This window comes from Copidosoma floridanum, unplaced genomic scaffold, assembly GCF_036245765.1.
Source record: "Copidosoma floridanum isolate Cflo_tuat_1 unplaced genomic scaffold, Cflo_Japanese_pri ptg000001l, whole genome shotgun sequence".
NCBI classification, from domain to species: domain Eukaryota; kingdom Metazoa; phylum Arthropoda; class Insecta; order Hymenoptera; family Encyrtidae; genus Copidosoma; species Copidosoma floridanum.
The window spans coordinates 19,841,607-19,985,785 of record NW_028321878.1 but is presented as its reverse complement, the minus strand read 5'-3'; the positions used below and the strand labels follow the sequence as shown (position 1 = coordinate 19,985,785).

General features: G+C 30.2%; 3 protein-coding genes across 4 annotated transcripts; all 3 read left to right on the top strand.

The window, feature by feature from the left end:
* Window positions 1–24,092: 24,092 nt before the first annotated feature.
* LOC106642761 (vesicle-associated membrane protein 4) lies at window positions 24,093–35,188 on the top strand. Of its 2 annotated transcripts, XM_089591765.1 has the most exons (6): window positions 24,093–24,263; window positions 24,375–24,424; window positions 24,651–24,701; window positions 27,825–28,057; window positions 34,358–34,422; window positions 34,797–34,840. In XM_089591765.1, the coding sequence occupies exons 1-5, from the start codon at window positions 24,204–24,206 to the stop codon at window positions 34,393–34,395; spliced, it is 432 nt and encodes a 143-aa protein (XP_089447891.1). In that variant the 5' UTR covers window positions 24,093–24,203; the 3' UTR covers window positions 34,396–34,422; window positions 34,797–34,840. The 2 variants fall into 2 exon arrangements, with proteins under 2 accessions (XP_089447891.1, XP_014213108.2); XM_014357622.2 differs by lacking the exon at window positions 34,358–34,422 and having other exon boundaries at window positions 34,797–35,188.
* Window positions 35,189–39,422: 4,234 nt separating this feature from the next.
* On the top strand, window positions 39,423–65,102 carry Fatp3 (Fatty acid transport protein 3). Its single transcript, XM_014357614.2, has 12 exons — window positions 39,423–39,909; window positions 51,305–51,455; window positions 51,805–52,042; window positions 52,126–52,357; window positions 56,553–56,754; window positions 57,203–57,395; window positions 62,018–62,299; window positions 62,674–62,740; window positions 62,854–62,944; window positions 63,543–63,696; window positions 64,596–64,651; window positions 64,740–65,102. Exons 1-12 carry the CDS (start codon window positions 39,788–39,790, stop codon window positions 64,836–64,838), a joined length of 1,887 nt encoding a protein of 628 aa, XP_014213100.2. The 5' UTR covers window positions 39,423–39,787; the 3' UTR covers window positions 64,839–65,102.
* Window positions 65,103–71,246: 6,144 nt separating this feature from the next.
* On the top strand, window positions 71,247–118,919 carry LOC106642757 (5-oxoprolinase). Its single transcript, XM_014357615.2, has 22 exons — window positions 71,247–71,432; window positions 74,137–74,312; window positions 74,568–74,753; window positions 74,992–75,230; window positions 75,371–75,533; window positions 75,615–75,700; window positions 79,337–79,538; window positions 81,101–81,361; window positions 88,880–89,005; window positions 90,732–90,933; window positions 94,227–94,449; window positions 94,600–94,738; window positions 95,207–95,484; window positions 95,793–96,053; window positions 98,192–98,297; window positions 98,382–98,549; window positions 98,629–98,873; window positions 99,181–99,292; window positions 102,432–102,656; window positions 105,692–105,873; window positions 118,283–118,442; window positions 118,732–118,919. The coding sequence occupies exons 1-22, from the start codon at window positions 71,384–71,386 to the stop codon at window positions 118,870–118,872; spliced, it is 3,930 nt and encodes a 1,309-aa protein (XP_014213101.2). The 5' UTR covers window positions 71,247–71,383; the 3' UTR covers window positions 118,873–118,919.
* The last annotated feature ends 25,260 nt before the right edge of the window (window positions 118,920–144,179 follow it).

Below are 144,179 nucleotides of genomic sequence, written 5' to 3'. Positions count from 1 at the left end.
AAGCATATTTTCTTAGCATGCTATAAACCATCACGTCACCCAACTAATGAGGCGATTTTTCTATTTTTGTAGTCAAGCGATAACTATTAGTGTCCTAAACCGTCTTATCACCTCATCACAGTAAACAATTTCCACAACTGATAGCGAACAAACGAAAGTAATTTTCAAAAATCAACTGCTATGTCTATTATGGCGACTAACAGTAACAGTACGTTCAAAGACTTATTCTAGGAAGACAGTCGTATCAATATAATAAAACAAAATTTTAGCATCATGTACTTACAGTGTCAAAAATCGTTGTGCTGCCCTGTAACAGCGCTTTCTTTGCTGGCATGACTATTGGATGAATTTAATGGATGTACAATTCGATAGTTTTCTATACTCATGCAAATGATACTTATTTGTACGTACTATAAATAAATATGAAATCCTGTCACGCAAAAACTCTTGAACACACAATCAAGGTAATTGGCTGAAATTCGAATGAAATGCATTTTTCAATCTTCAGAAATTTTTTATTTTATATGTTTATAGCTTACGTAAATACGTCCTACCATCAAGAAAAAAAAAACTTTTTACAAAAAATAAAATACATTTCCCAATTTGTGTAATAAAATTGTTTAAAGAAACTGAAAAAAGGTTTTTTTCAATAAATTAAGAATTATATTTTTTTGGAGATTGTGTGCAAGAAAGCTAATGATTAATATTTACACCACGCGCCTTTTTTGTGCTATAATTTTAATTTTTTAGAACTAGAGAAACATTTTTTTATGAACAATGTAATTTTTTACAAACTGACAAAAAATGACAAAGAAACATTTCTATCTATAATCATTTATAGAAACTTAATCAAAAATTTTTTAGTAGATTACCCATGGCAACATGATAGTTTTCATTTAATGGATTTAAAGAACATGATTTAACAAATCAAAAACTGACTGGAGAGCAATCTAAGACGATCCAGTATGAAGTTGTTACCTTCGGTGCCAGTGGTGACTTGCTCAAAGTCTGACTAATCGTTTTGATATACAAGATTGGCTTCAACCTGTTAACAAAAAAAAATCTATGTCATAGGTAAAAATTATTTGTACAAAACGTAAAGGCAAGGGGCTTAATTTGCTAATGGATAGCAATAAATGCGTTATTGTGGATTTTTGTATTACGTTCTCAGAAAGATAACGGCTAGTAAGTTTGTTTTTTTATCCATGAAACAAAATGTTACTTTTGGGCATGTGAAGGCAAAACACTACGTGTGCCAAAAGCGGCATACACAAAGGATCATGCACGAGAAATCCACGTTTGAAAAATGTATCTATGTTGGCTAACAACTTTTTTATGGACATTTTTGGAGAGGACCTTTTTGTGGTTTTTGCTGCGGTTCGTGAAAAGCTTAAGACCGATTAAGCTGAAATTTTGCGTGTATGATAAGGGCTATGATATCTGTCTTGTATTAAAATTTTAGTTTATTTAATTTCGAAAAAATGGCTTCAAACGGCAGTTTTTTGCGATTTACGAAAAAACGGCTGAACCGATCTGAATCCACCATGGCTTATTTTGTTCGTCTTAAAATTGCATAATTTTTTTACGGAACACTTTTTGATTCGACGATTCTTTGGTTTTTTTCTAGAATATCCAAAAAACATGTTTTGGCCATTTTTGCCATTTTTTTGGGCTCTTGCTGACATTTCTACTTGTTAAATTTCATTTCGATTTGTTATAATACATTGAAACTACTATCCAGTTTTTTTCGAGCTAGTCAGAATTTTCTGGGTGGAAAAAGTAATTCAACCATACTAAATGGCGTAAGTGCCAAAACAGCTGTCAGCCTTACTTAGAGTAAGAAATAAATTGCTAATTAACGAAAAAGTTTTCAATGATTAACAATAAATCCAATTATAAATAACATTTTAATTTAAAAAGTTTCATCAATGTCCAAGCAGGAACTCAGTTGATCTCATTTTTTCTTTGTTATTAAGTTGGTTTTTAGACTAGTGGGGAAAAAGTTCGGAGAGGAGAGAGGAGTGCAAGAATATGATCCATTCTTTCTTGTATTATTGAGAAAAAGCAACTTGTAGATCTATTAGAAAATTTAATAGGGTCATTTAAAAGTATTTTTTCATACAAAAAGATATTGGGAGATTGCTACAGATTATACAAATACAATTTTCAGTGATTTTTCTATAAGGTTTTAAATTGCATGTTAAATTGCAATTTTTCAAAATTAAACATATAAAAAAGAGTACAGTCAAACGATCTTCAATTTTTTAGGAGTACTTTTAATGCTATTTTAAATATACGTTTAATGTTTGAATAATAACTGTAAAAAATCTATGTGTAATGAGGTCCTGAAGGGACATTCGCTGGCATGTTGTAACTATGCTATTGAAGAAAGTGGTACTGCTGGATGGTTTTTCTTAGTTTTTTAAGATACAATTATATTTCGGGTATCCAATATAAAGTAGAAATAAGTATAGTGAACGTATGTGACGATGTGAGCCTGACGTTACAGATGTAATCAGGGTAGATGGTAGCAAGTTCTTTTTAAATGATCGGAAAATTCGGTGAAAGTGCATAATATTGTACTGACCAGGCTAGAAATTGTTTATACTGTATTGTGCTAAAATATATTGTTTACAATTGTTCAGTTATTAAATATTGAAATATTTATTGAAACTACACCCAACTGATGTTGATATACTTTTTTCAACGGTAATTATACCACCTTCTAATACAATATCGTTTCATAAAAGGTATATTTATATTTATAATTACATTTTCTGCCATAAAATTTTATAGAAGTATAACTTTATAGTTGGGTACCTAAGCACCCACTGTCTACTGGATTTTTAATTTTTCTATCATAATAAGCTCCTTCTACAGGTTCGATAATTTGTATAATCAGTCTCTCCAAAATAAAAACTAAGAGCCCAGAACGCTTTTGAATCCAGTATAACTTTGTGCGGTGCTGAATTATCGACTTAGAACGTAATGAGTTAATGTGGCTTCCCAGACGAGTTATTTAACTCTATTTTTTTTTTCGTTGAGTTAGGACCAGAAAGCATATCCTTTTTAGTGTATTTTCGTCCAAACAAACTTTTGAAACGATTCAAGTTACTTATTTCCCGCACAAGACCAAAGTGATTAAATGCCATTTTCTCAACTCAACCGATGAAGTGACTTTCGTCCCGGCCCAATCAAAATTAATGATTTTAGGAGCAAAAATCATGAAAGAATATTATTTCTAGAAATTTTTAGCTTTTTAGAAAAAAATTGAGTGTGAATATGTGGCTTTCACGAATAACTAATCAAAGTTCTTGTACATTATGCATACGGTGTAGTATATGTAACTCGCGTCACACTTGGGCTGCTATTAGAGAGAGAAACTGTTAGCAGGGCGTCATGTTTTCACTGCAATTTATTATAATTATATGGGTAATGCGTTATTGGAATCTAATAGCGTCATAGTCACAGATTTATAAAATTTTAATGCAGGGGTACAAAATATGGATGTTAATGTTCGAACCATGCCGTAGAAAAGCCTACTCGTCTCGTAGGGTGGCGAAATTCATTACCTAACAAGAATTTACTTTGGTTATTGGCGCTTCATCTTAGTGTAATCCTTACAATTGCAGTCAAAGTCTTTTTCCTAAAGAAAAGGAACTAGATCAAAATTTTTCAATGTTATTTTAATCAAGAAAAAATGAATCGTCTTACTTTTCATCGGAATCATCGTTTTGGCGGCAGGACTGTACGAACTACTACAGTGCTATGTTTGAGTATTAAAAATGTATTACTCGATAACAACTAATTAGTAAGCAGGCATGGCATAGGCACTCGTGGTTAAGAACGTCCTTTCCATGGAAGAATGGCCAAACAACGGTAGGATATTGGCAACCGTTAATGCCAGTACTGTTTACCATTACTAATATAAATACATAAATTTCCGTACCATTTTAACATTTATATGCAGTTCTCGAGTAATACTTATTATTAATTTTTGACTAAGTATGGAATCAATCATAATTTTCATGATTCTTTTTTTTAGTAGATTAGATTTTTTCAGTTGTTCCATAACTTTTACAAAGTGGCTTTGCTAGTTATGTTGATAAAATCAAACAATATTTTAAAATTCAATCCTCAAATTTGTTTTGATGTAAATTTAACTTTTATACTTTCCCTATTTACGATATTAAGTAAATAACAATATTTATGAATATATATAAACAGCATTAAAAAAAATCAAAAAACATTAAAAAGTACTTAATGTCACTATCATAAAAATTGTAAGCTATCAGTTAGAAACGAAAAAAATAAGAGAATTTTTATTGAAACATTATCATTTATCACGTTTAGCATAATATTTTAATAATTTTGACGCAAATAATGTTGTATACAGCTGTCAAGTGATCTAAAATCTTCTTTCATTTTTTTTTTAAGATCTTGAACATCCTCTTTTGTTGCAAACTTGACTTTAGGATATTCATCTACGGTTGAGATTGTAGTAACATCTGCACTAGTATTGACATCAGCGTCATCATGCAAATTTTATAGATCGGCTCTTTGTTGTTGTGGATGTGATACTGATGTGACCAGTTTGTACATTGAGGCAGAAAATTAGCCTTGAAATTGAAAATTACAAAAATGTGAAACAAAATAATGTTGAAAAAAAAATTAAATTTAGGCATTTAAAAATCATAATAAACTAATATAAGCATAGCTACAGTGATGAAATAATTTTTGAGCCATTATTTAGGCAATAACTGGCAATTCAATGTTATCTCAGATAAACGAATATTTTTTCAATATTTCACTAAGCTCAGGCCTTGCAGAGTCACAGGAAGTTAAAAAAATGATTGTTGATCATCATAAAGACCAAAGGTATGCTTTATTTATTATTAATTAATCGTACATGATGTTTAACAATGCAGATACATAAACACTAGCAAGAGTATAACTATATATACGAAACTCACTTTTGCTGCTCAAAAGTTGGCAGCATCTCATGAGCCAGCAGACAGCTGACATAAGGCAGTGGAAAACGGGCTTTATGTTTATTTACATTTCGGTAGGTGCGGTAAAGTGCCGAATGTTTCGATTTGTGCGATTTATAGAAATAATAAACTAAGAATAATTGATAATTAACATCGCCCGTCGAAAATAGGACACCAGCGTATGTGATGCTTGATAACATTTATTATTTTTTGACGACAATAGAAACATAATTTTTAATCCCAGTAACAGTACTAAACGCTTAAAATTTTTTTATTATACTTAATAATATTATAAACTTACGTATATAAATTACAAATAATAAAAACCCATGTAAATTTGAAGAAGGATCTACATCTGACTCGAGATGAAGACGTAACTGGAATGAAATATATTATATCGTATGTAGTATCGTGCTTAAACGTTACAAGTTAGTGATTTATAAAATTTAAAACTTATCTTTTATAATAGTGGCTCGTTACCGACAGAACAAACAGATGTGTGACTTTAAGTGGGCAGATATCTGAAATATAATGTTACGTAATATTATCTCTTTTGAATAAGTAATATATTATTGGCTTATACGTTTGTAACTTATCTTTTATTGAAGTAGCTCATTACTTAAGAAGATAAATTAGGGACCCGAACTCACGACCTCTTGCAAAAATGCTGAGCACGGTATCCACTCAACTATGAGTTACTACTCGTAATAAAATTTACCATGACACAGTGGGTAACGTATTAGCTATAGTTCTATGTTTTAAATATTCTTGCGAGGCTTTCAACTGAAATACCATACATTACTTAATATAGTTTCTTTTTTGTAGGTAATACTTTAATAAGTAACATTATTTAAACTCATCTTTTATTGTAGTAGCTTATTACTGACCCAAGAAGAAGCGATATCTGCAGTCAGCTGACTTCGTGACTGAAACATATATGACATTATATTCAACATCGTGTTCATAACTGAAATGGTAAATATTTATATGGGTGCAACAAAAAACATAACTTTCTTTATATAGTGGCTGTTAGTAAAAGGCAGTTCTGTCATATAAAGTAGGATGTAATGCAGCTTGCGAAACAGTATTTCTCTGACAGTATATTACACGGTAAATTATATACATATATATAAAAGTTACTAGTTACCAATTAATAAATACGTTGGTCCAAAATTTACAAAATTTTAATTAAATTGCAATTGAACAGGGGTGCACAATATTAATTGAACGTTCTGTTTACATACGTTACGGAATATATTTCACGCGTTTTGATTTCTTATCAATCCTTGGAATAATTTTGTTTTTCATTCTATTACGATTCTACAACTATTGAAGTTTTTTAGATTGAAGTCTTCTACTTCCACGTTAACGTTATTTTTTAAGAAATTATTTTTTATCTTGATAATTTTTCTTAATCACAAAATTACATATGCTACACAGTTATACATGAAATGCAGATTTTTTCGTTACCAACATACAACAATCAAAGACAATTATAGTAAATATCGAATAATACTTGTGATAACACACGTTCTGTCATATATGAATTACCGAAAATTATTTAAGTTTTATCTTTTTACGATCCATTGCAAACAAATGTATCAAACGCTACTGTAGTGGTCCCAAAAGAAAATTTGATTTCTAAAAAATTTAAGTTTAATATTGCAATGAACTATATGCCTTTATTTAAGTCGTTATATACAGCTATCAGTTAAAAGTGGATAAAAATAAAACCAAACGAACACTACAGATATCTTTAATTATACAACCATGCAAAATTATTAATTAGACCTTGGCTTTCCCGACGGCTTTCTTTACTAAATTTTCTGGTGGTTTATACACTCCATTTTTTGATTTAATTTAATAAACTCTTGCGTTCTTAAGGAATCGTCCACGGTTTCTTGAATCATTTTGTTACGTTTACTAGTTTTACAATTGTTCATCGCACTAAATGTTCTTTCGCAATCTGCATTCGCATGTGGTACTGTTAAAATGGTTAGAACAAATTACCCAATAATTTCAAAAGGTCTGGTACCTGTCCCGTAATCAACTATATCCCTTACATACGTCCAAAATGCAACAACCTTCGAATAATCTATTAAATCGTCAGGAACGTTGGTTAGGTGTACTTTATTCCACTCGTCAAGCAAGATCTCATTGTCATCTTTAGACCATTTTTTAAAACACTTCATCAAATTATTAAAAATATAAGGACTTTCATTTCGAAACTCTTCAATTTCGACAGAGCATTTACTGGTTGAAGATATTTCGCAGCTATTAAAACAGGATTTTTAAAATTTTCGAATCGTTTTTTCATTTCCAAACATAAAATGATTATGAAATTAAATGAATCCCTACAAAATTGATACGAATCTGATCCAAATTTCAGTAATGATTCTCTGATTTTATCTCCTAAGTTGAAATCAACAAAACGTAAGTAATGATCCGAATTAAATACATCAATATCTTCCGCAGCTGTACTTCGAACATAATTTCGATCTAGAATACACGATGCAATATTTTAAAACCGTTTTACAATTTCATCTTGTACTACGTGAATAATAACGTCCTTTAGCAAAAATAATAGATTGAGCGCGTTTAGTTCAAAGCAAGTATGTTGTAATAGACAAAAATACAGTTTCGTATGTTTCTCGTTCATCAATGTTACTATTTCAGTCGCGTCATCATCACCGGTCAATGATAAATCTGTAAAAAATTCTAATACAGCCGGCCACTGCTCTGCAATACAATCAATGCAACTTTCTAAAGATAACTAACGTATCACGCAGTTTTTCAACAACTTACACTTGGGAATTCCATCAGTTTGTAAAAGAGCAAAATCGTGTAATTTATTAGAATTTTTTTTTACTTTTAAAATCAGTTTAATTAGAGACGTTATTTCTTTTGATAATTCTTTGAAGGTATATTGCATGCACAGATGTGTACTGTGTGCTGGACATTAAACCTAAATTATTCCAGAATATGTTTGAGCTACTTTCGTCTTTTAACCGCTTTTTCCACCCACTATAGTTGAACATCCGTCAGAGCATATTGCGACAATATTACGAAATGTTTCATTATCATCAGCAAACGATCGAGTAATGCATTCAAACAGACGATCAGCATCACACGATGCTTTTTGATCTTTTACAAAAACAGGGAGTATCTCCTATGTGCTGCATTTTACCTCGTTATCAGCAACATACCGGATAATAATTGCCAAACATTTATCCACCGCGATGTCAGTAGACTCGTCTACGCAAATAGAAAAAGGATTTTCACGTATCGTGTTCGTCAAGAGCTGTTTCGCATACTCTGCAGTGACATCCACAGTTGAACGACGAGCCTTCGTTTTGTTCATGCGGCAGTCTTTCCATGGATTAAAAGATTAAAAACAAGTTTTTTTAAATTTTAATCCTTATAATTGACCTATAATATTAAAATTGTGACATTTATTGTAGCTGATGTAACTATTGTTTTTTTTTTTTTACAAAATAAATAATTTAAATATTCCAGCTTTTACAATTGAGCAATTTATAAAATTTTTCAGGAAATAAATGGGATTTCTTACTTTTTGTTTTACTCGTTAGAAACACTATATTGCCAGCCCGGCAAGTTATACAGCTTTAATAATTTAGCAAAACATTGACATATTTCTCTCTGTAATAAAATATTCACCTTATTCAAGTATTGCAATAATTGTAATGTAGATTTAGGATAATGGTTGACAACTAGACTATTTTTTATTAACCTCATTACTTGGTATATTTAATTTAGTTTTGTAAAATTTTTCACTTACTCAAATATTTTGATGAAGACATTTCTTTCAATATTAAATCAGTTTTAGTGCAAAAGAAATGCATGATTTCTACGGTGCGCTCACATGGGGTCTTCAACTTCTAGAGCCAGCCCGTCACTTTTAAAATCTTTCATTTCGTTGAGTTCTTTTAAATAAGTATAACATAAGAAATATCATACATCTTTAAAAAGACACTTGATATTATCATGGTTTTTGCTATTAAAATAAATACTGTATCACATACCACTGTGACCTATTATAAAAGGGAGTATCAAATTAAAGGTTTGATTATAGCAAATTGAACCTGAGATTTTATAAAATGTGATAAAGTTAGTTGTAAGATTAGATGCCAGAGTAACCTTTGGCACGCATCGCACGCCTTTCGAGGCTAAGGGTTATAATTTTTGTAGTCTTCGCGTTTTCTTTTCGATAAACTAGAATTTGAGCCGCGCGCTCCACACGCTAATAATTTTATACTATTAAAAGATTGAATTTTATATGCTAAGAAAAGGTATTTCGTGAAATTGACTAAATAACAGTTAAAAAAAAAAAAAAAAAATTTTAACGGTCAAGGGTGTGTTTGGATAGAGTCTGGAAGTCTACCAGACTAGCTTGAAGATTGGCAGACTCCCACTCCCAGACTCCATCGAAACTCACCCTTAACCTACGTTACACACAATTAGTTTTAATGTTATCTTTTGAATTTTTTATAAAGATAAAAATTACCTACACTATCTTAAACAAGAAATGAATAAAAAAATAAATAAAACAAGAAATAAAGAAAAAGAAAAAAAAAAACCAACAAACCAGGGGGGATGAATGGGTCATGGGACCCACGGTAAGAACGAAGTTCTTTAAACATGACATGAGTGTAAAGCACAATTTCTCAGGTAACAAGGGGGTTGCCAGACCCGTAGGAAGAACGAAGCTCTATAAACGTTAGTACTGCATTCATGTAGTTCACTAAACAAAAACTTGAAAAACGAATTAAAAAAAAAAATAAAAAAAATAGTTCAGTACTCACGATGGTTGAACTTCGTGAGTACTGTATTTATGCACGACGTTCTCACGAAGTTCAACCATCGTGAGTACTGAACTATTTTTTTTATTTTTTTTTTTAATTCGTTTTTCAAGTTTTTGTTTAGTGAACTACATGAATGCAGTACTAACGTTTATAGAGCTTCGTTCTTTCTACGGGTCTGGCAACCCCCTTGTTACCTGAGAAATTGTGCTTTACACTCATGTCATGTTTAAAGAACTTCGTTCTTACCGTGGGTCCCATGACCCATTCATCCCCCCTGGTTTGTTGGTTTTTTTTTTTTTTTTCTTTATTTCTTGTTTTATTTATTTTTTTATTCATTTCTTGTTTTATTTTTTTTCATATTTCATTTTATTACATTTTTTTCATTTTTTTGTATTTTCTTTATTTAATTTCTTTCTTATTTTCATATTTAATCTTTTTTTTTTCATTCCCTTTTTTTTCATATATCATTCTTTTTTTTCATATTTGATTTCATTACTTTTTTTTTCATTCTTTTGTATTTCCTTTATTTCATTTCTTTTTTCATATTTCATTTCATTAATTTTTAATATATTATTTTATTTGCTTTAATTTCATTTAATTTCATTATTTTTTTTTTTTCATATTTCGTTTCTTTTTTTTTCATATTTAATTTCATTACTTTTTTTCATTTATAACAGTAATTATTATCATTACTGTAATGCCAAAAAAACCTTAGGTTTAATGAAAATCGGTCGGTATTTTATGCATCAAATGCATAAAATACAAATATTTATTGCGCCTTATTATATTTAATCTACATAACCATATTTATGCTAATTAAATTTATTTTTTATTTTTTTTATTTATTTATTTATTTATTTATTTATTTTTTTTTTTTTTTCAGATGTATCATTTAGAAAACAAATACATAATTTATCATGAATTAAATGTAGTATCAGTAAATGCATATAAAAATGGAATATTATAGTTACGAACCACACGATAAGTACAAGAAACCGAGTTTCTACAGTCGGCAGCGCTCGTAGCAGAGTGGGTAAGGTGTACAGGACTCACATGCAGAAGGTCGAAGGTTCAAATCTCTTTATTGGAAAATGTTTTTGTTTTTTTTTTTTTTTTTTTTTTTTTTTTTTTTTTTTTTTTCTAAGAATTGTAAGAGAAAAAAAATTCAAAGTCAAAGAAAAATTACTGTGGGAAAATAAAATAAAAATTTGTTAAAAAATTAATTGCTTGGGAGTGTGAGGGGAATGGTGGGTAAAGGTGTGTAGAAAAGTAACACGGCACGGTTGACAGATATACATATATAGTGAGGAGAGGGGAAGTGTGTAGAGAACAGTTGGTGAGGGGGACGGGGTAAGGGGGGAAACTGGAGAGGAAGAGATTTCTGATTCAAAAAAAAAAAATCTGTCGGTTTTAAAATTCCAGCCCCCCGAGTAACGCGACATAAAGAACTTCGTTCTAAAAATATTATTAAATAAGTTTTGTCTATGCAGGCTTGAAGACAAGACTGTATTTATAATTACTTTATAGCTAGTTATATTGCGATAATTTACGTCAGATTTACGAGAGTGCAAGAAAAATGCCAATATTAGACTGCGCGCTGTGTGCAGTAATCTTGAACAGCGCCACCTGCACGGCAAGAAAATTGCTGCCAACTGCAACCTTCAGAGCGCTTCTTAATCAGTACCCCCACCAGCCCAGCTGTAAACCATCGATGATGTACACGTTTGTTTATATCTATATACAGTTCACAGCGATGGTTCACAGCTTGTCTAGCGGTGGCGCTGATACAGAAGCGCTTTGAAGGTTGCGTTGTCAGCAAACTTTTGACCATCGTGGCCAACGCTAGAGGCGATGCTGCAGGATAACACGATTACATGGCTTGTTATAGGATGTAAACTTTGTTGCTGGTTTTCATAGTTTCAAAGCATTATGCTGCTTGGAGTGTAAATTTTCAGTATTAAGAATTGGTATGAAAAAATGAATAATGTTTTGTTACATTTCTTATTTATTTATTTTTTTAAATTGTAAAATAATGGTTGTTATCTGCTTAAAACACATTCTTGACACTGAGAGTTGATACTTTAAGTATCAAAAACGTATAAAAACTACAAAATAGCTATTTACGTACCTAGTGAGCGAGGTTAAGAATGTCGCCGATTTCACTTGAATAAACAATTGATGTGAAATGTAGGGCATTTCTTAACCTCCGAAAAAGGTGCGTATACGATTTTACGTCTCCTTGTGCTCGGTAAGTAAAAAATCCTGGCGGTAATTTTCACTTACGGAGCACCAGTGACGTAAAATAATTTTAAAAGATTGCAGCCCATAACAGGCTATGTAATCGTGTTATACAGTATCGCATCATTCTTGCCGTGCAGGTGGCGCTCTTTTAAATTACCGCCACATAGCGAATGAGCCCGGAGCAGTCTTAAGCCTATGTGAGTGCGAGTGAGAAGCAAGAACACTCTCTTTGTCACACTTGCAGGGGCAAACGGAATAAAGACCCCATGTGAGCGCACCGTAGGAATCATGCATTTCTTTTGCACTAATGTTAATTACTACATGACTTAATAGTTTACTTAATTTTGCTTATAAATGCGAATACTTTTACAATTTAAAAATTGATTGCAATATTATATTGACGTACCAAATATATTAACTAATAACAAACTTTTGTTCTTTTAATTCCTACACACTCGTTAACACTTTAAAGGTATCTTTAAATAGTAGTGGTTGGGTAAAAAGACATATAACAATTTTTCTTGAATTAAATAAAATAAACAGAACATAAAAAAACCAATGAACAATATTTAAATAAATGTATGAGTAATTTAACAAATAAAAATACATGAAAAATGTATTAATTGTATTTTTTTGCAACAATACTTTTTTAATTGAATTCGAACAAATAATTCTATACTTAAAAATTATTGTTAAAAATAGCAGTATAAATAAATTTTTTAAATATTATTTTAAATATTTTTTGAACACTCAAGGAAACGAAAAAATTTACGTTTTCTTTATTAATTTATTTAATGCTTCCACTTTCACGTCACGTGATCACTTACCATGAGTGCAAGAAAGACGGCATCAGTTTTTTCCCTCGCACTTATAGTAAATAATCACGTGACCTTAACTGACTAACTAATTAAAACCATGCCGTTCGTAAACACAACCATTATAATTATCTGTATATCCAGTGTACATACATTGTACATACATGTATGTACACTTACCTACAGTTAAATCTGTCTTTCCGGTTACAGTCCGCTTAATGGTCCGCTTAGTCCGCTACTGTGTGAACCAATAAACCACTATCCATGGACAAAAAATTCAACAGAGTCACGCATCTATTAGTAAAGCATCGTGTTAGTTAATGGCCAAAGCCAAAATCCGCAGCGATACAGTTTAATAATGATAATTAAATGAGAATTAGTTATTATCACTAAAATTATTGAATGACTATGATAAGTTTGGCAATAAAGACAGCTAAAGCTGGTTTCAATTCAAGTTTAATTCGTTTCAATTTTTTAATACTTATAGGTTAACACACTTAAACGTTTATATATAAACAATAGTGATGAGCCGTCTGTTGACAAGAATATGAATTAAAAAGCAGCGTCTTGGCTATGAAGTATGACGATCTAGGCGTTTAAAAGAGGCACTGGCTCTTTTATCCATGGGATATTTTGACCTGCTAACAAGTTCCCTGCTTCTGCTTCTATCCCACAAGTGTCTCTTTGCCTTTACACTTGGCGATGAGTTCTGAAAATATAACATGACCCTAGAAAAATGCAATCGCATTTCATAGAAGATATAATTGATTGGAATAGCTTAGTTGCAGTTAAAGAGTACTGTGAGACAAAACAAATATTCAATCTAACCGATCAGAGTTATAACGTCCAGGTAAACAAGTTTGATTTTTGTAAACATTTTGCTTCTTATGAATTCGGGTAATTAATTTTTTTGTTTTTAAACAAATCGTAGGTGAGTTTTTAATTGTATAGACACAGCTGGGGCTGATTCCGTTACTCGGGAAGTTTTTCGGAATATTTCAATGATGCTATCAACATGGTCCTGAAAAGATAGTCAAATTTTATCAGTCCTTCGAAGCTGAGATTCATGGTGAAAGTTTAAGGGATGACTCAAAATGAAGACTTCCTTCGATCTTTGTTCCCCTTACGGTAATTAATTGACTTCTTATGATAACTAAGACATGTATAATCAAAGTAAGCTTACTCTTTCTTTTTAGCATCTGCTGCAATACGCATCTGGACCAAGCTAAGAATATCAAGACAACTTTGCATGAATCTAGTACTCGTATACATTGTAATATTCAGTTTTAATTTTGTGCCCGCTTTGCTCATTTCATCTTATTAATATGTGTATTCATCGTATTATATGTTAAACATATTCAAGTTTAATGCAAGCTACACAAGTCAATAAATATTGTAAATCCTAATGTTTAACATCTTAAAGGCAAGCTTTAGACATGATTAACGCAAAGAGAATAAATTTCTTACTATATTCTTCTCCGTATACTAATATTGTTAGAATTTTATCATCGTTATCATTGACAGTTGCATAAATACGTGGTGATTGTGAGGACCAGCTAATCATTATTAGATGAAAACTCTTTTTACAATGGATAAAATACATGTATTTTAATTTGCTTAATAAAAGATGATGAAATTAATACAATTTTTATAATAGAAACAAATTTTGTATAAAAACATACAACATCTAGCATGTATTTAACTAGTGATCGATTAAAATTTTTAAATACTCTTAAAATAAAGGCTTCTGGTTGCCATATTTTGTCATCAAAAAATTAATTTTTCAATAATAAGTAAAAAAATCACTGTATCTCTCTTAATAAAATAAAATATTTTGTAAAAACAACATACAATGTTCATTACCAATTCAGTTTATTCCTTTATTACAAACAAATGATGTGTATTAAACATTAATGATAGCAGAATTATAGTTACACATTTTCTACTCAATACTTTGTGTAAGTTCCATTAGTTTGAATGACACGCTGTATTCTTCGAGGCATGGATTCGCTTAATTTTAAAAAATATTCAGGTCTTTGTAAAAAGACTGTCCAACGTTCTTTGATCTTGTCAATCATAAGCTCTACGTTGTTATTGTTCAGACAGTCCCATTCTCTAACCATCTCTGCCCAAACGTTCTCAATTATGTTCAGGTCAGGAGAACGTGGTGGAAATTTGAGACGTTTGAACTTTGAGTTTTCTCTGTACCAATTCTGTACTAGATGAGAGGTATGGATAGGACTATTATCCTCTATGATGTAAATGACCTTCTCTTTTGGATATAGTGCCATTGCACTTGGAAGCAAATGATGACTTAAAATTTCTACGTATAGTGCATCATTTAGTTTTCTATTGATTTATACAAGCTCGCCAGGCCCATCGCCGGAGACCCATCCCCAAAAAGCTCTGGTGCGTCTATCGCTCTGCTTGTGTACGTTGACATAGGGCTCATCGAACCTAGAACAAAATATCATTTTCAAAAATAACTGAAAAAATTAATTTATTGGCTTTTAAAAACTAAACATATTTTTTATTCTTAGCTTATGAAGTAATTTTCTCTTGAATAATTTTTTACAATGTGTGGAAAATTAGTTTGAAAATTTATGAAAAAATTTATAAAAAAATTTATTCATGATATATTATTTTCAGTGTTATGTAATAAAAAACATATTTTTTTTCTGATACTTATTAGTTCTCTTATAATGTATTTTTTTAAAACGTTTAATTTATTTTTATTACTGATTTAAAAAACATTTTTTGACCAATTATTATTCAATTAAATCTTTGAAAATATTTACAACACAAACATATATTTTCTATTCATATTAGTAATATTCTATTGTACAGGGAAAGAAATATATACGCAGAAAAAAAGTTTGCCAAATATTTTCGTTATAAAATTACAATGTATTCATAACGTTGTAAATAGTTTTTTCATGAAAGTTAAAAACTTTTTACCTCTGATTGAAGTTCACCGCGGTCATACGTAACTTTTTTATGACGTAAGTACAACTTAAAAACAACTTGACTTGCAAATTTCGTGTTTTACTTTTATTATATTAATAATTAATTATCACCTAGAATTCGAAGGTCGCCACAATCCTGATCGGCTGTCTTTGTGAGTCGAGAATACTTTTTCATCTATGAAAATAACTTTCCGCCAATCGGTAGCACTCCATTGACTATAATCCTGGGCAAATTTAAGCCTTGCAGCTCTGTCATTTGGACAAAACGATGTTTTCTTAGCAGCTTTCCGATAATACCTATGCATACTTTGTTTAATCGTTTTTCGAACTGTTTGAATGGTAGCTGGCAAATTAAGTTCTTGTTTTAGCTTGGTAGCAGGCTTGAAGGGCTCCTGTTGAAGAGCTTCTTCCATATTGGCAATCTCATTATTAAGTTTAAGAACTTGCTGAGGACGATTTTTTCTCCCATCTCTAACGTTCTCGCCGTTAAATAGAAATTTATTTTGCCATCGTTGAACAGTCTTCGTACTGCAGTTCAATTGAGCACTTATTTCTCGTCTTGATTTTCCAGCATCTAGTAAACCATTAATTTTCCCCAAATTAAAATTTGACGGATCAAAAGGCATAGTCAACTATACTGTTATTTACAGTGAAACGTATATTAACACCTAATAGATATATGAAGGTGAATGCGTGAATTTTTTCCACGACCTATGTATAACACTTCAGAGCCTACGTTAATAGGTGAATTCGAGATAGAGTCTTAGTAAAAAAATTTTTGTTACTCCGATAGCGCTAAAGTAACTATCACGTTGGAATGAGAGAGAGCAGTAAGAAACAAAGAAAAGTAAATATATGTCATAGCGAAAAACAAGGTAACGGAGGTGCTCGAACAGAGCTTAGATACTCAGACTGAGTAACTCATTATAGAGCTCTATACTCGAGACAAAGCAACCGTCAATCAGCTGTGAGTTTTTGCGTCGTTATTGTTATACAGTTATTCGAATTAACTTTTTGTAAGTGTTTATACCGTGGAATTCAGTGTATTTTTGCATAATGATCGAAATACATTGTGCGTCGCATTTTCTATTATTTGCAGTTGCGATGGAAAAATAAGTTGTATTTGCTGTTTATTATATCATTTCCTTTAGAAATTTTATTCATGTATTTAAAAAACCTTTGTGCAGAAAATGCACTGCGCACTCAGTTAATTTGCACTTATTTTCCAAATACAAATAAACTCAAGTAAAATAATCATTATTTTCACAGGCAAAATGGTCGAGTTTACGAAAGATCAAAAGCTGGCCATCATCAAGATGATTCTTGATGCTACTTATAATATAATGAATGGCATGATAATTAGTTGTGGCCATGATCGATCAAAACTTCGCATGAAGTGTCTAAAATTAGTGACCAAATGCATTAATTCGCGTCACCAGACCGAATACATTTTTTATCAAAAAGTTAAAGGTTAGTATACATTTTTATTTATTCAGATTTAAACTTTATCTTACACTGTGTAGTATATTACAATTTATTTTTGGTTGTCACTCTGTGCCAAAAGTTTCCTCGAATTTAAAGCATCCTCCGAGAAAATTTGAGCGTAGATGTCTTCCACGATTTCCAAGCGGATACATTTTCCTCGATGATTTTAACGGGGTATCATATTTTTCTACGAAGTCAAAATATCCGTGAGAAAATCTTTAAGGGAAGTTCATACGCACAGATTTCCTTAAGAATGATTTGTTAAAAATTTTGATGTTCTCGAGATATTTTTTTGCGGGACTACTCTGACCGGAACTGCGGCCGGTGGAAGCTTCTTTGGAGCTTACTGCCGACTTCAGCCATAAGTGCAGCACTCTTTATGACCGAGCACATTGACTTTGAGGACTTATAATGGCAGCAGCTCAACAGCTGGCTTTTCAGAGATTAATTGCATACCGACATAGAAAATCCTGCACTAATTATTAATATTTAAATTAAAATATTTGACGGTGGTTATTATACAAATAACTTATTTAATTACACTGTAATCTAACAATAAATTTTTTTTCTTTATTTTGCAGTATCTTACGTTTCTGCTACTTGGGAAGAAATGAAACGCATCCACCGGATCATAAAACGTAGATTGGAAGGTGGAGAGGTGCCCTCATCATTTTCTGTTGTAAAATGGAACATTTTTAAACAATTGGAAGAGCTCCCACTTATATTTTAATTATTCTTGTATGTTTTTTTTTAAATTTCTATATTTGATTTTATCCGTAGTTTTTAAATCAAGTAATATGCTACGTTAATAAAATATAACAGGTTGCAGCATTAGAACGGGTGTAAGGGCAAAACAATTGAGTACAATAAAATATTTATATTTATATGTTCTTGTCGGACAAGAAATACATGATAACGATAGATAAATGTCGTAAATGCACTTAGATAATATTGCTCAAAATATTATTATAGTATTACTCATTAAAAAATTTCAATCACCTTAACACATTTGTTTCTATACAACATTATTTACATGAACATAAATTATCAACGAATCTACTGTCAGATGAAAAAAAATCTTTTTATTTGTGCATGATAAAAATTAAAAAAAACATTATAATACACAATGAGTGCGCATATTTAACATTTTTTTTTAATTTTTACATTTACTTACTGCTCTCACCACATTATTAAAGCATGAGAAGATACACGGCGTGTGATTCAAACTAATGGAACTTACACAAAGTATTGAGTAGAAAATGTGTAACTATAATTCTGCTACCATTAATGTTTAATACACATCATTTGCTTGTAATAAAGGAATAAATTGAATTGGTAATGAACATTGTATGTTGTTTTTACAAAATATTTTATTTTATTAAGAGAGATACAGTGATTTTTTTACTTATTATTGAAAAATTAATTTTTTATCACAAAATATGGCAACCGGAAGCCTTTATTTTAAGAGTATTTAAAAATTTTAATCGATCAATAGTTAAATACATGATAGATGTTGTATGTTTTTATACAAAATTTGTTTCTATTATAAAAATTGTATTAATTTCATCATCTTTTATTAAGCAAATTAAAATACATGTATTTTATCCATTGTAAAAAGAGTTTTCATCTAATAATGATTAGCTGGTCCTCACAATCACCACGTATTTATGCAACTGTCAATGATAACGATGATAAAATTCTAACAATATTAGTATACGGAGAAGAATATAGTAAGAAATTTATTCTCTTTGCGTTAATCATGTCTAAAGCTTGCCTTTAAGATGTTAAACATTAGGATTTACAATATTTATTGACTTGTGTAGCTTGCATTAAACTTGAATATGTTTAACATATAATACGATGAATACACATATTAATAAGATAAAATGAGCAAAGCGGGCACAAAATTAAAACTGAATATTACAATGTATACGAGTACTAGATTCATGCAAAGTTGTGTTGATATTCTTAGCTTGGTCCAGATGCGTATTGCAGCAGATGCTAAAAAGAAAGAGTAAGCTTACTTTGATTATACATGTCTTAGTTATCATAAGAAGTCAATTAATTACCGTAAGGGGAACAAAGATCGAAGGAAGTCTTCATTTTGAGTCATCCCTTAAACTTTCACCATGAATCTCAGCTTCGAAGGACTGATAAAATTTGACTATCTTTTCAGGACCATGTTGATAGCATCATTGAAATATTCCGAAAAACTTCCCGAGTAACGGAATCAGCCCCAGCTGTGTCTATACAATTAAAAACTCACCTACGATTTGTTTAAAAACAAAAAAATTAATTACCCGAATTCATAAGAAGCAAAATGTTTACAAAAATCAAACTTGTTTACCTGGACGTTATAACTCTGATCGGTTAGATTGAATATTTGTTTTGTCTCACAGTACTCTTTAACTGCAACTAAGCTATTCCAATCAATTATATCTTCTATGAAATGCGATTGCATTTTTCTAGGGTCATGTTATATTTTCAGAACTCATCGCCAAGTGTAAAGGCAAAGAGACACTTGTGGGATAGAAGCAGAAGCAGGGAACTTGTTAGCAGGTCAAAATATCCCATGGATAAAAGAGCCAGTGCCTCTTTTAAACGCCTAGATCGTCATACTTTATAGCCAAGACGCTGCTTTTTAATTCATATTCTTGTCAACAGACGGCTCATCACTATTGTTTATATATAAACGTTTAAGTGTGTTAACCTATAAGTATTAAAAAATTGAAACGAATTAAACTTGAATTGAAACCAGCTTTAGCTGTCTTTATTGCCAAACTTATCATAGTCATTCAATAATTTTAGTGATAATAACTAATTCTCATTTAATTATCATTATTAAACTGTATCGCTGCGGATTTTGGCTTTGGCCATTAACTAACACGATGCTTTACTAATAGATGCGTGACTCTGTTGAACTTTTTGTCTATGGATAGTGGTTTATTGGTTCACACAGTCGCGGACTAAGCGGACCATTAAGCGGACTGTAACCGGAAGGACAGATATAACTGTAGGTAAGTGTACATATATTTTTTTTAAGCTAACCTAAGATTATTTAATTTTTTTGGACAACTTCACTCGACTTTATGAATTTTTTTAACCACAAAAAAAATGTGTTAGATACATCGATAATTCGAGATTTCGATTCGATAGAGGTAACATCGACTCTATACACAAAGCGATGCACCTTTATGCATGGGATATAGCATTAAACTCGCCTAACCTTACCCTTTAACACAAAGTTAGTTTTTCTCATGGAGTTTAAATTTGCTTTTTAATTTTTTATACGTTACGTTACTTGGACTTTTATATTTTTATCAGCAATCAAATCTTGATCAACATGAAATAAGTCAGATCAAGACTGGAGAGAAATTAAAAAAAAAAATCTCTTACGAAAAAGTATCTATTTTTGTAACTATACAATCGCTGAAGACACTGCGCCCCCAACATCGAATAAGAAACCAGTCGGAAGTGTCATGGGTGACTCTTGGAAGATGTGAAAATATCCTCGAGGCACGACTAATATGTTTTGCATAAGTGTCGACACGTTCCACTGCATTTCACAAATTTTTGGCATTAATTTTTTTTATTGCAGGGGGAGGACATATTTTGTGGGGGGGGAGGGGCATTGTCAAGTAGTAGAAAAGTTCCAATCCTGCCACAAATCGCACTTCTGTGCGACAACTTTTGACCTTTTATCTATTAAACTAGGTTGCGGCAGTAATGTCGTTTGGACCAAATTGCTCTTTTAATATTACAATATAACGCGTGATCAATAGTAAAGATCACAAAAATATTGTGGATACATGCGAATCATGACGTTTCTTAATGTTTGTGAAAGTTGTGGCAGATATTTTCTTACACACTTCAAGGATCATACCCTAGCTGTTATACGATCATGCTAACATGCTAGCTTGCTAACATGCGAGTGTTACTTTCTCTCAAAATTTGAGCGCGCACAGCATGTCTTGGCCAGCAGATGTGCACAGCATGTGTGTGTATGTGCATGCGCATAATATGCTTAGCTGCTTGTAAACGAACATAATATAAATGTACCTTACTTATCTATTTATTTTGGCTGGCAGCAGCGTAAAATCAGTGCTCCTCAGTAGAGAGAGAGAGAGAGAGAGAGAGAGAGAGAGAGAGAGAACGGTATTAGTATATCTATATAGGCGTGACAGAAAAAGCGTAAGGGTGCCTGTACATGGGAAACTTGCAGTTTGGTGATTGCCAGCCAAAGCTTCGGGGAGCGATTCAATTCAAATTGATAGAGATCAATATTTATTTATTATTTTTTTTTTTTTTGCATTTGGTACAACAGACACCTTGTTTGCAATGAAACTAGACTCTGATATCGTATTTCAATGTCAGAAACTGATTTTGGTAAAAAGTTTAAAAAAATTTTGAGTCAGTATAAAAAATGACTAGTTTTTGCTGGCAGTCTGTTAACACAATTTCCAAGTTTACTGACTAGCCGTTTGTTACACTGAGTCAAAATTTTTTCAAACTTCTTACCAAAATTAGTTTCTGAAGTCAAAATACGACTTCAGAGCCTAGTTTCATTGCAAACAAGGTGTCTGTTGTACTGAATACAAAAAATAATTAAATACTTATCCCTATCAACTTGAATTGAATCGCTCCATGAAGCTTTGGCTGGCATTCTCCAGACTGACCAGACTGCAGGTTTTCCATGTACAGTGGAGGCCGTTTTATTCGTTGAGCGGGAAATTCAAACATTTAATTCCTATTGGCTGATTCCATCATATAACCTCATTCATTGGTCAGTTTTATACTTCGCGCTCAACGAATTAAACGGCCTCGACTGTACAGGCACCCTTGGCTGCGGGCACATGGAACTGATGGAACCGCGCAAAGCGTAAAGCGTATCGCGTATCGCATAAAATTAAGGAAGGTTAGGTATACGCTAGTTTGTGGTCACGAAAAAGCGTAAAACCCGAAGTTCTCAACACTGTACCGACATGTTAAATAAAAAGTTTTCAAGTATTTGTAACTGCCTACATACTCCTTTTTTTTTTATTTGAGAGCTGTAAATGCATTTTATACAGCTTAACAACATTTCTCACTTTTTCTTTGCGATATTGCGATATTGGGTCATTGCATGAGTCGTATAGACTTTCTACAATTTTCCCAAAGTTCTTGCGATTTACCTTATTATCCAAGTTAAAAATCCAACTCATTATACAACTGACACTTCAATTGCTATTGTTGATATTCGCTGCTGACTCTATTCACAGGCTGCGTACTTTATTTACGCTTTGTGCGAAAGAATTCGTCATCGTGCACATGCATAAAAAAATACTTGCGTAACTTTGTTTTTTCCACGAGTGCGAGCGAGACAGCATGTGTTACGCTAATGTAATAATAACTTTGATTGGTTTAAAAACACGAGCGTATTTTTTACTCCCATGTGCACGGTGACGAATTTTTTCGCGTAAAGCGTACCTTACCTAACTTTCCTTGATCCTATGGTTTTACGCGATACGCGATACGCTTTACGTTTTACGCGGTTCCATGTGCCCGCAGCCTAAGGGTGAGCCCATGAGAGTGAGAGAGAGGTGTGCGTATCTTACCTCTCTCTCACTCTTATAGACTCAAATGGTTACGTGGTACACGTTACGCTCTCCATGTGACCGCGGCCTTACGCTTTCAAAATTTTAACCGCCCATGCCTAAGCGGAAGGTCCAAACCTCGTATAAAATGTTTTTACATCAAAAAAATAAAGAATCTCAAACGAATATCCAAAGTCGTGAAGTTCCCAAATAAATTTGTACATTAAAGCCAACCATCTTTAATTATGTGATGACTTTTATCAGTGCACTACTCATTCTGAATTATGATTGAAATATAATTAGTGAATAAAATTTAATGTACATTTTAAAGTCTGTTTTTTTTTCTCATACCTGAGTTTTAAATGCCTACATGCAAACAAATTACAGAAATCTGCTTAGAACTGCAATAAAAATTTGAATACTTATTTATTTGTATAAGCAGTGAAATCGATTAAATACGATATTTTTCCACAATTTTTGTACCGTAAAATTGCTAACTTTTGCTGCAGTAATGATTTTTTTTATATCATTTTATTCGGCTAAGTCAGGGCAAGAATCAGTTATTTGTTAGGCTGGGACAAGAGTCAGTTAATTACTTAGTGTTTGTGCCTATTACAGGAAATGAGTCGTTCGAATCATTACAAAAGTTTATTTATACAAAAATGCACCAAACAACGATAAGATTTTAAGTCTTAACTCAATTTTTTTTAAATGGACGGTTCGTTTGGGCATCCCCTTCTCCGCTGCTGGAGTTATCGTCTGCAAAGTGAACTTTCCCGTAAATGATCACTGCATCTACGAATAGACATCCTACAGTCGATAATAGAGAAATCTATGTATGTTTAATCGGTAAATAATTTGATGGTAATAAAGATAAGAGTAGAAAAATCAACTCCAATGCACCTTATATGAAAAATGAGATAATTAACTACGATTTATCACTAATAAATATATAAGCAGTGTCATACACTTTGAAATGAGAATTAAATGAAAACTTTTCAAGTACAAAATAACTGTGTAATCTCATAACTGCGTGAATACTCTTATCTAAGATATAGTTGTTTACTTGCACGGATTGTACCCACTTGTGGTAAGAACACTGTATCCATATTCAACAGGTTTCGTCAATAACTGTAGTGCATGCCAAACGAAAAATCAGTGTAATGACCGTGACGTGGATTTCTCCAGTCTGTACTTCACGGTTGCTTTACAAAGTTTTTGTTGTATTTTTAGGCTGGATATTTACAATTGTTACTTAGTTGTTGGAAATCCGTGAGTAGTAGTTTGAAGGGAAGCGAAAACAGTGGCGATGCGTGGTGGACGTCATTTATCCAAGGGTGACATAAATGGGGCTCAAGATGCTGAGAGAGTTAGTTTGTGTGTTAATGTTCTTGCTTGAATCCCTACCTTCATTTACTAAAAGAATTAAAGTTTTCTCAGTACCAGATGCATACATTTTTAATGGTCATAATTATTTTAGGAAGCATTATTAGATCAAGATAGCGATCCTGATCAAGATATCGTATCAAAGTAAGATTTAATTTTTTTATGCTTTTTCTGTAGAAATGTGCTTAAGGTTATAAATCTGTCTCGGTCCATCTATATCATTAGGTATTTTGTGTATAGTTCTTTAAATAGAAGACAAAGAGAGGTTTTTGGCAGTTTCTGTACAATTTTTTTCTTACTAAATGTTTATGTTATAACCTCTACTAAAATATAAAATGATTTTTAAACTGCATTAATTTTTTTATTTTAGTCGTCCAAGTTCTGCTGATGGACAACTACACATCGATGGAAAAATATCAAGGTAAGAAATTTCAAGAATGTTTGCTGTTATAAGAGCTAATTTTATTTTAATACAGATAATTCTCACATTGGTCTAATAGAGTTTATTTTTATAACCCTTGTGCATTTGCTGTCAAAGAATATGAGTTTAATTCATCGAAAACTTTTATTTTGTTATTTTCAATTACAACTTTCCATTATTACAATTTTATATCAATTTTAAGAAGACTTTAAACAATTAATAATAATAATTTCGATAACTTGTTCTATCGAGAACAAATACGGACAAATAAGATTATTTTTTTATTGTTTTGAGTTTTTACTAATCTGTAGTCTCCATATTGTTTAAAGATATCTTTCTTTTTATTAGCTCTATTATTTCCTTTCTTTTTTTTAAACAATCTTTCTCTTAGTAAAATTGATATCCTGTAACAAAACGTGTAAAGTTCATTTGTTAACTAACAAATAAAACGAGTCTTACCTGTTTACTAGAGGACTTATTCTTAGATAGCAAAGAAATTTTTCAATAATTCTTTGTTAATAAATAAGTACTTGAGGTAAAAAACGTAAAATATATACTTTCGTGCATCTTTTTTTCCTATTTATTCTATACAAAATTTTTAACGTCCTTTTATACGTTAATTAAATGTTTAATAATCATAAGTAAACCAAAAAAACTCATTTTTTATTTTAAGTAAAATTGTGTTTTAGATTGTTTTTGTGAATTAAACAAGGGAAATTCTTTGGTTAAAACCGGTCGTGCTTATACTATGGGCACGAAGTGCAACTAATGCCCCTGAAGGAAGTGGTTTCTGTATAAACATTTGTGCCTAAATAGCAAACAATATTTTTCTAGTTAAAGACACAAAGTCTGCGTTGCACCGCCGGGCAAACTTTGAGCCTGCTAAATACTTTGAACCCTCGGGCAGAATATTACTTTTTCTACTTTAGGTGTTTTATTTTTTATTTTTGCGAGTTTCCGCACCCAAAAGAGAAAAAATCGACGCCTCGGACGAAAAGTCTCCCATTTAAAATAACATTGAAAAATCTGAACTGGGCTGGTTTTCGTACAAGGCGTTGAAATAGAGTTGACACCTGAAGGCGTCCAGCCAGAGCAAGAACAGAGTGCTTGCCCTGGTGACATGTGCCACTAGGTACGAAAACTAGCATTTTCTACCTACATTGTTTTTCAAGATACAGGTTTAAATTTTTTATGAGTTTATAAATTGTTGACCTTTGCCATAAATAATAAATAATTAAAAATAATGATTTTTTAAGAACTTTTTAAAAAGTTTTGTATTGATAAATATTCAATTGCATATAATTTAAGTGTACCTTGATACTTTTTTCATAGCGAATCACTTAAGTACGGCCAGTACTATTTTAATAAAAAAGGTCGTATGTACTTCTGCCGTATTTATAGAGAAAAAAGTCGTTAAGTGCAGTTTATCCCGAACTGAGATGATCAACTAAGACAAACTATTTTTAAAATTTAATCAAAATGGAATATTTTAGGAGCAGAAACATTGATTTAAGGTTAATATGACAAAATCTCTCCATGAATCGCAAAAAAAATTGCTTAACCACGCAAGAAAATTACGAAATACAATTACACTCCTAATTTTCATCTGCTCTGTACCTACGCTTTTTTTTCTTCGTAACTGAAGCCATGGTTTATGCCTTTTCCATAAAAAAAACTTCTTTATTGCATTTTTTATTTTTTAATCTATGCGCCTTCTCATCGATTTCATTAAGTATAAAAATTAAGTGCACTTACGCCGTCATGCTGACACAAATTTCAAATTTTACATCACTTACGTCCTTTTTTTGGCGCTAAATCAAAATATTTTCTGTAGTGAAAAAAAAAAAAAAACTTACTGAACTTACAACAAAAACTACTGTTCTAAACATTTAAAGTTATTGTTCAAATAGTACAAAGTCTCTAGACGACCGAACACTATAAGATTACCATTTTAGCAGATTTATTTTTTATTATTTTTTGCTCCCAGAGTGACATTAATAATATTCCATAAATTATTACAAACCACGCAGAAAGAAGCACAGGAATTTTTACGGTAAAAATATCCGTAAAGTTGAGACTGAAAATTTTAACTATAAGTTTTACTGTAATGTTTAGTAAATTTTACCGTAGCTTTATAGTAATATTTTCTTTTAGAGCAAATCTACTCTTACCAACCAGCGTATACACGCTGCGGAAATTTACGCGACGGAAGTTTGGTTGGCCAATCAGAGTAAAGCTCTCCGTGTATATAGTTATAGAAAGACTGTCTTGCCAAAGTTTTGCGGCATAAATTTCCGCAGCGTGTATACGCAGCCTAACACTATGGTAACTTTTCCCCTGATTAAAAACAAAAAATATATCAGTGATCAACAATACAGATACTTACATTATTACACATTATGTAAGTATTATCTGTTTTATCGACCACTGATGTAACATTTTTTTTTAAATCAGGGAAAAAATTACTGTAGTTTTAGGGTGAAAAGTATTGTAAACAAGGATAAATTTCACTGTAAAGAAAATATTATTGTAACGCTACGGTAAAATTTACGAAACATTACAATAAAAATTATAATTAAAATTTTCAGTCTCAACTTTACCGTTGCTTTTACAGTAAAAATTCCTGTAGCTCTTTTCTGCGTGTTGAAAAACTGTCCTTAATTTCCACAAGAACATTGAAATTTGAAATCAATTTATGAATCGATTGTTATAAGAAAGTAATTTGCAATCGAAATGTCACTTAACGACTTTTTTTGGGGACGGCAGACTTGCTCATGGTATTTTGAAAAGTTTCTGCTAATTTTATGAAAATCCTTATATTATCTGCTTTAAAAATTTAAAGCAGAGGAACATTTAGTCTGACGTAAAATGATTCTATTGATTTTATATGCAATAATTTTTCAAGCATTTGTGTCTAATGAAAAAAAAATAAATAAAATACAATAACAAGAAATTGTAAAGAAATTAAAAAAAATTATCGTGCAACTTCCCTTGTGATTTTATCACAGTCTAAGAATGTATCATAGCAATAGACTACATAACAACATACAGCTGGACAATAATTTTTTTCCTCGTTTTACACATTTTATGAGATAAATAATACATTTGTTTACAATATTTTAGCGTTAAAATTCAGATTAAAGAAGTCACGAATACGATGCGAGACAATGTACAGAAGATGTTGGAAAGGGGTGAGCGCCTCGAGGATTTGCAAGTAGCAAGTGACCGGTTGAACTTAGCTGGAAGTGACTTCCGTGAAGCTGCAAAGAAAGCTCAAAGACGTGCTTGGATGCAAAATATGCGCCTAAGAATAATCATTACAATGATGACATTTGCTGTTATTCTTTGCATCTTAGGTAAGAGTTTCAGTTTTTAATTAAATTTTTTCATAGAGATGGTGCGAGTTCAAAGAACTGTATTATATAAATTTAAATTTATCTTTAACGCACTAATAGCATCAGTACAGTAACTTGTTGTAGTAAGACATGCTTTTTCAAGTTTGTAAAAGAATAAGTTAATCAGATGTTTAAATAGTACTAATGCAAAAAGGCCACACATTACACTACTTTATACAAAAATAATTTTTTATTCGTGCATGCAACGCAGTGATTATAAACTTTTACTTTTTTTGATCGTATTTGTGCAAGGAATTTAAAGCAGATTTTAAGTTAAAATTTTCGCCAGCTTTTATTAATAACTATACTTAATTTCATTATTTATTTAAAAACGAAAAAAAAAACTATAAAAATCCAAGGTCGCATGCATTAGACAATAACATTCTTTTTAATGTACAAAGTTTAGAGCTCATACGTAAAATAATGACAGTTTAAATAGTTCTTGTTGTAACAATTTTTTTTTGTTTTGGCGTAAAGACTTTTCAAGTGATCATCTGCATATTAACTTTTAATTTTTTATAGTAATGACTAATGATGTATTCTAGTGCATGCGATCTTGAATTCTTATGCTTTTGCATTTGTTTTTGAATAAGCAATAAAAATGTGTATAGTTGACGACGGTGGTTGATGGCGCAAAATTAAAATTTGAAATCGGCTTTTTCATCCTGTAAAGATAAAATATTACTCATTGTTTCATCAAGGCATTTAATGCTTCTAAGGCTAACTTTTTTAAATCATTATAGTAAAGAGATTTTTCAGTACTAAAAATAATACTTAATAAATAAAAATTTTAGAAGAAATTTTAATTACAAATTTCGTAGTTCTTTCTACATTATTGGTTGAAACAATTCTTCTTTAATCGATGTTTTATTACATATCACAATATTCCAGTAGATGGTTTTATTATTTGTATGAACACTTAAATGATTAAGGATTCATGATGGTGAATCTGTGGCTTTTTGTTTATTGCTGTGATTGAATGTAGATTTTTTTCAACCTGAAAATACAGAAAAAGCTCTCAATAGTTCATAGAAGACAATGAACGTATACAAGCTTAAACCAATAAATTTAAAGATTATTGTGACTAAAAGGCACAAGAAAATGAAGGCACATTTTTTTTTTTTAATAATTCTGGTCAATACTATACCTTGTTCATATGGCCTCTTCAGAGCAATTATATTGTGATGTTAACTGCCTCAAACACCATGGTAGAAGAAAGATGCAGAACGGTCTAATTGCGCATGATTCAAACGTCTTATAATGATAATATTGAGTCCCTAAATATATGTGTAGTCCATTTTTGTTTTTGAATTACAATACTAAAATATACATTGGAGTGAGGATAAAGTCAAGAAGAAAATTCTCTTGGAGGATAATAAATTAAAAAGTTTAAGTCCTCAATGTCACTTTTTACGACACGTGAAATACAAAGTTACAGCGAATGAAACATTTAATTAGGACAAATATACAGATTTGTGAATTTAGTTTTTCTTTGATTGAATTTGCATCTGGGTTGCAGAGGTTGCCTAGGATGGCTAATATGTTTAATCCTTGAGCTGAGGTACGGATTTTCTTAGTTTTAGGTTATTTGCTAAATAAGTAATTGAGATAAAATAAATGGACAAAGTATTTGTTGAAACAGCAGAAAAGCTTTAAGTACTCTTCTTGTAAGTATAAAAGAAAAAGAAGTGGAGGTACATGCAGAGTAAGTCGTTTGTTTTAAGAGGTTCAGATTTTATTACTTTGAAAAATGTTTTCACCAGAAGTTGTAATACTTTGACCATGAAATATAGAGGTAACTTCTTAAATCCCAGTCTTTTTTCATAGTCTCGTATTTTGGTTAATTTTTTTCCTCCAAAAGGGACTTTTTTTATTTTATAAGTATTAGACACGGTTGACAGTTTAAGCTCCATCTTTAACTTTTTATTACAAAAGCGTGTAAAAATGATGAAAACGTAGCGTTACTAAGGTAATAACATGGGTTGATAATATTTTTCAATGGACAGAAATTATTAGAACAAAAAAAAGAAAAAAAAGTAAGTATCATTATTACGCCAAGTAAGTATGTTACTAATTTCTTGAGAAGCATCATGTATTATGATTTAAAAATAAATTGTCGCAGAAATGTAATATTATTATGAATAATTCAAATCTTATAAAAAAAAACGTATACATTTTAACATTTCCAACACGTAGTAAAAACTTGGATGATTTATTATCATTTAAATAAATCTTAGAATTCAGTTTCTTAACAAAAAACGACTCGGAGAGTAACAGTTATATAGTTTCTATATTGATAATACTTATTCTACTTTTTTTAAAACGAAAGAAATTGTCAAAAATATTATTCCAAAACAAAAAATTTGTTTCCAAAGTATTGTTCATGTAACATTCTGCCTATTGTTAAAATTTTTAAATCGTAAAATCCTTTTCTCAAATAATTAGATCTACCTCTATGAACTTTTTTTTAAATTTTATTCTAAAGATAAACTTATTTATACTATTAAAATCTAAAGATGAAGAAAAAAAGGTTTGGTGATTGGTAATTTTTTTTTTTTTTTTTGAAACAACAACGACGCTACGCCAGTTCAACCAATTTATAAAATTGTTTTTCTTGAGTAATATACTGATAAATTGATGATCTGCATGAAACGTTTTTCTTTAATTGTCTAGGGTCACTGATAAAATACATATTCATTTTATTTTTGACACCATATTTCCAGGATTCTTCTTGAATAATCATTTAGGTGAACAATTATACTCAAAAATACACTTAAAATTTCAATTATTTCAGAATTATTATTTCGCTGTGAGTTTTTAATTTTTGGCATTATAAGGTCGAGATATACCCTACACTTGTCTGGTTATTCAAATTTTTTTTTAGATAAAATGAATCATCTTATTTTCTTACCATGGGCCCAAAACGCAACTGCTGCTTTGCGCCCTCGAGTCACACTTTGCGCCCTTGTAATCACTTTGGGCTCATGGGCAGAAAAGTTTTTTGCACCCTCTGGGCCCAAAGTGATTTACTAGGCACAAAGTGTGCCCAAGGGCGCAAAGTGCAATTTTGCGCCCTTGGTAAGAAAAACATTATACGTGACTCGGGCACCAACCTTAAACAAGCGCGCCCTTCGGGTGATCGTGTTTGTACTTTGTGCCCTAGTGACGTAATGTACCATTATTTCTACTAGATCTATAATAAAAGAGATTCAATACTTTTCCAGGGCTTATTATCCTAGATGGAGTTTATTAATGGTAAAAAGTATACAAGAACATTGATTAACACATTGGTTGAATAAAATAAACAGATAACAGAAATAGCTTCCATAGTACTATTAGTAATTTAAAAATTATTTTGTAACAATTTTAAACTTATCGCAGTGATAGATTTATCAAACTTTTTATAAATAGTGTTATCGTACGTTTCAAAATGATGTTTCTTGTTTCAGTTTGTTCAACTTGTAATGTACAATAAGTTATGCGTATTTTATTTATTGAATCAATTGAAAATCCAAATGAGTTTATTAACTAAGAACTCACAACCCAGCGTAAATGTTTATTTTTTGTATTTTTATGTAATAAAAATGTCAGTTGATCATTGCAAATTGTCACACGAAACAGACAGAGGGCAAAGCCGTACACTTACATATATACATATGCGTTATAGTATCTTTTATTAAACAATTTTGAGTTATTGATCATATACTTTACAAAGTGTCTTCATTATATCTTAAAATAAAAATGCATGTCCGAAAATTCAAAAAATTGTCTAGACATTAAAATTATAATTGTAGGTATACATGTACGTAAGCTAAGACATAAATGTCCAGTACAAAAAATAAAGGAATTAAAATATAGAACTACATTCAAAACATAACTGTTAATAATTAAGTATATAGTTAATTAAAAACTTATCAATGTGAAAAAAAAATAATAAAAATATAAAAATTAAGGGAAGGGCATAACACAAAAGCATAGAAAGGAAGTTTTTTCAAAATACTAGGAGTGCTAAGTGTTAACTACATAAAAGTGAGATCAATTAAGCCATTAATGCAAAAACAGATGCATTGAGTTGTTTTGACTTAAAATAGTCTGCTTTGGAATAATTCCTGGTAATGATAAGAAATTGCAAATACTTAAAGATATGTCATAATGACAGAAATTTTAGACATAAAATAAAGATAGAAAGAAATAAAAAGAAAAATCAGATTTAATAGCATAAAGATTTAAAAATGGGAAGCAAGATACAATACAACTGAGAAATGATGACAAAAAAAACTGAAAATTTATTTTAGGAATCAACAAAATAAAGACAATAGTGAAAAAGAAGTTACAAAAGCAAAAACGTTTTAATAAATGAATAAATTATGCGTTATTATACTTTGTATTAGAATAATCCGTTCAAGCTAAAATTTTTTAGTACAAATAAAATGAAAAATAAAAGTAAATATCATAGCTAAGAAGATAAATTCACAAAAAGCACATGGAGTGTTAATTAGACACCATTATGGAGAGAGACATAAAAAGTTTAGCTACGATATGAATACTACATCAATAGTGTGTAAGACAAAAGTTAAATAGTTAGGTAACTATTTAAACAGTTAAAAACCATAGCACAGCAAATCTTGAAGAAATAATACTGATATGAAAACATTAAAAAAAATTAATATATTCATACATAATAAAACTAAATGATTAATCTTACTAGAAATTAATAATAAAGATATACATTCAGATGTAGAAAATAAGTTTAAAAATATGAAAAACAAACTTTTAAATTTATGGCATCAAAGTAGAAATGGAGATATATAATAGAAACAGAAAAAAGTCTGTTAGGTGTAAGTGAAAGAGAAAGAAAGAGAAAAAGTATAAAAACATACAAGTTGAAAAATAATATGTATAAAAACAGAAGAACAGATTTCTTAGCACAGATTCCAGAAAAAAATAGCTGCGTAATGACTTAATAATAATTGCATAATATAATAACAATAGTAATATTGAAATTGAATAATATATTATATACCATCGATATCGGTATAAAGATGTGTTCATTGCTATTAATACATCTCATTAACTACTATTGAGTCAAGTCGAGTTATAGCGTTACCATTCAGTTAAGTTATTCTATATACACCTAGGAGTTTCCTTATACAGCTTTTTGTAACTTTCTGTAATTAAGGTCTCATGACTGATCATTTTGCAGAGCAAGGCACACATTTCTAATCACCACTTAAATCTACTTTTACGTTAACAAAAAATTTTTATCATACATTTTTAATTAAATTACTTCCTATTGTTAATAAGTAAATAGTAAGGAGATTTCTTAAAGAAAATAATAAATTCTGCTGTGAATCACTTTTCGCTTCCCTTCCAACAAATCACTAATTTTCAATTTCTAAGTTATTATTCTATTCTAAGTTTATAAGAAAAATTATTCATGAGTTGTATTAAAGACATTAATACTAAATATTTATCAATACTGTTATACAAAGTAGTAATTGTAACACTTTGGAAAAGCTCTTTTTTTGATATGTTGAATTTTTGCTCCAAAATCTTTGCTTCTAGAAAATCAGATTTATACTTTGAATTTATTGCATTCGTAGCCATCATAGAACTTTCATTCTGACTTACTATCATTCTTTTCTGTTCCTTGGTGAGAGTATCAATCAGTTGGTACCCCTCATTCTATTATACCTAACAAGTTTTTTAACTTGCGTGATCGATTTCAAAACTTTTTGGCATTTTACTTACTTGTTAGTAGAATATTTTCCTAGTTTAAATGCTGTGATAAACTTGTTGGTATTATTTTATTATACATTCTATTCTTGGAGACTTGACTAAAAATATTTAATTTTTTTTTAATGAACAGAAAAAAACTTTAAACTTATTTGTTCTTAGATTCCTAAGTATGTTTTTAGTTTAGATAGGAATTGTAGTGTACTCTCTTCATGTTTTTTAAATTATGTTTAAATCGTTGGTTTCAGTTTTCGTATACTTTTATTGAAATTTCAATAAACAAAACGTCATATAGTATGCGTTTACATAAACATCATGGATAGTTGTAACTCTATGCAAATTATCTTCTATTTTACTCAGAGGTATTGTTAATAAGAGAGATATCCATTCAAGAAAGTCATACAATTATTAAACTATTTGTCAATATCCTAGAATTAAACTGGTGTTTAACTTTAGACTCGCACCATCTCCAAAGAACTACACGTTTTTTAGAGTTCATGACTAGCATCTATACATGATTTACAGTTCTGGATGTGTTGGCGCTTTACCTAGTAATCAGGTAGCAATTTGTACAAATGGACGTTACTTAGGTAATTACTTAGAAAAATCATGACAAGTTATTGTACTTAGCTATAAATTCTTTCATACTTTTTGTAACCTTAATTTCGTATGAAATGTATTCATAATTTAAATTCTTTGTAAGATTACTAAAAGATGATTAATTTAAGAAATTGTATTATTTTAGATCTGTCACCATTTGTTTCAATAATTTTGATAGTAAATACTTTAACTTCTTTAATTGCTTTCGTAATGAGCGTATTAAATAATATTTATTTCTAACTGATTGGTTGTTTTATAAACGTATAAGAGTTCTGATTCAATACTATAAAATACAATTTTATATCAACAAAAAAATATTTGAAAATTTCTTGGATATTTGTTTTAATTTGACGTTATTTTTCAGTGCCAATTATCATCGCGTACTCTTAACGCAAGACAGTGAAGACCTAACCAACAACAAGGTTATATCATAGTGGTGTTGCATTCGTCTAACCACTGTGCTCCCTCATTATTTCAGTTAGTCAAATAGAGAATTTCTTTACGTATGGTAAAACTGTTTCAGAAGATCTTATTATTATAGCCATTTAAAGGTTAACTAATTTTTTTTATGCATTTTATCGTCCTAAAAATGCTTCATATAAAAAATTTTTTCTTATAAAACATACAATTTTATAATACATACTTTTTTAGGGATTGTTTTGTGTTAACATTGTGCTTTAAAGACTGATAATTATAATAAAAAATATTATATGTACGAGGGAATAACTAATGTTTGAACAGCGTGGTTATAACCCATTGTTTACAAGCTACTGTTTGTTAAATATGCAATTTATCATAATTTGTTATAAAGTAGAATTGTAACAAAATTTAACGTTGTAAGAAATTGTAACATTTAAGAAAAGTTGATCGTTGATTATTGATAATCAATACTGTGGTATATTTTATAATTTTACTACATAAAGATATATTTTTTTATCAAAGAAATAAAACACTTAATTATTATTCAATAATGTTTTGAATTTTCTTTTTTTCATCCACTGTACACATACTCATTTCTAAACCAAACACCTCAGTACCTATAATGAGAATCATGTTATCACCTAGTCTTTTTCAAGACAATACTTATTTATCATCTATGAATTTTTCAGTGTTTTATTGTTAAGTTCATTTAATAGATAAGTTTTTTTATGTATAATTGTATAGATACAATTGCGTAAATAGTTTTACATGACTTATTGTTAAGATAACAAAAGCAAATCAACTTTTAGTTAACTTTGACAAGCAAGATGTAGAGTTTGCAAAAATAATTATAACAAATTACAATTTGGAGTTTTTAAAAACTTATTTCACAAAAATTACTGTATTGTTAAAAATAAGTTTTTATATTTTAATTTTATGAAAATTTATTTTATTGTAGAAAATTGTAAATTCAATTAGTTAAAGTAGAATCGCATAAAGATAATACAATAATAAGAATTTTCTCCTACAAATATTAAAAAAAGACTTTTACTTCTCATGAAAAACTGTTTTTACTTATTTGAAACATTTATTAACGATTTTTTTGTCAAAATTGATATTTGCACTTTGTACAATACTCAATTTTGGTGGTATTTATTCGTAAGTAGAAGATTTTACTAATTTTTTCAATTAAAAAAAAGATATAGAAAATTTCAACATATGTAGGTTTTATTATAATATACTATTAATTATTTAATGGTACTGCTAATACATTGTTTCTACTCTCCATTTCTTTGTATGGCGAAAGGTAAAAAAAAAAAATTGTTCAGTTATGATTAACATCAATTTTAAAGTATCATTTATCACCCAAAACCAAAATTTCAACAGACCGTGAGCAGACAGCACAAAAATTTTGCCACTATTAATTATCGTTGAATAATTCTCATGAGATGTTATCCATAATTTTACTGATGAAAATAGCTTTTCTTTGTAAAAAGGTTTTCTTAAGATTTTAAGTTACTATTTAACTTAACCTGTAAAATATCGGGGTGATTCTTGTTTATGCTCATTTTACAAGTAGCTAAAATGTAAAAAATTGAATTTTTGCATCCAAGGTCCGACTGCTACATTTTTTAGTAGAGCAAAAAATCACAATAGTTAAACAAGTTTTGTTAATGCTTCTTACCTTTTATATTATCAATATTGCAATTCAAATGAAAGTGCATAGTACAAAAAGTTTTATTTCGATGAAATCTACATTTTGTTCACCATACACACACCTTTAATAAATACTATAGATGATATGGCAAAAAGACTGATTTTTTAATGAAACTGATGCTTATGACAGCAAGGTGATTAAATATTAAATAACAATTTCAATAGCTCTGCTGTCAGTTTATTTTTATTAATATTAAAATGCAACGTTTTGGCTGTGTATGTACGGCCCTCTTCAGGTACAGTATTTAAGCCGCGTCAAAAAAGAAATTAACTATTTCAAAATACTATGCCCAAATTCAACTATACGTAATGTTTTACAATCAATGCAGATTTGTTGCTAATACCTATAAATTATGAAAAAATTATTTTTTGTAAGGAAAAAAGTTGCTTGGCAAGGACACACTAATATTTCTACTACTTTTCCTATATCCCCATAAAAATACTGACTTACATGTCCTTATTTTAAAGGTGAAAGTACCAAATTTTCTGCTATACTCTGGAGTTTGGGTATGATACTGTGTGGAACAGGATGTTTACTCACAAAATAAGGTGCTCCCCCAGGTACTATTAAGCGTAAAACCCGTAATCACTGACCAGTTTTGGGAAAAAATGTTTTTTGTTAGTATACCGGGCGAGTTGTTATCTTGTCAATTAATTTTTCCTAAGAAGAAAAGGTTTTTTGTAATTTTTTAGAAAAAGAAGTTTGAAAAAGTTATTAATTTAAACGCTTTGTTTTTCACTTTTTTGACATACTTTACCAGTTTTTGTCTATTAATTATTTTTAATGTTTTCGAAAACGTACTTGTTTAATGAGTGGTAACCATGGTTTAAGTTGGTATGAGCTATTGTTAGTGCAAAATTGATTTGGCCTTTTTATGAAGTGCATAACTTGTGCTGTATTGAAGCAAATTACAAACGCATTAGGTACCTGTGAGCGAAACATGGTTGTTCTTGTATATTTTTAGTGTACAATATTAATTTAACTTGTGTTCTCTAAGTGAAAGTGACAAAATTGGTTTAAAGATTAAGTCCACAAACAACTTACAAAATAGTAGTTTTCGTCACAAATGTGCATTTCCCTAGGCTGGTCCCTGGGCTCGAGGGGCTTTTGCACAGCAACGCACGAGGGACCGTTGAGACGGCCCTGGTTGGATGCACGTGAGTGACGAATATTATTTTTTCTACTGAGATCATAGTAGCCACTCAAAAATATCTAAAGTAGGAAAAATAGTAGTTTTCGTTTTTGGTGGTGCATATCGCCAAGGCAAGCGCCAGGTGCGGGAGACTCCTTATGCTTGCCATGGTTAGATGCGCAACAGGTGCGAACTCTATTTTTCCTATTGAGGTGCAGTAAACGTCTAAAGTTTCGAAAAAAAGTTGGAAATAGTATTTTTGGTACGAGACAAGTTGTTCCTGTTAATTTCGTTTATTTTAAAAGCAAATAGTATCGTAGATTTAAAAAATGAAAATACGTTAAAAACAATTATTTATTTTTAAGATATTTAAGGTGTCATTCAAAAATTGTTTATTCATAGGTTATTCTCTATAAAAAAATTCAAATACACAGCAAAGAAAAAAGGATCAAACACATTCGGGATAGTTGAAAGTGTCGTACTGATTACATTGTGTAATAAACTATGTACTAATATTGAATAACTTATAGGTTTTTAAATTGACGATTATCGAAAAATATTTAATAAAGTAATGTGCTACTTATGAATAAATTTTGTAAGAATTTTTTGTTTTTTACGAAATATTGTACTGTGTACTGTTGAACCTTGTAAATTTCTATGTACTATAATTGTGATATAAGTTAATTAAAAAAGCGGATACCACAAGTTTTTGAATCGTTTAATCCTGATGGTCAATTTCAACAAGTATTTGATAAAACCTTCATACATTTTTTAACCAATTTATCGTCAACGAATTTCGAAAAGCTTCGTGCTTGGATAAAGAACTTTCGTGGATTAGATTGTCAAATTTTACTGGATCTAAATTTACTTCTTCTAGTAGAGATATGTGTAACATTTCACTCATATTGTATAAATCGTGTTTAACTCACTATTGCATTAAAATTACTAAAACACAATTAAAAAATTTCAAAATGCTTCCTGAACCATATTGTTTCTCCTATGTTTGATAAAACGACTTACACGTTGCTTTTTATTGAGAGGAAAATTTAACAGTTACATAATTCAATTTCTTTCCCCCTTCGTCATTATTTGTTAATAACCTGTAAATGCGTACGAAAAATTGCATAAGGAAATTGAGAACTATTTAAAATATAGTAGTATACGGGCTATGCGTGTTTCAACAGTAGACGATGCTGTTTTTTTATACGTATTTAGCATAAGCTGATTAATGATGCGTTGAAATTTTGGTTAATATATTTGGATGATGATCGATGGCTAATATATTTAGAGATAAATTCTAATTTGTTCCAAACTGCATGAGCTTTCTTGTACTAGTTTTTCGTTATCGTAGTACTTTTTTGTACATTTTTTTTTCTTTAAAACGAGAACAGGAAAATACAACTTCACATTGGAGCTTACATTACAATTACCGACGTTACTTTACTTCGTAGATGGAAAGTTACGCGACGAAAAATTCTGAAAAGTGTAGCTGATTCCTAATATTCGAACATGTCTCCTCTATAAATTTTTTCTCATTGATACCCAATTTACAATAAGAACGAATGCCCAACAGCACAACTGATTTGAGCCGCTACACCTTTACGTACATTATAGTGTGCCGTCACTGGCACTGGAAGAAGGAAGGGGTTTGGAACGAATGTGCACGACAAGCAGTTCGGGCCGTAAGTATAGGCCTTCAGTTTGATCGCGTATTTGGTATACCGGGGGTCCCACACACGCTTGTCGTCCGCTACACGCTGTGGTAATTTATGCACTTACACACGTGCAGCGAGAACTCAAATAAAACGCTATTCGTATAAGTTTGAGACTCTGAGCGCGAATGGCATAAGTACGTGATCCAGTTGCACTAGTAGCTGGACTACATATGAGTGATATCCAAAAATCAACGAACAGATCTATCGGAAGATCGACAGGAGTGAAGCTTATTGAGTTCGGTACATCGACGAGGGACGGGCTGTACGTGTGTTGCTCGTCTCTCTCTATCTTCTCTGCTTCTGATCTGCTGCTCGACTACGCAGTCGTTCAGTTTTGTTCGCGCTTGTCGCGACACTGTTGACTCAGTGCGATGACGCTCGTCCACCAGATTCTGGGCTCGATCCTGGCCCTCGGGCTCGCTGGCATTTGGCTGTCTTGGAGACGCCGTAGATTTCTGCACATACTCTACATGACTCTGCCCAGGGACATCCTGTAAGTTTAATTATGTTCTTCCCTCGAGTCGTCATCTCGACTCGCTGATTGATCGCTTGATTTGCTCTGTTGCAGAAGCTTGACCCACGTTTTTTATCTACGAATGTTACATTTTTTCCTTCTTTTCTTTCATTGGTCTTTTGTTGCGTGGACTAAATTTGCCGTCGTTACTTATTCTTATCTGTGTGCCGACTGTCTCGTGCACTTTGACATCGTTTATAGACAGTTTTACGAGCGGAAGCTTTTGTTGTCCACTTTAGTTTAATGATAATCATTCTTTAATCATCTCTGCGCTGCTATTTTGCGCTTCTCATTTAATTCGCTTATTTCAAACAACTTTTTTATAATAAAGCAGAGAAATTTTAAAAATATCAGGCTTACATTAGACGGACTAAAACACGTTTCGTTGAACAGTTACTTGGTACTTCGGTTTAATTAATGTAAAAAAACTTTTTTGATAGCTATGTTTTATTGAACAAACTGTCAGATAAGTTGATGGATTGCTAGCTGGTGATTTTTTTGATATTGCTTGTTGTCACTTGCAATTACAAGTTTAGAGAATGTGAAAATATTCAAAAGTCAGGTATACCAAGCCAGCACTCGTTTGTAGACATTATTATTTAAACTTTCAATGAAACTGGAGTGAATAATATTTTCAAACCGTAAGCAATATAGGATAAAAGAGTCTTTACGAGTCTTTATTATGTACTATGTTATAAAAAATAGAAAAGCATTTTACATACTTCAAAGTTTTGAAAATAACAAAAGAAATATAATTCTACAACACGTTTCTAGCACTTCAGTAGCACTATATTCTAGGTATTACTGATATCAGTTGAACGTGAGCAAAGAAACGAGAGACAGAAATTGATTAGAGCTGGATAAATTGTTCAATGTTGAATCACATACTGAATACGCGTAAATGCTACCTCAAAAAACATTTTTTACATGGATCATTTTTAAGACCATATTTAGTTTTATTACGCGATATGGAACTAAAAATGAAATCGTTTAAAGGTATTGCAAGTGTATTTATCCAACTGAATTTTAGCTTACCAAACATTTTATTATACTATTCGCAAGATTTCTTTGAACAAGATTTCAAAAGATGGTTATTTTCTTGCAGAGTTTTACCCAAGCACGCATTAAATTATAACATCGTTTGGTACTACTTAAATGAAACATTACAATTTTTTATTTGTAACATTAGTTAAAATACGTCACTAAGCAAAAAAAAGCATAACTGTTCAATTATTACATTCACCTCACAATTATGTAACAATGCAACAAGTATTCCATGTAGTGACCGCTTAATCTCTTTCGTATGAAAATTATTATGTGGAGTATAACTTTATTTGTGGAACTGTTTTCTCCCTCCTATAATCTCCAATGATTATAATCATCAAACGACATATGCGTCAGTAACTTGTGATGAAGAATTTACGCTTCGTCCGGTGCGAAGAAGTCGGGGATGTACCACACACACTCGCACGTTATGTGCGCGTAACTGCGCAAGATAGAAGATGATTGTCGACTGGTTGGTTGCTGCTCCTAACAATCAACAATTTTTATTTTAGATTTTTTTGAGACATATTCGACGATTTTTTCTTATTCTTTTTTATTTTTTTCAAGCAATGTACAGAATTCAAGAACTGACTTTTTAATGCAATTTTATTGTTCAACGATCAATTATTTATTTTTAGGGCTTCTTTCCAATGTGTTTCCAATACCAAAATAGTTGTCAAATTTGATTGTGCGTTCTTAGAAAATCTGATAAAATTAGTTTCAGGGAGTTCTGGACACAAATTATTACAGGCCCTTTAATCTCCATGATGAGATAAACAATACTCGAAAGCGTGCATTTCTCATTATTATTGAGTTGTATTTAAATGGGCGTGAGTGTGCTGGTTTTGTTTACATTTATGTTACGCTTATATCATGTTTTTACGTACGATATAGCTATCAATTTCCGTGTGGATACTGTTGCAAGTTAAAATTTTGTTGTCTCCGTTCTGCAAAGGTGTAAGCAGTTAGTCGCAACACAGTAGTGGATTGAAAACAAATTTTTCTAAATGATAGAAATTCATTTCAACATAGGTAGCTAAATTTATAGGTTTTAAAAAAATTTGAAAAATTATGTTCAACGTTGAGTCTGCACATTGCGATCATGCAAGCGCTACAATAAACCGACCATTACACTAACGCATCTATAGTGATATTACTAAAAAATGGTGTAACAAACCAAAGTACAAGCACAAAAAAGTTGACAAGACTGTTTAAAATCAGCGTAAATTTTTAATCGAAGCCATGACACTTTGAGCTGTATTGTTTTCGAGGCTATCGAACGACGAGCTCTAACTTGCATACTTATACTTGTAACACTTGTCAAACAGAACTAATCTTTTTGTACATTTATTCATTTATTCCTTACTATTTTTAGTAATTATGTGTTACAGTCAGACAACTGTTTAGTTAATCTTAACAATATAAATGAGTGAGTAAACTGAGAGTTATAATCCCATTTTTTTTTTATTAAAAAACGCATGTCCGATATTAGTGACATTATTTCAAAACTGCAATATAAAATTTCGTTCATATTAACTACCTACAATCAAATAGAATTTTTCATTCAAATGTTATGTGGCAGAGCAAACAAATTAAATGGTATAACTCAAGATCATTTGTTTTTTGTAGACTTAAATTTATTTCAATGATTGCTACAACCGCGTGTTATAAGATATTTAAAATAGCTGCGAAACCGATTACGTGGAGTCAATCAGAGTTCAGTCACGTGGCAATCAATGCTTGAACATAGCAGTTAATGTGAATTAAATTTGTTGAAAAATGGGCACAACTCAATGTTGTAAGTATTACTAATTAGCTCTTACTCTCTTTTTGAACAACTTTTTCGTACACGTGACTTGAGCTGCTCAAAGTTCTTTAATGTGTAGATTCCCCTTACTTTGGACGGAATCACATGATTGAATTAATTCCTTGCAACATTAAATTTTAATTTATTTAGGTTATCCTGCAGAAGACTAACGTCAGTCTGAATTATTTGTTAACAAATATTCTTTTACTTTTCAACAGTCGTCAATTTTTTTACATGCTTGTGTTCATGCAACTGATGGTTTTAATCCTGTATAAATCATGAGGCCAGAGTTACTGTATGACAACATGTATATGTATACTACACGTTTAAACTCAATTGCCTTTGTACACGTATATTTCATCCTCTGATAGATGTTTAATGACAAAGAACCAATTTGACTCACTATTTTAATGACTCGGACATCAATTTGACCATGGGTATGGCAGTAAGATCTGGACACTAATTTGACACCTACGAGTATTATTACGATATGAATATGTTTGGCCTAGTTTGTAGAAAGAGGTTTGAAGAGTGAACGAAGTAATGAAGTACATACGATGCAAAACAATGCCCCAAAAAAGTTGTTTCAACGTCATTGAGGATCCATTGTTGTTATCTCTAAAATCGTTCATACTATGATATTTTAAAATTAAGTTGCTATTAATTGTAGTTATATGCAAATTTTATTTTATGTATTGTAGGCTTATAAGGTACCAAAAAGGCTTTTAATATTGTTTCTCCGTGTCTCCAACTTTTGAGGTTAGAGAAATACGAGGTATACTGAGAAATTTTAAGGAAATGCCAATAGCAAGTCCTCATTATTGGTCTTGATATTCTGTTTACTCATTTCAGCCCTTACAAGCTTACTACTTTCGAGATGTGCGTTAAATTTAGAATAGTCGTCATTTATGATCGAAAAACAATTTTTCTGTTGGAAATAGTATGCTAAATAGCGTTTGTATCAGGTCATGGTTTGGATAGTAATAAACCTTAATATACAGTTATGCGTTTTAGTTTAAAAAGATTTTGTTGATCAAGAGTAAATGAGATATAAAAAAAATCTTTACCTGATTGTGTGTTCATCCATGCTGATTGTACGAAATCTCTAGTCCATTAGACTGGTATACAAATTTTATAAAATACATTGCTTTAACGAGATAGAATGTATAACATACTGTTTATATTTTTTTCTATCTACTTATCATGTATACTTCGTTTATTTATTTATACTTATTTACATATATCTATACACACAGTAAATATTCTAGATCGTTAAAGATACTGTTAGCATACACGTCCCTATTGTTGCGGTCCAATAAAAACCAATAAAAAATTCTTTGATTTTACCATAGGATTTTTCTATTGGTTTGTTATCGGTATTTGCACCCGTAAATCCAAATAAAATCCGAAATGGTCAAAAATAGATTTTCTATATCATTTATTATAACTAGGACATGATTGAACACAAATAAATTGACAAATTTATGTCATACCATCCGGATGGTGACACCAAAACGGGGGGACTAAAGTATTTTTTACAAAATTCTAATAAAAATTAATAACTAACTTTTCTTTCAATTTACGTATAAAATACTCTAATCCCCCCGTTTTGATGTTACCATCCGGATGGTATGACATAAATTTGTCAATTTATTTTTGTTCAATCATGTCCTAGTTATAACAAATGATATAGAAAATCTATTTTTAACCATTTCGGATTTTATTTGGATTTACGGGTGCAAATACCGATAAGAAACTAATAGAAAAATCCCATTGTGAAATTTTATTGGTTTTTATTGGACCGCAACAACAGGGGTATTAAGAGAGAGATTTTAATATCTGAAAAAATCATTAGCTTACTAAAAATACTTATTGTTAGCAATGCAGTAAGCAGATTAATCGTTCTGTTGAAATTTTTTGTCTATAATATTGTATGTCATAATCTTTCGCACTTATCTATGGATTACGGCAGCCACGGTAGCACAGTGGTAAAGGCTGTAGTTCTTGTAGCTCGGGGGCTTGGTAACACATGCTCACGAGTTCGAGACTCGGCCTTCACTCACTTGGCTCGCACCTCTGAGAAACTTATTTCTCAAGTGCGTATTATCAACTGTGGCCAAATGGTTCGGAAGCCATGTAAAATAAGGTCCCCTTTGCTGTGTAAGTGATTGATGTCACAATTAAATCTGAGGCGGTTTTTTACAATGCCAATGACGATAGCATGTAAATGCATAGTAACACAGCATTGCACAGCCTATAGGGCATAGTTCTCAAAAAATGGCTGTAAAAAATTTAAAAAAATCCATGGATACATATTTTCTTTTTACGTCAGAATGACTGATTTTTTTCCCGTCATCTTTTTCATTAGTCCTTTTTTGATAGATATAGTGGCATTATTATTATAAGATCAACTACCATCTAATGCTATAGCACCAACCCAAACGTGGAAAATTGTTTACCTGCCCCAAGAAATATCGGTCCATAAAAATCCAACGTAATGCGCTACTATGTGCGCAATTCTCAAGATAAAACTGATCATCACCATTTCTTACAGATGTACACTAATATAAGACTTTTTTTGATTACTCATGAAGGATGCTGTGTGTGTGTGTGTGTGTGTAACCAGTCACATCTCAGGAGTCCAACGATCGATTTTAATGTTGTAAGACTTAAACTTTTCTTTTCTACTACTTATGGTGGATCGAAAAAAAGTTCAAGGTTTATACCTTATTAAGGTGGCTCCTCACCCTTATACAGCACGTATTTGGAATATTTTATTAAAATTTTTATTGAAAGTTATAACAAGTGTCAGTTAGTCTGACAATATTATAGCTAGTGCTAAACATCATGCGATTTTTTTCATAAAATTTTGTTGATAAATTTCTTAGATACCGAAACTTGGAAAAAATTCAACAAATTACTGTAATCTTTTTCAATTTACATCTAATATTTAATTTTTTGCGCTCATTCTCTTCCTTGAACAAATTTATCGCGAGTCACCACGGACGAAATTGCAATAACTTGGATAGGTTTCCCACAAGGTTCAGTTGTTTATATGAGAATACGAAGAATAAGTAAAAAAATTAAATTTATGGGAAACCCATCTAAGTTATTGCAATTTTGTCAGTGGTAACTCCCAATGATTTTGTTCAAGGAAGAGAATGAGCCCAAAAAAATTAAATATTAGATGTAAATTGAAAAAAGATTACAGTAATTTGTTGAATTTTTTCCAAGTTTCGGTATCTCAGAAATTTATCAACAAAATTTTATGAAAAAAATCGCATGATGTTTAGCACTAGCTATAATGTTGTCAGGCTAAATGACACTTGTTATAACTTTCAATAAACATTTTAATAAAATATTATAAATACGTGCTGTATAGGGGTGAGGAGCCACCTTAAGCGGTTATAACGATTTTTGGTGGTCAAAAACTGGTTTTTTGTCTTAATAAGAGTCAAAAATTAATGACGCGGAGTTTACAATAATTTAATTTGATAGTGAATAAAAAAACCTCAATTTCCCATTTTTGACGCTCTGACGAAGTTATTTTTATCAGTTTTCATTCAAAACATAATAAAATTTTCAGGAAAAGAAATTATATCTCTTAAACGAATTAACATATGATAGAAATGTAGGGCAAAAAATTTTTTCTACATTTTTTTCGTGTTAAAAAAAAATTGGAGTTTTGTACCTTACTAAGGTAGTTTTAAAGTGGTTGAAGCTTTGTATCAGTAAAAAATAAGGTTTTCGTAACAATATGTAAGAAATATTTTGTATATAGTGTCTCAGGTGAAAAAACAGAGTTTTTTCAAAACGTGTAGGTGAATGTGTGTAATTAGTTATGTTCCGGATTTAAATGATTAATTTTCATGTTCTAGTGCTTAAATTTTTTTTTTTTTTTAGTTTTTTATTGCTGCTCGAACAATCCAGTGGACAGTGGGTGCTTGGGTACCCAAGTATCAAGTTATACTTTTATAAAATTATGTAGCAAACGATGTAACTTTAAGTATAAAAATATCTTCTATGAAACAATATTGTATACGAAGGAGGTGCAATTATCGTGGGAATGAGTGTACCTTCGTTGATTGGTATGATTTTAATTAATATTTAATGAGTTAACGATTATTAACAATATATTACGGCACAATACAATAAAAATAATATATAGGCTAGCCAGTACAAGAGTGTGCGCTTTCATCGAATCTTCCGGTGTTTTCAGAACAACTTCCTACTGCCTACGCTGATTACATCTGTAACGTCACGCTCACATCTATCACAGACGATCCCACACTTATTCCTCGTTCATATTTAATCCCCAAAATATAGTTATACCTCAAAAATTAAGAAAAACCATCTTGTAGTACCGCTTTCTTCGATAGGGTAGTGTTACATGCTAGCGAATGTCCCTTTGGGACGTTCATTACACATAGGTTTTTTTGACAGATATTATTCAAACGGCAAACGTATATTGAAATAGCATAAAAAGTACCCACAAAAACTGCAGCTCGTTTGGCTGTGCTATTATTTTCTATATATTACATTTTAAAAAACCGATATTTAACATGTAACCTTAAGAAAAAATCACGTTAAATGTCATTTATATGATTTATAGGAATCTCTCAATTTTTTGGTTCCAAAAAATTACTTTTAGATAAATCTATCAAATTTTGTAATGGACCCACAAGTTTGTTTTCAAATGAATTTAGAAAGAGGGGCTCTGAACCCAGTAATTATGTGAAGAACATCCTTAAGTCAAAAAATCACTTTACTTACGAATGGAAAAATTGTAAAAGAATAAAACACAATAAAAATTAATAATTGTATTAGAATAATACAAAAAATTTTTTTTTTAATTTTTAAAAACTTTGGAAAAACATGAAAAAATTTATAAAAAATTATTTATTCACTGTAAAAGTAACAAATTTAATATGTTGGAATAAATATTTATTAATACTTTGGAAAGGTGCTGTGATAAAATATACTCATTTCCAAGTTTTCTGAAAAAACATTTTAAAAAAAATTATTTTATTAAATAAATTATTTAATAATTCAACTAATAATTAAACCAAATGAATTAATATACATTATATAAAAATTTACATAAATAAGTTAAAAATTACACTATAACATGCAGGAATCGAATTCTCTTCATCGGAGTGTTCGTAGCATAGTGGATAAGGGTTTCGACATAGTGTGCAGAAGGTTCGGGGTGCAAATCTCTTTAAAAACTTTTTTTATTTTATTTTTTAAGAATTTGTTAAAAGAAAAAGAAATGAAACTCATGAAATTCAAAATGTGTGGCGTGGTGATATGATGCGGCGTCATGTGGTGTAGAAGAAACCGGTAGTACGTCACGGGGGACGAGGCGAAGGGGGAAGAATCAAGCAAAATCCACTTTTATCACACTTTTTCTCAAGGTCAGAATCTGAAATCGTTGATGTACCCTCCCACGTAATGCGCCTAAAGAAGTATAACTTTAAAAATTGAAGATTTATACTTCATTAAGGTAGTTATAATAATTTTTATGGTCAAAAACTGGTTTTTTCATTAATGAGGGTCAAAAATTCATAATGAGATAGGTACAATAATCTTATTCGATGGTTAATAAAAATAAGTATATTTCCCATTTGAAATATTAGAAATGAAAAATGCAAATTTTTTTTTTTCAACGGTTCTAAATAACTGTTAAACAAATTAATGAAAAATGACAAATGAAATAGTATGAAATAGTGAGCGTTGTGGATCCTTCAAAATTTATGATAACAAACGAAATAAAAATTCAAGTATTTAATAGTAAACTTCTCATGTAAATAAACATATTATGTTAAGAGAACGTAAAAAAAGTAAGAATCTCATATATTTATTAAAAAACTAAAAGCATAGTAATATAGCTTGAAAAAGCTCTTTGCTAATTTATTGACAGCAGCTTTTGAAATAACAAAAGAATATCGTCCTGAATAAGTTGTTTAATGACTTTTTAATTAAAGAAGACCATATGAAAAGGGAACTATTATTATAATGCCAAAAAAACAATCAAAATTATTTTCAAAAATAGTTTCTACTTTTTAATATCCTTGTTAAAAGTTTTCTGTAACTAAAAAATAAACTCATTATTTAAGCATTTTATTTTACATAAAATAAACATTAGTGATCCTCATTTACATTAGATAAGTTGGGATATCATTAACGTATTTAAAAAAAATCTTAATATTTGAATTGAAAGTTACTTATTGAAGAAGCAAACAATTTTTACTGCTTTGCTAGTAAAAATCAAACAAACTTTAAATTATAAACTCAAGTCTCAAACTTTAGCCAATGAAAGCTCGATTGTTTGACAAACTTTGCTTATCTTTTTTTTGTGTACAATGTTCTTTCATTCATGTAATTTTCAGTTTCACTTGTGAACTTACACTTATATTAATGGTATATTTGTAATTTTAGTTTCATTTTAGTTGTTTTTGTCTATACATCTATTTTATGCAGCTTGTATGACAGCCTACGTACAAGAAATGTATTTAAAATCGGGCTCCCATTTTTTAATAAATTCTTTTTATGCGCACCCTTGCAACTGGACTCATTTAGTTTTCAATATCATTTACTTTGAGAAAAAATTCGTGAAAACGGAAATACTTGGTTATTTAATACTTATTTTCACCTCGCACGATACGCTTTCAAGAGCAGACGATGGCACGCAAGGCATCTTAATCAGCTCAGCCTGGCAATTGTGTGTGCGTATTTAAATGAAAACTCGTGGAGCAAATTGAACCGTTCATCATTCACACGGTTAGGATGGTGGCAGACTATTTTTATTATTGGTGAATATTATTTGACGTGATACCTTGCTCATTGTTAAATTGTTTGCAAAACTGTTGAAACTGTTTGATTCTATGTAGGAAGTTTCTTTTTAAAAAATTCGAGGAAATGATGACATAGAGAGATTACTAAAAAGCAGGAAATGTCAAATCAAGAGAAAAACTTATAGAAACAGAGGACTAAAAACTATTACTGTACATTATGATCAGTTCAATAAAATTCGCAAAGTATAAAAAGATTTTTTTTTTTCAAGTAGCACTACAATCAAATAGCCATTGGCAGGATACTAGAGATAGTTTTTACAAAATTCAGAGAGCACTGTATAATATTCCTTGTTTGTTTAATATTTAATGTTTGTGATAGTTCTATCTGTAGCCAAACAGACTAGCTACTGCGTTCACACAAGGAAAACACAAAAGCTAAAGTTTCGAACGAGTTTTATTTGATAACTTTACAACTTTGATGCGCTCGCTTTGATCATCAAGGAAAAAGTGAAGAAAAAAATGGCGTTCCTTTCGGCTGTTCCATATTAAAAGAAAACAAGAAAAAACCAGAAAACAAACCATAACAACGGTAGTTAAGGGCTCTAGCGCATCTGGCCGCCGTCCGCGAGAGGAGAAAATCTCCCCTCACCCCGTCTTCCATCTATGATGGAAAGCGGCCACGATTGATTACCGCCCAACAGAATCATCGTGCACGCCTTGCCGATCGCTCTAGAGTACACATTCTCAGCTTCCAAATATTCTCCATATTCATTACCTTCCTTTTCTCACAAACCTCCTTAGCTCTTACATACCTTCTCTCTTTCTTTTAAAATAAATATCAGCCGAAAAGAATTAACAACTTAAATAATTAATTATCGGGAACACTATCATATAATTCAAATCAATATTTTATCCTTTGTTTTGTATGAAATTATCTTTTTTTGCGTTTGGTAATAAATATAATGCATTGTTATTTTCATTGTCGATTTAATCTGAGATAATTGTTACAATTGCCTTTTAGCTTGTAATGTTGAAGTTAACAGAATTTAAAAAAAAAATCTAATCCAAAGGAGTAAAACATTCTTAGTTACAAGTCAATCACAGAGAGAAAGTAAAATCACAAGGTTTCTATAAATATGCATTCTGATAAGGTCTCATCAAATGTAATGCCAACATTATCAGGCTTATACTACATTTAAAAGACATAAATAAAATAAAAGCATAAATTCTTTTAACTAATCCTACCACACAAATTTTAATGAAATACAAAAACATCAATTTTTTAAATGTTGCAATCTTTCAGAAGCTCGTTTTTTACCTATGTATTGTATCGTAATAAAAGTTTTAATTTTAATTTTTTTTTATTTGCCACTAAACAAAAACTGCTCTCGTTGTCTTAAAAAATCACTTATCCATCCTCTATAACAATCTTAAACCCACTTAGAAAAGGGTTAATCGATTCGGAATAAATGATAGGAGCAGCTGAAAGATCCATAAATTTGAGACACATTCTTGTATTCTTCGCACTTTTTACTACTCAGTACTTTCAGTATTAAATTAGAAGAGGGATGAATGCCAAAAATGTCTAGTGAGAATATGATGATTTTTACAATTAAGTTGTTTATTTGATTACACAAATTATTTATTATTATTAGTATAACAAAATATTAAGTTTTATAGTTATTTATAATAGTTCAGCACTCATTCTAATGATTGTGTATTGCAGAGGAGCCTTCAGATTTATAAAAGTAAACGCTCTTTTATGGTGGTGGGAATTGAGATGTTTCACTGTAGCTGGTATTTTCACGAGATTGGCCAAAAGAAATCCCGAGAATATTGCTTTCATCTTCGAAGATAAAGAATGGACTTATAAACAGGTATTCTCATTTCAAAAATTCAGAAAGTCAATCTTCAATTGTGTACGTACACTGAAAGTAGTTTTCTGTATTAACATTAACATTTTGATTAAAATCCTCTGAAATAAAGTTATATATGTAGCACAACAATATTTAAATTACTTTATTTTAATCATGAATTTTTTATGTGAAAATTTTCTGATCAATAAAATAAGTATACAATATTCTTCCATATATTATGCTTTTGTCAATTTCATAAGTCATTATTAATGTTAAAATGAAAATTGCTAGCCAGTTATTAAAAAAATAATTTTCAGTTATATTATGTAAGAATATAAAAAGTAAGCTTTAATAATGTTTTAAACGTCAGCTAGAAGAATTCAGCAATCGCGTCGGTCGTTACTTTCGTCCAAAATCACTGTCTCGGGGTGACAGCGTTGCCCTGCTAATGGAGAATCGAGTAGAGTACATTGGCATATGGCTTGGCCTAAGCAAGGTTGGATTTATAACTGCTCTTCTCAACACAAATCTACGTAGTGACGTGCTCGTTCATAGCATCAAAGTGGCTGACTGCAAAGCTGTCATCTTTAGTGGAGAGTACAGAGAAGGTAACAAACTATATACCCTTTATGTATGCAGTAAAAAAAAAATTTTCAGCGTTTTACATATTTTAATGTATACATATTTGTAGTTGTTAATGAGATAAGAGAAAAAATTCCTGATCTGATACTGTACCAATGGTCAGAGAATGCGGAAACTACGGTGATAAAGGGTGCCAAAGATTTAACCACTGGCTTGGCCAAGACTGACCCTGAGCCCCTCATCGCCGACCTTGCGCTCAGCTGTCCACGTGATAAGCTCATTTATATTTACACGTCTGGTACGACGGGACTGCCCAAGGCTGCAGTTATCAGCAATTTGAGGTATTTAGCCACTGTGCTGTAATGTGATATACAAGCGTACTATTTAAAATAATATGTTTGCGGAAAATTGTAGTACAGATACGTCATGCACTCATAGTTATTAGGAGTGAGAATATTGGTGGTATAACTTCTGTTTCTGTGTACATACATACACATAAATAGAATGTGTATGCGTATGTATGTGTTTGAATATTTGAAAATTGTGCTCATTTTACATTTTTATTGGGTATGATTCCTAGTTTATTACATCTAGTGTTAGTAAATTTATCATCTTAACAAGCATACTACGACAAAATTAAAATGTGTCTACATTGTGTAATATATTTGGAGTTTTTGTATTTATGTTTTTTTTTCTATTAAAAATCGAAACGATTAAGCCCAATTCATTTACTTGCTTGGCACTTGGAAGAGCTAAAAACTACTGTCAAGAAACCGTAATTTACAAAATCACTAAATGAATTGAAAAAAAACTTGTAGGCTATAAAAAAGAGTAACATTTTTTTATTAACACGTAATTTGTTTGATTTCTAGTTTTAAAGATGGTTAACAAATCAAATGTTTGCATATTATGGCGACTCAGAATAATCAATAATTTTGTATAAAAACAGTTTGATTTTTCATTTTTTTCTATTTTTTTCTCTTTTTCTGCATGTTTTTTTTTATTATTAGTTTTATATTATTATAATTAATTTTAGTTAGGTTTATCTACAATTTTTATTAATGTTTTTGTATCCACCAACTTTTATTCCTCTTAGCCCAACTCAATATTTTCAGATAAATTTTTTTGAGTAAAAACAATGTCTTTCTTCATTTTAAAATCTTTATATTTTTGTTTAGGATACTTTAACTTTAATATTTCTTAATCTGAAAGTTTATTTCCTTTGGTTGTTTGTCTTTAGTAGTATCATTTCTTTTTTGACTTATTATCGTAGTATTGTTGTACTTATACTTTAACTGTTCTATCTAGTGTTCTCCTTAATATTATATTCTTACTGTTAACTTTTTATTTGGACTACAAAAGTATTAACTTCAACTGCTTACTTTACCTCAGAAAACCATACTCTCTCACTTTTTTTATTTCTCGATTTTATGAAAGATGTTTTCCTTATTCTTTTTGTGTACTCTTTTTTCGTATTTAACTATTTGTTAGTTGTAATGTCTCATTTTTAGTCATTGCAACCTTTTTTTGTGAAGTGTTAAACGTTTCTATACCATAAAACGATTAATTTTTAAGCTGTCGAGATTTTTAACTTTTTTTGCTCTCTCTTTGTCTCTACCACTTGGTATCTATCTCTTTAAAACCAGTTCTATGTATGTGTCTTCAGGATTCTGAGCCATTTAGATGAGGTTTTTTATTAGAGTGATTGAATTAGTTTTTCTACCTCGAAATACTGACTAGCTTGAAAAAATAGGATCGTAGTTTTAATGCCCAGCTTTTCCATATCGTTCCGCAGAAGATTATTAATATTCGAGAAAATAGAAAGTACATACTTAAAAATTGGATTAATGCACAATGCTCTTTACCTCATCTGCTGTATATAAATATATTTATAGCATTTTGTTTCAATTTTCAATTTAAGTATTTCTCAAACTGTGACGGAGGACTCCTCAAATTTGGTTATGTTATTCTTATTTTTATTTACAATAAGACCCTCGTTTTCTTAAAGATTTGTAAAAATATTTTGCAAGTTATTGGTAAATATGTAAATGCCACAACGACGTTCTATAATAACTTGTGTATAAGAAAATAAGTTTGTTATTTTTTTCTCAAAAACTGTGACGCTGTGGTTCCTGAAATTTTAATATGTTATTAACATAACAACAACAAATACATTATAATTTTTTTAAGACTTTCGTAAGAAATTTGTTTTTCGCTCTAACCCCCTAAAAGAAACGGCTACTGTCATACATTTAGATAACGATGATTTTTAAATTCATCATAATTGAAAGTCTAGTACTATTATGCTACCTGAAAATTGAGATAATTTTTGCATGGTTCTGACGTAGAAAAATTTTTAATGTAATAAATAAAAAAAGGTAACTTTATAGATAATTACATTAACAATAATTAAAATAGCTAAATAAAAAAAAATCAATAAAATTTTTCAATAAGAGGAAAACTTAAGATATATATTAGTACATTACGCACCTACTGAGTGAGGTTAAGAATGTCACAGATTTCACATGAATAAACGTTTGATGTGAAATCTAGGGCATTTCTTAACCTCCGAACGTGGTGCGTATACGATTTTACGTTCCCTGGTGCTCGGTAAGTAAAAAGTTTCACTTACGGAGCACTTGTGACGTAAATTTGTCTTACCAACGGCTAAAGTGATTACTTTACAAGAAATTAATAATTCGGATAAAACTGCATTTTGTCATCATTTATTACATATTATCTTAATATTTAATTTAATGATGATCGAAAAATATTTTAAAATAAATGAATGAAGAAAAAAGTAAAATGTTTTTTATAGATAGTCCTGAACGACGATATGGGCTTTAAGGCGTTTCTTTCATATAATGATTAGAAACAGAATGACGTAAAATCCCAAAGAATCATTTATTAATCAATACTATACCCCTCAAAATTTTATAGTAGATTGACGAATATAAACACAAAAAAATAATCAATAATAATTAGACTCTAAACAAGTGCTCTTACGACAACTAAGCATTTATCTACTGAAAGTAGTAGCCTAGCTCTTTATTTATTGAACATAATTAAGTAAAAAAACTGACACAATAAAGTACTAACTACTGCCATCTTGGTATACATATGTTCACGGACTCAATCAAAAGATGTTAACATAAACACAAGCATACGTTTTCGTTTTCTATCTTGAAAGCATGGACAAGCATCTACTGCTAGTATTTTGACGTTAAGCGCAAATTTTACATTATCATTCTTACGATTTTTTGTGTGAGATATCATGATCTAAGATTTTGAATCAGTACTTAATTTAATTCAATAACCAATATTAATAACTAATCATTGAATGAGACGTCCAATGACGATTGGTAAATAATTTAATAAAATGTCCAATGGTGGTACTGTCATATTTTGTTTTTATTTAAAAACAAAACAACGTTTCGGTCGTTTGGACAACTTTCCAGCTCTCATCAAGTACAAAAATCTCTGACTCTTACGAAAGGGATGTAAAATAGTATCGATAATAATATTCGAAACGTTGTTTTGTTCTTAAATAAATACAAAAGATGATAGTATCACTATTGGACGTTGTTTTTAATTAACACATAATCGGTTGAAATTCAAGTAGTATTAATAAATATTAACTTGTAGCTTGCACCTTCGATTCGGGAGTCATGAAAGAACCACCTTAATGTTGTGATTTCAGTTATATACGGTTATGTTACTGAGATAATTGGGCTTTTGGGGTCATAGTAAAACTAGTAAAACTCTGACCTGACAAGGTGTATCCAACTATAGTTTCTGATTTAGCAACCGCAAAAACACACACGTTATGCTTGGTGTTACCCCGATGATCGGGGTTTTCTTGTGTGGTTGTGTAATCACACGTGATAATAATCACTTCATATTATACTAGGAAGAAAATAAGGAGAATCAATGTCTGTTTAACATTACACGGAAATATGTTATATGTTATCATTTACGATTGAGTCCATAAGCATTAAAACTTATTTTTTCAATTTCTATTGGGATGGAATAAAAACAAGAAAAAAAAATTAATTCAATCATGGGTTGTATAAACGAAAAAAAAACATTTATCTTACTTTTAAGGAGGCTTGTCACCTCTTGCAAAAATGACTTACAGAGTTAGCATTCGTAGGTTATGAAAAAAAGACCTATTGAATCTATATCTGCCATAGATATATTAGAATAGAGCACGCCACAGGTAAACGGTTGTATTAATTGTGAATGATTAACATAACACATGTACATTCAAGTTGATAGCATTCCTCGCAAAAAACAAAAATTTTCTAACAATACATTAGTTGAGGGTTCTAGTCTTTTAAATCAAGTTTAAATTTAAAAATGTTTTTACGTATGACAACTACAAATCTTAGTAGGGCTAATGACATTTGGTACATTATTAATTTTTATTATTTGATTTTATTAATGTAATAATATTATCAATAATATTATTAATAATTATCACACATAAAAAATATTGTATTACAAATAGTAGAATTATGTTTAAACTATTAATAGATACATGCTGATGACTTGTGGAGTGCACTCCATGTTGGGTCTAAAGTCATCTGATCGTATTTACGATTCTCTACCGCTTTATCATACAGCTGGGGGTATTGTCGGTGCAGGCCAGTCATTGCTACGTGGAGTTACAGTAGTACTGCGTCGGCGATTCAGTGCTTCAAATTTCTGGCCAGACTGCGTCCATTACAAGTGTACCGTAAGACTAATTTATTAACTACTACATTATTCACTTTGATGCATATTTAGATGTATTACGAATAGAAGTACGATAAAACAAAGTCACTAAGAATCTTTTTCGGTTGAAAGTAATTGAGGTATTTCCGTACGTTTACTCAAAAAATGAACAAAAAAAGAATTGAGTGTCAATATAGAAAACATCAATACGGTTGAGCTTTTTCTAAATGTATTTTTTGTAGGTTTTTTGACGAAACATAAGATTCGATTGGTTTCGGAAATTAGTATGTGAATGGTTAAAATTTTCTTATTTATATTATTCGTTTACGTATTAGGCAATCAAGTTTTTCTTCAGAACAGAACCAACTAGATAGCACTAACACAAAATACAATCTTTTAGTGTTTTCTCAGATTGGTAAAACAGTACAGACAACAGTTGAAGTTTAACGTATACTTAAAATTTACTTAAGGTTGCTCAGTATATTGGAGAAATATGTCGTTATCTTCTTGCTGTTCCTGCAAGCTCGGCGGACAAATCGCACAAAGTCAGACTAATGTATGGAAATGGACTGCGACCTCAAATTTGGAAACCTTTTGTTGAAAGATTCAACGTAAAACAAATTGGAGAATTTTACGGCGCTACTGAAGGCAATTCAAATCTTGGTAATCATAATGTTTCTTTCTAAATTTTTTCAACCAGAAATTTATATTTTTGGATACTATTTTTTAAGGCATAACTAAAACCAAAATTCATGCACGTACAATGCTTTTTCATGTTATTAGAACAAAAATGACCCTTATTTTATAAATATTGCCCTGTATCAAATTTTGATTTTCATGCAATTAATATAGTTTCAGTAGTACTTATTACCGATAAATAAGTATATTTATGCAGGTATGTATGTATGGATACTTGAGTTTCTAGGAAAACTTCGTATTAAAAAAAAAACATGTTATAGCAAACTTTTATCATAAATGCCTAGAAATATATCTTATAATACTTTAAAAACCAAACTTGTTCTCTGCTATGGCTTGAAACATATAATATATTTCATGCTTGGTTTTGAAAACAAAGTCTTTAATATTATTAAACTACTAAATGAATCTTCATAAGCTCAAGTAACTCATATAGAGCATAAAAAATAACATAAGTAACAATCAATTTCTAAACAAGTAAGTTAAAACATATAGAAACAATGGATTTTAGTACAAACTTTAAACTGGAATTTAGCACTTTAACTTTATTGCTTAATTTGTCAAAAGTAAATAAATAAATAAATTTCTTTAACCACTAGAAATATAGTATTAAGGTATGTGTGTATAAATGTTGCAACGTATTTGCTAATAAAAAAGTGAAACAAATTACGGGGGATGTAGAGAGCTCTGATAATGAGATGGGAGCAGTTGGAGGTATTTGGAGAGCTTGACTGAAATTTTATTGGGTTGAAATAAGGCAGAAATTAAATGAATACTGTTTTGTGGAAGAGTATAGAGGAGCTGCAGCGAGATGTTTAAGAACTGTGGATGACTTATTAACCGTCCTATCTGAACAACTAAATAACATAGAAAGACACATGAAAATATACAGTCTGGTAGGTTGTTCCTTAGTAAACCAGTTTCCACTATTTCTGTTCACCTATTTCGCTTTTCCACCAAGATTTCACGTTTTCTCTGTTTCTTAAATGTAATGTCATACCATTGTTTCGAAACAAAATGTGCCCGTTCATATAAGTATCATCAACGTTATATTATCTTTTCAATAAATTTCAACTTATTTTTATTGAATCCAGAACAAGGAATATAAAGGAGATGTTGTTACATCCGTCAACATCTTCATATTTATAGGCCTTGATTCTTATATTCTTTTCAGCAAACCCAAAAAAATGACATTGCTTATCCTTTGAGGTATAACATTTTTTTGTAATTTTCTGTGGTTGTGTTGTCATAAAATTAGTTTAAAGTAAATTAGAAAAGTCTAAATATATTTCTTACCAGTAAAAAATTTTTTTTTAATTCTTAAATTTGATTCCATTCTGATATAACCATATAGCAGGAACAAGTGAGGTTATAATGTTGTACGTAAAATGAAATGTCTGTAAGCTTCAGTTCTGCTACCTTCTTAGGAAAGCATTGAGGTTGTATTGTAACTTCCATATTTTCTTTTCAATGAACGATAATTTTTCTTTAGAAATGAATCGTCTTAAGTATTTTGCAGGTCTATATGGAATCACATACTTACTACATCCATTTATTGTATAGTAATTTGTGAGGGATATTCCACAGCCCCCTACAAGCCCTCCGCAGCTCCCCTGCATAATAAGGCAAAATTTGACTTTTTTTACAGATAATTTGACATTGCTAATTTTTTCCTCGAACCCATAACAGCCCCCCATACCCCCACCGCCTCCCCGCATACTCTCTACAGCCTTGGTACCATATTTATTGTCACCCCACATATGTTTCTTTTTCTGTTTTTTTTTCTCTTTCTACTTAAATAAACAATTTATTTCCATTTTAGCATCTTCATAATTTTACGTATAACTGACCATGAGAAAATAAAGGTTTTCTTAAATATAAACCTTTATTACCGAGACTTTGACTTTATAATTTTTTTATTGTCATAGCCAATGCCACCATAGTTAGAAATTGCTTACGATACAAAGTTAAAGGTAATATTGAGGTGTTTCCTGTGTTTACAGTAATTTTTGGAATGAAGACTCTATTCTCAATTTTCTCTCTTTTTACATGATACTTTAATAATTTTGTATTTATTAATCGTGTTCTGTTAAACAGTCTATCTGATATACTCAAATTTCTAAATAAGATCACTATAGTACCAATATTTAAGCTTAGTTCGTGAGGCGGTAATCCTGTAAGAGTGTTGCTGAACATTTCCTCTGAAAAATTTATTTAAATATTATCGTCTGATTTATTGACTCCTTTATCTATAGAAATCTATCTATACTATAGAAAGTTATTATTTCTCCAATTAATTCATAAAAATTTTATTATTCAAACAACAGGTGTACTCGTTGTGCGATTTTAGTATAACACTATTCAACGAACAATCATTGAAATCAGATGATAATAAAACATTTAAGAACATACATAATTTGATATCCAATTTTCAGGAATATTAAAAGATTCTATTTCCCCTTCTCAAATATCCAATATTAGTTTTCATAATCCTTTACTGTTAGAATGAGTATTGAATTCTAATTTTAAAATTTGGGATAAGCTCCATAAAAAGAAAAATGTAATAGATTGTTTGATCATGATTTTTCTGTTCCTGTTTCTTATCACTGGGAGAATTTGACAAAAATCCCTTTCTAAAATATTTAATTTACTTTCGAAACATTTTTTAATGTTCTGTCTACTATTTCCGATGCCTTTTTTAGAACGATTGAACCTTCTTCTTGTTTTCTTTTGTTTATCTGATTCAAATTCTAAGAAAGCACTCTGTATATTTTTAAGATCTAAAGAAAGTCGAAAGGTTCCATGACTTGTCATCCCCTTTGAAACTAAAATGATGCTATGTCAGTACATGCTATTGACAAAATTTTTTTACTTTGAGAAAGAAAAAAATAAATTAACGTTTTATATAAATCAGTTTTCCCTGACCATCCTAGACCATCTAGAACGAAAATACTTTTTTTGTTTGCAAATGATTTTAAATATTTTTTTCTGCACATGATAAAAACTTACATACACTAAATTAAACATTTTATTTCTGAAACGTATTTCTTTATGAGGATAATTTTTTTTAACCTCCGTTTTTATTGCGTTGGTCGATTAATGTATTCACATGCTTTATCTTCCCATCGTTATCTTATAGTAATGGCATAATCTGTTAGTGGGTGTTCCATGCGAGGAGGTTCATTTTTAGTCGGTAGGCACACTGGGTGAATCCAACACTACCGCCGGATTAGCTGGGGTATTTATGAAGATTTTTTCCTCCCCACTCCATAAAAAAAAAAAAAAAAAAAAAAATGTTAGTGGGGGTTGGCGCACGTAGTGTGCAGGGGGGTGAAGCTCCACTAGTACATACACATAATATACGTACTTATGTGTTCATACAAAAACACATAACGCAAATGATTGCATCGTTAATATTGTCATATTCCACAGTCTACACTGTACACAGATCGCGTATTTCACCTCACCTCACGTACTGTGTAATTATCTTTTTTTTAATATGTTTGGCCTGCCTCTTCGGGGATTTCCCACTTGCTCTCGTGCCTATACCATGTAACGGTCTCTTTTATCTTGCATGATCACATATAAAAACAATGAATATACGTTATGTGTCTTGATTATTTTTAATTTTCTGCTTTGCTGAACGTGCCATAAAAAACTTTGTTCAAAAGTGAGGTATGTCGATAAATAACATAATAGATTATTTAGTAACATCAAATTTTTTTATAATTTTACGAAATAAATGTGTATACCACTGAAGAATTTCTTTTTAAAGAATATTTCTGATATCGTTGTGATTATTATTAGTAAAAAATAGCAGCCTAAGTATGCGATAATCCCACTTTGCAAATTATCTAACTTTTTTTTCAGAAAATTCTTGCATCTTAATGGTCTTATCTTGTTTCAAAATCAAATAATTTCTAGTTCTAAGGCATCTTCTAACCATATTGCTAGCTTGTGGTTTTAATATTATTAGCTTATTGTCACTATTGAAGTCCCTTTTCTGTGCGTTACGAGCGACAGAAGTGAAGGAAACTGCGGGCAGTTTTTAATCATAAATATAACTTTGTGATCTTTATAAGCATGGAGCTATTCCTTAAAATCAAAATTAAAAATAAGTCTAATAATTAATTTATAAAAAAAATAAAAATTTCGCTACAACTGATCGCACTCCTTAAAGTTATAAGAATTTTTTTTGTATGTTTACTACAATATTATCTCTTATTCATTCATCGACATTTGCAGTAAATGTTTATGACTAATTCATACTTTTTCGATTTCTAATTTCGATTGTTTTGAAGAATTAACAAAGTTAAATCCAAATAAAATCGAAAGTTTGATAAATTTTTTTAGCTTGAACCATAACATATATGTATTTTGTGGCGTACCGTGATTGTTGTCAAACTGCATGATAGAAACTTATGCGGACCTAATGTTGAAACGTACCAATTAAAAAAAAAATTTATGACGCAAATAATGAATTCCAAACTGACTTTTTTTTGTTACGTGCTTTAAAATTAAAAAAAAGGTTCAAGATAATTCTTAATAACTAAGATACTTATAAGAAATTTTATTCTTATTACTTTCAGTGAATATTGATAACCAGATTGGTGCTGTTGGCTTTCTACCGCTTTACGCTGGATCTTTATACCCCGTTGCCTTGCTTAAAGTTGACGAAGCTACTGGTGAGCCAATCAGGGGTCCAAAAGGGCTTTGTGTTACATGTGAGCCAGGAGAGCCTGGTGTGTTCGTTGGAAAAATCAATCCTAAAAAGGCCGTCAATGACTTTAGTGGCTATGTCGACAAAACAGCATCAGAGGAAAAAATTATCCGGGATGTTTTCAAAAAAGGCGATCGCGTTTTTAACTCAGGTTATTATTTTTTAAGTGTCTAAATTGAATGTAGATTTCACAAAATTTGAATCAATAAACAATCTTTCAAACTGACTATTACAAACTAATTTTTTTCTAAATGTTCAGTATCAAAAAATTTGTAATGAAACAGTTTAGATTATGGATCATTAAAAGTTCAAGCGAAAAATAAGTAAAATAAATATTTTTTTATCCAAGCAGAACAATTAGTATTTGAAATAATTTGTTTTTAGTCTACTAGACTTTACCAGCCAGGATTCATATTTTTTTCAATTTTACGATTGCTACAATGTTAAGAACGGTTATGCTTGGATCTATAAGTATTTGTCGATTTAAACAAATAACTTTAATTTACCATTTTCCTTCTGTTTTAGGTGATATCCTGGTGAAAGACGAGTATGGGTACTTTTATTTCAAAGATAGAACTGGTGACACTTTTAGGTAAATACATTTCCATAATGTGATTAATTAATTAATATTAATGTACGAGTGTTAATAATGTGTTTAGCTGAAATGTTTTAATAATTCAATAAGTCCAACAACATTTTTTTTAGATGGCGTGGAGAAAATGTAGCCACTTCAGAGGTTGAAGCTGTTGTAAGTAATGTGATTGGCTTACGAGACGCAGTTGTCTATGGAGTTGAGGTGAGTAATGAGATTCACAAAGTTCTACTTAGTTTAGTTTTACAGTGGCTTGGGTGATTTTTGCTGAAATGATAAAAATTTCTGAAATATTAAAACAATGTGAATCAAGTGCAGCTAAATAATTTGTGGTCAAAAACATTAGGGTCAACCACTTTATATTTCAGAAAATCGGTACTGAAAACTTATCAATTTAACACGCAGTCTTATGGAATTTGTTACTAAAATGACTATAACTTTTAAAGTAAATGACAAATATTTTAAAATAAAAATTGTATTTATACTTTTTTTTTACAAAAAATCTCTTACAATTGTAGAAATTATGTGTAAACTACTTAGATTTAGAGGAAATTAGGAGAAAATTGATTTATGGTCTTCTGCGCACGTGCAGATTAAAATGATTTCTTATTATTCTTTTTATCAATATTTTATAACTCTTTAGGCCAGTAAAATGCTTGAATTTAAATATGTGATTTCTGTATTCAATAATCGTGATAATAAACAAAGAATATTTTTCATAATCCATAGAACCTTAAAGGGCGCAAATGCCCAGGCCACGTTAGTTTATGGTTCAATGTTTATGACGCGTTTATAATTTTAGGTACCTGGGAATGAAGGAAAAGCTGGTATGGCAGCAATATATGACCCTGATCATAATACTAATCTTAGTGATTTAGCTGAAGGCGTAAAAAAATCCCTACCTGCTTACGCCAGACCCTTATTTGTTCGAGTTCTAGCAAATCTTCCAATGACCGGTAAATGATTCTTTTTCTAACTTAGAAAATAACGAAACTTATGCAACACATGAAGCTCTGAGATTGAAGACATTACAACTACATTTTTACCAAAGTTAATCGTTATTGAATAAAATTTAAATATTATGTGCTACAAGCACATGGTTACTAGATAACTAGATTTTGGGATATGAATAGTTCTTCAAACAGATATAAATTTATCCGTATAATGTGTATATTTATCTGCAAATTATGCAGTCATAATATTTGTGCATGAACAAGTATATTTTTTACAAATTTTGTGTGATCGCTTGTAATTGACACCGAATTTTTTACTTTATTCTGTAACCTGTTTTTTCATAAAATACAGATAGAATCGTTAATAACCTTAAAGTCAAGCCTATTTTTAATTACATATTTCGTAAACTTGTAATCGCTTGTATCGCTGCTGATTAATGTATCTAAAAATGTGTCTTTTACGATTTTCAACCATTAGTTGAAGAAATGTATGACTTTTTTTCAAGATTTAGAACTTTTTTTAATAATGAACAAACCAAACTAAGCTTATTTTTATAAGTTATATTAAAAAAAATCGTATTCCATTAACTGTTTTTGACTTCCAGAGCTATAACATTTTTTTCTTTGGATTTAATTTTGAGAAAACTTTCCACTAAAAAAACTAATAGACATTTTTAAGTAGGCTCTGGAGGAATAAACGCGCATTTATAGATCCATACCATCGATACTACACAAAATCCTCGTAAAGTAGGTTTTTGATGAAGTTAAAAACTTTTGTGCCACTCAAACTGAAAATTTATGTTTTGTTTTACTTTTTCTCTGGTCAAAATGTAGAAGTTACTTTTTAGGAAGAGGAATACTTCAAAATTAACTGAAAAAAATTTTCATTCAATTTTATGTAGGTACTTTCAAATTGAAGAAAAAAGATCTCCAGAAAGAGGGATTCAATATACATAAGGTATTAATATTTTTAGTTTACTAAAGATTACACAGGTTTTAATTGAACTGAAGTATCATGGATTATATCATTTATTCTACATTTTTAGATTCAAGATCCAGTATACTTTCTGGAAAAGTCTGGTAGATACGTTAAACTTACAGAAGAGTTGTATGATAATATTTTAGAAGAAAAAGTTCGATTGTAAACAAATGTGTACTTGATTAAGATTTGTAAAAAAAAAGAAACAGATAAGAATGACATTGCGTTTGAAAAAAAATTTTTTCGTGGGACAAGTTTTTACGTCTGTAAATAAAGAAAATATTTTTTTGATAATATTGTACCATTTGTAAGTCAGAATGTTAACAGTGTAAAAAAAAATTTCAAGGTATAGCAGTTTTTACATAAAAATAGTAATAAGGAACATAGATTATAATGATAAAGATTTTTCAATAAATATGTCTTGTAAATAACTCAGTTGTTGTATACTAGTCGTAAGAAAACTTTTAATAAAAATAATTGATAAAGTAATGAGCAAAATTTAAAAAATAATTTTGGTAAGTTCTGATACATTTAGTTTTGAAATGTTTAGTTGCCTTTTTTTCATCATCTTAAGTTTTAAACGTATTCCACGATTGTTGGTTCTGGCAGTGGTATTTTTACTTTCTATATTTTGAGACTAAATTAGATAATGAAAGCTTATTGTTACATCATATATTTGTTTGGTAGCCCTTTTTTAAAGCTTTTGTATAAGCTTTTAACCAAGCAAATAGTCTCAATGAGCTACATACCTAAGCGAAAACGCAAGTTTTGAAAAATTTTGAAGACCATGTTCTTTGTCATAACGTTTTTAAAGCTTAAGATAGTGCAAAACATTTGTTAGGTGTTTTTTCATGCAGTCTAGAGACTGCTAGCATGCTAGTCTAAGCTCTGGTGGGTGAGTCAATTCAAACTGAAGTATACGTAAAACTCACATTATTTATTTAAACAGCGAAGTAGACATCTCATTCATAATGAAAATATATTTCTGAATATAGCTTTGAAAACTAGTCAAGAGACCACAATAAAACTACTTCATTTTATACATAATTTTTGGGGCTAAAGTGGCACATTTCCTTCTGATAACAAATCTCCTTCAATGCTTATAGAAAAATATTTTTCATACTTGTGACCTAGAAAAAGAAAATTGTTTACCTCTACGCAGACGGGAATATTCACTTTTCAGCTGCTGGAGCACGAAAAATCATAATACCTACCACGGGCCAAAAGCGAGGCCAGCACAGCAAACAAGTGGTGATAGTTTAATTTATGGCCGAGGTGCATACACATTTATTTCATACACACGCTTGATTGTTTGTGTTTCACTGAACATAAAAATTGTAAGGTTACATGGTACAGGCAGAAACACACTTTTTACTGGTGTTCGGCGTGCCTGGTAACATATTGTTCACCAGATTCGAGTCTCGGTCCTTACTCACTTGGCTCGCATCTCTGAGAATCTAGTTTTTCATTGCGTATTCTAACTGTGATTCGATGATTCGGAATAAGTCATGTAAGATAAGATTGCCTTTGTTGTGCAAGTAGTTGATAACACAATTAAATCCGAGGCAGTTTTTCACTATGCTAATGACAATAACATATAATACTCATAGTAGCTCAGCATTGCATATCCTATTGAGCACAGTTCTCAGAAAGGGCTTCTCAAAAAGTAACAAACAAATAAGAAACTTATGTGGATATACTGACTAACGTTATTCTTACGCTAAAGACTTATTTTTTTACTGAATTTCCCATAACAATCTAATACTGTGACACAGTATATTAACATTATATACAATGAGCCATCTATTCTAAGTTGATATAAGTCAATTTTAAAACTTGTTTCTAAATTTTTAAAGAAAGAATAGAAAATATTATTTTTAAATGTATCCAAAACTGTTTTTAATGTAGTTACACATTAATTTTATTTTACTAGAAAAATATATTACGAAATACTTTAAATGAATTTCATAATAATTAAATAAAAAATAACTATTTAAATTATACATGAAATATTAGAAAAGTGTTTTTCAGAAATATTTTAGTTTTTTTGAATACGTTAAAAATTTTTTGTCCATATTTTGTAAACATAAAGAATAGTTATTTACGTAACAAGTGCGGAAAAGACAATTTCCCGCATGAGTCGTGATTGACTCGCACGAGTTACCGTCACCGGCCACGAGTGCGAGTCTATCACACGAGTGCAGGAAATCGTCCCGCACGCGTTGCGTACAAGTTTTTTCGCAATAAGTTTTTTCGTTCCACCCGAGGGCGGAAAAATATTTTTACACTTCAAAATATTTAATGCGATTAAGAGCTAGAAATAAAAAATAACGTAATACATCAAACGTTGGATAGGTCCAGATACTTTATTGGAGAGACATTGTAATTCAAAATTTGAATGAAATACTTATAGTATATATGTATCATGCTAAAAAAATGTTCTATATCATTTTAAGCCATTATTATTTCATTTCTTCTGTAATTTATATTCATTCATAAAAATGTGATATTTTGAATATGACGTAACAAGGGCAATAATATTCTGAATAAATTTTTAACTCCAACTCACTCTTGAGGTTGGTTGTGTCGCTATTACCCCTTTAAATATCACGATCGTTTATTTCCTCCTTCTGGTAATTTTTAAGACATCTCTGCTTGCTATGTTTTTCATTAACATTACTAGCAATAAGAAGGAGTGTTTTGTCAAATTTTTTTTGGATAAGAAAGTACAGTTATTCGGGTTATAAATTTAAAAACAGTGAAGTATTATTTGTTCAAGAGCACTCGGTATAACATTTTCCTACCTGACCTACTGTGACACTTGGATAATGTTAATTTTTCAATAGGTTTTACAGCTTATTTGGCGTAGATCCACGAGAAGACCCGCTAACTCGTTATTTTGAGGAATCGATCACCCTCAAGTCTATGGTAATCTTTAACACACCACAAAATAAAAGTTACATCCTGCAATTATGGAAATGACTAGTACTTAGCTTTTTCATGATATTAGGATGTAACTTTTCTCTTTGCATACATATGTAACAAATACCACTTGATTCGGGGTAACCACAAAGGTTTTTCAATTAGTTTAACTTATTAAAGCATCTACTAATCTTGATATCAAATTTTTTAGTAATTACTGGATCACGTGATGACTGTCTTAGTTCTAAAACGCAAAAGTATTATGTAAGCTTATAAATGTTTGTACTGGGTAAGTAGAATGCATGAAAACATAAAATTTCTGTTTTTACATACTCAATGATTTAAGCTACAGTGTCTAAGCTTACGCTTAAATTTGTTTAAAGAATTTTTGGCATTGATGACGGTAAGGTGAGTGTCATCAAAATATCTTAATTTTTTTCTTTCTGTTTTAAATGAAGATTGATAGCTGTGGAAAGAATTATAAATCAGCAGCCATATCTGCTTTTGCTATGAATATTTTCTTTGTCAGTGGCTCTCGTAATAACAGATAATTATTATGAAGAAATAATGACTCTCTTGGTGATGCTATCAAAATCGTTTATTGCTGTGAAGAACGTATTAAAGAACGTATAAAAAATTCACGTATTTTTCGATCTACCATCTATCGTGATACCTATAGTCGCTATTGTCGTGGCTATAAAGTTGTACCTGATGAGGGCCTGCTGATGTAACGTGGCTTACTGTACGGACCGAAACGTTCTTTACAGTAATAAACGATTTTGATAGCATCACCAAGAGAGTCATTATTTCTTCATACAAATATTTTCGCCTATGTTTTTTCTCTAAGGTAATACTGTCAGATTCTTAATAGTCAAATGAATAACTCTACCTAAAGATGCATGGAAAATTATACTAAAACTTTGGACACTCGTACACTTTAATTAAATTCATTTACTTGAATTGATAATACTGTATGAATTAATTTGTAGCTTATTCTATGTTCATTTACTTAGCCTGAGACCAAGATCACAAAGCTTCTTCACGTACTTAGAAAAATTTGAATAGTAATTAAAATCATCGTTAAAGAAGTAGGGTGACAAAATTATTATTTTCAAAAATTTATTAACACTGCATGATTAATTATTAAGCCAAACGATACATCATTGTGTACAACGTTCAAAAATTAAAATTAAATAGTAAAATTATCAGAAGTGATCAAATAAAGAAGCATTAGTATGTAATGTGTATTTTATTATGTTTTTTGAGCTTTCTTTTTTTTTTCGGTCAAAAATACTCAATCGATAAATTAAAGTGTTTATACTGTTCTTTATATAATAAATTTAATTTTTTGTAATTTACTTCGTAATAAAAATTGCAGTTTTCGTTTCATTTATACATTATCCGCAAAACTGATTTTTTGTAAACTCTCATGTTTAACATGAAGAAACTAAAGTATACATACATTTCTCTAAGGATTCCCTTCAAAGGGTCAAGTTATTTTAACGTCTTATTTTATACATGTCCGAAACTTTATGCATATGTAAAAAGAAATTAAAGTATCAAAAGTATTACCTCAAGCATATATTGATTCACTAACATTAGTTCCAATTAGTTCATAAAATATTCATTAAGTGGCTAAAGGCCTAATTAGTTTTCTAATTTTGTTTAAACAAATCTAACTTTATACGAAAATAAAGATTTCATATTGTTCACAAAAGATCATTTTTTGAATGAACATAACTCCACTCAATAAAACTACAAATTCTAAGACATTGACTTCCTCCAGTTAATTGTTGAAGCCATCTTTTTATTCGAATACACCGTCTAACCAATTCAAAAACTGTAAACGAAAGATTGTATGCTTATTGCAGAGATAGTTGCATTAAAAAAGCGATATTTTGACAACCTTAGACGTAAATTTTTTTATTTAATATTGCTCAATCATAAAAAGCTTTTAAACTGACCGTAATATTTGATTAGAGATGCATAATTATGGTGTAAAATTTTTGAAAAAACAATTCATTGGCTCATTTTTAGACTTAAAGTATGAGAAACAATATGTACTATAATTTTTACAAGGTACCCTTTGCAATTAAACAGGATAATTTAAAAAATGTATATTTAGTATTTCATCGTCAAATTATTACACTTTTATATCAACACGCTTAGGAAATCAGCTACGATGTTGAAGATTTTGAAATATTTGTGTATTATGAAATGTATTAAACAATGTACAGGATGAATAGTAGATTTTTTGAGTTTCTTTGTTTGCTACGGTTCAAACGAAGTGACAAGATTTTTTTAATATGATGAATTACTAGTTACAATACAACTGTTAAAAGTGCGTTAGGAACTAATCATATGATTATTTAGATAATAAACTATAAAAAAATAGATTAATAGATTTTTTAGATTAAAAACAGTTTTATTTAAATTCTTGTATGTTATTATTAAGTTGTATTTATTGATTTTGGTAATGTATACATAATCGCCAATTCTCCTTGTATGTTGTAACTAAAATAACAACTAGCGCTATCTATGTAGTGACGAAGAACCTGATACGTGAAAGTCATGCGAATCATGGTAGGTATAAATGTTATCGATTGCTGATTTTAGCATATGATTTTTCATAGCAACAGTGACTCTGAAGATTTAGGTAGTATAAAAAATGCGATTATTCATAAATAGGACTATTTATCATGTACTTTTGTCCCTAAGCACCGTTGCTATGGATGACTTCTATTTACTCATCACCTGCTGGTGATGAACGACAATAGCACCACGTAAGCTTTGTTATGTATTTTGTTGAAAGTTATTGTTGAGTCTAAATATTATATACGTTCAATCAAGCCTAAGTATATTATGATTATCTTTAACTAAGAACAATGTTAGATGGGATAAAATTTGGCAGAAGTTTCATAAGAAGCATAGTATGATGTTTTAATTTTGCACTAATAGAAATGATTGGATCCATTAAAATGTAATCTCACTCTGTTGACTTCCATTAAATATCTTTTTAACTTGTACGTCAAGATTTATAATATGCAATATTCTAAGAAAGCTTGGATTTTAAATTGTGAGTGTGACGAGTCGTTTACTATATGATTACGAGTCGTTGTTTATATGATAGTATTCTTCATGTACAAAATTTAATTTGTATAAAAAAAACTAAATCACAAAAGTATTTGTTCTTTTATCATATAGTTACTGTAAATTATGTTAAATTTCCTTTGAATAGACATTTTATACAAAAAGATCAATTATATTTATGAGGTGTCTACAGAGGAACATACAACATTTAATGAATGGTTCACTGAAAAGTATACAAAATTACTATAAAGTGAACTTTATTTTTTGTATTTTGTACAATAATACGTATTAATTATTTTAAACTTCCCGCCATTTTTCTGTTGATACAAAAGTAATAAGCAAATCAATTTAATACAAGACTATGAATTGTGCATTAAATTAGTCAAGATTAAAATATTCAAAGGTGTACTACTAAAAACAGATAAAATTCGAGATGACGTTTACCAGAACTTATCGAATTACTTTTTCATCTTTTTGCAATTACACTGATCTGCAATCTGCATCATAATATATAGTATGCTCAAGTACCTACATTGCTTATCAATTGAAGAGAACCCCAACACACAGACACTGTATCTAAAAAGAAAGAGTCAGCTGACAGCTTTCTTAAAATTTACATTAAATTTAAAATAATCTACATTTTTATAAATTAGTGTTGTTTTTGTGCTTTCACATTTATTACGTAGTGAGTCAAATAAAATGATTTTCGAAGATAATTTAAATGAACAATCAAGCTTGCATAAAGTTGGTGAGTTACAAACGATTACTTATAAAACTGTATTATATAAACGTTGTTTTTTAGAGTGTTATTACATAAACCAGAAACGATTTCCTTATACTACTTTCTACACACATAATTGAATAATGAGATTTAATAATAAAATAAGATAAAGTTGTCGTTTAGCAAAGCATAACAAACATCTTCTTGAAATTGCGGTTAAGATAATAGTTCAAAAGTAAGAGTTAACTATTGTTTATGATAATGGATTGAGTATGCGCTTCTATGTAGCGAATTTTTCTTAAGTTATACTCCCAAAGCAAAGTGTATATACTTAAGGGAAAGTTGGTAAGTACAAGACGGAGGTATGAAGGGAGGGGCTCCCCCACGATGATAGAAGTGATAGAAGGACCAGTGGTCCAAAGTGGCCTGAATTTCTATGAAAATTTAGCGTTGCGTTGTCTCATTGTCAACAGATGGCGCATTTATTTTGAGAACTATGTATGAATACTTACTACGAAGGAAAAAAATAGTTTCACTTGGTTAATAAGAAAAAAATGTTAACTACACAAAAAGTCCGTCTATGTGTGATTTTCTAGACTTATATGTTATCTCATGAGAAATGGTGTGAGTTCCACGAAAATTTTGCAAGAACGTTTAATGAGCGTAATAGCGAGGCCATTCAACCACCACTGCTACCACTGTAGGTTCCCCTAATCCTACGTAGTAGTATAGCACTTTTTTGCGCATCTACTTTTGCACTCAACGGATATATTGTTTAGTTTGTTTTTTACATACAAGTTTTTAATGCACCAAACTAACGTGCCACAAAATAGTATTTGATAAGTCTATAGATAGGTAATTATATTTTTTTATGATGTTTTTAAATGTTCACAAATTATCACACTCCTCAAAATTATATTCGGTTGACAATGTAAGATAAGGACCTTAACATTTGTATTGTTTTATAAGCAACCGAGAAAAAATATTAAATACAGTTCAATGAAATTAAAGACAATCTGTATATATTAGTAACAAACACTCATTGGGATTACCCACCTTTGAATTTGCATGTGACTTTCAACCATAATTAACAAAACATGATAAATAGAAAACATAAGCAGGAAAAAAGATTTCATTCACTTACTTCACAGAGGTATAATATATTTGAAAGTACGACTTAACATGCATTGGCAAAACATATTTATAGAGACATAGACGTACAATAGGATTGATCATGGTAGTGATTTTCAAAACAATTATCTCTAAACATTTTAAAGCTTAAAACTGTAATTTGAAAACATTTTTTTCGAAATTTTATGAGTTTGTATTTGATTTTAACTTTTTCTTTTACTAAAAGACTAAAATCCTCGTAAAATTCATGTATTTATTAAAATCTTAGTATTACAAGAAAATCTGATATTTTTTACTTGAATGCACTTCTTGTATTCGTATTAAAAAAGTCATGCAGGATTTAACACAATAGTAATGAATTTAACCTGAGCCGTGGATTAAAACTGTAAACAACACATTTAAGTTTGATTATTTCCATGTATTGATGAGTAGCCTAATAAATATTAATACAATAATAATGCCATCCTAAAGATATTACCACATGAATCAAGTATTTTTATTTATATCCTGTAAGAATCACATCTAACTTTTTACGTTTGTACACATTATACACATATCAGACGGCAGAAAGGTAAGACTTTCGCCATAGACTCTATATAGAGAGATCACGCGATTCTTTTTCAATCTCAATTAAATCTGACTATCGGTAAATTGTTATAGAATCAACATAAATATTTCATAATATTGCACCTTAAAAGATTACAATAAACTTTGATGAAATATTCAAAAATTATAATGTCACAACTCAACATTTGAAAACCACAAAAAACATTGTATTTATATAGGAGCACAATAGACAAAAAATAACAATTGGGATTTGACAATTTTTTGTTTATTGTTGTCATTTGTTCTATTATATTTTTCTTTCTTATCTACTTTCTTCTATTTCTTTTTTTGCACTTTCTTATCTTTTTTTATTTTAATATTAGGATGATTAGATTTTTTTATTCGCATTAGAAGACCCCCTAAAATTTGTGGAAACTTTTCAACTTATTAATTCTAGAACCGTTTAACTTCGATACAAAAAGGGTTGTTCATGTCATCCCCAAAATTTTCTTAAGGAAGTTTATTCGTACCCAACCTTTTTGACACATAAGATCAGCTGTGTAATTGTGTATATAACCTGTATGACTATATATACAGATATAACGTGACGTGATAACAGTAGCTGTTACAGGAAAATTATTTTATTTACTTATTTATTGCCCATTCCATAAGCCATCAATGAAGATGAGATTATAAATACGTAATCACCAAGTTTTTAGCTATTTTCAAAAAAATTTCCAATCAAATCTTGACGTAGATTATCCAGATATTGCAGGTTATGCAAACAGTACTGATTCTCATAAGACTGTACGTTAAAAGTTCAAAAATAAAATTATCAATATCTCACTTTATAAGCTATAAAGGGACTGGTGAAAAAAAAAGGTTTTTCATACACTAATTCATCTCTGTTAAAAGCATTATATATATACTGACGTTAATTTTTTTAGCGAGTGAACTTCCTTAAAGGAACTGTTTTTTCTGAAATCATACGGGATGATTATAATAAATAAAATGAGAACAAAAAACAAACTAATTTTTTTACGTTAATTTTCAGATGATAAAAAGAATCCAAATACTCGTTTTCGATTTGCTATCGATCGAGGAGGTACATTCACTGATGTTTACGCACAGTGTCCAAATGGAAAAATTCGTGTAATGAAACTTCTATCTGTTGATCCTGCAAATTACGATGACGCTCCTCGAGAAGGGATCCGACGAATTTTAGAAGAGGTTATTATCAAATTCAATTACGATGAAAAATTACTTTTTTTGAATCGTTGGTAAAGCACATAAGTTTCCTTACATATAATTGAAACTTGGTTTGTACAGTGAAATTTGTTTTAATGTGTGCTTAAACAAAAAAAAAAACTCATCATGTAAAAGCATCACTAAATCAAAGCCATCTATAAAAACATCACAAACAATTACGAACAACGTTTTGAGATCAGACGAATAAATAGTTTTTATTTTTGTTCATAAAATTAGGAAACGGGAATACCGATGAAAGGTGAAATTGATACGTCGCTGATTGAATGGATTCGCATGGGGACCACTGTTGCTACGAATGCTCTTTTGGAAAGAAAGGGCGCTAAAATGGCTTTAATAATAAATGAAGGTTTTGAGGATCTATTATACATAGGAAATCAGGCTCGACCTAATATCTTTGACTTAGTAAGTTACAACTATTTTTTATTAAAACAATTCTTCTGACTGCCTTACCTACTTCCCCCATGTTAGGTATTTAGCTATTTTATGATTTGAGTAAATTTTAAAATAATTGTGAAAAAATAAATTCACGTAATACTTGTAAATAGAAAGATCATGCTTTAATATGTACTCACTCTCATAACCATCAAATCTTCTTATGGATATAAAGGGGAACATGGTTACACACTGAATAATGTTACAGGAAATCGCAAAACCTGAAGTATTGTATTCTGAAGTTATTAGTGTACAAGTTCGAGTTATACCTGCATTATCAGATAGATGTCAAATTAACAAACAATCTTGGACAAAAGTTAAAGGTTCCACAGGAGAAGATCTATTCATTATTAAAGATTTGGATGAGGAGATAATAAAGCAAGACCTAAAAAATCTTAAACAAAAAGGAGTTGAGAGCTTAGCTGTAGTCCTGATGCATAGTTACACGTAAGATATTTTTAAAAATATTTGGAAACTGGATAATTTATTTTGTACATTTGTACATGTGAAAATTTTATAAAACGACAGCCCTTGCAGTTGGTAATTATTTACTTCTTACAAGTAAAAATACTTAAATCATTTTACAGGTACGCTGAGCATGAAATTCGCATTGGTGAAATAGCCAGGGAAATAGGATTTCTACAAGTATCTTTGTCTCATGAAGTCATGCCAATGATTAGAATTGTTCCTCGTGGTTTTACAGTATCTGCTGATGCTTATTTGACGCCACATATCAAAAACTACTTAAAAGTAAGTTATTTCTCATATTTGAGATTATTTATGCCTAAAGATATATAGAACTTACGCCATACAAAGCATTTGTGCATCTAGAGCTTTTCTGCTGGATTCAAAAATAATCTCAAGGACGTGAATGTGCTTTTCATGAGAAGTGATGGTGGACTTACATCAATGGATACGTAAGATAACTTTCTTAAATAAGTGACAGTATGTTTTACTAGTAATATTGTAATATTACAAATTAAGCATAAAAAAAGCATCCGTAGTTTATCAATACATTCAATAATGATAATAGTAAAAGTAATATAGTACATAATAGGAAAGCTAATAGTAATACATAAGAAAATAACGTCATATCATATGTCCAATATTATAGATACTTTAAGTGCTATGTTTATTGAAAATTTTTTTTGGAGATTATTACTAATGTGCTTCTTTAGATACCATGAAAATTATTTCATAAAATATGCACAAAGATCCGAGTATGGGGATGGCGACCTAGCAAACTAATCTCAGATGGTGCAACTGGTAGTGGTAAACGGTACAGTTATTGACACCTTAAGGTAGTGATTGACCCCTGTATAATTCGTATATCTATATATAAAGGCTCTATTTAAAAATGCATGTGGCGGTCAATCACTATCAGGGGGTCAACAACTGTACCCGTTATCCCTACTAAGGCTATAGCCAATGAGATATGAGAACGGTTTATGCACGAAAGTACTCATGTGCACTGCAGACTACATATTATGTATGTATACTTTTGGACCATAAACCATTCTCATATCTCACTGGCTAGAGTCTATGTACTGGTGGACCATCTGAGATTAGTTTGCTAGGTCACCATTACCATAATATGTAGCCTTTATTTAAAAATCGGCATAAAAATTAAAGGCTAGTAATCCGATGCCCAAGATAAAAAAAACCCAACAATGTAGATATATGAATAGAATAACACTAATCTTAAATCATCAATATATACAAAAATCAAAGTATTTAATATTAATGGTGAGAAATGAATAAATATAAGAGGAATAAAACTGTTTAAAATAACTACTATGGAAGGAATATAAAAAGGTTAAAACTACCGATGTAAAAATTACTATAGAAGTTTGAAAACAGGGATGGGCACTGATTGGAAATTCATACGACTCAAAATGAATAAAAAAACTAAAACTCTAACATAAACATAAAGATAAGAAATAAATTAAAGAAAAAAATTATACAAAATAAAAACAAATTTAGTAATGACTACAATAAAACTAAGATAAAATAACAAGAACACTGAGACAGTTATTTGTATATGGAGAGAAAATACTCAGATATATCAAAGTCTTAAAATATGGGGCGTACACATAAAAACAAAGACACACTGACATGAAATCGAAAGAAAGAACAGTTTTAAAGGTCCCATTAAATAAATGAAAATCCTAGTTAATACCAGAAAAATTCGAATATAAAATAGAAATAGGAATGAAATATACTTTTTGTTTCGACTAAAAAAGCTTAAAATCGAAAGATAACGACGATTTTTTTAAATGAAAAAAACATTTTTATTTTTAAACAGATGAAAAACTTTTCTTTTTAAACGCTGACAGCTCAGGCTCGGTAAGCCAAATCAAGACTGCAAACAAAATACATTAGATGAATGTATTGAAAAATCAAACGTACGAAAACGAGATATTTGAGACTAATATTGAGCTAGTAAGAAGACATAAGATAAAGGCAATTTTTCTAGAGAATGATGTACAGCGACACAGACTAATAAAAAACTAAAAAAGATAGATTTTAAAAGATATAAAAAAAGAAAAATGTATACTAAGAACCAGTGGTATGATGATTGAGAAACATAAATCTGATGACAAGATCAAAGTAACAAAGAAAGAAGGGTCTACGATGAAATAAATAAAAAATACTAGAACAATGAATACAAGGAGAATAAGGACGTATATTTATTTGTGTTTGAAAAAATATAGTCAAAAGTTTAGAGAAGAATAGGAGCAAAAGACATCCAAGCAAAGGCTCAACGACAAAGATACAAGTACAGAATATGAAACTTATAAAGATTAAAAAAAGTATTGTACAAAACAGTGGCGAAGTCATAATACAAAAAAATTAATGAGTGATCACTAGTCAACAACAATTCGTTGATCGTAGACACATCTTTTTTACATCATGAGTGTAGTTACTGATATGGATGCACCAAAATACAAGGACAGAGTGAATCGAAGATGGGGATGGATAAAAGATACAGTGCTGTTTAACTGTTTTAAGGAAAAGTATGATTCTTTGAGCAACATCAACAGTTATGAGACATTATTTATTTTGTAAAAACATTTTTTACTTTGACTAAAGTCTGTAAAGTTGATGAATAATCTGAGGAAATTGTGTATCATGATTTGAGTAACAAGTATCACATTATATCTAGATTCACTATAGCTAAATAGGTAATATATGTCACGATAAAGTTTAAAATACATAATCAAAAAATCTTTCAATGTAAAGAATTTAATTCAAAAAAGAGAGAGAGAGACAGAAAGAAAGACTTTTCTATGCATCAATAAAGAGGGACCATGGTAGTACAGTGGTTAAAGCTGCAGTTTTCGTAGTTCAGCAAGCCTGGTAACTCAGGTTCATCGGATTCAAGTCTCGATCTTTACTCACGTGGCTTGCACCTCAGAGAATCTATTTTCTCATGTGCATATTCCAAATGTGATTCGATAGTTCGGAATCTATGTAAAAGAATATGTAAAGTGATTGATATTACAATTAAATCTGAGGCGATTTTTCACTATGCCAATGATGATATTATATACGCATAGAGACACAGGCTTGTAGAGTCTATTCGGGCACAGTTCTCAGAAGTGGTTGTAAAATATATATGTATAAAAAAAAAAAAAAAAAAAAAACGCATCATAAATAAAGAATGAGTACATAGTGTACATACTAATTTACATACATCAAAAGTTAAGGAAACAATGACGGTTGTAGTAAAAAACCTATAATGTCCTTCTTATAAGATATTACGTCGTTTCAGGTTAGACATATGCAAGTGACAATTTTTTTTTTCCAAATAAAATTTGAAGGTGATAAAGTACTGGAAACTCATTATTGCCCAGGAAACCCATGCAAAATTGAGAATCAACTATATTTTTTTATATGAAATGATTCTTATTTACTTTTATAAATTTATAGGCTGATTGTGACTAGAAAAAAGAGAAAGTTTTCAACTGTACAATTTTTATCTGAAATATTCGGATAATTTCACTATAACTAAATTAATATATATGTATGTATGTATGTATGCTCTTAAAATTAATGTATTATGCATATTTATGTTCATTACGTGCGGGCTGGTGCGGTTGAATCAGTAAAGTGTGCGTTTTGTGTAAGTAAAACTATATTAGATTCAAAACTCGAAGAGTTCTAGAATTGTATAAAGTGGTAAGACAAAAAATTTTCATCAATGATTGTACTACAAGTAAAGTTTGATGTAAAATTTAAATTTTACTATCACGATATTTTTTTTTTATTTTATAATCACGTTAATTTAGGCTTACATTACTACTTACTTAATCTTAAAAATTGCTTTAATTTGAAAAACAATTGTTAGTCAAATAATAAAGATTGAAAACTTAAAAAAAAATTAGGAGTATTAATAAAACCGACAGTCTGCTCTTTGTCTAACAAATATAATAATTTTTTATAGAAATTTTAAAGTATGGATATGATTTACTGTAAAATTTCAATCAGCTTGATCGCGAGGAATGTTAGTAAAAACTCTGAGTGATAAATACTATGTCAATAAATTTCAGTTTTAATGGCTCGAGAGCAATCTTATCTGGACCCGCTGGTGGTGTTGTTGGCTATGCAATGACCACTTATGAAAAGGAAGCTAAATTACCAGTGATTGGTTTTGACATGGGTGGAACTTCAACGGATGTTAGCCGTTATAGTGGCAGTTTTGAGCACGTTTATGAAAGTACCATGGCTGGGGTCACTATACAGGCTCCTCAGGTGAGTTTTAAAAACTTTTATAATTTCATTTTCCTACTGTTAACGTAATATTATAAATTGCTTCATTTTTTGACGGACCTATAAGAGACTATACTCTATATACTACAAGATTTTTATTACGAATAGGGTACACTTAGATTGGTGTTACGTTCGATGTACTAGAAAGTATTTTTTTTTTAACGAACTATTTCTATTTGTAAATTCAGTCTTAGTATAAAAAAAAATATTTTCAGTCAAAAAGATTTTTTCTTTTACTATTAAACTAAGTATTTACCTACGAAAAATGTTTTAGTATATGATTTCGAAAATAAAAACTTTAATGAAATAATGGAGCTTAGAATAAGTTACAGATGCAAGGTACATGTACAAAACGTTAATTCTTTTTTAAAGAAAACTCACTATTTTTTGCAAATGATTATTTTCACAGGTTTACTTAAAGAAGCTTTCCCTTGCAATTCAATCTTGCAATTCCACTTCTTATTTTGCTCTGTACTGAGCTTTGATTGAATAAAACACTTTACAAAGTATCAGATCATTCTGAAGACTTGTGCTGTAAAACTAAATCACCTCGAACTTGATAGTATGGCAATTTAAATGTGGTTATTTTACATCGTTTATAAGTTTGTAGCCTGACATCGCTAGTTCCAAGAATCTAGCTCCCCCAAAAAAATAATTTCTACAGACTTTATAATTGGAGAGTAATACAAAAAACTTTAAGTGTCATCAATGTTAAACGATGCCCTCTCACCAATAAAACCTGACTGAGCTAGAGCGTTTTGCAATTCTGGAGTAAAGGGCTTATGACGTTACAAAGTCTAAGTATCTTACAATTTCCCTGACACCATTTTTATTTTTGAAAGCATCTTTATTTCTTTTAGTTTTGTTTACTAGTAAAAAAAATTTTAAAATATCACAGTGTCTTTTTTTTACCTACACTTTTATAATGCTGTGTTGTACATATTTATTCTCAATTCAATAAGAATATTCTTAGTAAACTTTTTTTGTTTTGAATAATATTTTCACTGTTTTTAAAGTTAACTTGTTGATTAACTTAATAATGACCTTTACCGAAGGTTGAAAATTCTTGCAATTTTCTTTTTCTTCGATTACACTTGAGTATTCTCAATGGATGTACGTTTTAATTTTATAATTATGTTCTCTTCTACGCCCTTTTCTTTGTGTAGTATCATTGGATTATTGGCCATAGTTTTATGAGCAACCTTTAAAATTTTATACTTCTTATTGTAGAAAACATTGCTACAGCAAAAAATTTATGGTATAGTGGTTATTACTTCTTGTAAGAATAAAATTTATTGTATTGTATTTCATACTTTTTTATTGGTTTAAGCAGATTTCCATGATTGTTATACAACAAGCCATACACCAGTCATAAACTGAAAAATGTTTGTTCCTCTGTTGTTAAGAGCTTATAAAATTATGTAATACGTCACTAAGCTATATGTTCGAGAAATTTTTGTTGCATTTAAAAAAGTGGAAGCAAGAGCATTTTACGGATTGACGTGAGAATAATTTATTTTTGTGTTTTTTTTTTGCTTCCTCAGCTTGACATAAATACAGTTGCAGCAGGAGGTGGATCAATGCTGTTCTTTCGGTCAGGTTTATTTGAGGTTGGACCAGAAAGTGCTGGAGCTCATCCAGGCCCAACATGTTATAAAAAAGGTGGGCCTCTTACCGTAACTGATGCAAACTTGGCTCTTGGTCGATTGCTACCAGAATATTTTCCAAAAATTTTTGGGCCACAGGAAAATGAGACATTAGATAAACTACGTACTCTTGAAGCTTTCGAAAAATTATCTGAAACGGTATGTAATTGCTTCAATCTGCTAGCAAACAACAGGTACCAATATCTTTTTGAGTTATTTAATTTTATCAGTTAAAATATGAATAGAACGAACTACGAGTGCTTTCTTAATTATTTTTTAACGATGGCTTCAGATTTTTGATGAATAGTAAATAAATATTTGTAAATATTTTCTTGAATTATTAATAATTAAAAAATATGAGACAGATTTGATAAATAGGTTATTTTCTCTAAAGTCCTGAATAGTTATTCATTAGTAATTAATAAACGAGTATTTTCTTGTGTAAGAATTTATGTTTATAGTAAGTTATTAAGCAGACTTAAATGCAAGTGGTTCTGTCTATTGTTGTAATTGGTTTTTCTCCCTGAATAAGCAAGGTTTACTGATTCTGTAGAGTGCTTTTACAAATACAGAGTCTCAAAAAATTATTAACGTAATAATAGTAGTAACTTAAAATTATTCACAATGAAAATACAGTTCAATGCTTACCTAATAGACTTGTTTGACTCAAGAATCTTGCCTTAAAAATCTTGACAGTACAGTCAATGTCCTTTCGCAGCCTAAGTCTCATTATCAATGGCTACGAAAGCCTTCAGATACCTAGAAAGGAGTATAAGATTATTGGGAAGGTCTTTAATTTTTCACCAATGATAATACGGCTTACTGAAGAGAGAAAAAACAGTATAAGAAAGCACGTATCAGTAATCTTAAAAACCAAAGAGTTTTCTTTGAGAGACCTTCCAAAGCTTACTAGAAAATTAGTATCAGCATGCCTAGTAGTAAAATACGGTTGGTTACTTTACAAAAATTAAAAAAAATGTAAGTTTCTGGGATAGGAAGATAAAACATTAAACTTTTATTCCTCAATAACACTTCCACAACAAATAAAAGAAGACCAGTGCAGGTTGAGGGAATATCATATAATACCGCCCATTACTTTGAAATGAAAAAAATTTTTCCGAGACTTGTCTTTATAGGAAGTGGTATATGGCAGAAAGATCGCTAGAGGCTTCTAGTTATAGGAAAAAAGGGTTTCCCACGTAAATATTTAAACGTTGCTTGCTGCCTTTTTTGCCATAAAGTCTTTAGCTGGCAAGGGGGTGTCAAATTTCCTTATCTTAAATCGTTAACTAAGGATATTTGGGATAGGAATAGGGCTGGAAATACTAGATATTGAGTTTGAGAATTGAGATTATAGCTTTTCTGGGTGACAGCCACATAGATCTCTTTGTTTTACGGTCCAACGGCAATATAATACGTAAAAGAGATCCAGAGGCATTAGTTATTGATGCATAGACGATCAGCTGGAAGAAGTTTTTTTTGGTACGCATTCCCACTTGCTTCTCTTATTCCTAGAACCTTACCAAAGATTGGTAAAATAAAGATTCAGGTCATTCCAGCCGTTTTGGTGTCTTAGTTTTAGCTTATATGCCGATTGCTAAGCCAATAGACCTTAAATCATCCACCAATACGCGTTTGTCATCTTACAGGTCCACATGGCACCTTTTCTTGACAATCACACTTGTGTTAGTAAGGCTTACAAGAGAAGAGGTAAAAAAGGTTGTCTTGTAAATATAATAATAGTACAACTTCACTTTTAATTAATGGTGGTCTTTTTGTTGTTTGACAAGGTAGCCGACTATTGTACACTAAAATCAGATAGAAAAGTAGTCAACCTCATTACTGAAGATACTTTTTTTAACTTAGGGAGAATAACTAGATTCCTAAGAGATGTCTTCAGCCAAAGTCCTTCAGCACCTAGATACGAGATAATCTGGAATGTAGATCCTGTATCAAACCAACTTAAGAAGTGGCAACCTTTGGGGTCTTTAGATTTAGCTAAGCTCGCTTATAAACTGGTTATAGATCTTACTTTGAGTCGTAGCTTTGGATTAATCTCATTATCTTTTAATAGATAAGCCAATATCTCTTTTAATAATCAAAAATGTAAAATACGAAGAAGTAATTTCATCAAGACATTAAGACCAGGTACACCTCAGCTGTTTGTTTTTCTGTCGTTTCTTATATACATACCAGGCATATGCATGGCAAAGGCACTTAAAAGATACCTATATTTATGTGATTTGTAATAAACCTCATAGAAAGGCTAAACTAAATACTCTCAGCAGTTACTGCAAGACAATGCCATGTCAGACTTTGGTATCAGCACCAAGTACAGCGCTCACAGTACTAGACATGCAATTCCTTTTGAGGCTTTCAAGAAGAATCTTAGCATAAGCTCTATCAAAGCTAGCGCAGTACGGTCTGTAAGGTCAACCACTTTTACCGAATTCTACAATAGGCAGTAAAAAATAATCCTAATAATTTTACTCCAGTGGTTTTCCTTAACTTCTTATCGACTGTGTTTTACTTATTTCTTTCAGATTTTTCTTCTTATACTTACTACTTCTTACAGAAGAAATACGAGTAGTGTAACATAAATTACACACTGTTAAACAATTAAATAAAACTAGACTGTACATATTATAAATCATAATCTAACACGTGACTTTTTGTTTGATTTTAAAAATCACAGATAAAATGCGAAACAACTATTGAAAGATAATTATGAGTAAGCCATCATTTTTTTTGTCTTCACATCTCTATAATATCACTCTCTAAGTACAGCAAACCAATTGATGAATAAAAAATAATGAATCACCGATCCGCTACTTGTAACATACATAAATAACTTAATATAGATGCTCATATAATAATACTTGAACTTGTAATAAAAAAAACTTTTTGTGTTAAAAATGTAAGTACAAAAGAATTCAATTCGACAAATTGTCATTAATTACCGATATCAGTTAGACATTTTTTTTAGTGTAGACTGCAATCGAATCATGTCTGGCCTATTCATGGGCTCATAACTAAAGTATTTTTATATACATATGTACGACTACATGTCACATGTAGTAATAGCTGTAGATCTAGATAAAATAATCTCTGGTGGCATATGTGTGTAAGTACCACACCTATGTCAAATAGAATAATCTGTCTCTTGTGCAAATGTAAGTAAGCCAATGTACAGCTCACTTGGAGAGTTATTATTTCTTTATTGCAGTGTTTCATGCTATATTAACAGAAAAACTCTTCTTTAAATAGAATTTCATAAGAATTCTTGTATTAAATGAATTTGGTAATAAAATAACTTTTAGCTAAAGTTTCTGAGACATCCCTATTCAGGACAATATTTGGATGCTTAACGTCATCTAAAAGTTTAATTTCTTTCTAAATATTACGCTGCTTAAATATCTTTGGTGAACCATTGAATTGAACTTTCAATACAAGATCTTGAGCTCTTCTAACCAATATGGTCTTAGCGTAATTTGCTCGGGATTAACGTAATTCATGCTTAAATCAAATTTTTTAAATTTTTTTCCATAAATTATAATTCTTTGTACTTTATGATACTCCGAACAGTCTGTATTCAAGGTATCATATTTATATCGTTGACTCTGAGAACGTCTGGTTGCTTCAAATAATAAAAATTGTCATTATCAATCTATTTATCAGTTTGATGCAATTCTGAGCAAAGAGGCAGTTTTGTAATTAAATTAGCACTGATAGTATTATTTACATAAGCTGACTTAACTTTTCTTTTGGATATAATTTTCTTTATCCTTTTAACAATCTTATACAGAGTCTCCTTTTGCACCCTTTGTAGTGCACTCATTTACAGTTTCATTGCTGGATTTGAAATTTCCTTTGAACCAATATCTAGATTACTGTTACATGTTACGTCCACTTTAAATGATAGTGTTGCATCTGCTGGGTTATCACTGTTATGTTAGCTTAAGCTATCTGCATTTCTTTCAAATTACTAGTCGCATTGGACAACAGAAACTAGGTGGATACTCAGGTACAGATTTATTAATTGAGATGTCCTTCGTAGTTAATAAGTATAATGTTAAATTTCTACTTTCACTTCTAACCTTTTTGAAATGTAAAAAGTGCTGAAATCTTCACGGTTGGTCATCTTCACTGGTGTATGTAATTATGACGCGATAAAATCCAGTTTTGTAATAGGATATTTTTATAGTGCTGATAGAAAACAGCTACAATTTAACATGCATTTGTCTATCATCACTTTTTCAATGTTACCACATGATAATCATTGTATCTATTTAAATCTAGGCTTACGCTAGGCAAAATATTGCTTCTTATTTATCATACGTAGTCTCTACATGCACTCTGTATCTGTACACTACTTTTTTAACTCGTCTGAGTGATTCTTTAGCTGTAATAACATTTTGACACTTCTCCTTTTCTAACTTTTGAAATTTTTTCTGTTAAAACAATTAGAAAAAATCATAGTACTACTCATTCATAAAGAGCTTTCTACATGTATAAATTAAAAGATATTACTTCCATTTATTTTGACGAGATTTAAAACTTGATATTAATTTATTACATTATAACTTCGAAAAGCTCTGATTTTTTTTTTTGAACCTACAGTTTCATAATCTTGTAGATTGTTGTTAAAAACAAATACTTAAAGATTATTTTTAATTATTTTACTATAAAAATTGAATAGCTGTTGACATTATATATATTTTGGTATCAATTGATAACAACTTATGATATCTTTAAGATAGATGAAGTTTTTATCTGCTTGTATGAAAAATTATCTCTACTTATCTCACTATTTTTATTCATCAAAGATCCTGAGCAATCAAAGTGAGCTTATACAGTTAATTTTCAATCTTGATTATCACTTGCTTTCAAACGTAGCTCGCTGCTTGGAGTACTGGATAAACTTATGATAATTATTCTTTTTGAAATAATTTTAATCAAATTCTTGTGTTTTGATTGAAGTTATAGTTTTCTTACGTTTATCTCAAATTACCTCTTTTACAAGATCGAAATTACTCTATAATTGACAGATTTTAGAGGTTAAAACTGGTACTGTCTTAATTTTTGATTAACAACTCAGTTTGGTGGATATACTTACGTAATGTACGCAAAGATTGAGTACATGGGAGTATTTCACCCTACACGTGGTCTGTACATAAAGATATTATAAATGGAGGGGGCAAGCTAAATGGTTAACTGTAAGTGGAAGCGTTCACTCGGTAAAAAGAGAAAAAAAATCGGACGATTCATGCATCTCCCTCGCACCTCTCCGTTGATTGGGTTATTGGCTAGCTGCCTCCACAGTTACCTATCAATAAGGTGGCTGCATATGTGGATTGCCTAGAGCTAATCGACGTAGAGATGCGAGGGAGATGCAAGACCCATCCAGTTTTCTTTTTCTTTCCACCCTGTGGATGTGTGTTGAACTTACTTGCCCTCTCTACTTATAATACAGCTATGGGTCTGTAAAATATGTAGCATTCTCGTGCATGCGTAAAAATATTGTACTTTTACTCGAAAATCATTTGAGATGCATTGTCAGCGAAGCTGTCATGAAAGTGTTAACGTTCGTGTAAAATGTAGGTCAAGTAACTGCAGAAAATGTCTATACATAGCTTATAAATTTGTATATATCGAGTAAGTTCATAATTAAAATTAAATTCAATAAGGACCCTGAGACGACCCACGTTCATTTTATTACTACACAGTTTCACAAAAAAAAAATTCTTCCAGAAATCACACTACACTTACTATTTAATCATTGGGTCGCTGAATCCTAATCTAAAGTCCGTTTGACTTTATCACGTCAGGTTTTTGCCGTAACCTTACAATAATGGTAAAAAATCCTATTTTCCATTAAATTAAAAAAAAATGTTTCTCAAATAATCGTTTTTTTGAGGTTATAAAGAAAACCTGACGAGATTGGGTCAAACAAACTTTAGATTCAGATTTAGCAACCGAATAAACATATAATAGGTGTTGTCTAGATTCCAAAGGCATTTTAGAAATATTTTTAGAGGACTTCATGGAAAATGTGATTTTTAACTGTTATTTTGGTTATTTTGAGGTTATAAAAAAACCTAACGCAATGAAATCAAACAAACTTAAGATTTTGATCCAGCGATGCAAAAAAATATAGTAGATGTTTATAGTTTTGTTATAAAGTTTCTGTTAAAGTTTCAGGTCATTCAAACCATTGCCTTTTAAGAAAAGTTATATTTCATAAAATCTGTACCCTGGTACTCTTTTCACCATTGTGGAATGTAACTTCTCTCTTTTTATTTGAAATGGATTGAATAAATTTGGGCTCTATAGAGTCCTAAAAGTACCAGCTTGGTACTTATTCCCATTATTATACGTAAATTGAGAGACGAAATATTTAATTAGTAATAAACCATTGAAGTGGAATGGTTAATAAGATAAAAAAATTATGATGTTTATGACTCCAACAACAGCGAGCAAGACGAAATTCATCAAATAATAAAACCAATGGCTATTGCTGTTGCATATAATTTTTTATTATGTCACCTGATGATGTTTCTCTTCTCTTTGGGTAGGAGCCTTTTCAAGTCAAAAAGATTATTTTGTTCGAAGATTCAAACAACGTCAGTACCCAACGAGGGCACATAGTCGACATAGTCGACATAGTCAATTTATTATTTGATAAGATAAAATGTCACGTTTGCACTGAATGCCCTGAATACTGCTAAACAGCACGTGATTTTTAATAAAAGCTTTCATTTATTTTGACTTTGAGAACTTTTCAGAGGGTATCTGAGTTAAAGGTGGAGTCTTTTTAAAGTATTTTTGACTTATTTTTCACAGAGTGTTTTGATTTTGTTGTGAACTGAGCAACGGTTTATTAATTAAACCATAATATTTTAAAATATCAGAAAAAAATAAAGTCGTTGAATGATGTGATCGTTATTTTTTTTTATATCATTAATAGAAAGCTACGTGAATTGTTAGTTTGTACATAAATAATTTTTTAAATCAGACTCTATTACAGTTTCAAATTTGTTTTTATTTCAATTATTTCTTTGCTTATCCAAAAGCTATCTTCTGTAAGCCTTACACTTTTTTGGGCATACACTCTATTTTGTTGATTTTATAATTCTCATAGTAACTCTCAGATAAACATGAAAAACATGATAATACATTAATGACGTAATTTTTTTCTGCATGTGACCAAAGTACCTTATGAACTTCAGAACTGCCGTAAACTGCCTTTAAATAACTGGAAATTAATAAATCTTTATTTGCAAGTTCTCAGTTATTAATTGAATAAACATTAATTTCAGTTTTAGAATCGGTAACTGAGTCAACTACTTATGTCTTTATCATTTCGAATATTATTCCTATAAACCATGAATTGATCGCACATTTGCTTGATGTTGCCACCAACAGCGCCTGTCACACTTTTGTCACATGCTGCAGCAGTTTAATTCCTTGATACAATAGATCTTACAGAAAAGTAAGAGCATTTCCAAAAAAAGCAGTTGAAAGTATTAGAAAAAAGTTTTCATTTTAGCCTAGAAGTTAAAAACGATAAGATTATCTCACAGAATAAGTTAACATTTTTTAAATTATTTAATTTATAATCATTTCAATAAATTGCTGATGAATCCAAAGCAATTAATCATTCAAAGTATTTTCTAGATCAACCAGTTTTTAATAACTGAAGGTGGAAAAGATGGCAGAAGAATGAGTATAGAAGAAGTAGCAATGGGCTTTATAAGAGTCGCCAACGAAACGATGTGTCGGCCCATAAGAGCTTTAACTCAGGTAAGTTTCTCACTTTGTAGATTTTCTTTACCAAGAAGAATCCATCCAAAAAAAAGTCAATAATGACACTTTTTAGATACAGCCGTTCGTTCTAATTCTTGTTCAACCTTTTTAACTTACACTGTTTATTAAAAATTATTTAGTACCTTTGAAGTACCTAAGAATTTTTTTAAAGATATAATTTGTTTATACAATAACGTTTTCTGCAAACTGACAGACTCAATCTAAACCTACCCTAAGGCAGTAACGTCATGTCATCAACCTTTGTCACTGACTATGTTAATAAATAGTGTCAAGTACATCAGTTGAGTTTGTAAGTTTACTTCTCAATAGTGTAGGTATGTTTACGGGTGCGATTATATAGGGCATGGAACGCGTAATGCAGAACCATTTAATGTAATAAGAGTGAGAAAAAGATGCATGGAAAAAACCTCTCCCTTACTCTTATAGTCCTAAGTGATTTCATATTATGCAGTGGGTACTCTATATAACCACAATTTTTATTATTTAGTATAGTCAGTACAGTTTTGTTATATCAAATTATTACTAATTTAATTAAGAAAAGGTAGCCCTTACTTAAAATAACTAATCATGAAAATCATCAGTAAGATTTAAAACAATTTAAAGAATCTGTTCTAAAATTTTAGTCTTTTAAGCATGTGATAACTACAAACACGAATTTAAAAATACGTTACACTTATGCATATTTTAAATTTTTATTTTTGAGTTATTCAAATTTGTAAATAGTTCATAAGGCTGTTACTTACTAAGTAAAAGAATGAGGAGTAATCACGGTCTTTCAAACATATTTTTACTGATATTACTTCTCCTAAGTGCTAATCTTATACGAATTATAAATTTATGAACCTACATATCTATCTAAAGGTATATTTCGACGTGTGCGTGGAAGACTATCACAGGGTGACGTCACACCGTGTTATTTTAAATGGGGTAACGTCACGCTGTGATAGTCTTCCACGCGCACGTCGATTTGTCCACTTATGTTTATTACATTTTACGTTACGGCCTTCCTTACCAACACCAAGATGGCTGCGTATCATAGAGGGGAGGGAATTAGGGTATCAGTACTACTATATCACCCTCCCCCCATATGTCTGCCGTCCAACGGAAAAAAGTATAAGTGACATGAGAGATGAACTGAGAAAATTAAGGGAAACTAAGTGTTTTAAAAAATCGATGATAATTTAAATATTGGACCACGGAAAAACTGTTTTTCATATAAATATGATATAATTATTCTATTTTTCACAAAAGAAGAACGATTTTTTGATGGGAACTATGAAAATCTGCACTTACCCTTCTAACTTGACGCAATTTCCTCGTGAAAAAAGGGTAAGTGCAAAATTACAGCTTATTCTATGGAGCTTACCTTTTTTCTAGTTTGGAATTCAAGGCGGTGATCATCGATTTTAAAACGTAAAAAAAGGGTAAGTGCACTTACGCTGTCTGCCTGGCGCGATTTCCAAGTTTTGTGTCACTTACCCTTTTTTTTATCGCTAACGAAAATTATTAGCGATTTTTCTAATTTTCATTCAATTATCACTAACTCACGGTATTATATATTTCATTTAGAGATGTGCTATTAGACGCAGAATTTTCTGACGAATCGATTGGCATAAATAACTCATTTTCGAGAAAAATGTCACTTATACCTGTTTTTCCGTTGGACGGCAGATGTGTATTGCTCATATTTTTTTTTGTATAGGCAAAAGGACATGATACATCCCACCATATTCTCTCATGTTTTGGAGGAGCTGGTGGACAGCATGCTTGTGCAGTAGCGAGAAATCTAGGTATGCAAACGGTTTTCGTTCACAAATACGCTGGTATCCTATCAGCTTACGGTATGGCCTTAGCTAATGTTGTTGAGGAAGATCAAGAACCAAGTGCTGAGGTTTATAATGAAGGTATAGTTTGGTTTTAACATAAGTTTTAAATAATTATGAATTCCTTGATATTGTTACATATACGTATACTCAAGCTAAAGCTCAACAAAACTCACAGTCCTAACATTTACAATCGTAGAAGATGGTTAAAGTTTAAGAACATTTTCTAAAAATTTCTAGTCACCTACAGACAAATAATGCAACAATAATAATTACTCAAAGTATTATGAAGTTAACTTATTTCTTCTGTTTTTAAAAATTTCTCCAGCAGTTGAAAACATTCTCTTTAACTGAACCGATGTTGCGAGTATCGTTAAATGTTTGACGCCTAAATCTGCAAGTTGCTGATAAAAGTGTCATTTTCAAAATTATAGTGGATCGCTTGTCTTTGGAAAACAGGCTGATTCAAATTGTACTTCAACTCTTTTACAAGTCTTAATTCGTTTTTCCTGTAGAAAGCTTATTTTTTTGCACCCGATTGATTATAATGTGACCAGAAATTCTGAGCAGTTGTATGCATTTTGTTTGGCGTTTTCTTTCTGAATTTGTAAAATAATAAATAGATTTTGAATCTTTTAGCTGTTTTAAAATGCTATTAAATAATTGCTCCTGCAGAAGATAAGCGATTTTTAAAGTGTATCTTCTTAAATCTTAGATCTATTAAAATGAATGCAGTGGTTAAAGGAATATGCTCAATGTTTTTGAATCTGTACAAAAACTAGTAAATTAAAAGTTGTTTGGATATTAATGCTGTGGCTACCTTTAGTGGAATTTCACTGAGAGTCACTTCGCATGTTCTGATAACAGGTATTGTCAAACTTCCATTCACATAACTTTCTCCTGATAGTATAACAGTAGCTTCTTTGAAAGGTTTGAGTAAACTAACGAATTTGCATATTATTTGTAGTTCCATTCCAGAGAGCATTGAAGGCAAATCTCGGATTTAAGCAACACAGAAAAAGCTTTATCTGGTATTTGTATAAATCTTATACACATCTTGCATGCAGAGTTCCAATCCGTTTGAATACTTTGTATCAAAGTCAAATCAGATACTTTTAGTAGTTCATCAGCTGCTGTGAACTGATGTATTAAAAAATTGGAAATCGCCTCGATTTTGTCTTTAATATTTTCGGTTTCTTATTCAAATCAATTACTTCAGAAAGAGCCGAACTCAAAGTGTGAGTGAGGCAAAACAGTTGAACTTCTGTACCAAAAATTTCAGAAACTGCACTCATGGTTTCACTAGCGTTGTCAGTGACTACGGCAATAATATTATCTTTATTAAGCCAAGTATTTATCAACTCTGACAACCACCGTAAAATATTCTCAGTGGTGAAGCACACTTTACAATATATTTCAACTTACATTAATTTGCCAACCAAAGAACTATTACACGCTAAACTTTATTTTAAGCATAATCATCTGTCTACAACGTAATTTTGTTGTCTAAGTAACCAATACGTGTGGACATAAAAAGCCGCTCAACGAGAGAAAAAATAATGATATGTCCTCAACGTCTGAACCGGATCAGGATCCCTCACTGACAGTGCTGGAAAAATTTAATGGGTGACCCCCACCTAACGGACTGGTGTTTCTTCGGGTGACGCAACCTAGATAAATGCGGTAGAAGACGCCGCACCATACGTCACTCACGTCCGCTGACCTCTTTTTACTAACTAAAAAGCTGCTTTTTACTGTACCCTCCCCCTTCTTTCCTATCAATTTCTGACAAAGACGTGACCTTTCCTTACACAAAATATTAATAATGATGCATGCTCTTTGGACTGTGAAGTCGACTCACAATGAAACGGTATAAATTGTTTATGTGCCTCTTTATACATATATGATCTCATAGAAAAAATATTCACTTTGAGAATTTCTCTTTGGATAGCACTGTTTGTCCACTAATATTAGACCTCGAGATTGAAAATTCTAACAGTGACATCACCATGTATTGGTAGGAAAAGTGAAGATAACAAATATTAATTATCAGATTGCAAAACATCGATATTACAAATATTGATAAAAGTCGAGCATCCTTACATAATTCTAGAATCTTAGAAGTTTTGATCAAGCCGATGAAATTTGTCAAAGCCACGTTAAAAAGTACCTATTCATATTAGTATAAGTAGACAGAAAGATAGATTAAAAATTTGTTTGAATACAAACTTAGACTTAATGAATATGACGCAATTTTACTATTCAGTCATGATGAACAAATCGCTGGTCCATTATAGTTAATACTACTGACAAGATTTGAGATACAATTCGACCACAGTCCTTAAAATTATCAGATTGTAAGATAATATGAAGTATGCGTTCATAATCGTTTGTAAACAGCTGTAGAGTTTATTAGAACGGTTAAAAATTTTGCAAGAGAGTAATTAAAAGTGTATGAAGTTAAAAATAAAACCCTGCATTAAAATATTTTTATACATTAGGATACGTCATTTTTGTTACGGGCGTTACAGTATACCTTATACAGTTTATATTGATAAGCAACTATTTTTTTACGACCACTGTGTTGAATCAAACTTCTTCTGTTTACTGAATAAAAGTATAATAACAACACCCTTCCTAACATACTTTTAAAAAAAATTGTTTTTGGCAATTGCAAATCTTAGAAATGTTGGACTCTGCCATGCGTTTCAATGGGGATCATGGAGATAACTCTCTTAAACTCTCTTTAATGATGATATTTCATACTTACTCATTATTTTAATTTTTCTTTAATTAAAACTAACCGTACTTGAAATGATCTTAGTGAGATTTCCTTAAAACTATTAATTTTAGATTAAAATTTATTTGTTGATACGAAATTTTTGTAGGCTACAAGTCAACTATTATTTTCACTTGATAAATCTTAGCTGTAACTTTAAATTTTTATATATGAATGCTTTACAACGTGTGCATAGGATTTTACTTTCGAGCTAGCTACTTCATAGCTTTAAGGCCTTTATTCTAGGTAAAAAATTTATCAGTTTAGTGGTAATCATTGCGTCTGTAAAAACTCGCCAGTACGATGGATTTTCAAGTTATCTGTAGAGAGAGTTATCTCAAGGCTTACACAAAAAACTTACGTACCTAAGAAAATATGGGTGGGGATACGTTAATAAGTAAACACAAGGATAAAACATTAAAGTACAAAAAGCTATACGTACACTATTTCTATACAATGCTCTCTTTCAAGTTGTTAAATTACTTCACCATATTGTTCTGTAAAGTGGTAAATTGCGATACTCCGTATAAATGTAAGAGCTTATCGTCTTTTAAAAGTAGATAAAATAAATGAACACACTTTTTTGACTTTGTAGAATCTTTTGATCGTTTGGATGCAAGGCTTTCAGCATTACGTGATAAAGTACGAAATAAGCTTCGTAAGCAGAACTTTACTGAAGACGAAATATCAGACGAGTTTTTTCTGAACTTGAGATATGAGGGAACGGACTGCGCATTGATGTGTCTAGCTGATCCTGTTTCTACTCCCGGGCAACCATCTATGTCCCACGGAAATTTTGCAAAATCATTTTTAGAAAGGTAACTACTGTCGTATTAGAAAATATTTTTAATTATTTACATTTACATGCGCTTTTTGTAACGTTTAAAAATTATGTTCACATGGAAAAATACTTTAAATAAAAAAAAAATCTGATTTTTTCACATTATAATAATAATATATTTTTAAAGATACCAAAAAGAATTTGGATTTACAATGCCAAATAAAAGAATCTTGGTTAATGATATACGAGTTCGTGGAACAGGTAAAAGCTATGTTTTTGAGGACCCAGAGCTAACATTGTCGAAGGGAACTCCTAAGCCAGTAAAGGTATTCTTTTGTTTTAAAAGTATCATAAAAAAATTATTTTTTTAACAGAAATTACAAATGTAACTTTCAAATTTGAATAGAGAAAGAATAAAATGGTAATAAAAATAAAGTATTAATACAGCAAGCCTGAAATCAAAACTTCAATAACCATAAAATATTTGAGATTCTTACGAAACTGTAATTGTAGGATTAAGTAATGGGAGTTAATTTATAAGGGTATCTCAAAACGTAGAACATAATTAGTTTTAATGAGTATTCCAGTAAATATTGCCTTTCGATACTATCAATAATAAAAAGTTAAATTCACTTTTCTCGCTTAATACTTATTCTTATTTAATTGCTTAATACTCTGTTTAAAATTTGTATGATCGATTGTGCTGTTTGAAATACTATAATAAGATCATGTAAAAATCAGCATAGCATGTGGTGAGTTAAAAACATATACTAATCAGTGATATTTGCTTGCAGAAAACGAAAATATATTTCGAAGATGGTTACCATGAAACAGATGTGTACCAATTAGAATCTTTGTCACCTGGTCATATTATTGCTGGTCCAGCTATTATAATGGACAAGCTGAGCACCATTTTAATAGAACCCAGATGTGTTGCATCAATTACTTTACGAGGTGACATAAAAATTAGGATTGGAGATGATTTTGAATCCAAAATTAGTACTGACCTTGATGCCATCCAACTCAGTATATTTTCTCATCGGTTTATGAGCATTGCTGAACAAATGGGCAGGTTGGTAATTTTTCAATGAATATTTTGAAGTCAATTATTCGACACAAAGTATTTACAAAATTTTTTAAGAATTACTAACATAAGTAAAATTTAAATTTTGAATAAATAATTTTGTTGGAATAACACTAATTAGTCGTATCAAATCTTAGTTCAAATTTTCAAAAATGTATCATTGAAAAAACAATTTCAGTAAAAGTTTGAATTGTAACATGTATAAAAAAAATTATTTTTTTAAGTATAAAAATAGTTTTAGTATCCGTTTAAATTTGTATCTAGTTATATTAAAGTTTTTATGAAACTTGTAAAAGAATCTTACAGAGAACATCTATATCAACAAACATAAAGGAGCGTCTGGATTTCTCCTGCGCGGTTTTCGGTCCAGATGGTGGATTGGTTTCCAATGCACCACACATTCCCGTACATCTTGGTGCTATGCAAGAGACAGTACAGTATCAAATAAAGGCTTTTCAGGGGATTTTTGAAAGAGGGGATTCGATCCTTTCAAATCATCCAATGGCAGGTGGCTCACATTTACCTGATCTAACAGTGATAACACCAGTCTTTTATAAGTAAGTTTCATAGTTATACATTGATAATAAAGTTGCCATAAATAAAGTTTTTAGAGACTTCTATAATACTTGAATTTACCATGAAGATTTCAACGACAATATGTTGATACTAAGTTTCGGTCAATAATTCTTGTTACAAAAAATCTATAAATTTATTCTTAGCGTGACATAATCAGTAGTTGAATAACTGTTCTTGATACTGCAAGAAATATGAAAATGTGTAAGCTTTGCAAGTTTCAATTTGTTATTAGCACACAAATATTTTCGAAAATTTTCAATGGTGTTGATTCGTTACTCTTAGATTACGAGATAGTAATAAAAGTTACGGAGTATCTATATTATTATTATTTATTATTGAACTCTTATGGTGACAAACAAAACTTAAATTAAAGATTTCTAGTACTTTAAATTGAGATGGATAACTCTACATCAATACACATATTAGTACAATCGATCAAAAACTGTAAATACGTTATTTTGACCAATTTTGTTCAATCGCTATTGAGATGATGCGATGATGATGTGGAGGAGACTATAGTTGCTGTAACAGTAAAACTAAGGCTCTTTATTCCAACGTTTAATTTTTATAGTTGTGTAACCGTATACATTGTAATAATGATAAAATAGGAAGGCTACTTAACAACATATTTTTTGCACACATCTTGGGTGCATAACTAACCAAAGAATGTGGATGTAGTTACAAATGCGTCAATATTACTTACAGGGATTAGATTAGTACAGTTACCCGCAAAATTTAATTTTATTTAAAAATTTTCTTATAATATTATTATTTTTTATAAATCATAGAAACTACTTTGTTTTTGATATGAAAAACGACTGGCAAATATAATTTTTGTATTGAATTTCACAAAATTATCGTGCAACCCTCTTTGAATTTAAATTATGTTATAGAATGTACATGATTTTTTGAATGAAAATGCATAAATACATAATTTTGCTGTAACATCTACAATTATGCTTCTGTTAAAATATCAAGTGTTATTCTCTGAGCTACGTAATAATGTCCATTATAGTCTACTGAATACTGCCACGTAAACATTACTTCTATCATGAGTTGAGTAAATTTTAATTCTTGTGGTTGTATTGCAGTAATCCAGATCTTTACAGAGTACTAGACGTACTCTTAAGAACAGTAGAATCTTCCCAGATCTACTTTAAATTAGGATGTAACCAGAGTAACAACATCGGATTTTTAAAAACTTCTTATAAATACAAGCAACTGATACCAATTCTTACCATTGATATTTTTGTACAGAGAATGCTAATGTTTCATACATATATTTATTTTAAAACAACAGTTTCAAAGTCAATGAAATTCGAAAATTTTTGTGCATGTTAATTATCTGGTACTTTAATTGAATATTTATAATTGGTAATAATATATTTCATCCAAAACATTACTTTTTTAGAACAATAGTCAAACCCTCTGTAAACAACTATGTTTAAATAATGAAGTATGTGTAATTATTTTGGCATTTTAGTTCGTATTAATGTTATTGCTCGAAATATAAAGTTATTATTAGAAAGTGCCATATCATTTGAAACACGTACAATACTTACGTCAACTTTTTTCATTTTCTGGAAAAAGGTGGTGGTCACTTAATAATTTTATTAGACACACATAATGCAAACACAATAGAAATTACATTTTTTATATTATTAAATATGTTTAAAGGGCATTCAGTATATAATACAGAGTTTCTACTTTACTAACTACTTTTATGAAATAGATTTTTTGAGTCTTTTGATTTATAGCCATTTTAATGTTAAATAATAAGATATTATACAAAGTTATATCATACATAAATTTTGTTAGTTGAAGTATAAAGTTTTTTTATTTAAACCAATAATAAGAACTAGAGGGAACTAGACCAATTCGCAGACTAAAACGAAGATGGGAAAATAAAGTCATAGAAATCCTTATGGAAATTGGCAAGTTACATCATAGGTTATGGGTATATATAGCGTATAATAGGGAAGAATGGCGAGAGATAATACATTTGGTAATCAATTCTCAAATACCAAATGTCACTTACTAATAGTATTAATAATAATAATCATAATAACAATAACTATAATAATGAATTATATTTATTTTCATGACAAATATTACCCAGACACGTTTCAAAACCAGTATTTTTCGTGGCCAGTAGAGGTCATCATGCAGATATTGGTGGTATAACTCCTGGGTCTATGCCTCCTCATTCAACTATGTTGTCGCAAGTAAAAAATAATTTCTTAAGCGTTATGAGTTAATGGTAAGGAAGTAATCTTACTTTAAATTTTTATGATCCATCATGCCTTTAGGAAGGGGCAGCATTCAAAAGTTTTCTCCTTGTCCACAAGGGCATGTTTCGGAACAATGAAGTAATAGAAGCATTAATGGCACCTGAAAAAATTCCTGGAAGTTCAGGAACAAGGAATCTTTCAGATAATTTGAGTGACCTGAAAGCACAAATTGCAGCTAATCAGAAAGTTTGTTATTGATTGTTGTGTTTTAAAACTTATTTACTTTGTAAAGTTTATAGGTAATAAATACATTAAAAATTTTTAGGGGGCTAATTTAGTTTGTGAGCTAATTGATGTGTATGGCATTGACGTCGTTCAAGCATATATGCAATATATACAGGATAATGCAGAATTTGCCGTACGTCAAATGTTAAAATCGTTCAGTAAAAAGCTTTTGGAGAAGACAAACAAAAACTTTGTAGAATCCTCTGATTACTTAGATGATGGTAGTAAAATCAACTTAAGGCTTGAGATAGACGCCTTAAAAGGAGAAGCTGTATGTGATTTCAGGTAATTTTTAAAATTTTATTTCATCTAATGTTGATGTTACTCTTAAGTTCAAAGAATATGGCTTTTCTAATTAAACGTACTTCAAATTTTAATAAAACTCATAAAAAAATCTAGTATACGAGACAAAATGTTGACAAAATTCTATTAAAACATAACGAATGGTCACAAAACTACAATTTTATTACTAAGTTAACATAAAAAGTCCTTTGTAACAGCTTTTTATTTGTTAATATGATAAATTGAATCATTTTATGTCAAAAGTATGTTATTTCTCAATGTTTGATACATAACATTATTTCAATTTCAGTGGAACTGGATATGAAGTATGGGGCAATTGCAATGCTCCTCGAGCAATAACTTTATCAGCTCTGATTTATTGTTTGAGAAGTATAGTAGGCCACGACATGCCTCTTAATCAGGTAATTAATTTTTACCTAATTCTTCCTTTTACTAATTATGTTAAACGAGCTTAGCATACTTTAACTATTTTGTCATTTAATTTAATTTACATTCACAAATTTTTTGTACTTCGTTATTCAATTTTAATACACAACCGAATAAAATAACTTTTCCGCATTTTCTATCATGTGAAAAATAACGAAAAAATTAATTTTCTTGCTATCTATTAATCGGATTCTTTCTTCAAACTAATAATTGTATAAATAATCTTCGTTTTGAGATACCATAATAAATATTTCAAGATCTTAGCTTGGTAAAGTTACATACTTCCTCTTAAAATGACAATTAAGTTCAAGAGTACAATTAAATCAAATAGTATCGAACTACAAATAATTGTCACAACGCAGACTAGTTTATTAGTTTAATTGTTACTCCGATTTCAATGAAATTGAGAGTTAAAATCATTTTTAAATCAAGTTCTAATTATTTCAAATATTCACTTTTGAAACCATATTTTTTTAAACTTATTTGCAAATTTACGCTCTCTTTGTGGGTCTTGCCCAATTACTGAACGAATAAAAAGGTTTCAGACACGTGACAATCAATCTCTTAGAATGGGAATCGTCGCTAAAGTTATGGCTTAATTTTTTTACGAATGTGTCAGATTATTTCATTGCTTAGAGATATTTTTATACCTACATATTTTTTTTACAAAATAATTGAATCCCTCAAATATAACAACATTTAATTATCCATGTAATACAGTTTTTGCATTATTACGGAATTTAAAATACTTAGTAACTCTCACTCTGAAAGTGAGCTTTTGAGGGCTCAGCTTGAAGTTCTTTAGTCAAAAAAGTTTTGTATGTACTTTGATATTTGAGTATTAAGTAATTTTAAAGTTTTGCACATATCTGATTATTGAAATAAGCCTATGAGATATGCTTTTTTACTAGTATAACTAAAGGAAGAAGCTGCAGTACTTTTTAGTTGAATAAGTAACATCAAAAACAGAATAATTGGATTATTCGTCCAGTAATATATTAGTGAAAAATTGTATTCTTGTAATTTATATATTTTTTAATTTTAAATATATACACGTATACCTTTGAACATAAAAGTTTTCAGCTAATTAAACAAAAATAAAACTTACTTTCATATAAAACATTTACAAAAAATTTGTAATATCCTGGTTAGACATATTATATTTTTTTTCATTATACTAAAACAATTTTTTCTGAAGGTCTTAATAATAATAAAACCAATTAGTAAAACTTTATCAATCTGATACTTTGTAACTTTTCAACCCCGAGATCTCATAATCTCATAACGCCATAAATCTATAACTTCAAAAAATCCGTAACCTTAGTAGTTAAACATTTTAAAATGCTTACAAAAACTGTAAATTAAAAAAAAAATAATGAATTAAATTTGATAATCTATTTACTTTTCATTTGTATAATGTCACCTCCCTGTTGACTTATAATATAAGAAATTAGTAAATTGGTAATGGAAAACTAAAATGTTTTGACGTAAGCCGTAAAAGTAAAACTAATCTTTCAAGTTCCCATAACCTACTGAACCTACAAAAGTAAGATTCTAACAGTTGGTGTACTATTTTGATATTACCTATAATATTAATATGAATATCGCGAGGACGTTGAAAAGTTAGATTTTTACATCGTATTTCTCTAAAATTAAAATCTTACAAGAAATTTAAGATGGCTCGCCAGTGGATTTGTTCACAGTAATAATAACTCGATGTAAGCACATGTATCTTTGTAGCCTTACGCTCTTGTTGTGCGTAGAGTCAAAACATATAATGTCTGCGACGCCTACATAACTGTAGCAGTAAAATGTCTCTCTCCTACTACTTAGATCAGCATGCGGCAAACCAATAAACAATCGATTTCTCCGTAAACTATCTCAATAAAATCAACGCTTTCCCCCAATGTCTTAGGTACGAGGAGGTAACTCGTGATCTTAGCTGTAAATATCTCGTTTTTATTTTACTATTATCAGCGTTTTTACAGTTATATTTATCTGGATTCGGTAAAAATCCATTACCGTTCAAATGTAAATCTGTATGATTTTATTATAATTTTCGCAGAGCTTCTACACCGAACTTTCCACACTAAGCAGGTCTGTAATTTTGTGTGTAGGTACATTAAGACTTTAATAAATCCTTTAAAAACTTCATGCAATCCGTAAAAAATTTTGGTTTACTGGCGAATAACCTTCATGCTTACCCAAAATGAATAAAAATATTCAAATCATTGGATGTATAAGTTTTTCGTGCACAAAGCCGAAGTTACGTCCTTGATATATAAAATAGGCAAATAGATTCAGTGATCAGAAAAAAATTAAATGACTAAAATTGATGACTAGAATAGAAATAGGATGACAAAATCAAATTACTTAAATGAAAATTGAGCAGCTACAATATTAAACGACTTAAATTGAAACCAAAAATTGAAAATGTACTATTATAATGAAATATGCAACCAAAAATTGATAACCCTTTCTAACTGTCTGGCCATTAGAAGAATTTGGTTTTAATTTACTTTTCTTTCAAAGCTTTCCCTTCATGCCTCCATGTATACTTACTAGGCAGTTGACAATAATGAAGTTTTTTGATAGTTTGTTTAATTGTTTTTATTTTGTTTTCAAGTAAGCTATTTTATAATAGTATTTTTTGCGATTGTCTCTATTTTTTTATTTACTAAACATAGCTTTCACTCGGCTTTCACTATTATTTTCTTCTAAAAGTAGCTATTTTTTCTGTACGTTTCACTCTTTACCAGTAAGAGGACATTCTTACAATTATTTTGATTTTTTTACACTAAGTATGAATACGGAACTCTGCTATGCTAAAAAGTTAAATAAAATTAATGGAGAGAATAAATAGTGGAACTGTTTTAAAATCTTACTTGGAAGTCACTATACAGTAATTGAATGTCTTTGTTCATTCAACATAATTTATTGAAGTTTTTTTTTTTTTTAAGATGTAATGAGTGATAGACGGAAATCAGACCTGAGTTTCCATATTTGTTATAAACTAATTTTTTGTATGCACTGCTTCCTTTATCTAAAGTTAATTCAAAGTATTGATGAAACAGCTTACAATTCCAGAATTAAGTGGTATAAAATAATTTTTAGGGATGCCTAAAACCTGTGAGAGTAATTATACCACCAGGTTCACTTTTGGACCCATCTGAAGAAGCTGCAGTGGTCGGTGGTAATGTACTTACGTCACAACGGATTGTTGATGTTATCCTTCGTGCGTTTGGTGCATGTGCGGCATCCCAAGGCTGCATGAACAATATCACCCTAGGAACTGAGCAGTGGGGATACTATGAGACCGTTGCTGGTGGAAGCGGTGCTGTAAGTTACATCAAATTGTTGTGTTATAAATATAATGACCAGCATGTGTATACCTGCGGTTAATAGACGTCTTTCTGATTCGTCTAAGTATTAATAAAATTCAATATAATATTGAATGACAAGTATATTAGATCATAGCTGATGTGATGACTTGGACTGTCATTTTTGAAACCTTCAAAAAAGTCTTTATTTACTTGTACATACGTAAATATACTTATTTACTAAATATGCCGCTTATATCTATATAGTATTGGTTGAAATAAGTGTCTCATATTTTATCAAAGCTAATCGTAAAGTGTATTCATCTGAAGAGGAGTATGCATCTGAAATTTCTGAAATGCCTGAAGTACCTGAAAATAAAGTTCCTAGTTTTCTCTTGATCCACGGTTGTAAGAAGCTGTAGTATATTTAAATTACAGCGATAATTAAAAAATTAATCAATATATGAAATTCAATAAGATAGCTTCTTACTTCCATGGAAAACACTGGCCTTTCTGGCAAGAAGCTGGTGCTACGTAGCTATAGTAAATCAGGACCTTTATATTATCACATGTATAGGAGTATATTTCTGATTTCTTGGATCTCTCCTTGATATTATCATATATATATCAGTCTATTTACAATTTATTTTCTCATACATTGTAACATTTTTTATCAGCTTTACAAGGACATCTAAAAAAAAAAATATTTTACTGGGTATATAAGTTATAAAATAGAGCTTGATACAACCTGTATATTTTTTGCATCAAATAATTCTAAGTGGGCAGATTTTTGAAAAATTATGAAAATCTGTCATTGGACGTCTTATTTTATAATATGAAAATCAATTGATTGAAAATATCTTCTATTTTCTTCAATGTAGATCCCAGAATATAGTCATCGTTCAAAGTTTCAAGTGGTTTAGTAATAAGAAATCAGAGAACTTATAGTTTAACATAATGTCCATTAATCTTGGAAGATCAAAGTGCCTGTAACTTCTTACATTATTGTTATTTTTTTTGTCAATAAAAAAATTGACTCTTGTTTTATGCACTTTATTTTACTTAATTAGATTACTCATAAAAGGCTTTTCAAAATTAAATAAAAAAAAAGACAAGCATTTTCTAATTGAAAACAGTGTTTAAACCTTTATTATCGATATATTAAACAATACGTTATATTTTTTTTTTTCAAGCTCGCAAGGTAATTTTTTTGTGATTTCCAACAAAATTTAAGGGAAAAGTTTTGATGGAATAAGTGAAAAAAGTCGTATCGTTTGGTTAAAAAATTTATGATCGATCATGCCTGACCAAAACTGCATCTGCACTTAAAGCAGTTTTTCCAAACACGGCTTTTATTTTAAATGCTTGTGAGACAAGCGAACTCCTGTTGTATACAACTTGATTTTTCATGCCTCACGATGGATTTTCAAAAAATCACTTGCCTATAAGCTGTTGTACCTAAAAGTGAGATTCCACACTCAAAGTAAAACTTCGTAAGATCTAGTACTTTAATGAAATGCTATAAAAACTTATGTTTTCAAAAACTAACAGCAAACTTGGTTAAAAAAAACGTTAGATTACACATGCTGACAACCATTATTTATTTTTATTTCGCTCCTCAAAATTGTTTATGCTATTCAGCTTTCAATATAATTTTTCAAATAAGACGATTTCCAATTTTTTCTTTTATTATTTTCAAACTACTCTCGATGTACTGTTGAACATTGGCGAATTCAATACAACTAAATTTTCCCTATTCAAAGAGTGGATACATTTAGGCTGGAATAGTTCAGCCTCTTTAAACATGCAGCCCTATAGAAAGATTACCACTGCAACCTGTCCCTGCAAGAGTGTCCCAATGTTCCTGAGCAAACAATTGAATGCTTGAAATAATGAAATCTCAGACATTCATTTAGAGTTACTAAAATATATTCATAAATACTTAGTTTATTACATGTATGAGTTTGCAAAGGTTTTGATACAGGAACCGAAAATTTAACGGCATAACCTGAAGGTGAGGGCCGTAACAAGATTTATGAAAAAGCCTTTTTAAGGAGGCTTGGGCGTTTGGTGTCGTATCTATTAAGGGGCCCCTGTGGGGTACTTGTCATACAAATGATTCTTTGTAATATTTTTTTTATAATTATTTTGATTATACACATGTGTGAACAAAATAGCAATAATACGCGGAAAAGTCATTGGGAAAATCGATATTAAAAAATTTATTAGTTTTCCCGAGGTACCTTGTGTAAAGATGACGGCTCTGCCACGATAAAGCTGACAACACTGTACTCTCTTGCTCTCATCTGCTATTATATACCTATACTTGTGTTAGACTTAAATTTTCATGCTTGTATGTTTATGAATGTACAGCGCATGCGCACTTACAGTACCTGAACAAAACAATTCTCAATTTCGATGTTAACGTGTTGATCCTATTCTTTTTTTCAAATAATAGATTCTTTATACTTTCAAGTACATTTACCAATTTAATGTGTGGGCCCACAGCTTTTTATTGTGGTACGGTAGTCTATTGAATTTCGGGTTCCGTAAGGTTGCGTGTTAACATGACGAATTTTCACAAGCGATTTTCTCGAAAATAAATGTGTTGACCTACCTATTTTGTTTTCCTAAAAAAATCTAGCAAACTTTATCTATATAATCTCTGAATTTCAGACCTAGCCAGCATTTAATTCAAAATCGCCCAAGCCTCATTAAACGAGTTTGTATACTATTTTTATGCCTGAAAATTCAAAATCAAGTGGCAAAGTTGATATTTTGAGGTTAAAAGACGGAAAGTATGTAACCAAAGTATTTGTTAAAACAGTTTTTTTCTATGGTAAAAACGTTAGCGCTTTTGCCTTGCTGATAAGGGCCTTAGCTTTTCGTATATATCAAGCTATATATTTTTTAAAGTTTTTTTATACATTTATATTTACTAGTTATCATTCAATATTTACTCGTTTTACAGAAAAAGGTGGAAAAATATATGGATACTTATTTTTAAATTACTCATCCGTTTTTATATCCAAACAAGTAAAAAATCTTTTCAAGGGACCGACGTGGGATGGCACAAGTGGCGTTCATACACATATGACTAACACAAGAATCACGGATCCAGAAATTTTGGAACTTCGGTACCCGGTAATGTTACAACGGTTTTCACTCCGATCAGGAAGTGGAGGTAACGGTGCTCATCGTGGAGGAGATGGAATTGTTCGAGAAATAATGTTCAGGTAATTTATTAAAGTTTATAAGATCAGTACGTAGGCATACGATTAGTTAAAAGTAAGATTAATCAGTTATTGGTTTCTACCAGATTTTTCATTAAATTCTTTTTATTCTAGAAATAAAAATAATTAACGTATCACAATATCAGAAAGTATTAAGTTATTAAGCCTCAAGTCATTTTTTAATACTTTAACTATTTATTCACGTTTGATTCAAAAGGAATAATTTTCAATACGAGTATTAAAATTATAAGAAGGAAGAAGTAAAACATTCAAAATCCCTAAAAAGTTTAAATACTGTATGTTTCAAAATTTTCATGATAGATATACAATACCTAACCATTAATGTTTAAAACTACCTTAAATATACTAAAAAAAGTTATTAAATTTACTAACAACGATAATTGAAAAATGGATTGACTCCATGGAAGCTGCAAAGGGTAAAAATGAGAAAATAATGAAAAAAAAACGAAATATTAAGGGGAATAAGGTTATGCTGAGTATTTCGTGGAATCAAAAAGGTATACTATACTACGAGGTTTTTTTTATAAAAATATTAAAGATATCTTGAATAATGAATCGCTTTAAAACAAAAATGTTTCATGGTGGCATTCAATTATCGCGTAAAAAATGGAAAAATATTATAGCTAACAACAAAAATTTAAAAAAAAGTGTTTTTCGATTTTTTGTTCTTCATAAACTCCTTAATTTCATCATAAAAAAGTAAAAATACATTGTTGTAAACAACAACTCTAAAATTAAGAAGTTTTTTTATTATGTACATAATCGCATGCAGGCTGTGCGGAGAATTTGGAAGGTAAAGTTGTCTGACCTAAAAAATTAATGTAACTTACTGACGTATTTAAAAACTTCGTATGGTAATTTTTATCAGAATGCACTTAAGTCAATATTAAGCCTTAATGGATCATTATAAGTTAAAACTCATTAAAATTGAACATGTTTTTGTTGCAAAACTTTTGTGTATGTGTTGATTACGAGTGAATTTATAGTATTCAAACATTTCTTAATTCATACGAGGGTCTGGAACATCAACAGCACACTTTAATTTTGTAGCAAGAGTAGTTTTTATTTTTCTGTGACAAGCTGTTACAATAATTAACAGTTTTTGTCAGAGCTATCATTGCAATAAGCTGTTTATGAAATGAACAACACTGAAATAAGCGTTAATGGTTTCATTACAAAAGTAAAGTGCACACGTTTCCCTACTACCTTCACAGTTCCTCTGTAGCCTTCACACTGAAAGGAAAAGTTCTATAAATGGCTTCGATATTTTTATTTTAAAAAAAATAAAATTTTTAATTGTCCCTTATTACAACATTCTAACGATTTCTTCGTAGTCCTTTTGTTTTTAGGAACTAGAATACTCCCACAGACCATCAAAAATCAGGCATAACTATTTTAGCTCTCTAAACATTGTGAATCTAATTTTCTAATTTACGCACGCCTACATATCACTTTCTTCTCTCTCAAGTATTGCTTTGTTCATGGTGTTGAGTTATACGATATTATATATATATATAGCAATTTGAGTAGGTCTGTTTGAAAATCCTTATAGTTATTCGATCTTCATTTAACTTACAGAGTAAATGGAATATTTGTGTTAAAAATCAATATTTTTCTATAATGTAGCAATCAGCTTTAGCATAGGTAAATTAAAAATACAACATTTGTCTTCTAGTTCGAAAATTTGATCAATTAGTTCAAAAGCATGTTTATCTTTCTCACTTATTGTGGCTCAGGCGATTTTTACCAGCTTGATCAAAACCTCTGAAATTCTAGAATTATGGTAAGAAAGTATGCCAAATTAATTTGTGATAAGAAAATACTGGAATCAACCACTTCATTTTTTTGCAAATCGCTATTGAACATTCATCAATGTAACACCTATTCTTGTGGACGGTGGTCACAAAATTGACTATATCTTCGGGAATCTTTGATTGACCTCAAAAGTTTAAAATAGTTCTCGTTTATTTTTTTTTACAAAGAACTTATTAAAATATTAAAAATATAGGGTCAATGACTCAACGTAAGAGAAAATCAGAAGAAAAGTATGAAATAATTATCTAGCTTGCCTCGCAACATCTACTAATTTTTGCAATTATAATTTCACGGTACTTTTCTGGGAATTTATTAATCTTTTACTTTGGTTTTATCGAAATAACTATATTTATTGAAAAATTTACCGTCGAAAAGCGTTGATATTTAAGGGGGCTTTATGGCACCTTACCCTAGGTACGGTAGTAACCGCCAAAGCCACCGTAAAAGCACTTTTGGTTACACTACTTTAAATCTTTTAAGAAATAATAATAATTTTTCTTGGAACAAGTATTAACGTTAGAGATAATTTACCGATTTTTACAAAAAAACAACTGCTAAAAATTATGAGATTCTTAAACGTTACAAATGCTGTATCACTTTATTTATAAATACAGTCATAAGTATATTTTATACTTCGTAAAAAAAAGAGTATTTACTATTTATATAGAAGTGATACTCAACTGAGAAAAATGTTACATTCAGTAGAATTATTCTATTAGCGATTGTAACTCTATTTTTATTTTAAATAATTTAGACATGGTTTTTAAAAAATTTATATCATTATTTTTTTCAGGACAAGTATCCCCCCCCCCCCGTCTTGACTTCTCCCAAGACTCACTAAATCGAACCCCTTAGTGTGTTGATATGTAATGTTAAACGTTTTTAGTTGAAAATTTTACGTCGATTGCAGGCACTTCTCAGAACAAAATGGTGTTATGAAAAACATTTTTGTTCGGAATCCTTATAGTTTATTTGGTTAAGTAATAAGCTGTAACAAGTGAAAAAAACATTTACGCCATAAAATAACCGTTGGCCCTGAAGGGCCGTCGGTTTGCACTTTTTCTAGTTATAATAAATAAAATATGCTATTTGTTAAAATTATAAATATTTGAAACTGACAAAATATGTATGATTGAAAAATTGTTTTTTCTAATCTTACAACTTAGTTACAAGAACAACGAAGTTCTGAAGCTTAATCTCTACATTTTTTATCACCATAAAAATACAAATACATTTTATTTTACCTATTCATTTCTCGAAGTTTTAAGAGATTACTATGAGGGCTATAACGAAAAGCTGATCCCTATCTTAATAAATTCTTTGTTTGTCGATTTTGATGCTGCTGCTTTAATCTCAATAAATATTCTGCGTCAGTTTCTTGACGCCTAAAATTTTATACATTAGATGCATTTGAAGTTTTCCTTACAATTCGCCATCTTGCGACTTTTGGCACGGTTGAGACTTTTGTGAGCCCTAAGAGTTGATTTTGTCACTTTTGTTAGGTTGTAATGTATTTGTTGGCAAGTTAGTTTGACGTATGATGGCCATAAGAAGAACCGGTGAGCTTTTTACCATCTCTGTGGAACGACCACTGAGAAGAAGGCCGTTGTGGCTGCCGGAAGTCCTCAGGGTTGTTTTTCCTAGATTGCTGTGATAGCAAAATCTGCTCTGGTAGCCCCAGGACGGTTGGAAGAATGCTATGAAACCTTGAAATTTTAGAGCAAACTGCGCTTTTACAAGACATATTTGTATTTAGCATTTTTTTTATTGGTGGCACTCGCGAATCTTGGTGGTTCGAGATTGAGTTTGCCGTCAGTCACTTGTCCATTAGAGAACAATTTTATTGGTAGACAGGATACTTAGCTGCATGACTCTTAGCTCCCTACTTCATGCACAGCTAATGTTTAACTGTGGTATTAGGTACTTTGCTTGGGGATATAATAACCGGACTTACTTAATTCTATTGCAGGTGGCTTCGATTTTACTTCCAAGCTACCTAGTGGATTCTACTGAACTGAAGTGAAAAGCTAGCGTATTTTTACAAAACTTTTTGAGCTTTTTTATTGTTATTGTTAATAATTTTTTCAACGATTAAAACTATACTTAAACCATCTAGGAAGTGCCAAGAATCAGTATGCGAAATTCCAGCTTGATCAGTAGGTAGTTTTCATGATTAGCGATTACAACAATTTTAGCGGCTATGCTTTATATATTAGTAAGATGAACATATAGTACAACCATTTTTTAATACAGTATACATAATTTTCTGACGCAGTAAGCCAGTTTTTATTTACTCACATGATAGTACAGTATCCTCTTTTACTCATATCACTATCCTTCGTACATCCATCAAGATATTTTTTAACACATTTATTTTTAAATTTTTGACCACTTATTAAGACTTTTTATTTTTCCCTACGTTATAAATTTTAATTTCTTATTAATTACAGTTTTGCAGTCCTTGCCTCCTTCTGAATGATGGATTTCAATGTACCAAAGTATAGTTTTAAAATCCATAAACAGTTATGAAGCTGTGATTTTTTAAATGCTATTGTTTCTTCCCAGCTTTAAATTTTTTTTTTATAAAACTATACACTTTAGATTAGATAGTTACACAGTATGTTTTGAATTATTGTTCCACTCCTAAGTTTTCAATAAACTAATTCTAATATTTTTATTTGATGCAATCAACAACTTACTTTCAAATTTTACTAAATGGTACTATAAAGATTATAATCTAGATACCTAAAAAAAAAAACAATATTTGAACATTTTTTACTTTTAATTTTGCAACATTTCCATTATTTAAACATTTTCGTACTAGTGATACAATTATAATAACTGTGGACGCACATGATTATACTGTCAACCTTTTTATTTGTTAAACAACGATTTAGCCCAAACTGAGCTAGTTCAAAGCCTTTATCAAGTTCAAACTAAATAATAACAAGACAATAATTAAAAACAAAAAATTTTTATCAAACAAAATTAGTGCATTGTAAACACTTTTTATTCACAATTTGTCGCACAAAAAGCAACGTTAGCACTGCTTAAGATATTGAATCAGTGACTACAAACATAACGTTTTGAATCGCGATTATATAATGTTGTATACTAAAGTATTGGTGTGTAAGTGTATACTACAACATGTAACACACATGACTTTCCAAAAGTACGAGTCACTGACCCTATGACAAGATGAAGGGAATACTGTGACCTTTGTTCGAAAGAGTGAATAAGCAATCGGGAGTTAATGTCAATGAATTATTTATAGCGATTTTGTGAGTTGTCCTCGTCAAGCATTCTATTACCGTTATCATGGTATATACATACACTAGTGGGGCTCCACCCCATGCGCGCTTTGAGCGCCAATCCCCTATCAGTGAATTACAATCTTTGACGTCGCCTTTGACGTAGGAGGTAAAGGGTTTTAAATGGAAAAAAAAAATTTTTTTTCGAATTAAAATACATAAAATGTAGAAGTCAAAATAATAAATACACAAAAAACAATAAATAAGCTTTAGTAAGTCTGTGATAAATAACCAAGAGCGGTTTATAACAGATGTAAATGAAAAATGATTATTTAACATTTAAAATGTTATTTATTGTAAATCAGTTCTATTCTTTATTCATTTTTGTCTCATTTACTAAGATATTTTAATATTGATGGGTACACATTGACTTTTGATTTCCATTCAAAATAGTTTAATCTGTATTCTGTAATAAGTAAGATAATTATATGTCAAATGTTACCATCATGATTGATGATTATTCATATGTTATTAAAATTTCATGTTTACTTTTTTATGGACTCTATTGTAATGCCTTTTCAATGCATCTTTTCTTGAAAATTTTCTTCCACAATGCTTACAAATTTCATTGTGCTCCAGGTTATGTGTATTTAAATAATAACGTAAATGTGTTGCTCTTATAAATTTTCGGTCACAAAGAAAACAAGATATAATTGTACCGTACATATGCTCTCTAACGTGGCGTACGTAATGATTTTTTGAAGTTATACTTCTATAGGCGCGTTATGCGCGTGAGTAAATCAACGATTTCAGACTTTGACCTTGAGAAATAGTGTGACGGAAGTGAATTTTGCTTGATTCTCCCCCTTTACCACTTTACCTCGGCCCCGTGACGTACTTCCGGTTTTCTCTACACCACATGATGCCACACCACATCACTATGTCACACATTTCAACAAGGGATTTAAACCCCCGACCTCTTACTTTCTGACCACGGCCCTTACCTACTCTGCTGTGAGCAGGCCCTACATAGGGTACCCAATTACTTTATGTTATCTTACAGTTTGTAACTTATTTTTCATACAAATTTTTAATTAATGTACAGTAATGTATTTAGTTTCGTTATAAATTCAATAAATAAACAATTTACTTAATAAAATAATATTTTTTTATTATTGTTTAAAAAAAACTAAGCAATTACTATATTTTAGCAGATCACCCTTTCAACTCCTTAATAAATATTTATTCCTACGTATTTAATTTGTTACTTTTACATAAAATAAATAATTTTTTATACAATTCTTTCAGATTTTTTCAAAATTTTCAAAAATTACAAAAAGTTTTTTGGTACTGTACAAATACAATAATAATTTTGTTGTGTATTATTCTTTTAATACTTTTTCATTCGTAATTGAAGTGGTTTTTGAAATTAAGGACGTTCTTCACATAGTTTGTGGGAGGAAAGTTCAGAGAAATGAACGCTAATGTGTACAGTAAAACTAGCAATTCTTTTTCTTATGAGGATGTACTCATATATATGCTTTCACGCACACCTTATCTCCTCTTTCTAAATTTATTTGAAATTTTACTTGTAGGTCTATTTTAAAATTTGATAGCTTTTACTGAAAGTTATCTTTTGTACCCAAATAAGTAGGAGATTCCTACAAATCATATAAATGATATTTGAAGTAATTTTTTTGTACATATATAAAATTCGAACCTTGCTAGTAGGGACACCTACTGGCCTCAGCGTTCCCGCTCGATCGTTGCTCGAGATCCAGCCTAGCAGAGGCATCGCCTAGGAGCTTATCAGCGCCTGTGAGTATCTGACAACAGGCAGTTTGATTGTAAAGGGCAGCGGCCTTTGAATAGCCCGCGTAGGTCTGCCTGGTTCGCGAGTCTGCGCCACGAGCTCTTCGAGTATTCGCGCTCGACGAGCGTATACTTACACACATACACACACCCGCGAGTATATTTGGTGTATCCTTCCTATTCTTTTGAATAGATATATTTTATTTAAATTTACTAGTGAGTGTTTATTTCGAAGTGTGCCTTATTTCTTTCCCATGTGTTGTAAGAAAGTCGTCGCGAGAAGCGACAACGTCCAAGGTCGCTGCGATACTTGGCCCCTGTGGTGTCTCGGTGAACTAGACCCGCGTACATCACTTACAGGAAGTGTCGCCAAGGGTATCAGGGCAACACAAGCCCGGTCGAGGTTGCAAATTCCTCCTCGCTAAATCAGCGTCGGTGGAACGCCGTAACAACTTACTAATAAAAATTTTTAACTTTGTTACTAAGTTCGTAGATATTAGAGATTATTTATCACGTACTTATATGAATACTGATAGTATGTATAAGGTCCATCTATTTGCCTCTTGGGCAGTGTGGAAGAATAGATAAACAAATTTTAAATTCTAAAAGAAATTTTCATAACATAATAAATGTTTAATTTTGAAACTGTGGGAGAGTGACGGTAAGGAGCCTATTGTGGGTTGTAGGAGGCAGTCGGGAGTAATTCGGCATGCACAGTACATCAAACTATATAATGTAGTTATTTATAAAACTTTATACTGACTTATAAAGTTTTTTCATCATTGTTACTATATTAATAGATATTAGATCAATTATTATGTACTTTTATGTATATTGTTATTATGTATTAAGTACGTGTCGATTTGCCTCCTGGGTGGTGCGAAAAATTTAATAAAAATAAAAAAGTAATGCTTCAGGTCACAGTATATAGTTAAATTATATAAAAGATTCCACGCAAACAATGGAAGTGCATTGAAACAGTTGAAAAACCGTACAGGGGGCCATGAGGGGGTGGTGAGGGCAAGAAAAATCGTGTGAAGGGACAGTAGAGGGGTAGGGGGACTAACCCTATATTTATTGGGTTAAAATAACGTACAAACAAGATGAATTTTTTCTCAATTAGTGGGGGGACGGTAAGCGGCTGTAGGGGTCTTTTGGGGTCAGTTAGATGTTATGTGGAATATCCCACAAATTTAAGTGTATAATATAGACGAATATATATATAGAATTTCTGAGAATAGTGTCTTGAACTTAATATTTCCACAGTCTAAAATTTTTACGTTGGCAAAGTCAAAGGCTTGTGAGAATAATGTATTTTTCATATGTTTTACTAATTTTAATTTTTTTCTTGAATGCTTTCAATTGCCTTTGTGTTCATTTATTCTCGTTTTTACATACCTACAAGACTGCCCTACATAACAACCTTGGTTATCGATACTCCTTATTTTGTAAACTACATTATTTTTGTTATTATGATCCCAATGGGTCTTTTCCTGATCAAATGAGTTTTTAGAATTAGTCAATACCTTTAACAACAACAAACTATTGTACTCATGAAAAACATTCTAAATACTGGAACAAGGCAATACTGTTAATTTGGTATTATTGTTTTTCCGACCTAGAGCTATTATATTAGAAAGATTATTTATCCTCAATATTCTTTTTTCATAATATTTATCGATGAAATTTAGGGAGTAATTATTAGCTGAAAAAAACTGTTTTTCACATTTTCAGATTTTTTTAGTGAAATTTTTAATCCGACAATTTAATACTGTTATCAACTAACGTATGAGTAATTGCTTTTTTTCTGGGTTCAGAGTAGTGAGAACAATAGTTCAAGTATCAGCCCGAATGAGATGGTTTTTGTTACCAATTGGTGCTATATAAAAGCTTTTGGAGGTCTCTTGAAGACCACTTCTAAACAGATTTATTTCTTTTTAAAAATGGTTAAAAATATTGCAATAACCAATATTTGTCATAAAAACAAGACAAACCTTGTTAGTCACAAAAGCTGTTAAAGGAAACTTAACTGTCATCTTAGAAAAACAATATTATATAAGATAAATTTGAAAGTCAACTGAATAACAACAAGTACTATGAGATGTTACCAAACAATCCTCTTAATGAAAGTATCAAGACAACATCAACATTTTGTTGACAGATGAATTTAAAGATTCCAAAATTAAAAATTCATGCTTGTCATGCTGCTTTGGTTCAGTAACAGTGCACAAAGTGGAATTTGTTATTCACATTACTGTATCTGCGATTAACTCTACTTTATTTACTTTTTCAAAATTTTTAATTTCTTTTCTCTATAATAACTTTCCAAAAACAAATGCGTGTATGAAAAACAATTTACAACTTAAAGAGAAAATAAACACAAATAGTATACCTTATAGTTATACATTAATAAATTAAGATATTGTCAGCCTATTTACTAACAATGGTCAAAACATTATCATAGAAGCTTATAAGGCTAATTGGAAATTCCTACATTAAAAAATTAAAAATTCAAGTGCTAAAATTTGTAAGAGTGTCTTACTGGTATTTAACACTACAGCTTTTCAATTTAATTATAACTTTTATACACAAACTCTTAGTTTGAAGTACTAATCTACTGTACGTTGATAATATCTGAACTTGTATTCTAACACATCTAATTAAATGCACTCTAGATATATTTAATAAATAAATTTATGCGTTAGTTGATAACAGTATTGGCCAGGTGCATGTCATGCAGCGCCACCCTTGGTGTCAAAATCATGCAACTGCGGGTACCCACATTAAACGTCAAGAGCATACAGCGATGCACACTTTTAATAATAATTAATTAACTAGCAAAAAATTAGTGTATTTATTTATCTGATAATGGATGTTATCATAAAAACAGGCTTTAGGAATATCACACACTCAATTTGTTTTAACTCTGAAGCCTTAAAAAAAGGTAAACAGTTGGTTGAAAGTAGTCATGTGTGCGATGTTACAGAATTTTATAGTAATGAAGTTAGCAATTTGACAAGTCGTAATAAGGCAGACCTCGATCGGTAACTTCCGCTCTTTACAAAGTAAACCTGCATGTACATTTTATTTAGATTATTTTGAAAATTGTCTAAGTTGCAATGCGCATGAAAATCACCTTTATTTACAGTTGTATAATCATTGAAATTTATGTAATTTTACTCCATTTGTCTTTGCGCTACTGTTACACTGAATAACACAGCACTTTCTTACACCCACATTTCATAAACGTTTAAATAATAGAAATCACAATGATCATGTCTTATTTCGCGTATTTATCTTTCTTTTTGCCGTCTGCTTCTGAGAGGGTGCTCTGGATCGAAAACTAACGAGGCTTCATTAATAAATATGTTGTTACATTTGAACATTTTACAACCGTTTTTGGCACCACATAGTTTATTTTTTTACATTTGTGTAACTGCAATTCCATAATGTAGATACTATTTATGCATATGTGATGATAACATGTGTAAATTTGACGAAATACTGTTATTCTTTCCTTAATTAAGCAAAAATGACAGTAATTTGGTATCCCAAGTTTCCTGTTTTCGCCACTACGCACGCTGGCGTCGACTCATCTATCCCCTCCCATCACTTGCACGTGGCCAATAAAGTTGTCCGATATGAAATTTCACCAAGAAAATCTTGAAAAATTAAAAAAAATTTGTTTTAGCCAATAGTTAGCCTCCAAATTTAATCAATAAATGTTAAAAAAAAATATTATTAAAAAAAAAATCCTGCTAACAAAATAGCTCTAAGTCAGAAGAAAAATAACATCGAACTTATAGTATTGCCCCTTTTTAAAGATCCTGTTCCAGTTATTAGGAGTATTTTTCATGAGAACAACAGGTTGTTGTTTCTAAAGGTATTGACAAATTTTTAAAACTCATTTGATTAGGAAAAGACCTATCGAATGATAATAACAAAAATAATACAGATTACAAAATAAGTACTATCGATAACCAAGCTTGTTACATAAAAGAGTCTTCTAGGTGTCTTAAAACTAGAATAAATGAGCACAAAGGCAATTGAAAGCATTCAAGAGATAAATCAACATTAGTGCAACATATGAAAAACACATCATCCTTATAAGCTTTTGACTTTACCAGTGTAAAAATTTCAGACGTTTGGAATAATAAGTTCAAGCAACTATTCTCAGAAATGCTTTATATACATATTATTCATGATAACGTTAATAAAATGCTTGACAAAGATGACTTGCAAAATGTTATTAATCATTTATTGACATTAATTGCATATTGCTAATACACCCTTCCAGGCAAAGGTCACAGCGTTACCTCTAACTTGTCGTAACATTGACTCGTACTTTTGGATAGTCGTGTGTGTTACTTGTTGTAGTATACACTTACACACCAATACTTTAGTATACAAAATTATATAGTCGCGATTCAAAACGTTATGTTCGTAGTCGCTCATTGAATATCTTAAGCATTAAGTATAATCATTAGTGTCTACAAATTTTTTATTAGTATCATCTGCTGTCATTACAGTCACATAACGCAACCATATACAAACTGGATCGTCCATTATTATTATTTTTTTTTTTGTAAAACTTTTTTTATTTCCGTTACCCTTCAAATTTTTTTTGTCTGTTGCCACCTTATACTATTTTACTATGGTTTTTTAGTGCCTGCCATTTTATTGTAGTTTTTCTGTTACAAGATTCTTATCATTTCAATTTGAAATTTTTTATTAACCCTCTTTTTCATTTACCTAAGCAACGATTTACTGATGACTAGCAACCATTATTTTTAGCGGTATACCAAGATTTTATTATTATCAAAGTTTTGTGTAAACTAATTTTTGATAAAATTTTTCGATTATTTAACTATGACTACGGAATTTCAATTTCCCAGAAAATATTCACTGCAAGAAATATTCATTCCTACTCGTTTAGTAGATTGCTGTTATACATTGCCTATAAAAATCAGTGATTTAAAAATAAAGGATTTACTTATGCTGTTAGTACTTCGCGAACTACATACGAAAACGCATACGCACACCCACGTACAGACATCCTCCAACCATAGATAAACTGATGTATATATATACTTTTTTTTTATATATTATAGTGCTCTACGTCTGGCTCCTTCAATAAGGGTAGTACTATGGGCACTTAACACTTGGGAAAGGGACAAGGAAAGGGATGGAAGGCCTTTCATTACTGGGACGGGGTTAGGGGAAAATTAGGCAATTTTTGCTGCGAGAAGGTCACCTAAATCGTCCTCGAGGAGCATTGCGTAGTGAAAAAGCACATGTGAAAGATCACAGAGGTACTTGCCCAAAAAGTCGCACTGGCCGTGAATCAAACCACGGTTTCCCGCGTGTCAATCTAGCTGACTGAGCCACCGCACGCTCGATATATATACATATGTATACACACATTCATGTTGACAAAACAACAAAATAAAGAACATATTATTCCACCAAAATATGAGAAATGGCTGACTAACGTTAAAAAACTGTTTCCATAGAGCTCCCATGATGCTGTCTGTATTAACGGAAAGAAGAGTTCACCCTCCTCCAGGATTAGAAGGTGGACATCCAGGATCCCGTGGAAGGAATACACTTTTACGAAAAGGTGGTCGAAGAATCAATTTGGGTCCAAAAACAGCTATTGCTGTGACTTCTGAGGTAACATATTTGTTTTAAAATAATTTAAAATGATAGCCCAGCGATAAATAAATTTTAAAGTTTAAGTTTTCCTTAAATTTTCTTGGTTCTAAAAAAACTAATTTGTTCTTTTGTTTCCTAATCAATTTTCCTAAATAGCAAATAAACACAAAAAAATCAAAAGAATGTGGTGTACAATATTTACAGAGATACTACACGAATGTATTGCACCTTTTACTTTATGCTTACACACTTAAAATCACATCCAAGAGACCACAAAATTAATAACTTATTTATTAATCTTCTAAAGGATATTTTTATTCTTGAGACTCCTGGAGGAGGAGGATATGGACAGCCGAAACAAATACTCCCATACTTACAAAAAGAATCAACAACTTTTATCAAACGTGGTAGTGTATTCGAGTATCAAAAAGCACAGGAATCTGTCTGAGAACTGCAAGTAACAAGTATTCGTACTTATGAATAATATAAGTTTTAAGTAAAGTAAATAAGTGTAATTAGCGGATAAAAATACTTTCGTAGTAAATGCTGTACAGTACTAATCATGTTTAAAATTACGTAAGAAAATAACAAACATTTTTATACCCTTACACCATGTACTTATTACAAGAACTATTTAGCACATCAGAGATTTCATTGCCATTATTAAAGGAATGTACGGGACTTAATTTTTCAGGAATACATTGCGAATAATGTGAGCGTATTCTGAAAAGATTTTACCTTTTCGCATTACTAAGAGAATATTGGCATATTACATGGTTGATATCCTCAAATGAAAGTCTTAATTTACGCAGAGAGAAATTTGACATAAAATTTGACACAATAGCAAGGACGCTCATAGCTGGAGTGAAAGATGTATAATTTTCGCTTGTAAGTTCTAATGAGCTCTTAAAGATAACAAGAAATATTTATCCATGATATACTAAACGATAAAAACAATTTTGCGTTTAAATATATTTATCATAAGATCTTTATTAAAAGTCATATGATGTTTAAATCCAAACTACTTATCATTTTTTTGGCACTCAATATGTACGAAAAAATTATTTTATGACTTTAATGCCCTGACAAACTTCCAGATATCAGGATAAAAAAAGTAGTAAATACTCATATTTCTAACGGTACTCTGATCCCCCTACTAACGCAAAAAGTGTGGGACAGCAATGCAATGAATTGTACGTTATAACTAAATAGTAATCAAGGGCCGTTTTTTTACGTTTTCTTGCGTATGAAAACATGTCTACGGGAATGCATTGCTCGAGCAGTACCCTATTAGCAATGATATATGAACAATTGCCATGATTTTACCGCTTCCACGTATAATTGTTTAGTACAACAAAGTAAAGGCGCTTCTTTGTAAAGATACATACAAGCACTCTTATTGTCTCAAGCTTAACAATATAAACGCTGTAAGACCTAATAGTGCGTTAATATGTAGAGAAGTAACTTAATATTTGACACTACACTTCAATAAGAACTACAGCAGCAAAAAAAATTTAATCTGTGAGTTCATGAGCCTTTAATAAATAATAGATTATTTAAAAAAAATATGTTCAAGTAAAATTACGACTAAAATTACTGTCATCAGATGTTCAACAGTAAATTTTTTTCTAAAACTTTTCTATAGTTGAGGTTCTATTTCTTTGAGTTTACTAGGTATAGAAAGAGTAAGCTAACCTTTAAAAATAGCTGAAAAATAATATGAAATCACTATTTTGCATGGTTAAGAATTATTGTAAACATCTTATGCTAGAACATCTATTTCACTATTGGTATAGTGTTTCTTGTGATTGACAAATAACTGGGACATGGTGCTTATTAAGCTGTAAAAATTGTAAAAGGCTTAATTATTGAAACAGCCCTTTTAATACAAATTGTGACTAAAAGTACGATCAAAAAATTCGAAGCATGTATATATACCTCAAAACTGTACCCCGATTAGAATCTAAATTCAACATGTACTTGTTATATTATCTCATATGAAAGTTTGATTATTGTTTAATAAAACCGAATGGACTTATTTTGAATTATTTTTTATTTTAGCCATTAATAGCAGATAAAATCGTACATCATAAAAGAAAACTTCTTTTTTTTTTTCTTTTTTTCTTTTTTTTTTTTTTAATAGTTAGGATTTGTGTAATAAATTAACCTCACATAATATTTAAAAAGTCCGTTTTCCGCTCTAATTGTTTTGGCATACAGTCATTAATTAAGAGTCTTGAGTACAAACAATCTTACTTATATTAGTTGAGTAGAAATGAAATATAGATAAAAGGTAATTATAAATTTATAATACATATATTATTTATATAATGATACTTTATCAAATGATTAGCAACATTTTTAAAATGTTAAAATAATAGTAATGTTTCAAAAGTTCATACGCAAAACATAAAGTTTATTCAATAGTTACAATAATTCTTAACAAATTCAGTTGAGTTAAAATTTTAGTAACTGATTATTAAGACAGAAACATATACATATTCAAATGCTTGTTAAATCATACATGAATTGATTACTAACATTTTTAGAACAGTTATTAGAACAAGGAAAACAACTATTTTCTAATAATATTAAATTTAAAAAAACTTAAAACCAACTTGGTACGAGTCAAATTAAACAAAAATTCAACAATATCTTAGTGTGAGTCATGGAGTAAAATATATTAATCGAGCTTGACACAAAGTGATTTCGAATATTTTAAAACGCAAGAGACGACAAAATTACGCTGTGTGATTTCTTTTGCACTGTATAGGTGCATAAATTATAGTTCACGTGTGGAAAATGAGTCAGTGCGTTAACACAATTAATAACACACGTGCCGTAACGTACGTACAGCAGTACGATTACCCAATGGTACTTGAAGGAAGAAAAAACTTATCATGAATCTACATTTGCAAGTCCATAGTGATAAGATCACGGCAAGTGCATTGATTAAAAGAAAGTAATTATAGCAATAAAACCTAGAAAATTTATCTGTCAGCGTTTATCTATAAATTTCTGCATCTAGCTCTTCAACATTGATATGCATTATTGCACTGCTGCTCCCTCTCTCTATTTCTCTCTCAAGCAAGAAGAAGTAGGGAGAGCAGGAAGTTTTTCTCTTAACCTCTCTACGTGATATAGATGTTGCGTGGATAGGAAAGGAACATTGGCTTCTGTTACTATATACTGCTGCCGAATTTCTAATTTTTGGATGTGGTAGTAAAAAAATTGACTTTTTTTTAGTTAAAGTAAGAAGATTTCGCTAACAACGTGGTTTATCTACATATTATTAAATCATATGATTCAGTAATGTGCGCAAAAAATATCGATAATAGACATGAAATTTTACAGTAAAAATTAATATTAATAATAATACTCACTTTAATAACAATAATAAATAAATAATATTAATCATATGAGATACAAGTTTATTATGGAAAAACTGCTTCCGATTTATTTACAACAATAGAAGATCAAATAGCTACTAGGTGGACAATGGTAAGAAACCTATACTACATATTCATGGGAACTGTTAATGGTAGAAAGATCGCTGAAAAACAGAAAAATTTACGAGCTTAGTGGCAACTTATCTATGGGACTATAAAGATGTCTGCAGCAAGATATCGTAATAGTTATCAAACATCTACTACAAACATCTTGGAAAAGGGATATTTTTCATCATGGGAAATAATGCACATCTGATTTTAATAAATTAGAGTAAAGATTATATAATTTTTCATCAATATATAGACTAATTTGTATCAATTTATAGAGAAAAAGCTATCTGAAAAAACTTTTAGGAATTCTATTACATTGACAATACAAAACGTTGCAGACTTACCTCAGAAGCCGTAGACATAATAGGGTTAATAGTAAAGGATTAGTAGCAATAACAGTACTTAACGACAGGAACACGTTCTGTTATGTGAAATATCTAGGTCTGTTATGTCATCGACGCAAAAACTATGTTCAGTTAAGGCAAACGTAAGGATGTACTACACGTTTTCGAAAATATATTCTGTGTACCATACGATTTTTTGCATGTACTCAAAACTTTTCTGCAAGACTAATACGTAACGTATAATTTAAAACGATTGGTAGTAAAAGCAAAAGAAGCCTACAACTGAACTATTTCAAGAAAATATACGAAGATCTAATAATATGACAGAAACTCACTTACCTTGTATTTTTAGATTATTGTACAACCGTTATATTAAATAATGGTTATGGTTGATTACATAATACTAAATCAATTGTGCCTCCTACTGTATGGTAGTAATTGTCTAACTTGTACTAAGATTATAATAGGACTAGTATTGCTCACCATTTACTCAAATCAAATAGAATATTAACATTTGTACAGTCTGATAAATGTATTTTTATATCACTTCAAACATTTTTTCAAGAATGACTAAAAATCCACTTACTGAAGATAAGTAAATAACTGTGGAATACAGTGTTCGTATGTATTAATAAGAAAGAGAAAGAGAGAGAGAAAAAGAGAGATAATTTAGTCAGTGACGAAAGACTTATTATAAGTAGTGAAATCAGTAACGCAATGATAATGATAGGTGATACTAAAATGAATCGGTAATTCTATGATTCTGATATGGATTACTACATGCAGAAGATACAGAGCTCAAGTTTCTAATTTCAAGGTTACATTATTGGAAATACAATTGTAAGCTATAAAAAAGTAACTACTAAACAGAGGGCTCGAAAAAATTCATATAGTCAATACTGTAGGAAGACTGGTAGTGCATAAAACCAAAAAAATTATCGTTTCGATAAGAGTTATGATTTGCTTTTTTAGCTGCAACCAAGTTAAGTATGGTAAGGAAATAAATTGGAAATATTAAATAATTTTTTTAATTAATTTTTTTTTAAGTTAAACATGTTCAGGGCAGTCCAGATGTTATGAAAGCTCCCAACCTTATTGATTGCGTTGTTTTGATATGATTAACGTTATAAAATCATTAATTAGAAAAAAAACTTTTTTATCCAGAGTTGACAGCGATTTAATCTTAAAATTATATTGATTTATTGAAAGGTAGAATGAAAATTAGGAAATGCAATTTTAGATGAGTAATAAGAAATACGAGTTCCTGTTTTTTTCTCTACAACTTTTCGATTAATTGTTCAAAACTTGATTAATTCGTAAAAATGCACAGAGCCGTCGTTAACTGATTTTTCATCACGAAAGAAGCTATTTTTTTAATTAATAATTTTACAAGGCAAGACAAAACTATGCGATTGATAAAGTAGGAAGTTTTTATCAAATGAGTTACAAGTTCTGAAGTTTCTCATGATGAAACTTTCTGAAATGTGAGTTATCGTGTCTAACACTGGAAAAAAAATTTTTTTTTAATCGTTTGAATAATTTATAAAATTACGTTTATACATAATTTGAATCCAAGCTAAAATAATACATATTTGTGCTTTAACTAAATTAGATCTCAATCAACATTTTTATTTATTTCATCTAATCAAAAAATTTTATTTACTTGCCATCAATACGAAGTTCGTATATTAAAACCTAAAGCCCTTTTACTTACATATTGGTTGATATGTATTTGGTTGTTGTTAAACAAGAGTCATTACTAATTCATAAATAGTTATTAATTTTGCATAAACATTCATTGAGTTTTGTAGGTACATTTACTTGCATTAAAAAAACTTTACTTCTTTGAAATAAATGTATATTCAAATGCAAAACACTTTTTTCTAGAAATGAATAAAAATTAATTACTAAACAGGAAATGTTTTTTAAATAATAAAAAATATATTTATTTGAAGTGGAACCACATAAAATAATGTAAATAAAAAAATTTATAAACATTTTACGACAAAAGCTGAAATCAGACTCTAAATTATGTTGTATTTATTAATATTATTATGCAGTATTTAAATTACTTTTGAAAAAATCCTCCGATGGCTGAGATTTGAACTCGATCCTCTAGGTTTCCAGACGTGAACCTTAGCTGTGTGTCTATCGCAGCTCGCAGTCAGTCGAACGTTATAAGTTATAATAGACGCCGCAATTACGTACCCAGTAGATAAGCTGGAGAATGTCTAGAAGCGAAAGAATAGCTCGATTATATTATCTTTTTGTATAAGTTTCCTTGAACCGCCAGAGTCATTCATTGCAACGATGCCACTTAGGGAAACTCAACACAAATAAATAAAAAAGCTTGAAACCCCCAAAAGCCTGCAAAAATTTTCGTGATTAGACCTGTTTTATAAATTTTTTTAACGGCTAATTTTGGGGGCAGGGGAGCCTTTTGGGCAAGAAACCTCCCTATTTTAATTGTATTGAGTTTCTTCGAGTATCATTGTTGTCATAAATGATACAGGGAGTTCATAGAATATGGTGCAAAAAAATTAACTCTGAACTTGAGCTACTTCCTCACTTTTAGACATCTTATACTTTTTTTTCGGTTTGTTTACTCGACTCTAACGTAAGAAATCAATTCAATTCAACCAAGTAGTGAAAGGTAAAGGGTTTATTCAATTCAAAAGACTGCAATTTTCTTTTTAATCATTATTTAGATACAAAACAATATATACTTATGTATATATATATGGGGAATTCTTTTTAATATTTACCCGCCCTGCTGTCCAAAAATGGAAGCAGCTGAAAAATTATAATAAATCACTATTTTGTAGCATAAAGCCTGTGGTTTACGATAACGAGTGGCTCTTTCCGAAAATAAAAAATGGCGGCTGATGGCATGACTCTGACTGTCGATGATTACCGCAAAAAATGTTAAAATAAGCAAATATCTTGAAATCTTATCATATTGCAAGCCAAAAAAATGTGTAAATATGTTTCTTTTTGGTTGTTTTAGTAAAGTTAAGCATATGCGTTTTAGTCTAAGGTCATATTTTGGTTCTAACCTGAAAAAACAGCTCTAAATCTTATTTTTTGTTAAAATATTTTTAATAAAGCTTATTAATAAAGTCATCAGTCTGTGAAAAAACAAAATCTGTCTGTAACCTATATAAACAGTCATTAACGTCTATTTCCCTCCCTCCCTATATTATATAGTTGTATTGACGAAAGTGAGTCTCAGTCCGCCCCACTTCCCCTCAGCTCCCCCTTATCTTCCTCTCAGCTTCCCCTCGATTTACGTAGTTATTTGCTTGTTTTCACGTCATTTTTAATCAAATTATATTTGAGTGAGCTTCTCCCTCCACCCCCGCTCCCCCTCCCCCTCCGTCCTAATAAAATACTTATTTATCTAATGTTTAACCATCATAACTGTTAAAAAATATACGCAATTTAGTACCTAAAACGTACCTCGTTTTTAGGGTTTTTTTAAGTCACTGATCAAAGGTCTCCCTCTGTCTATTCGCTTATCCTTACTCACTATGTGTCTCTGAAGTACCATTATTTGTTTAACTTGATTGAACTTTTACATTTCAAATCTCTTTCTGGTCCATGTCTACTTTACCCAAATATAAAATTCTTGATTACTTAAGGACTTTATTTAGTAAAAGACAGAATTCAGAAGGAGGTATAATTAAATAGACAAACACAATTAAGCTTTTAAAACAATAATTTATTTTGTTACCTTAATGTTGTGACATTTTATGTGTCATTTTAACCCATCTGTTCTTTTAAAACCCTTTCCACATTTTTCACATATTTGTTTTTCATGGTTTTTATGAATTAACACACGTCTGTTTTAATGTGACGATCTTTAAAGTTACATATTTTTGAACTACTAAAAAATTTCTAGCTTAACAATATTTTTAATTTCTGATTTATTCTTGGATGCAATTTGAATAAAAATTCTTTTTGGATTCTTACATCTTAAAAAAGCAACGTATAATTGTCCGTAAGAGAATAAAGGTTTTTTAATATACAATCCTAATGAATCAAAACTCTGTTTTTCTGATTTTTTAATAAATATAGAACATGCTAATACAAAGGAAAGCCGTTTTCTATAGCAGACAAAAGGTAATGAGAATAAGGTGCCAGTATTCAATGTTATTCTAGGAATATAAACTTTGCTTTTTTTTCTCCCATAAATATTTCTGCTTTTATATTATATTTAAATAATTTTGTTATTTTTAATCTTGTGCCTCTACAGAGACCGCCTGATATACTTTAAGTTCTTATTAACACTACTATTGCATTTATTTTTAATTTTAATTCGTATAATGGAAGACCCTCTCTAATATTATTTTAAAATACTATTGGAAAATTAATATTTATGTTAATTTAATTATGTTAAGTTAATTATATGTTTTATCAACTCCTTTGTGAGTCACGTATTCTGCTGTTGTGAACTAATTTTCAGCCTGCATTGATAAATACACGAGTAATGTCGTTAATTTGTCTACTCAATCTGTTAGTGGGGCGTTGGCGCGTGAAGCGCGCAGGGGGGCATTAGCCCCAATAGTACATATTTTAATATATATATATATATATATATATATATATGTATATGTACGTATAAGGCCTATTGAAAGGACCCTCAGAATTTTTAGTATCAATGATATCTCCGGAACTGCTTTATAATATATTGCAAACATTTAAAGTTGAGTGGTACATTTCTAAAAAGTTGTGATCAATTAAAAAAAAAAATATTTTCAAGGACTTAAGATACTAATTTTTTAAGGACTACATATTTTCAAGGACATGAATATTTAACGGAACTACATTATCTAGGACTTACATTGTACATCTTTGGGGACTTTTTATTTTCCAGGACATGAATATTTTTATTTTAAGGACTCCTTATTTTCAAGGACTTAAATATTCGTATTTCCAGGACTACTTATTTACGGGGATAAGTATCTTTCAGAATAGTATTTTATTTATGTTATAAATAGTTTATTGGTACAAGATTTTGTTGCAATACTCTTAATTTTTCAGGACATAATATTTATACGAAAACTGATGAGAAACAAAATCCACGTCAAAACATGGAAACATACTTTCTTTTACCTCTCATTCAGAAGAAATAAGTTTTTTGATCATACTATGAAGTGACTGTACTTAAATCGATTTACTTAAATGTGCATGCTTTTCCGTATCCGAAAGTGAGATAAAGTAAAAGCTTTTTAATGCTCGTTTTACTGCAGGAACTAAAAATGAAGATAAAATTACTTCAATAACATAGGTGCTTTTCTCTACAATAATCGTAAAAAGTTTGTAGAAGTTTTTACTTTACACTACCTTATACACTTACTTAATGTTGTATGGAACCACACAGAAATAGTTGCTTTACTTTAAGTACTAAATCTCAAGGAATCTACAGTATTGAGTTAGAAAAACGCTTACATAGAAAGTGTTTGAAAATCCATACATATTAAATGTCTTAGATTTAAGCTCTTTACAGCAATAGATTTACATGTAATGTTGTAAAACAAAAGAAATAAGTTGAAACTATTTTTTTTTTTTTATATTTAAGTTTTTTTTTTAATTTCTTATAAAGAGTAATTTTAAATGCTCGCTTACGCGCATTTTCGTCATTTACAAGCACAAATCATATATTTTCTTTTAAGCAAGAAAGAGCGTATTGTAATGAACTTGGAACAATAGTTAAAAAAAATGCAGTGTTATTTAGCATTATTTTGCTTTTAACAAAATTACTTTTTTTTAATAATAAGACCTAACCCAAAGAAATTGTATGAAAAAGTGGTACAACGCTTTGGTTCTTTTAAGTTCTAAAATAAATAGTCCCATGATTACAGCTAGCAGTATGACAAATACAAATAATTTATCCGTTTCAACGCTAGAAAAATAGATGCTATGGATGAGGTTTTTAATAAGAACATAATTGAATAACATTACGATTTAATATTTCGTTAATTGTAAGATACTATACAATTAAAATTTGTTTTTTGACATACGCTGTGTGGCTCTTAACTTGAAATAGTAAAAAGTGCATTGTCACTCATTTACAGCCGACGACGTCACAAAACAAAATTCATTTGTTGATGTACCTACAACAATAGGTCGTAAAAGTACAGTTAAGAAAGGAGATAATGTTTGAACGGATCTACACACATTTATTTTTGTAAAATCATAATTTATTTATTTAACTTTAAAATGAGATATCAAAAAACTACTACTTTTTGTATTTGTAAGGCTCCGGAGAATATAACATGGTGGATAACCGAGAAAGATAGAAAACCGCATCTCAACCACTTAAAATATTATATGTTACAGCACTTTCTTAAGTTTTGTATTTATTAAGCAATAGTTTAAATCTTTCATACGATAAGGATTTCTAATTATATTTCTTAGTACATATGGTCATTTTCAAGACACAAAAAATCTTTACAAATAACAAGCATACAATTCAATTGCGTCTTTTGATGTTTGTTAGGTTTGTAACGGAGATTTATATTATTACTTGTTTCAAACTTCTAGCCAACTGTAAAAAAAAATTCTTCATCAGTTAATGGTAGTACATAAGGTCGCCAAATAACGGTATTCACTAAGAGAGTGATACGCTAACCACACAAACATTACTTGTTTTATAACATTTAGTATAATAGAGGAATAGAGTAAGAGATGCTGTAAAAAATAAATACTCAATTCTATGACACTTTCAGTAAGAGTAAAATACAGCTTTTATTCAGTAAAAATGAATGATCTTAAACAGTAATGCCATGATAAGGTGCATCAGAGTGAAATGCGTTGTTTTTTCAAGCATAAATGTTAGACTAAAATAAATATGAAATTACGTATGAAGTCTCTTCATTACTCAAGTTTTTATTCTATACTGTCAAAAAAGCTTGCATCCAAATCACATTTATTATGAAATTAAACATGTGTGAGTTCACTAAGTAAAAGAAATACGAAAATAAAATAAATGCCGAATTTATTTTATCAAAGGTGTGCTTAAATATGTTTTTGTAATTGACAGAATCAAATTTCTTACTTTTTTGAAGGCACAAGGGAACACTTGTTGTATTACAACATTAACAATATGTCGCAAAAATGAAGTGTTACTATCCAGGAGTATGATTTAATGTAAAAATAATAATACTTTTTACGTGCCTGATTCTCAGAAAGTGAACATTCTTGTCCACTGTGCGGATGGTAATATTGACTTTCCGAACACCAGGACACGTAAAATTTTATACGCACCACGTTTGAAGGTTAAAAAAATGCCATAGATTTCACGTTATTCACGTTTATTCACGTAAAATCTGTGACATTCTTAACCTTGCTCACTAGGTGCGTTAGTATACTATGGTGAGCGATAAGACATAATGCAATAACAAATTCTGTCTAAATATCTTTAAGGTCTTGATGCAAAATGTTAAAAAACTTGTCGTCTCAAGCTGACAGCCAGTAGTAAGAAATATACAAAAAAATAGCTTATTTTGCGATAAATTAGTGTACTACAAAAAAACGATTTTTAACACGTCCATGATTTAGTAATATACCGATTCCACCTTCTATCCGTTGTAAAAGGGGTTAAAAAAGATTTGATTTTTAAACACATAAACACTTTAATTAAAAAATTGGAATTAAAACTAGTTGCCTCTTACTTTGCATATTTGCATCATGAATACAAAAAGGTTCTAAAATTTGTCTTTAAACAGGAGGTCACAAAAGTACAATTTGAAAAAAAAAGCTTCAAGAAATGTACTTTACTTTATTTAAATATGGTGTAAACATGTATATACATTTAACAAAAGTTTGTAATGTAATGAAGGTGAAACTCGCAGACAAATTCCAGCAGCGATATCATCAAATAACAATTGAGCTTGGGGTACCCTCAAAGCTAAGACGAGGTACCTTTTTAATTTAGTAAGATAAAAAAGTACCTATCTTAGTTAAAAGGGTACCCCAAGTGGAACTTATTATTTGACTATACCACTGCTGGAATTCGTCTGCTAGTTTCAGCTTCATCAATTAGTATGATGAAAAAAACAATACATTTTGGTTGTTAGACTACATAAAGTATTACATGATAAACAATTCTTAAGAAAATTAGTCAAATAAAGAAAAGATCTTATGCTAACCACATGTAACCATCAACGCTAAAGCAATTTTTGTGATCTTGCTTTTCTAAGGCAGTAATTTTAAATTTCAATACATTAAAACCTTTATTATTTATTTATTTGTAACATATAGTTATCTACTCCGGACAAGATGTTATACGACAGAAGATTTTAAATACTAATGTACGGTGTCGACTAATGGTGGTAATTGAAAAATCCATTACTACTTTTTGTCAAGAATGCCGTTCTTTCATAACTTTTTTTTGAATTTCACCTAACAGCACTTTAGAAGAAGCATATTTTTCATTGCGTCATAAATGTAATAAAAACAGTTAATGTTTTTTACTAGTAAGACTTCTTAGATAAAAGATATTATTTTGATTAAAAATAGTCGAATATCCTAAATAGGAACTAACAAATATATCATAGTTTTCGCTGTTTCTAATGTAATTGTTGTTACTAAATTATTACTGTGAAACTTTAAACAACCTTAATAACGATGTACTCGATTAAAATTAATGGAGAATGTATGGTGTCCAGCTCAGTTCAGAGGGAGCCAGTGCCCGCTGATCGAGAACGTTTAAATAAAAATAATATTAGTTTAAGAAATAAAGTGAAATAAAACTAGAATTTATGGACAACAACATGGATTTACTTCTGCAAAAAATGAAATAGCGCAATATAAAATGATAGTCGTTTTTGAAATCACTACTAGCATTATCGAGGACTCCAAAAAAATGGACAATAGATTAAAGATCAACATCCTTAAATTCTAATATTAACATGAAAATACATAGAGAAACGATATAATATTTTTTACGCAATTAGTAGTGCAGGTTAAATTACAATGTTGTGCAAAGTACACAAATGCATAAATAACTTACTTTTGTTGGCTTCGCATCCCTTGTTTCAGAATATAGAACACAACAAGTTGAATTTTAGCCCTTAAAGTTTGTTGGCATAACATTAATATTTATATTCGAACCACTGACTTTTTTTTACCTTTTTTAATTTTTGGCAAACTGAAAACTAAGCGGTTGTTATTAGTACTGTAATAATTCTCAAGGTCACCAGAACAAGGAGTAAGATCGAGAACATTTATCTTGGAATTTATTTATCAACTGTGTGCAAAGATACTATCTCTTTTATTAACAGTGTCAAATTTTTTAATGAATATAAATTTTTTCATATCATAATAACTTAGCCGTAGACTGAAATATGGTTTTTGATAAAAGCATGGATTCACAATTAAACCTTCTTTCAATTTATACCATATGGGCATGTAAAAATAAAAATAAAAAAGCAGGTAGATACATTAAAACTTCTCTTCGTATAATAGGTAACGAAACGGCAATCACTTTTATTTAATAACGTAAAAGAATGACACTTTTTGTGTTACTTAGATTTTTTTTACAACCAAGTAGATTTACACCAAGGTGTACACTGAAAAAAGTGTTTCATTTAAAATGACCACTTGTTTCTACCTAAACCTTTAAAAAATAAATATAAGACTTAACACAACATGTTATCAATTGTGTTGTTTAAATAACACCTAAAAGCAAAGTTCTTTTTATTGCAGTTTTTCAATAAAGGCAAATTATGTATAAGTGTTAAGTGTACGATTCCTTACAACACAAACTCTCAGGAGATTGGCTTAACTAATTGTAAGACCTAAGTCCTTTACCATTTAGTTTTAAACAATGATGAGTGCAAAAAAGTGCACTGGCATTTCTACTATTATTTTTATTATGTTGTGGCCGATTCTGGAAAAAGGAATTGTTTAACTCTTAAAAGAATACGTAAGGTCACGAAAGTGTAGTTTGTTACCGAGAGCGTTCGACTAGATGTTATTTTCAAGAATACTTCGTAACATGATTTACCTTATAAACAAAGTCAAATTATGTAATAAGTCTAAGGGGGATTAGAAAAATCCTTGTAATCTCACTTACATTGCAGGTCGCAGAAGTGCAGTGTTATTACCAAGACGTATGGCGCAGCAAACGACTATAATATTTAATATTAATGTTAAGATAAAGTGCAACTTCGAAGAATATTTAATAGTATTAAAGATCCCGATGCAGAATGTTTTAAAAACGTTTCTTTTTATGCTGGCAGCCGGCAAAAACATATTAATAAACAATTCGAGCCCATAACAATAAAATGTCAGATCAAGATCATAGAATATCAAATACAATAACGCTTAAATTAGGAAAAATACTGGTTCAGTAAGGGATGAAGAAAAATAATATGAAAATTTTTTGGAAAACAACATTGATCTACTTGTGCAAAGGATAAATTAGTGCAATACATAATTAAAGTCGCTTTAAGACTCACTACTTGTCTTATCCAAAACTTTAAAAAAAAACGAGAGATTCTACATCAACATTCTCAAATTCTTATAAAAACATTTAATCACATAGAGAAACATTCGTACGGTCGCGAAAGGGCGGTTTGTATTAAAAAGTGTTTAACTTAAAAATATTCAATAAACCGCTTTGTAACATAATTTTCTTCATTAACAGATTCAAATTATAAAAAATGTTCCAGGAGGTCTAGGCTAATATTTATAATATAACTAATATCATAGGTCGCGAAAGTGCGATGTTATCAAATAGGTGTATAGCTCAGTAAACGACTACAATGTTTTATATTAATAAAAAGGTGAAATGCATTTTAAGAGTATTTGAAAAATTGTTTAAGACTCCAATGCAAAATGTTAATAGATATTTTTTTCTGTGCTGACATCAAGCAAAAATATTTCAATACAGAGATACAGTCTATAACAATAAAATACAAGATTGATAAATAAAATATAATATATTAAATAGCTTCATAAATAAAAAAATAGTTTAACAGATACAGGACAATCGAATTAGGATTAACTAGACAATATCATGGATTTACTTGTGCGAAAAAAATTGGTGCTTTATAAAATTAAAGTTGATTTGCTCTCACTCCTAGCATTATCCAGGACTTAAAAAAAATGAGCAAGAGATTCTAGATCAGCATTCTTAAATTCGTATACAAACATTTAATTACACAGAAAAATTACAGAAAATTTCTGAAGTGATCAGTAGTGCAAATTAAATTATATGGTTGGGCCCCAGTACGCAACTGTCTAGATAACTAACTTTTGCAGGCTTCGCGTCCCTTTTTGCAGCATGTTGAACACTAAGAGTTTATAGCGAACCACCAAAGTATGCTGGCATGATAATATTATTGTATTCTAACTTCTAACATCTTTTTACCTTTTTTAGTTCTTAGACAAAGACAAACTAAGCTTCTTTTATTATGACTAGAATAGTTCTTAACGTTGTCAGAACTTAAAGTATGATCAGGATCTTTTAATTTATTTGTCAATAGTGTACTGTCATACAATTTCTTATATAAACAGTGTCAAACTTCTTAGTAAGTTACATACGCAATAAACACCTTTTTGTATCAAATTTCTATCAACAAGGGGCAATGTGTCGCCTACTAAGCTAGAGGTATGAAGAACTATGATATGAATATTTCTTTCGTCAACGGTAAGTCCAAATAAACTTTTTCTTATCATTATGATTTAGTAGTTGGCTATAAAGTGGTTTGTGATAAGAGCATAGATAAATGATAAGAAATTTCTTTATTTTTAACTCAATAAGCATGTTCGAATAAAAAAACAGTTAAAAACATAAAAAATTTTTTTTAAATAATAGGTAACAAACCGTCGACCACCTCTATTTATCTAAGTACAAAAATTATGCTTTTTGTGCAACTTAGATTTTCTTGACAAACGAGTAGGTACATACAATCCGAAAGTAGTGTTGAATTCGGAATTACTGCTTGTTTCTTTCAAAACTTTTTAAAAAGTTATATGATACCTAACACAACCTGTTATTTATTTTGTTAAAAAATAATACTTAAAATAATTCATATCTTCTTATTGCGATCAGTTTATAAGGGCAAATTATGTTGGAGTGTTAAGTACACGCTTGATTACAACACAGCCTCTCATGCGCTTGGCTAACTTTTATGTGTGCAGAAAAGTACACTGGAATTTTAATTACTATCGTTGTTGAATTGAGGTGAATTCTATAAAAAGCAATTGTTCAACTCTAAATAAAATACATAAGGTCGCAAAAGTGCAATAGCTTACTTAACACGTTTGACGAGAAGTCATTTTATAGAATGCTTCGCCAAATGGTTTTCTTCATTAGCCTTGTTAAATTTTGTAATATTTTCCAGGAAGACTAGACTAATTTTTTTAATTTTTTTTGTTTTACAGATCGCGAAAGTGCGGTGCTATCAGGTAGTTGTAAAGCTTAGTAAACACCTTTAATATTTTATATTGATAATGAGGTAAAATGCAATTGATGAGTGTATTGAATAATGTTTAAGGTCCTGATGCAAAATGTTTAAAAACATTTGTTTTTTTGCTGACATCTAGCTTACATCTATCAATATAGAGATAAAGTTTATACCAATAGAATACTAGATTGAGCCAATCAAATATATACGCGAGTATACGCTTTATTACAACAGAAAATTTCAGCTTGGCTTAACTTATTGTAAAATCTAGGACCCGTACAGTTTAATTTTAATCTTTCATTGGTACAGAAATAAATCCTGGCATTAATATTATTATTGTTGTTGAATTGTGGCCGTTACTTTAAGAAGCAATTGTTTAACGTTAAATCAAATACGTAAGGTTGCAAGAGCTTGGTTTGTTCGTAAAAGTATTTGACTTAAAAATGTTTAATAAACAGCTTTGTAACATAATTTTCTCAATTAACAGAGTCAAATTATGAAAAATGTTCCAGGAGTACTAGGCTAATCATTATAATATAACTAATATCATAGGTCGCGAAAGAGCGGCGTTATCAAATAGATGTAGAAGACTATGATATTTCGAATTAAAAATAAGGTGGAATACCACTTAAAAATGTAATAAAAATTGTTTGACGTTTCGATGCAGAATGATAAAAAATATTTTCATATATTCTGACACTAAGCACAAATATATCAATATAAAGATAAAGTCTATAAATAAAATACTAGATTAAGTTAATGAAATACAAAATATAAGGAAGTTTAATAAAAAAGACTAGTTTAACAGATGAAGTGATATCTAATTAGGATTTGATATAAAACATGATAAATTTAGTTGCACAAAAAATGTATTGCAGCGTTATGAAACAAAAGTTGGATTGGACTTACTACTAGCATTAACCAGGACTTTAGAAAAATGATCAAGAAATTTTAGATCAGCATTCTCAACTTCTCATAAAAACTTTTAATTACATAAGGAAATGACCGAAAGTTTTTGAACGTGATTAGAAGTGCAAGATAAATGATATGGTTGGGCCAAGTACGCAAATGCCAGATAAGTAACTTTGGTAGGCTTTGCGTCTCTTTTTTTAGAATATAGAACACAATAAGTTCAGTTGTAACAACTAAAGTCTGTTGAAATAATAATAATTATGTATTCTAACAACCTACTATACTCTACTTTTTTTTATTTATAGAAAACTACAAACTAAGCCATCTTTATTAAGTTCAGAATAATTATCAAGGTAGCCAGAATAACAAGTATGATAATCAAGAACACTTCTTTCAGAATTGACCTGTCAACTGTGTGATAACATTGAATTTTTAATATCAACAGTGTTACACTTTGAAGTTAGTTTATAACGCTGTAGAATACTATTCGTAGTACAACTAGTACTGGGGTTTAAATGTGCACTCTGATAAGCTAGAGGTATTGTTAGCTGAGCCATAAATTTTGTTTTGCGAACCGCATGTTAAGATAATTACTTAGTGTATTTTAGAAGGATTAAAATCTTGATACAAAAAAAACATCTTAATGAGTCATGCTAACGGCCAGAAGTAGAAAGAAGCGAAGAAAAAATTTATTTATATGATCATAACTTAGTAGATGGCTGTCATACAATTTTTGATTAAAGATTATAATGATCATAAAATAAATTTTTCGGTTTACAGTACATGATCATGATCAAAGAGAAAAAACAGTTTATCATCTTAAAGCATACCTATAAATAAGAGGTTAGACTTTAATCACTAACCTATACGTAACTACGTAAATAAAAATACCGATTTTTGTGCAAAATAGATTTACTATACAAACAGGTAGATTAATATGATCTAAAAATAGTATCAGATTCAAATTTAACAATTTTATGTTCCACGCCCATCAAGAAAGTGACATAAGACTTAAAACAATCTCTTATTAATTTTCTTTTAACTTAATAATTAAAAATAACATATTTTCTAGTTGCGACAAGTTAATAAGTGCAAATGATGTGAAAATGTTAGGTAAACGCTTTGCTACAACGGAAAATCTCAGCTTGAATCGACTTAATATATAACCTAAGACCTATACAGTTCAATTTACATTTTTCATTAGTGCAAAAAAGTGTACTGGCGTTTATAGTGTTATTCTTGTAAATACATGGATGATACCTTGAAAAGCAATCGTTAAACGTTGAAAAAAATACGCAAGATCGCAGAAGTGCCATTTGATTTGAAAAGCAATTGACTTAAAAATATTTGATAAACTGTTTTGTAACATAATTATCTCCACTAACAGATGCAAATTATAAAAAATGTTCCAGGAGGACTAGGCTAATCTTTATAACATAACTAATACCATAGGTCGTGAAAGTGCGGTGATATCAAATAGGTGTATAGCACGGTAAACGACTATGGAATTTTGTATTAATACTGAGGTGAAATAAAATTTAGGAGTGTTTTTTTGTTTCACGCCCGTCAAGAAAGTGACTTAAGACATAACAAAATCTGTTATTTATTTTCTTTTAATTTAATAATTGTAAATGACATATTTTTTAATTGCAATAAGTTGTTAAGTGCAAATTATGTGAAAGTGTTAGGTGGACACTTTTCTACAACAGAAAATCTTAACTTGGCTCGACTTAATATGGAACCTAAACAGTTTAATCAACAATATTAAAAAAAGCAGTTGTATAACTATCAAAAAAAGGTTAGGTTGCAAAAGTGCTGTTTGTTTTCAAAAGTGCTTGGTTTAACAATATTGAATAAATTGCCTTAAAACATAATTTTCTCCATTAACAGATTCGAATTATAAAAAATGTTCCAAGAGGACTAGTTTAATCTTTATAATATAACTAATATGGTAGGTCGTGAAAGTACGGTCTTAACAAATTGGTGTATGGGTCAGTCAACGACCATAATATTGAATATTATTAACGGGAAAAATGCAATTCAAGAGTGTGTTTTTGTTTCACGCCCATCAAGAAAGAGACATAAGATTTAACAAAATCTAACATTGGTTTTCTTTTAATTTAATTATCAGGAATGACATATTTTCTGATTTCTGAGAAGTTGTTAAGTGCATATTATGTAAAGGGTTAGGCGCACGCTTTGCAACAACAGAAAATCTTAACTTGGCTCGACTTATCATAAAACCTAAGTCCTATACAGTTAAATTCACATTTTTCGTTAGTGTGGAAAAGTGTACAGGCCTTTAGGGTGTTATTGTTGTTGAATTGTGGCTAATACTTTGGGAAGCAATTGTTTAACGTTACAAAAATAGTAAGGTAGCGAAAGTGTGGTTTACTTTTAAATGTGTTTAACCTTTCAATATTCAATCAGGCATTTTGTAACATAATTTTCTCCATTAACAGATTCGAATTATGAAAGATGTTCCGGAAGAACTAGGCTAATCTTGATATTATAACTTATATCATAGGTCGCGAAAGTGCGGTGTTATTAAATAGGTGTATAGCTCCCTAGATGACTATAATATTCTATATCAATCATAAGGTAGAATGCAATTCAAGTGTGTTTTTTTGTTTTACGCCTGTCAAGAAAGTGACATAAGACTTAACAAAACCGTTATTGAATTTCTTTCGAATTAATTATTCAAAACGACATACTTTTTAGTCGCGATAAGTTGTTAAGTACAAATTTTGTGAAGTGTTAGGTGCATGCTCTGCTACACCAGAAAATCTTAGCTTTGCTTGATTCATTATAATACCCAAAAACTGTACAGTTTTTTTACATTTATCATTATTGCAGGTAAATATTCTGGCATTTATGATGTAATTGTTGTAGAATAATGGCCGTTACTTTAAAAAGCAATTGTTTAAAGTTAAAAAAAAATGCGTAAGGGCACAAAAGTGCAGTTTGATTTTAAAAGTGTTTAAATCAAAAATAATTAATAAACCACTTCGTATTGAGATTTTTTCAATTAACGAATTTAAATTATAAAAAATGTTCTAGAAGAACTAGGCTTATCTTTGTTAAATAACTATATCATTATAGGTTGCGAAAGTGCGGTGTTATATCAAAGGTGTATAGCTCATGAAACGACTTAAATATTTGATAATAATAATAAGGTGAAATGCGATGTAAAAGTGTTTTTTTGTTTGATGCCCGTCAAGAAAGTGAAGTAAGACTTAAAAAAATATGTTATTAATATTCTTTTGATTCAATAACACAGGACCTGTAATTAAAAATGATTCGATCAGTTGTTAATTGCACAAAAAGAAAAGTGTTAGTTGCACGCTTAGCTACAACAGAGGATTTTAGCTTGGCTCGATTAATTATAAATCCTTAAATCCCATACAATTTAATTCACATTTTTCATAAGTACAGAAAAGTCTACGGGTACTTATGGTGTCATTTTTGTTGAATTATGGCCGATATCGTATGAAGAAATTGTTTAACTTTAAAAAAAATTCGTAAACTCGCAAGAGTATTGTTTGTTTTTAATGTGTTTAAATGAAAAATATTTATTAAAACGCTTTGTAACATAGTTTTCTCTATTAACAGATTTAAATTATACAAAATGTTTTAAAAGAACTAGCCTCATCCTTATAATATAACTAATATTTTAGGTCGCGAAAGTGCGGTTTGTATTAAAAAGTATTTGACTCAAAAATATCCAGTAAATCACTTTGTAATATTATTTTTTTCATTAACAGATTTAAATATAAAAAATGTTAAAAAAAGAACTAGGCTAATGTTTATAATATAACTAATATCATAGGTCGCGAAAACGCGGTTATATCAAATAGATGTATAGCTCAGTAGACGATTATAAAATTGACTATTCATTACAAGCCTAATGCAATTCAAGAGGTTTTTTTTCGTTTCACGCCAGTCAAGAAAGTAACATAAGGTCTAACAATATTTTTTATTGATTTTGTTTTAATTTAATAGTTAAAAATAAAATAATTTCTAGTTTCGATAAGTTTATAAGTGCAAATTATGTGAAAGTGTTAGGTGCATGCTTTGCTTCAACAAAAAAGCTACGCTTAGTTTGACTAATTATAAAACCTAAAGCTTATATAGTTAAATTTACATTTTTCATCAGTGCAGAAAGTGTAATGGAGATTATGGAGTTATTGTAGTTAAAAAATGGCTGATACTTAAAAAAGCAATTATTTAATGTTAAGACAATTACCGTGGGTCGTGAATGTGTGGTTTATATTAAAAGTGTTTGTTTTCAAAAGTGTTTAAAGCGAAACTATTTAATTAATTACTTTGTATTAAGATTTTCATTATTTACAAATTTGATATATAAAAAATTTTTTAATAGGACTAGGCTAATCTTTGTTAAATAACTATCATTATAGGTAGCGAAAGTGCGGTGTTACACAAAAAGTGTATAGCTCATAAAACGACTATAATATTTTATATTAATGATAAGGTAAAATGCAATTAAAGAATGTTTTATTGTTTCATGCGCTTCAACAAAGTAAGATAAGACTTATCAAAATCTGTTTTTTATATTCTTTTGATTTAATAATTAAAGTTGACTCACTTTCTAATTTTGATAAGTTGCTAAGTGCAAATTATGTAAAGTGTTAGGCACACGCTTGTCTACAACAGAAAATTTCAGCATGGCTCGATTAATTATATAACCTTAAAACCCATACAATTTAATTGACAATTTTGTAAGTGCAAAAAAGTCTACTGGCATTCATGGTGTTATTGTTGTTCAATTATGGCCGATACCTCATGAAGCAATTCTTTACCGTTAAAAAAAATACGTAAAGTCGCGAAAGTGCAGTTTGTTTTTAAATGTGTTTGACTAAAAAATATTTATTAAACCGCTTTGTAACATTATTTTTTCTATTAACAGATTTAAATATAAGAAAAGTTCTAGAAGGACGAGGCTAATGTTTATAATGTAACTAATATCAAAGGTCGCGATAGTGCGGTTATATCAAATAGGAGTACAGCTCAGTAAACGACCATAATATTTTATAATTATAATAAGGTGAAATGCAATTTAAGAGTGTTTTTTTGTTCCACGCCTGTCAATAAAGTAAAGTAAGACTTAACAAAATATGTTTTTAATTTTCTTTTAAATTATTTATTATAAATGACATATTTTTTAGTTGCGATAAGTTGTTAAGTGCAAATTATGTGACCGTGTCAGGCGCACGCTTTGCTGCAAAAGAAAATCTCAGGTTTGTTCGACTTATTATACAACCTAAGACAGTTTAAAACACATTCTCCATTAGTGTAGAAAAGTGTACGGGCCTTTATGGTGTTATTGTTGTTTCGTTGTGGCTAATACTTTGGGAAGCAATTGTTTAACGTTACAAAAAAAGTTAGGTCGCCAAAGTGTGGTTTGTTTATAAATGTGTTTGACCTTAAAATGTTCAATCAACAGCTTTGTAACATAATTTTCTCTATTAACAGATTTTAATTATAAAAAATGTTCTAAGAGAACTAGGCTAATCTTTATATTATAACTAAGATCATAGGTCGCAAAAGTGCGGTGTTATGAAATAGGTGTATAGCTCAGTAGATGACTATAATATTCTATATTGATATTAATGTCAAATGCAATCTAAGTGTGTTTTTTTCTATTCTTCTTTTTAGTTCTACACCCGTCAAGAAAGTGACATAAGACTTAACAAAATCTGTTATTAATTCTTTTTTTTAATTAATAATAATGAATGACATATTTTTAAGCTGCGATAATTTGTCGAGTGCAAATTTTGTAAAGTGTTAGGCACCCGCTCTGCAAGAACAAAAAACCTCAGCTTTTCTTGACTCATTATATTACCCAAGACCTATACAGTTTTATTTACATTTATCATTATTGCAAAAAAATGTTCTGGCATTAATGTTGTTATTGTTGTAGAATTATGGCTGTTACTTCGAAAAGAAATTGTTTAACGTTAAAAAACATACGTAAGGTCGCAAAAGTGCGATTTGTTTATGAAAGTGTTCGATTTATAAATATTTAAGTAACCGCTTTGTAACACAACTTTTTCCAATCAACAGAGTTAAATTGTAAAAAATGTTCTAGGAGGACTTGGCTTATCTTTATAATAAAACTAAAACCATAGGTCGCTTAAATGCGGTGTTATCCAAAGGGTGTATAGGGCAGCAAACGACGATAACATTATATGTAAATAATAAGGTGACATGCAATACAAAAGTGTTTTTTTTTTACGCCCGTCAATAAAGTGACATGAGACCAAACAAAATCTGTTACTATTTTTTTTTAAATTTAATAATTGAAAATGACACGTTTTTTAATTGCGATAATTTGTAAAGTGCAATAATGTAGAAGTCTCAGGCACACGCTTTTCTACAATAGAAAATCTCAGCTTGGCTCAACTTTAAATAAAACCTAAGACCTATGCAGTTTTATTTACATTTTTTATTAGTGCAAAAAGTGAACTGGCATTTATGATGTTATTGTTGTTCAATAAGGGCCGATACTTTTTAAAGCAATTGTTAAACGTTAAAAAAAAAACGTAAGGTCGAGAAAGTCCCGATGGTTTTTAATAGTTTTTAAATTGAAAATAATTAACCAACCACTCCGTATTAAAATTTTCTCCATTAACAAATTTGATGTGTAAAAAGAGTTCTAGTAGGACTAGGCTAATCTTTGTTGAATAACTATCATCATAGGTCGCGAAAGTACGGTGTTATCCAAAAGGTGTATAGCTCATGAAACGACTATAATATTTTATATTAATAATAAGGTGAAATGCAATGTAAGAGTGTTTTTTTGTTTTACGCCCGTCAAGAAAGTGATGTAAGACGTAGAATGCAAATTTTGTGAAAGTGTTAAGCGCACGCTTTGCTACAAAAGAAAATCTCAGCTTAGCTCGACTTATTATAAAACGTAAGACCTATTCTGTTGAATTCACATTTTTGATTAGTGTAGGAAAGTTTACGGCCTTTATGGTGTTATTGTTGTTGCATTGTGGCTAATACTTTGGAAAGCAATTGTTTAACGTTACAAATAAAGTAAGGTCGCGAAAGTGCGGTGTTATTAAATAGGTGTATAGCTCAGTAGATGACTATAATATTCTATATTGATAATAAGGCTCAATGCAATTCAAAAGGTCTTTTTTTTGTTTCACGCCCGTCAAGAGAGTGACATAAGACTTAACGATATCTTTTATTCATTTTCTTTTAGTTTAATGATTAATAATAACACAATTCCAAGTTTTGATAAGTTCATAAGTGCAAATTATAGGAAAATGTTGGGCGCACGCCTTCCTACAATAGAGAATCTTAGCTAGGCTCGACTTTAAATGAAATCCAACACCTTTACAACTTTTTTTACATTTTTTAGTAGTGCAGAAAGTGAACCGGCATTTATGGTGTTATTGTTGTTGAATAAGGGCCGATACTTTAAATAGCAATAGTAAAACGTTAAAAAAAACGTATGGTCACGAAAGTGAGGTTTGTTTTCGAAAGTGTTTCAATCGAAAATATTTAATCAACCACTTTGTATTAAGATTTTTTTTATTAACAAATTTGATATATAAAAAGTGTTCTAGTAGAACTAGGCTAATCTTTGTTAAATAACTATTATCATAGGTCGCGAAAGTGCGGTGATATACAAAATGTGAATCGCTCATGAAACAACTTTAAAATTCAATATCAATAATAAGGGGAAATGCAATTTAAGAGTGTTGTTCTGTTTTAATGCCTGTCATGAAAGTGATGTAAGACTTAACAAAATATGTTATTGATATTTATTTGATTTAATAACACAAGACTACAAAGAAAAATAAGTTGAAGGGGCCTTTCAAGCTACAGAACATTTCCCACGTATTTTGAGGTACTGAATTTAAATCCGTTTTCTAAATTGCTTTATTACGTTACAAATTTTTACACTTGTCTACGTAGGGACTAACTTACTCAACGAAATTATAGCATTGTTACTTATGGACTCGTTTTTTCCAGATAAAAAAAAGTCGTGACGTGATAGAGCAATTCTGACAACAGATTGGAATTATGCATCTTAAAATACGTGGAAAATGAATAGTAGCCAAAAAAGACCATTTCACTTATTTTTTTTCGTGGTCCTGTATGATTAAAAATAACTTACTTTCTGATTTTGATAAGTTGTTAATTGAAAACGACGTAAAGTGTTAGGCACACGCACAGCTACAACAGAGAATCTCAGCTTGGCTTGGTTTATTATAAAACCTCAAGACCCATACAGTTTAATTTACACTTTTCATGAGCACAGAAAAGTCTACTGTCATTTATGTTGTCATTTTTGTTGAATTATGGCTAATACCGTATAAAGCCATTGTTTAACTTCAAGAAAATACGTAAGGTCGCAAAAATACGGTTTGTTTTTCAATGTGTTTGCCTAAAATTTAATTATGAAACCGCTTTGTAACAAAGATTTTTCCATTAACGGATTCAAACTATAGAAAATGTTTCAAAAAGATTAGCTTTATCTTTTAAATATAACTAATATCATAGGTCGCAAAAGTGCGGTTTGTTTTAGAAAGTATTTGACTT

What these genes read in the sequence shown, in the direction of transcription:
- LOC106642757 (XM_014357615.2), top strand. Translation starts at nt 71,384, where the DNA reads ATGATTTTCGAAGATAATTTAAATGAACAATCAAGCTTGCATAAAGTT. An exon ending in GCAAAATCATTTTTAGAAAG is followed by an intron (nt 94,450 to 94,599) that starts GTAACTACTGTC and finishes ATATTTTTAAAG; the next exon opens with ATACCAAAAAGAATTTGGAT. An exon ending in GAAGCTGTATGTGATTTCAG is followed by an intron (nt 98,874 to 99,180) that starts GTAATTTTTAAA and finishes TTTCAATTTCAG; the next exon opens with TGGAACTGGATATGAAGTAT.
- LOC106642761 (XM_089591765.1), top strand. Translation starts at nt 24,204, where the DNA reads ATGCGTGGTGGACGTCATTTATCCAAGGGTGACATAAATGGGGCTCAA. An exon ending in GATCAAGATATCGTATCAAA is followed by an intron (nt 24,425 to 24,650) that starts GTAAGATTTAAT and finishes TTTTTATTTTAG; the next exon opens with TCGTCCAAGTTCTGCTGATG. An exon ending in TGTTATTCTTTGCATCTTAG is followed by an intron (nt 28,058 to 34,357) that starts GTAAGAGTTTCA and finishes CATGATTTACAG; the next exon opens with TTCTGGATGTGTTGGCGCTT.
- Fatp3 (XM_014357614.2), top strand. Translation starts at nt 39,788, where the DNA reads ATGACGCTCGTCCACCAGATTCTGGGCTCGATCCTGGCCCTCGGGCTC. An exon ending in TAGTGGAGAGTACAGAGAAG is followed by an intron (nt 52,043 to 52,125) that starts GTAACAAACTAT and finishes ACATATTTGTAG; the next exon opens with TTGTTAATGAGATAAGAGAA. An exon ending in AGGGATTCAATATACATAAG is followed by an intron (nt 64,652 to 64,739) that starts GTATTAATATTT and finishes CTACATTTTTAG; the next exon opens with ATTCAAGATCCAGTATACTT.